This window comes from Dromaius novaehollandiae, chromosome 3, assembly GCF_036370855.1.
Source record: "Dromaius novaehollandiae isolate bDroNov1 chromosome 3, bDroNov1.hap1, whole genome shotgun sequence".
In the NCBI taxonomy this organism is placed as follows: Eukaryota; Metazoa; Chordata; class Aves; order Casuariiformes; family Dromaiidae; genus Dromaius; species Dromaius novaehollandiae.
In genome coordinates, this window is record NC_088100.1 from 112,039,432 (window position 1) to 112,161,327 (window position 121,896).

Below are 121,896 nucleotides of genomic sequence, written 5' to 3' on the forward strand. Positions count from 1 at the left end.
CTATTCTATCACACTGAGGAGCAGGGTGGCCTTTTAAAGCAGATTGGAGGAGTGTGGGAGAAGCGTTAAAGAGCTCTGTTTTATCCCAAGCAGACAGCACTCCCCTGTTTGAGCCTGACACTTTTTCCCTTGTGGCATAAAGAGTGGGTGAGTACCTGGGATGGCATGTAGAAAGACATGGAATAAAGTCTGTAAAGCCACAGCAGCTGTGATGCTCTCTACTCAGATACCATAGCTCCCAAGGACCAGGCAGGTTTGACAAAGACGAAATAATGTCAATATTTTTATCATTTTCTTTTGCAAAATGGTCCCTTTATGCTGTAAAGTTCCAATTTTCACTGTTATAGGTCATCAGAGGAAACATTAGTCATGAAGCAGGATGCTCTTGTGCTAGACACCACATAAATGCAACCCAAAACAAGACTCACATGACTTGCTATGATCCCCCTTGGACAAATGCTGCTGGCATTCTCAGGAAGACTTTCACCGAAAATGCGTGGATACATTCATCCAGCAAGAAGTGGGGCCGGATTCTGCCCTTTCTCATCCTAACCATCTTGCACTTATCAGAACAGATGCCTTCCTAGAGGACACCTCCCCAGCTGACAGATTTCCATTGCAAGGAAGCTTCTTTGCTGGCTGTCCCTTTTCCATTCCCCAGTATAAGGATTTGGAGCAGTCTATAATACTGGGCTGGACTTGAGTATACAGGTTAGACTGTGCCTGCTAGCTATGGCTATAGGCCTGCTCACTGGTGGCAGCTGTTGTCCTGGCAACCTGGCTTTTTCCCAAGAATCACAAGAGTCTTTTGGAGCTGAGACTGAGCAAGAACTCCTGAGGGCTCAACTGTCATCACTGGAAGGAGCTTGTCTGTCATCAGCCAGAAGCAAAGTCCAATCCCAGTTTATTTTGCACATTTAGAAACTCTGTTCATTACAGAGCCTGAAATGTCCAGGCAAAACTCATGCTAATCGATGTGACCCATTCAAGGAACCTCTTCTGTTGCCCGAAGTCCTGCTCATTCAAGCATAGGTGAGGTGACCTATTGATTTTAGCACATTTGAATGCAATAAAGACCACACACTCCTGGAAAAGTGCAAGCATTCTTCTGTCAGTCTCTCACATACCATGCATCATAGTGAAGTGAAGCCTGCAAGGAAGACTAACACCTTTAAATGTCCCTGCATGGGGCTCATCTTGGGAAGTCCTGGTTGCTGCAATAGAGAAAGCAGTATCCAAAAACAGTCATATCCTCATCCAGAGCAGGAGACATAAAACTTTCCTTTATTTTACTAGATAAGAAGCTTCACACAAACCATGACAAAGCAACCAGCTACCAATGCAGGTGAGTAGGAAACAGTGACTCCCTCAGGGGAAGAGCACCCCTGGCCTGAAGTACTCAACAGATCCCTTGGCAGAGAGCTGGACCCAGAGTTATACAGAGCTGTTTCTTTCTCTCTGACTCTTTCTGGGAGATGTATAGAAAGGAGCCATTAGTTCCTTACCTAAAACTTGTCTTTTGGAAATTAAAAAAAAAAAGTCTACAGATTGCGTGTTTATGGGACCTGACACATTAACAAGACAGAAAAACCTTTTCTGCTCTAAAAATCTGGAGCTCACATTTGTTCCCACCCACATAACTTCACCAATGTACTAGAAGCAAACCAACTCCTGAGAATCATCCCCTCTGTGCAGCGTTTAGCAGCCCCAGCTGCCTCTGCAGTACAGAAATCCCCTAGCTTTCTGGTCCCTAGACCACCTGAAGTTCCACTTTCCTCAGACTTCTTAGATGACTTACTTCAAAATTTTTCTGAAGAGCACTACACTACTCCTTGAAATGAGTTTTTTTGGAAAGTTAAATGTCAGCCTTTCCCAATGCCCACTTCAGCACAGACTTTAGAAGAGCTATCGCTTCTCCATACTAATGTAAAAAGCTAATAATCCTCCCATACTCATTATATTAACCTCTGAAATATTGCCAGAGAGCCCTTCTGAGTGACTGTCCCAGTGAGAAAACCCTGGCAAATTCCCCAGGTCTTGTAGAGATCTATGTCCAAGACACAGTTCTGTCTTACCAGCTGGACAGAAGCCACTGCGCTGACTCCCATACAGGTGTAAGTCAGGCATGCAGCACAGACAGCAGCCCCAGTACGGTCGCATGTCCACTTGCTCTGGATGACCAAGGCACAATTATCCAAAGGCCTAACCCTGTACACTTCCAGATCTACCTAAATGCCCTTCTTACCTGATTCTCTATTTTGCAACCTATTTGAAGAAAGCTTGTTTAGCCCTTGCAGAGAGGATAAGAGGAGGAATTTGGGGGTCTTTCTGCTCCAGGTTTGCCTGGGGAGCCCAGAGACAGACTCCTATGAACTTGGCCTCTGTGGAATCAAGGCTAGACATGCAAACCATCTGGGCTGCTGCAGTGACCCATTGAGTTCAACAGTGCCCAGCCCATTGGAAAGCATGACCTGTTTGGTTCACAACAGCCAGAAAAGAGCAAGTCCTTCAAGACAAAAGAACTTGCACTTCTAACCTCTGATATCATGACAGATCCAATTTAACAGGTGCTATATAGAAATGTCTACCAAGACTCCCAACATGCACCACTGCACAATCAGAAATCATCCCTCTCTGTACCATAATGCCACTCCCATGTCTAGCAAAGAAAGTGGGGTGCAGCATGCTACAGAGCATTTGGGCAACAGAAGCAAAGCACAGGAATAAATCACAGCCACCTGCCTGGGATCCCCAAATGCCCCAGGCACATTTCTGCATGCCCCCAGGCACACTCCTCTCCACACAACACAAACAGCAAGCAAGACTTTGCTGGCACAGTGCTGCCTGCTGTTTTCAGACAGCATTCCAGCAAGTCCAGGCCAGGAAGCAGTGATGCTTGGGATGTCTCCTCATTTCACTTTCTCCTAAAAGCAAGGCACTGCCTCAAGCACAAAACCAACCCAGAAAGGTCTCTCTTATTGTCTTGCTCCAAAACGTACTCACTCACTGGGAAGAGCATTCCCCGCTCACCTCACTTAATGGGATTATATGGAAAGACTGACCTATTACAAGAGACAGACTTTCGGCACATGCTCAGACTTACAGGAAAGACTGACCTGTTTGCCTTGTCACAATCAGAAGCTGTACTACTGCATCTCTCAGCCCCATGGTTGAAATGCTACTGCACACCATGCAAAATCCAATTATCCGTGGCAGAAAGTCAACTGAAACAGACACTGAAAGGGCTTTATCTTTGAAGGGGGGGGTCAAGCAAAAAAGACTTCTGTTAAGGATAAGCAGACCTGAGAACAACACATCTGCCAGCAGAAAGGTGCCTAATTAGTGGGCAATACTGAAGCAGCGAAGGGAGCTTGGACTGCATTTTCCAGACACATTTACAATAACTGAATGATAATTCTGACAGCCAATCTAGCTGCTGGCCAAAACCCACTCCATGATAGAGCTGGTGGGTCAATACATTCTGTTCTCCACTCTAAATGACTATGGGGCATTTGACATTACTTGAAGGGCAGAAAACATCCCATTATTTTCCCATGCATTTTCCTCCCCAGACTACCGAGGGAGCAAGAAAGCAACAACTAGAAGACCCAGCTGCCACTGAGAGGTAGGAAGAAAAGCATATTTTCACAGCTCCTCCCAGCTCCTGGGCCCTGTGACGTCCACTCTGGACTCACTCTAGACCATACCTAAATTACTAGAAATTTGTCTCCTCCCCTGTAGGGAAACACTGCTCCTCCATACCTCCAGTCCATTTGGTGCCAGCCAGCTCCTGAATTACTGCAGGGAATTTCTGCACAGAAAGGGCACAGGCTTGGGGCTGTGTCCAGCCCTTGTCACGCCAGCAGAAATGAGCATCTTCTAAATCACTCCCCTATTCTGGTATTCGGAGCTCCCTGGGTCCAAAAGGAAAAGCAAGGACACTGGAAGAAAGGACATCAGGAAGATCAGGGAAGTTTTCCTTCCAATATGATCCCTGTATCTAAACCAAAGAGGCAGTGAGAAAGGTCCCCAGAAGCCCTGGACTGAATTTTCCAGCCTCCACATCCTGGAGAAACTCTTCATGACCACAAGGCAGGCTCAAAGGACAACCGCACACCACTGAAGTGGCTTCAGAATTGATTGCCATCACCTGGAGTGCATAGCCATGCTGAAGGTAAGGCCAACAACTTCAAGAAAGCCAAAACCGCTGCTGTACCCCAAGTATTGATGCTCTTTCTTTCTCTCAAGCTCTCTTCCCCCTTCACTCCAAGCAATCAGGGCTTGCAGACTGCATTTTATTACGGCAAAAAATCTGTGAGGTTCATCTATTCTGAGTTTATTCATTCAGAGGGTTTTTGGATGGAAATATAAAAATCACTTTATAATCACAATATAAAAAAATCACTTTATAGTCACAATATAAAAATCACTTAACCCACCCCTCCCAGTCCACTTTCACCAGTGTGGTGGAAACTAGCAGCATAGACATCTGCAATGTGAAATCCACTGGGTAGTGTGCTTGCTCCTTTTGCTGAGAAGATGGACTCAGATGCTCATGGTCTTGCTAGCAGAGAAATCTCCAACAGAAACAAATGCAGCTAGCCCCCTTCAGCTTGCCCCAGGAGTGCTACAGAGGGAATTCCCTAAGGAAGGCCCCAGTCCCTACAGCACATAACCAAAAAATAAAAATAAAAACAAAAAAATGACAACAAAAAAACCCTCAGTGTCTGACTTTCCACCAGAATTTAAGGGAAGGGAGATACCCAGGCCCCAAAATAGAGATGGCCAAAGCAAGCAGTCCTGAGCAAGAAAAGAGAGCAATGCAGGAGAATTGCTGGAGGAACAAGTGGCAGGATCAGCACTGCGTTGAATGCACAGGTCTGTAAGCAAGAGGCTTGAAAGCCACAGGAGTTTAACAACTCTACAAGCCACATTAGGCAACAAAAGACTAGTGGAAAGTCATTTTAAGAGTTTATGTCCACGGCTTTTCTGGAACTAGTCTACCTTACGTTCCCAAATCTTTGGTGGAAAGGCTGCAGTTCTGCCCTTACACATATGCGTATACCCCACATCTAGCTAAAGTATAGGCAGACTCTAGCAGTTGGGCTGTTCGGCTTTGCTTTTGATAGCTCAGATCTCACAACCTCTGATCTTTCAAGCATCTCTTCCTACACCAAATCTTCCCCTTCTACTCCAATGCCAGATACAGTGTTTAAAATGACAAATTCAGCACTGGCAGACAGTTCTCAAGTACCCCTACACTGCCCTGCACCACTCTGCAAAAAGCATCTTTTACAGTAAGTCTGAAGTATTAATCCATCATCAACAACAGCAACAAAAAGGTGCTTTTCAAACATACTGCAAACAGAATATTTTCATCCAAGCTTTCTTGGTGAAGTGCCTTTAAAACATGCCAGTCCATGACAGATTAAGTCACAGTTCTTGCATTCTTCACAGGAAAAAGATGCGATGATGGTGTTTATTTAAATGGAAGCAATTCACTTGAAACAGACTTATCAGCTTGGAAGTCTCTGAAGTAGCACTTTTGGTGGCTATACCAGATGCTTTTTTCTGAATGACATGCTAAAGTTTAAACTGAAATTAGTTCAGCACTGTTTTTCAGCCTGTTACACTGAAGTCCAACTAGCAGATTTCACCTGTTCCTTCTCCCTCTTTACTTTTCTTTATCAAAAATCCTGTTTCAGCATTCTCTAAAATTATCCAAAAATAAAAAAAATTCTTTTCTTCCCGAATTCTTTTGACATCCTGGAAGGACAGACTCCACTTGTGCAGCTCACAAGTGCATAGCTCATGCTACTGTGCCTGGATCTGACAGTAGAACTGAGTTAAGTTTCAAGCCTTTTCACCAAAGCAGCTATCCCAGCATAGTTGTATCATGAACATTAGTCTAAAAGCTGGTCTGAGAAAGAATTGTCTTCAAAACCCATGTGTCATAAAAGTATCTGTAATTTTTCTCCCTCCCCACTGTGTTGCACTTTAGGCACCTTCCAAATTTGCTATGCGTTGCATAGTCGTCTTTGCAGACCTGTGGTAACTAGAAGAGAGGGCAGTGTAAGAGACTTTCTGAATAATTTCTGAATAAAAAGCCTTGATAATACACCATATTTAACCAACTACTGAAGTTCAGAAGAAAATAGCAAAATAACAATTAAGAAGTTCATAAGGATCTCTCTCACACTCTCCCAGGGACTTTATCATTAGGACTCAGTAATGAACTTAGGCAAAACTCAGTAGTTCAGTAATCCATGTACATAACAAGAGTACCTTACAAAAATAAGTGAAATGAGTTGGTGAGAAAACTATAAATGTGTATACACACCCTAGATTCCCAATGAAAATTTCTCTTCACAGTTCTGAAATCTCCCAGGTTAGTCTGAGGCACAGAGCATGTAAATCAAGTTTTCTCTACTTCTAAGGCTTCCACTCTTGAACCAGTTGGATTCAATAGCTAATCCTTAGAGCACCCTTATGAATTTATCCTAGGACACATCATCATAAGCATTGAAAAAAGGACATTGAAGTGAAACAGAGGCCAACTAAAATAAGCAAAAACTGTCTTCAGTAAACTGACAAGTGGCCTTGCCATTACACTGATCTAGAGGCCGTTAACTTTCAGCAGCACCACCACTGTAGCCTCATCTTCATTTGTTTATTTTGTTCCACCTCTTGACTTTCAAGGACTGCCACATATCAAAGTAGTTCACAAAAATGGTGATGAAGGAAGAAACACTGAGCTACGAATAGATGGTAGACAGGCATGTATTTCTGGGATGCTTTCCCGGGAGGTAAGGTTGTTCAAGTCAGTGGGCTGGACCCCAACAAGCCTGTCATCTGCAGTCTGTGTACTAGGCAGCTGAGTTTCAGCCTTGCTCGTTCACTCCCACACTTTTAAAACTTCCACTTGTGCTATGCTGGCTACCACTCTCTCCTTAGACCTTTTAACCCCACCCCACACACAGATGTTTGTTACCCACCATTGAAATGAGACCCTTCTTACCCCAGTGCACCAAGGCAGCCATTCCTCCAGGATCCTTGGAGGGCCACAGCTTCAAACACATGCCTATCCCCAGTCCCCAGCTTCGAGACCTCTGTAAGATCCTTTTATACTTGACTCCTAATGAACATGGGGTGTGAATAGCCCCTGCAGGATTCACCAAGGAGCAGATGCAGATGAGGAAGGAGGAGCCCAGGACTGGCATCTGCTTGTCTTTTCGCTCTCACTTCCCGATGTCACAAGGTAGAAAATACAACTGAGGAATTTATGGAGCTGGTCTCCAATCCCGGAGAAGATCACAGGAGAGGAAGAGTATGATGCTACGCTCATAGAAGAACTGGTGTGAAGGAGGAGGTCTCTGGTCCCACATCCCTCTCAAAGCAGGACTACTGCCGAAACTAGACTGTGCCAGTTGTAGCTTTGTCTAGATTAGTCTTGAAAACTTCCAAGGATGGACATCCCACCCCACCCCCAACCCCATGGTGACCTGCCCAGGGCTGCACTTTCCTCACAGGGAAGCAGTTTTGCTCCTGATGTCCAGTTTGAACTTCCCAACTGTCAGCTTATGGTGATTGCTTCTTGTTACGTTGACCAGCACAGCTCCATCCTCCTTGTAACTACTCTTCAAGTAGTTGGTGGTGGGAATAAGCCAGCAACCAGAAACTGAGCTGTATTAATAATCCTTATTGTCATGAATATTACATTCATTACCTATCACAAGTGAAGATAGGACACAGGCACAGGAAAAAAGTAGTATTTAGTAAACAACCATTTAAAGAAGTAAAACATTGTCACAAATAATCTGCATACACACAAAGTATTTTGTATGTATTCAAGCATCAGTTGTTGGAAATCTGGAAACTTACATTTTCTATACAAAGGAAGAAAAGATAAGCTTGTTCAGTCTGTGTTAAGCATCTCCATTATAGCATGAAAACAGCACCACTAGAGAGATTGTTTATTTTAAATGTCTTAGCTATCAACTGTAACATAACACTCAAATCTTATTAGTTGATAATGGAAATGGTGCTGGGGATGAATATCCATTTTAAACATGCTTATGTCACACTTCACAGAAAGATCAAAGTTAACGTTATATCAAAAGCATTTTTGAAAGAACAATTATCTGGACTCTTGGAGCAAAGAAGATTCCTATATAGGTTTACAGCCTAGGGTTTAAATCTCACAATTTCTTTTCTTTTCTTCTTTTTTTTTTCTTCCTTTCTTTTTAATCTTGGTATCTCACAGATGATACTGGGAGTTGCATTAAAGAATCATTATACCTAGTAGCTATAGTAGCTATAGTAGTATAGTAGCTATAAGGCCCACTAGCTACTTCTCTTTTACCCCTCTAATCTACCAATCCTAATTGGTGATATCTCCAAAACCCACATGAAAGTTATCTTTTATTCGATTCATCTTACTACCATATTTTTCTCAGTTTAACTCAAAGATTCATATGTCTATCCTCTTGCAGACATTTCCCCAAAGGCAGTGGGAAGGGAGTAGCTTTAAAAAAAAAAAAAAAACAGACTAACCAATCTCATGAACACAAAAATCACACAGAAAAGTCATCGTTTTCCTACAGCCTGGAGCTTGCTATTTCCCTCTTCATTTTCACAAGCTTCTCAAGCCTATTTGTTGACATCTTTCCAGCGATCCAATGGTCTCTGTGAGCAGATGGCATCAAGCTCTGAAATCTTACACATGCCATGTTACATTAAGCCCTGGCTGACTGGATGCTACTCCCAGCATTAGACTACTGACTTAGAGTAAGCAGTTAACCCATCTTCACTGTTTTTCAGGCTGTTGCTATAAGCAAGAGCAAGCAAATGCATATGCCAGATTTTTATTGGATGTTGATCTATTTACAAAGAGTGTTTCTCAAAGTCTTATCTCTTAGAAGTGTGGTTCAGAGACAAAGCATTTTCCTTGTTGCTAATTCCAAGTCTGCTTTTCCATCCAGTCCTCTGCCCCAAGAGTACTCTTGGCTTTCTCCCCTGGTTATTGCCAGAAGGACTCTCCCTTCCCTCACCTCCATCGCCATCTCCAGCCAAGCACTTGCTGCCTTTGCTGGTTATTTTTCTCTCTCTCTCCTCACCCCAACAGATGCACACAGATCATTACAACCTCCTCATGACATGCACACACACACACACACACACACACACACACACACACACGCACACTTCTTTTACACAGTTGTGGATGAGACTGCTTCTTTCTCCATCAAGCTTCAGCTCAGATTTAGAAGGAAGAAAAGATAAACTTGTTCAGTGTGTTAAGCATCTCCATTATAGCATGAAAACAGCACCACTAAAGAGATTGTTTATTTTAAATGCCTTAGCTATCAACTGTAACATAAGACTCCATTTTTTCATGAGTCTGCAAATGTAATGCTCTTAGGAGACAAGCACGCTAGAAGGTAGCTGTTCCAGTCCCCTGGCCCTGTGAGGTCAGTGCCTCTGCTAGAACGACGTAAAGCTGGACCAGCTGAGCCATGTCCAAGGTCTTGCATGCTGGACAAGCATTTAGTCATAGGCCTTTATCAGCCACATTGAAATGGCAGTGATGAAAAGGTGGTGAACCTCAATATAGAGATCTATGCAGCTTGGAGGAAACTGAAGCAGAACTAACCTGTGCTTTGCAGGTATATCCTTGGAGTCTTCCTCCTGCTGCATGATTTTCTCACTCCTGAAATTGGGAATAAGAAAGGCTTTTTATCTCCACTATGTGGCATTTGCACCATGTCACATAGCACCAAAATAGGTCTGTGCTGTGCAGAAGGGAACACAGAAGAGAGCTAGAAATCCTGCTGAGAATAGTGTACACATGCTCAGCAACAGTGATGATGCACCACAGGGCACAGTCTCCAGCACCAACTGCAAGAACTACCCCTGGCACATCAGCAGTATCAACTCCGACCAGGCTCCCAAAAGAGGATGCATCCCTGCAGGTCTTGGGCTCTCCAAGAAACACTGGAGCCTGCCAGGTGAGATCTGGTAGGGTGCCCAGGGAATGTTCTCCTTGATCTTACTGGGGAGAGGGAAAAGGGAAGAGGAAATGATTGAAGAAGAGCGGATGGACCTGCACATCAACAACTGGTTGTGCAGTTGGTGTTGACAACAGGGATTTGGCTTTTATGATCACACGATCCTCTTTCAGGGTTGAGGATTGCTAGAGAGAGATGGGATCCACCTGATTAAGTGGGACGAATGCATCTGTGCCAGCAGGCTGGCCAACCTGGTGAGGAGAGCTTTAACTAGGAATGACTCGGGGAGCGAGATCACAACCTCTAGCTGAACAAGGAAGTGGTGGACCAGGTTGGCAAGCAAAGTGTGCAGTGTGAGGTGGACAAGAGAGGCCTCATAATCAACAATGCAGGGTTGAAGGGGACTTGGCCTAAGCATATGCACAAGAATAAGGAAGCGTCTACAGGACAGCATTATGGAGAAAGATCTCAAACCTTTTTTTGGGAAATCCGCATGACTGGATGCCTCTCTGAAGTGCCTGTGCATTACTATGTGCAGCATCGAAACAAACAAGAGAATTTAGAGGTCTGCATGCAGTTAAAGGGCTATGATGTGGGGATCTCAGAGATGTTGTGAAACAGCTCACAGGGCCAGAATACAGTAATGGATAGATACAGGATCTTTAGGCAGGACTGGCTGGGACAGCAAGGAGGCAGAGCTGCCATTTATGTGGAAGAACACTGGGAATGCTTGGAGCTCTGTCTTGAGATGGATGCTGAGCCAGCTGAGAACTTATGGGTCAGGATTAGTGGGCAGACAGACATGGGTGATGTTGTGGGTGTCTGCTATAGACTGCCTGATCAGGAAGAAGTAGTAGATGAGGCATCCCTCAGACAATGGCAAGAAGCCTCATGTTCGCAGGTGCTGCTCCTGATATCTGCTGGAGGGGCAACAGAGCAGGGCACAAGCAATACCGGAGGTTTCTCAAGTGCATCAATGATAACATCCTAACACAGGTGATCAAAGAACCAACAAGAAGAGGCACTCTGCTGGACCTCATACTTACAAACAAGGAAGAACTGGGCAGCAATGTGAAGGTCAGGGGCAGCCTTGGCTGTAGCGACCATGAGATGGCAGAGTTCAGAATCCTGAGAGGAGGGCAAGGCAAATAGCAGGATCACAACCCTAGAATTCAGGAGTGCAGACTTTAGTCTCATCAGGATCTTTCTTGGAAGTATTCCTTGGGATATGGTCCTGGAGAGAAGAGGGGTCCAGGAGAGCTAGTTGATTTTCAAGGATCACCTTCTCCAAGCTCAAGAATGGTCTATCCTGATATGGAGAAGGTCAAGCTAAGACAGCATGAGGCTTGCATGGTTGAAGAAGGAGCTTCTGACAACACTCAGACACAAAAAGGAAGTCTACAAGAGGTGGAAGCAGGGACAGGTAACCTGGGAGGAATACAGAGACATTGTCCAAGCATGCAGTAATAGGATCAGGAAAACCAGAGCCTACCTAGAATTGAATCTGGTGAGGGACATAAAAGGCAGCAAGAAGAGCCTTTCTTGCTGTTCTACAGGTACAACAGCAGCAAAAGGAAGGCTAGGGAAAATGTGGGCCTGTCGCTGAATGAGGTAGGAGACCTGGAGACAAAAGACATGGAAAAGGCTAAGGTCCTCAATGCTTTCTTCACCTCAGTCTTTACTGTTAAGACAGGCCTTCAGGAATCCCAGGTTCCTAACACCAGCGGGAAATGCCAGAGCAAGGAATATTTACTCTCAGTGGAGGAGTTAGGAAATGTTAGGAAACATTTAAATAAATTGGACATACACAAGTCCATGGGCCCTGATGGGATGCACCCATAAGTGCTTAGAGAGCTGGCCAATATCATTGTGAGGCCACTCTTGATAATCTTTGAAAGGTTCATGGTGATCAGGAGAGGTTCCTGAGGACTGGAAAAGAGCAAATGTCACTCCCATCTTCAGGAAGGGAAAGAAAGAGGATCTGGGAAACTATAGGGCAGTCAGTCTCACCTCAGTCCCTGGGAAGGGTATGGAGCAAATCCTCCTGGCAACCTATTCCAAACATATTAGGGACAAGACAGTGACTGGGAGCAATCACGCTTGACCAAGCTGATAGCCTTCTACAGTGAGATGACTGGTTTGGTGGATGAGGGGAAAGCAGTGGGTGTTGCCAGGCTCAAAGGGTTGTGATCAGTAGCAGGAAGTCCTGTCAGAGGCCAGTCATTAGTGGTGTCCCTCAGGGGTCAAAACTGAGGCCAGTACTGCTTAACATCTTCATTAATGACCTGGATGATGGGACTGAGTGAAACTGCAGCAGGTTTGCAGATGATGCAAAACTAGGAGGGGTTACTGATACACCAGATGGTTGTGCTGATACAGACATATCAAGAGGCCGGAGAAACGGGCAGAGAGAAACTTCATGAAATTCAGCTAAGGGAAATGCAACCTGCCCCTAGTGGGGAATAATCCCATGCAACAGTACATGCTGGGGGCTGACCTGCTGGAAATCAGCTTGGAAGAAAAGAGCCAAGGGATCTGAGTGGATGACAAGCTGAACATAAGCCAGCATTGTGCCTTGCAGCAAAGGTCAGCAACATCCTCAGCTGCATTAGAAAGATCATTGGCAGCAGGTCAAGAGAGGTGATCCTACTCCTCAACTCAGCACTGTCTCCAGTTCTGGGCTCCCCAGTACAAGACAGACATGGACCTACAGGAATGAGTCTGGTGAAGGGCCACAATGATGATTAAGGGACTGGAGCTTCTGTCATACTAGGAGCGGCTGAGACATCTGGGACTGTTCAGCCTGGAGAAGAAGAAGCTCAAGGGGGATCTTATCAATGTTTATAAATACCTGATGGGAGGGTATAAAGAAGACAGAGCCAGACTCTTCTCAGCAGTATCCATAGAATGGACAAAAGGCAATGGACACAAACTGAAATGCAAGAAATTCCATTTAAACATAAGAAAAAGGTTTTTTACTGTGAAGGGGATTGAACGCTGCAACAGGTTGCCCAGGGAGGTTGTGGAGTCTCCATCGTTGGAGATATTCAAACCCCATTGGACCCAGCCCTGGGCAGCCTGCTCTAGGTGACCTACTCTGAGCAGCGGGTTGAACTAGATGATCTCCTGAGGTTCCTGCTAACCTCAGCTATTCTGTTATTTTTGTGCTTCATCAGTGCAAGTACCTGAGTATTTGTCTAGGAGAAAAGTCATAGACAGAAAACCAGTCTCAGCTTCTTCCTAGATACAGGATGTGTGAACCTTAACCTCCTTTTCTCCCCCTGTTCATAGGTTTTTTTCTTCTCTTTAGTCTTCTCTGATCAGGAAGGGAGAAAATTAAAGAACATGCTCTACATGCTGAAAGCGAGGACTCAGGGAACTCATTAGCCATCCAAAGCTACACATATCGTATGGAGTTCTGCAAGTGATGAAGGACAGTGCACTTTCTTCAACAATGTTCCTATGCAATACCAAGCTGAGAGCCAAGCACTTCATTCTTAATGACTATGCCATGTGCAAACAATACTGACCATTAGTTAGACAGATTACAAGCCTACATTTTTACATAGAGTTTTCAGAAGTCATTTTTTGGGGTCTTCTGAGAGATGTCTTGCAAGGTATCCTTTACCCACAAGGTGTCATTATCTGGCTATTGGACCATAACAGTTATTTAAAGGTTGTTCTTTGTTGCTTTGGCCATGGCTTTTACGTTGTCTGTAACACGTACAAAGCTTTGCACATTTCCCACCGTGCATGAAGCAATTTGCAGTAAAGCTGACTCTCATGTCAATAACAAAACAGAGGATGCAGCTGGCAAAGCCTATTTTCCAGAGGCATTCAGGTAAACAGTGTCTTCCCCCTAATTGCTTATGGGCAAAATAGACCAAAAAGAACAAAATCATCACTCCCCAGTTCAGATCCAAGATCTTAGCACAGGTGGATATTTTAAGGAAAGCTTTGTAAGATCTGGGCTTCAGTGAAAAAAAGATGATGCAACATTTGCTTTTCAGAATGAGTGTCTGAACTACTAGCCCAACACACACTTAAACTGGTAGCAATTTCACCTGATCTAAATAGGCAGGCAATCTACACCTGATAAAGCAAATCTGCACCTGACAAAGCCTTTGAGTGGATGACCTTTGAATTCATGGGAGATGCAGAGAAGGGGAGTTAGAGTTATTCAGCACACAAGAGTCTATGGCACTCACTGTGTTGAGAGAAGCTAGGCTTATCATTGAGCACCCCATACAGTTGTAGCTTCAGGCTCAGCAAGTCCCATCCTAACTGCCTGAAGCTGGGAAGTACCTTTCGAAGAGAAATAACTGTTTGTGCATCCCATTTCTGACATTCTTTACACTAGTATCTCTCATTGGCCACTGTCAGGAACATGAAGCCTGGTCCTTGGATCTGACCCAGTAAAGCCGTTCTCAAATAACTCATTCATATGTCTGAGCTCTTAGAATATACATTTTTTTTAACTACAAGAGCTCCCTTTCCTCAATGCCTATTTTTAATGACAACTTGATTCCTTCCAGTCCAAGGCTGCCCTCACCAACCAAGTAAGCTTCCTGCCTAAGTGAGGGCAATATTTGGACCTCCCTCCAGCATGCTGACAGCTGAGACTGATTGCTTTACCATCACCACAGCAGCCTCCTGCTGCTAACGGCGCAGTGACTTCTATGGCTTTCAGCAAGAAGCAGTTCCATCAGAGAAATACTAAACTGGCCAGGTTGAAGGGCAACACAAGAACTGCTCAGCAACCCATCAACAGAAGTTATTCCCAATTTTACACTCCAAGATTTCCACTTTTGGGGATATCTGCAATTTCAGGCTTTTGCTGAGCATGTTCCAGAGAGGAAGGCCCATTCCAAGAGATATGTTCTCTGTGGATTCATTTTTGCAAATGGGAGATTGAGAACCTTAGACTGTCTTCCCAAGTGGAGCCTTCTGAGATTTGCCCAATCTGTTCAGGTGCTGCTTTATCTTCCAGAAGCATCAGAGGTATCAAGGTGGCAAATTTATGCCAGTGGACGTGTACAAAATCATTTGACCTGGTATCTCTCAGGACTCGTTTGCCTCCGTAGCTTCCACCCACTACCAGGGAACTCTGGACTATCAGGTAGCTCTTACAGAACACTCACTTCAAATGCAGATGATGTGGTTTATTGCTCCACTAATGAAGGCACTAGCCACTGGGCTATCAGCTGAAATGGAAGGGAGGTTCTTCTCAGTTTCGACCAGAAGAAACTTCCAAGAAAGGGCTCATGGCAAAGACACCAGCTTGTCAGCAGATAGGCCTAACATTTTGTCCTGTCTCAGCATTTCCTATTGGCTTGTGTGGGTGGATTTCTGCTCAGCTTGTTGGCACAAAGGGAAAGGGCACCTTTGTAGCTTAGACCAAACACCAGGGCTGAAGAGAATCACTCACAGGTCATCACTTCTGATATGAGCTTGGGCAAGTCATCAGAGGCTAGAAACCAAAGCATATTTTAACTCTTAGGTCTGCAGAGAGATAAGATTTGTGAGATCAGGAAGCCTAAGTGTTGTCTTGAAGCCCAAGAGATATCTATGCATTCAGCTGTTAAACCCCTTAGACCTTCTTCTAAATTGGTTGTAGTAGAGTTTCTTTATGCCTCTTTAGACAAATGCTCATAAGTCATGACCCTATCTTACTCTGTACATACAGCACAGAGGTACGGTGCGGTTGCTGTCAATAATCAATAACCATAACTCCTATCTGCCTAGTTTGGTTCGACCTGATTCTGTTGAGCTGTTGGTACCCTGAGGCTACTTCACATTACTTTATGTACCAGAAGCCCTCCTTCCTTCAACCCTCCAAGACATGGCCTAGAAAACATCATTTTTGCTCTCTTAAGATAGTAGCAGTCCTCACCTGTGCCAGACCCATGTGGAATTTCTACCTGGCTGTAGAGGGCAACTACTGTCTGAATCAACTATTTCATAAGAAGCAGCTGTACAGGAACACTTCTGTAGCAAAGGTACCTTAATCTGTGATGCAAACTGTCTCCATAAAGCTCTTCGACAAAGTCTTTCTGAGCAGCTGACACACATAGTAAGACGTGGCAGACAGCTGGCACTCTGTCGATGGAACTAAAATCCAGGCTCAGACAAACAGAAGGTGTTGATAAGTTCAAATTTCCAGTGTTTAAGGCTTTAAGAGACAGGCCAGATGATATTTGGAAGTAAAAGAGAAAGGCTGCTCAGCATTAGAGCCAGAGACACAACTTTTGAAACCACCATTCCCTTTTGAGGTAAGTCCCATAATCACTTTAGGGATGACATTTTAGGAAGCTGACTGGTGAGCATCCCAGTATCAGAAAATACTACTGGGTAGGACACTGCTGAAAAACAAAGGTTTGAACCACTTCAGCCAACAGGGGAGGGAACTGAAGCCAGGTTTCCTACTGCTAGGACACATGCTCAAGCCATTACCATTATCCTAAAAGGTCAAGGCCCTAAGCACCTCCTCCAAGCAAGTTTTAAATAGGACTGATGGTCACTAACATTTTCTCAAGAGCAGGGGCCTCTCATGTCTGAAAACACTTACCAGGCTTGACTCCTGCAGCTCTCACTGGAGTTACCCCCACCCAAAGACTGAGCCATTCTCAGTGGTTTTTGACACACAGCTTTTAACAGTAGACAGTCTGAAAATCATAACCGCAGTGTCAGTGACATATCAATCAACTAACATGTCTTGTGAACTGGAAGATGGGTGGAATTTAAGCATCTTTATTGGATACAGGCCTCCAACAATAGCATTTATTGCTGTATCCATGTTCAGCTTGCTGGCAGATACTGGACCTACACTCCCTTGCAGGATGAAGTTGGAATTAACCTATTTTGTTCTCTCCTTCCCTCTCCCCTTGTAAAGCCCTACCAACTTTCAGGATTCATTAATGCGCATAAGCAGGTTTTCCTAGGCTGACAACTTAACTGCTCAGCTGATGAGCTGCTCCATGAAGAGAGCCTGTATGTTTTCTCCTACCCCACATCAATTGCAGACTAGACACATTTCTCCCTCCAAAAAGAGGCTTGAGCTTCTGTTGGAACATCATCAAATTCATCCCTTCTGCTGTTTCTAAGAGAATCATAGACCTGCATCAGGAACAGAGTCTTGGACAAGATGAAGACTTCATTGCACTTCTCACGGAGTAGCAAGAGTGGAGCTGCTCCATGATGGACAGGGATCCAGGACCCGGGGGTGACAGTAAAGCAGAGCAGCATCCTCACCAACAAGGACATGGTCCTGCAGTACCTGAACAAGGACAGCAGAGCACATCCATTTAGGGCAATCAAATTCAGCCACAGTCTAGTGATCACTAGACAAGCCTGTAGTGATGAAACAGGTTCAAGGTCAAGCTAGGAAGTCAAGTGATCAAGGTAAGGCCAGGATCGGCCAGGCATCAGATCAGGCATAGGCATACCTACAGCATAGCTCAAGGAGTGACCAAGATGAAGGGCCTGAGCTTAAATGCAACTCCTAGACCAAGCAGTGGCTGTTTCTCAGATGTTTTCCTAGGAGCATGGTCCCAGGTTACAGCCTCACCATGTCAGAGCTGGTCTTGAGCACAGCCAATTCAGCCCTTAGGACAGACACTAGTTTGCAGAGCCTGTTGGTGTGCTTGGGGCCTGACAGTACTATGAGCAAGGGAAAGTGATGATATAGGCTCCATTATGCGCTCACCAGTAAGAGTCATTTTTCACAGGTAGCAGAGGTAAAAGTGAACCCAGATCTCCTGAATCCTGATTTCTATGCTTGCCTAGGGCCTTTGCCACGGGACCATCTCAGCTAAATTGCATAGGTCAGGTAGGAAAAAAATAATGGTTCTTAAGAGGAAGAAGTCCAGGAAAATTTCACATGACTTGGCTGGTCCCACCTCTACCCAGAGGGGTGAAGTTATACTGCTTTGAATAGGGAGAATGAAACTTTCAGAGTGCTTTGAAGTTCCTTTTATTTTTAATGTATCAAAAAAGAAGCAAGAGAATTTCAAAGAGAGAAGACTCCAGGGCTGAAGGGACTAATTGGAGACAGGCAGTCACACATGCTTCTTAAAATCATAAAGATCAGTTAAGAACATCAGTCATTTATCTGGAAATACCACGAAACACTGAAAGAGAGAGATCACATCTTTCAGGGTCACTCCCTTAAATCCAACTGCCGCCACCAGTGGTAAAACATAATGCAGCCCAGTAAATATGAATTTTGTCACTACTAGAAAATGACCAGATGCTTTATGTTGACCTGCCAATATAGAGTCTCAGCAAGAAATTTCTGAAAGATTCCATTGCTATTGTTATTCCCTACTTCATTGAATTGTTGCAATATTTGCCTGGAGTCTTACATACACACCCAAAATTTCTTTCACTTTTCTTTCACAATTAGCTTTTTGTCCTGACCTGTTTAGAATGACTTTAAAAGGAACAAAAGCTGTCACCTCTTGACTCCTCTGAGCCAAGTCACAGGGTGAGGGGAGAAGAGGAGGGAGACAGTCACCCAAAAAAACAGCCAACCATGAAGCAAATCCCATTTGCCTGTCTCAGTATAAGGCAGCAAGGCTGTCTCCAGTGTGCCTCACAATAGCCTTCGCACTGAATTTGGGTCTCCTCCAATTCAAAATTAACATAAGGGCAGTGCTTCAGGCCTCACATATTTCATTTACTGTCACATGAGCTCTGTCCCTCACAGGGATCCCAGAAACCTATCCCACTTAAATAAAGGCAGGCACAGCCTAAGGACATTGTGTGGCATTCTGGATCTCAGAAACCAATTAGACACAACTCTTCACACTGGCTTTTCACCTAGTTAGAAGTTGTCCAAGCAATTCTTCACATTTGTTCTCCTTCATATAACCTTGCCTATTCTGGGACCTAGTTAGTAGAAATACCTCAGAAGTGCTTGGCCTGAGACCAGAGGGCTCATGTGAGATGCACATATGCAGACTTCAGCCACGACGGCTAGTATGCTGAGCCTTTCAATCTTTGATGCTCTGTGCTTTTCCAAATAGCCCAACCCCACAGCAGATCAGTTTTCTGCTTACTGTCTACTGTCTTTATCACCTCTCCAGCAAAGCTGCATCCTGCTCTCCCCTCACGCCCACAGCCTGATTAGAAAGGTCTGTCTGAGCTTTACACACCTGCTCAATGAAGGACAAGGGGACATCTGGCCAGTGTTGAGTCACCATCCACCAGCTAAGGGAAGCCACTTCCCAGATGCTTTAGGCCCCAGCCTTGTGGGCAATGCAATGTATGTGGAGGCTGTGCTAGCCCCCACCAGTGATCTCATAACCCCTCTGTTCCAGCTACCCACCTGTCCCTCACCACAAGCACCAGGCTACAGCTGCATGAAGGCAATTGTGTGGTGTAGGCTAGACGATGTAGGTTCACTCCTCCAGAGAAGGTTTTGGATCTGCCCTCTCCACTCCCAACTCTTCTGTTGATCCACACAGACTAAGGCCATATTGGACTGCTACTCCACTGCTTCCTGCAAGGAAGCCCAGAACTGACGAACCTCCTGTGCTTCCAGTCACTGAGCTAATGGAGGAGAAGGCTGTAAGGAAGAAGGTTAAGCGGACCAGGAGACAGCCAAAACTCAAGGAGAAAGTTCAATAATAACATCATGCCTTCCCCTCTCCTGCTTCTCCACTCTGCCTTCCTGGCCCTGAAACTCCACTTGCCCCTCTGAATTGTTCTATTTTCTTTTTCCCTCGCAAACAGAGCAGACAAACACGCGAGGCAGGGAACTAAGGCCTCTGCTCAGGAGGTAACGAAGCAAGGACATGAATCTAGACCATGGAGCAGAACCTGGGAGGGGTGGGACCTTGCAACTCAAACTCAAGACCCTCAGCAAGAAAAGCAAATAGGAGCAGCGGGTGCACAGCTCAGTCCATCACCCCGCACAGGCTATGACAGTGTCCTGGTGGGGGGCGGGGGGGGGGGGGGGGAGTGAGGTTGTCTATGTCCCCAGCATGACTTCCTAGCTCAGGGAGAGCAGGCTTTCCACCAGCACTGCCATGCAGGCAGCTGCCTGACACCCATGTTAGCAGTAACCGCTGAGAGCATAGACCTCTGCTAGTGCTAATGAGCCTGGTCTTTCATGCTGCTAATGGGCCAATCAGTCTTGGGCTAATGCCACTTTTTAAACCAGCAGACACCATGCTGACAAAACAGTTCAGCTTGCATCCTGAAATACTGACAGCAAGCTTCTTAGCTTCCACATTCCACAACAGACAAGCCTTATTCCCAGTATCCTTGCCCATTCCCAAACCTCTTTCTTTCCACCTTATATTTCCTTGACACATTCCATGCACACATTATACTCCCTCCCCCCCTCTAGTGTTTACTTTTGCTGTGGCTGAGAAGTTTGTGCTCCACACCAGATATTCAGAAGCAGCACTTTTTACATCTATTAAGTTTATGTGGCTAGGCATTCGACTCCATCATGGTGAAAATCTGGCTTTCTGTGGTGCATAAGACATGCTGGAAAATCCCATGCTTTAAATTATTCCATTATCCAATACCATACTGTATTGGGAGAAGTGATGGCGAACCACTGGAATTGGGAGATTAAAAGCCCAAATATGTGCAAAATCACTTTCAAGAAAATATTAACACAGCATGGACTGGGGCTGAAGTCATAGTAAAGGATATTTGGACATGTAGACAGATCTGCTCTGGCTTGGTAGGCAGATCTGTGCCTGTCTGTTTGGTGCTAATACCTCTGCCATCCAACATTTCCCCCCTGCTCCTTCCTCTTCATTGTCTTCCTTTTCTCTTCAGACTCCCTGCCATCAAAGCCTCCAATAACATGAATTTCTTCCCAAACACCTTTTTCATCCTTCTTTTTGAAGCTCCTGTTAAGAATGTGACATGGTTCTCTCTTTTTTTCTTTTTTTAATTGGGGGGGAGGGTAATCATTAGATTCCGGATGTTTGCTGTTAAAATCCATCAGATAACAAGTGAATCTACATAATGAGACAAGAGTGTCTCTTTGTAGGAAATCAATGTCATGGTGTTTTAGAAGCAAAATCGTTTTACAATCACATTACAAGAAAGAGCATATCTGGGCTACTTTTTGCAGTATTGATAATGCAAAACCACCATCAAACATCAAACACCAGGTATACAGCATGTGCTGAAGGTGAGTGTGAGCACACAGTTTAGGTTTGGAAGATATGATGCTGGGCAGCACTTCCCAAGCTTTGGATTAAGTCTTACTATTTTTTGTAGATTACCTGTCATGCTCAAGGTTTTAAGAGGAAATGGTCCAAGTTTAATCTGGTTCAACAGGTCAGCTGTACTTATTACCCTGCTCCATAACTTCAGCAAGTTGCTATCTCCCAGCCTGGAAACTTCCTTTTTGCAGAGGTCTGTCTCCATTACCAGTTCAGCCCTGCAACAGTCCATAAAAGCCATTACAGTACCAGATGGACATACATTCCCCTAATGAGGAACAGCATTTTCTAAAGGTTATTCTAAAAAGTATCAGGTTAAGAGAAGCTGAATCCAACAGGCTTGAAGATCCGAGAGATTTCTCCTTCCCAGTCTGTCTGCTGCTTTTCCCATTTGTGGGTCTCACCAGTATACAATGCATAACCCCTGTCCTTGCCATTCTCCCATGATTGTTCCTCCCAGATCCGCTTTGCTCCCTCCCCTTCCCTGCCTTTGGCCCTTCCCTTAAAAACATCTCATAATGCTTTGTGCATTCCTGCAGTCCTTTTCAGCATCCCATAATAAGTTCTACACAATGCTGCAAGCCTCCTGAAATGTCCTGTTGTAAATCTGCTCTTTCCATGAGACTCACAATAATTTTCTTCCCCCTGCTTATTATCAGTCACCAAGCTCTGGCCTTTCAAAGGCTACACTAGAGTGGTCCCTTCAGTGGCCACTGACAAGGGACCTGAGAGCTCTGGTCTTCATTATTGTCTCTGTTATCTCCTGTTCATTAGGTTTGCGTATCTGGGGGCTTATTACTTTTCTTGTTCCTTGTTTTTGCTTTATATGCTGAATAGCTGTTTACCAGACATCCTCACAAACCGGATTTCCTTACATTTCAGGTAGCCACATATCCTTACACATCATATCTCCAGGTAATTCAGGTTACATCTGTACCAAAAGATTGAGCAGGCCAGAGTCATTCTCTGATACCCAACAGCTGCAGGCACACTATTAAATCTCTACACCCCCCCCCCCCAAGCTTACCTGGATAGCTTATTGAGAATGATCTTTGATCCATGCTAACTGGAAAGCCATGACTAAACACTAGGTTGGCCTTGTTCAGAAACCATATTGGGAATGTTAAAAATTCAATAGTATGGGCAGTCATGGGAGAGTGCCTGGAGTAATGGGAGAGTGCCTGGGAACATTCCCTTGCACAGTTTCATTTATTACCCTATATACGTGGTCTTTGTGCCTAGAGTAGCCTGAGAGTGTCACCACTAAGTCAAGACAAGAGGTACCCAGTGTGGGCGGGCTTCCCAGCACCACTGAGGTCAACAGGCAAGCTCCTTTGTCAGCGTAAATAAGTGTAGCTCCACTGAAATTGCTGGATGAGTTCTGGAGCAAATGAGTGTATCTGCAATAACTTCAGTGGCAGCAGGAAACAGAGCCCTCAGCTGTACTGTGACCTGGTTTGCCTTCCTGCCAAATCTACAGGGCAGAGGTCCCCCCAGGGCAGTGACAGACAGCTGCAGTCACCGACCTCAGCAGCAGCTCACCACAGCCACAAGGAATGGAGTTCAAAATCCCAGAGTCAGTCAAAAGGTAGTATACAGCTAGTTATTCCTAGGACACACAGCTTTATCCCTGTAGTATAATCTATGTGTCTAGCAGCAAGATTTTGGCTAGAATCCCCCATCCCAGGGTCTGATGCAAGATGTATAGTCTGGGATCCAACATGTGGTTGCAGACATGATGAGCAAAGGCAAAAACAGTAACTCCTGACCTGTTGGGCACCAGCTGCCTCTGTAACCGAAACAGACACAATTTGCTGAGCAGAAAAAGTATTTCTGTCCTTTGCAAAAGTCACAGTCATCTCAGAGCATCTAAGAGTGAACTCCAAGACCACATGGTCACCATGGGTCAGCATGCATGCTCGTCCAGCAGACCTGCCTTAACTTCAATCCTTGCACAGGCAAAGGGACCAGCCCAGAGGTCTTGTACAGTGCCTAGCATGGCAGTCTGTACCTAAACACTCCTCAACACTCCCAAAGTACAAATAATTGAGTCCACTTCTACCCAGCTTTTTATGCTCCTTGAAAAGCACCCACCTTAAGGCTCAGAGATTATTTCTAGTCTTCTAATGCCAGTGTTTAACTAGTTACACTATCTGCACAGCCTTTGCTTGCTGGGCCCATAGCAACACCAGAAAAATGCAGAAAATTGTCATAGCCCTGCTTCTGGACACCGCTCTCACCCCTCAGCTCACTGGGCAGTGCTGCTGCATCAGTACAGTGAGGTCTGGGAGCAGGAGTCTCCTGCCATGACCACCTGCCCAGAGCAAGCCAGGCTGGACCGCCACCCTGAACGTCTCCTGCCACCTCTCTTTCTCTCTGAGCAATCACAGTCAGAAAGCTATGAAGGATCTATAACTCTCAGCAGGCCTATCCTACTTAGTCAGGCATTTGGGTTGCTCTAGTCTCCTCCCAGCAATGACCTACTGTAGCAGTGCATGGCCTAGTTCAATGTCGTATGAGTTCCCCACTGTTTGCTTAGCTCCCTGCCACCCATTTGCCAAGGCTACTTTGGTAGCACAGAGGTCATTTCTGCTTTGTTATAGGAGCAATCACGAAGGCCTTTTGGAAGTCCAGAACTGGGGGTCAGGCTCTTTTCTTATTTATTTTTTTATGTATTTTTCTTCTTTCCAAGCCTGTGTGTCCCTTGTGGTGGCAAATGATCTTTGCAGGTCACCCCCAAGGTTTGGTTTTCAGAATCAGTCATCTATTCTCAAACGGCCTGCAAACCTATAAGTATACTCACTAGCTGGCCTGCAAAACAGGCTGCACAAAAGGCAAAGGCATCATTGTCTATTAGCCATGCTATTATGGGAGTCTAACAGCTTGGGTCAGGAACCGATTGCCACTTCAGAGAATAATCACAATCTAATCATGATAGGCAGTAATTGTAGCAGTGCCAAACATATGCATACATGCATTACTGTCAGCGGAGAGCATGCCTAAAGAGCTGCAATTGCAGGTGCTGACACAGAAAAAATCCCAGCAAATAGCAAGGTGCAGGGAACCAACTCCTCTTTTCCCCAGCCTTATGTAGCATACGCTGCTGGGCTGCAGCCTGTAGGAAAGGATTGCCCCTTCACAGAAGGGAAATAAAGGAAAAAGGAGACAGTTGGTCAGTCTCTTCCCCTGGAGGTATCTACACCACTGTGTAGATAAACTTCTGGGTTTCAGCTATGCTTCACTTAGCACAAAGTGGGGTGGCTCTCCCCTCACAAGAAGAGCAGTGGCATGGGAAATCAGCAGCATAGGAGGGTTGATGGGGCTGGATGGTGTCCTTGGCCATGTTCCACCCTGGGTGGGGCACAGCAGGGGAGGCGAATTGCAGTCTGACCCTACAAGATACACTGAGGGAGGAACATGGCAGAAAGTATGACTCTTACACACAGGGAGGTCCATTTGGTTTATTACTATTATTTCTTGAATTCATAGCAACCATCATCATCAGAAGGGATTTGAGCATCCCTCCCTTCTGCTTTTGTAGTCTTGTAAAAGCAGCACAGTGGAAAACCCCATCATGGGTTCATTGCCAGGAGGGACCGCACAAAGTGTGTTTCACCGATGCAAGCTAGTCCGTGGCACACAGCAGCTGGGAACACTGCAATTTTTACTTCTCTGATGCTTTTACATTCTGCCAGACATGTGCAGCCCCAAAGCTCTGACAAAGAAATTGCCTTTCATGACTGCCCCCAACAGAGCAGCACCCACATGCACAGAAACTCAAGAGTTTCTCAGCAGTTTAATTAGTACAGTGCAATGACCCAGAACTGTTTCCTGAGCTGAAGGTCTATAGGGTCAGAGAGCCATCCTTGTCTCTTTTCTCGCTCTGTTAATCTGCACAGTCTAGTTTGCAGCAGTGCCTCCACGCTCACTTCCAGCCTGAATATCCCATGTCCATCTGCTTTTACACCTCTTCAGGGTGCTGTCTGTATGCATCCCAGCACTTTGTTTCTCCTGGGAATGGCTGAATGAATAGCCCTGCTTCATGCCCACCTCACCAGCCCCGATTCAGAACCCGTATTTTAGTTGCACCAGTCTCACCAGTGACTTCACTCAGCATGATGCCACACAGTCTTTGGCCCATGGAGGCACCAAATCCTACTTCTTTTATAGCATCCCCACAATGGGATAGCTGGGAAATGCAAAGCTCTCAAAGTACTGAGCAATAAGTCATAATACGAAAAAAATGTTTATGTTCAGAAGAGTCTTTCAGAGATGACAGATTGTAAGGCCAAGAAGGAACACAAGTTGCACAGTTGCCTCCAGCTTTTCCTGCACTGACTCATGTCTGCTGAGGCAGGACAGGGAGATACCCCCAGATGGGGACTGCACCACTGCCCATCAGCAGTTTTTCCTCAGTGCTCCAACTCCCTGAATTGGAGCTGGAGCATCACCTCCATGCTCCAGTGGTTTCTTCTCCCAGTGCCTTCCCCTACAAAAACTGGAGCTCTGCACCATCCTCCATGAGGGTAGTCTGTCATCCCACCAGCTCACAGTCTTCCTCTCCATAACCCAGTGAAGTCGAGCTCCCCAGGTCTTGCAACTGGAGCCACATTTTTTTGCTCTCCTATGGCTGATGAGTACTTCTCTGTTCGATCCCTTGTTTCATTTTCCAAATGCGGATGTGAAAGACGGAGACACTCAATATGTAAGTGAGGTGGCTGGTGTCCTTCTACGTGCCCTCGCCAGGGAGCAAAAGGCATCTTCCAAGAACAACTCTGAGGAAAGGCCTGGAGGCACCGCCCTCCATCCACTGATGACAGCAGGGTGCTTGGGGCAAGGCTTCATAAATAAGGCACTGAAGCACTGTCCCTGGCCCAGCTTTGGCACAAGGTGGGTGGCACACTCCCAGAATACGCAGCACATGGGGCTGGCAGTAACCTGGGTTTCCCTGTGCAGAAACCACTGCCAGGACCCAGAGGGACAGGGGGGAAATGCAAGTAGCAAATAAACACCTCTCTGACTTTCGGCAACCTCAGTATGTACCTCACCACTGACATTTTAAGAGGCACTGTGTAACTAGTGAGTAAAAATCACTTCTCTCAGGTCTATCACCAGAAAAAATGTGAAGGCACTTTATTGACTGGTAATTAAAATCTTACTCCTTTTGTTAGCATATGGCAACTAAGGAACAGGCATTTTGTTAAAGGTACAGAAGCCAAATGGCACAAGCAATAGCTGTGTTTTATCTCCCTGGGAATACACAATAAAAGATTCACGTCTTACAGCTGAACCTTGTAAAAGGTACCAGTAATCTAAAGTCAACATGGAATCTTATCAAATTTACAGCTGCTAATATTTTAGGACTTGATTTTTTGTCTGTCATTTTTATTCTGAGATGTTTTACTTGTCTCATTTTAATGATCTGATGGTGAAATGGAGATGAAAATTACCCAGAACTTGTCTTGAAGTTTGCTCAATGTGACTATCAAAAAAATACACTGTACAGTATGTGCATGTGGGTGGGAGGGAGTTTTTTGCGCTTATTGGCTTCAATGTGGATAGATCAAAAGATGAAAAAGAAAACTGTCAAAGGGATGAAAAATGACAATAATAATCAGTGTTCCCAATGCCACAATCAGCTTGAACCAGGAAACTGTGAATCAGTAAGAGCCCATTGCAAAAGCTGTCAGCAGGCATGCAAACACTCCCTTCCATGGTGGAGCAGAAGGGGAAGGTCACAAATCGGTTTGGAGCCACTGCTTGGTGACAAGGCTGAAACAGCCACCACACTTGACCTTTTGAGATCTGAGTCTCACTCCAGCTGTGCTTTTCAGGGAGGCATTCAGCTGATCAGATGCCCTAAAACCTCACAGAGAGAAGGGATGCAGAAATATGGCAGTCACCTCCTGCTCTTTTTTACATTCATCCTCGGGCAGCTCCCTGCTCTCCATCCCCTAAATTCCCTCATGGGCTTGCTGAGGAACAGATTTAGCCATGTTCAGCCAAAACCAAAGCAGAAGGAGTTCTCTGCAGCTGTCTCATTTAAAACTTCCCAAATGTATTTTTACTTTTATTAAGCAAGCCTTCCCTAGGTCACTACCAGAATAGTTCAGATCTTGCATTTGTAAAGCTAAAGCATTGCTACCAATAAAAAATAAATAGATGGCAATTACTAAGGAATTACCATTCAGAGCAAAAAAATGACTGAATTTATTACATTTTGAACGTGCATGGCATAAAATGCAGTAATACAGAAGTCTAGGGAGCAGAGGTGGGCAAAAAAACTCTCTCTTTTTAATGAGGGAGCCAGGAATACATCAATCTCCAATAATAACTAAAAGAACCTCAAAGTACAGAGCTCGTGTACAGATAACAGAGCAATGCAGCAGGCAATACAGCACAAATACATCAGAGACGACTGTGCATTAAATGAGGATGCCAGGCCAGGCCAGGTCCTTTTGGAGAACTGCCTTCAGTTAAGCTTTTAGGCTATACAGCTTGAAATAAGGCTTTATCTAAAATCCACTAATGTGCTTTCCACTGATGTATCTAGGCTTTGGCTAGGGGGCCTTGTCCACAGGCCAAAGCTCTCTGCTTTGCCTGTTGAGTGTAATTCATGTGGGACAGCCCCTGGAGTGTGAACAAAGTTACCAAGCCCTAAAGCACTTCCATTTCAGGAGCCAGAATTAGCTGTCCTGGTATAAAGCACTCTTACACCTTTATCACTTCATTTCTACCCATGGACTCTATACCATAACCAGTATAGTGAACCAAGCAGTGATATACTCCCATACAGCACAGCACAGACTTACCTAGACTGTTTCTGGATTAATAACTCTAGCCTCTATCTCAGCATGGATTTTTCTAATACACCATTGCTAAAATACTGTAGATATTAAAAAAAATGTCTGTCAAACAGCTGGGAAATTTTGAATGACAGTTCCCACAGGCTATCTCTGAATTTGTACTCTCTGTAAGCCTCATTTGACTAGTGGGGAGATGTGGGAGAAATATTGCTCTAAAATGAGAATGGTTTCCTGGTCAGCAGTGGCTGGGCACTAGCATACAAAACATGTTCTGAAAGAGCTTCAGGTATGAAAGCGCCCTTGAAAACCAAGAACTGTCCAAGAACAAAGGCTGCCCCTCTTCCCGTCTGGCTTCCTTATGACATTGCATGACATCACATCCACCCACCCTGTTCACTGGGTATATTAATGCATTCACTGGAGAGTTAAAGAAGACTTTCAATGAATCTAGCAAACTGTGGCTCAGGTCCCCAGCTGAGAGAGCTGAGCAGGAGACAGCTTTATCCTCGCTGTTCTGTGGATTCAAGAAAACTTTTCATACAGTCCAGAACAAAAACGATTTTACTGAATTTGGAGTTCAGGTGAGGGACTGGACAATCCATTATTCGCACTGCCCTACTAACTCTACTGACAACCTTTTCTGCCTTTTCTCTCATCCAGCTCATCCACGGAAGGAGAGGAGCCTGGAGCACAGGTCTCTGGTTGCTTTGTTAAGTGCTCGTTGCTCAGCTTCTTCACTTTATTGGTCCTGTTGGTCCTTCCTCTTCTGGACTGCCCTCATAAAAAGCTGAATATTGAGCTATTCTCTAACCTGCAGATGGGCTCCTTCTGGTCTATTTTGCTGGTTGTCTTTTCTCCTACCAGACATTTTCCTGATCTCTATGCCCTGTACGCCTGCTCTCATGGGCAGCTATGGACATTTTTCCTTTAGGCTGTTTTGTCCCACACCATGCTTACACCCCTAGTTAGATGGCCCCACTCCTGCCTCCTCAGCCCACGTACTCGTCCTGCCATTGACATGCTCCTTTCTCTACACAGTCCAGCTGCTCTGGCCCTCACCACAAGTTCCCCCATGAACTGTCATCATTTGCATCTTGGACAGACACAGGCAAACAGTGAGTAGGTAGTATCTTGTGATGCCAAGTTGCATACCTAGGATTGCTGGGCCCAAGGCTGAATGTTGCTACAGCACTGTCCGCCACATCACGAGGATCAACACAAAAAGGATGAATATATCCAAGCCAAGATAGACTCTGTCTTAGGAGCACTACTGAAGTGATGCAGCGCTCTCCACACATACCCAAAGACTGACTGTTCTGTCTTTTGTACCTAATGCCCTTGTATCAAGCCCCACAATCCTCCTGCCAGGGTGTCTGCAGGTTTGTTAAAGACATTTCCCCTAGATTTAATGATTTCTAGTGATGGGTTGATTGGACCACATAAAGTACAAATGGACCACAAAAATATGCTTTGTAATAAGCCAGTTATTTCCCTGAGAGTAACTATTTTAATACGACTGTTGTTAGCTGCACAGGAACCATCCATAAGGGAACATCCCCCGCTATTGCAATGGAAACAACCTGAACAGGGTTCCTTTCCTCTGGGGCATCTGAAGATCCCAGCATTTAGGCCCCAATGTCCTAAAGAACTCTTTTCCTGGATTTTAGGCCAAGCATATGTCCTGTGCACCCTTCATCTGAACCAGCCACACAACCCCCTGCCAGAGACACACACTACAGCCCTACAATCTCAGCAGTTCAGCTGATCAGGGAACAAAACCTCCTATTATGTGACCCACAGGCAGAGGACAGGATGCCAGAGTCCTATCTTTACTGCTCTGATCAACAAGATCCAACTCACACGAGAAGCTGGCTGCACACAACAGCAGACCACCATTGCACAGTCACAGCAACAAGTACTTCAGAGCAGGCCAGCTCCTCCCCTGCCTGCAATCAAAGCTCCATCAAGAGCTGGTGCAGGTTATGCCGAATGCTGCCATTGACTGGTCATTCCTGGCAGCAACACCAGCGGCTGACGGCTGCCATGGACCCCACCTGACAGGCTGGCATCTGCTCCAAGGCAACCACAGCAACTTCGCTTCACACAATAACTGGTGAAGAGGAAGAACAAGCCAACAGGGAGCACACTGAAGTCCAAGCATGACCAGAACAGGAGTGGGTGCAGCAGAAGGTGATGCAATGGTGTTTGGGTCCTCCAGTACCTTCCCTCAGTTCTCTAGGGAAAGTGCCTCAAGCCACCACCTTCCCTCCAAACCTAGATATCTCTAGCTCCTTCAGGACTGGAGCCCTCTCCCACTGGAAAAGGGCAGCTTGAGACCCCATTCGCAGTACTCCCCACCATGTAGGGTTGAAGTGAGGCTTGAGGCCATGGGCTGCTGCAGTGTGATCGACATCTATGTTATTGCCAGGCAAATAGCTGTTCTTACAGACAAGGACCAACACACACAGCAAGTGAAAATGTTTGATGAGAACACAACTGCCCACTGATCCAACCTGCAGTAGTACCACAGGCTCCAGATTTTCTTCCCTATGGGCTTATCTGCACCAGTTCTATCCACATTTGACCTCTCTGTCTTTCCAAAGATGATCAGAAAGACCTGTCAACCACTTCCTGTGGGAAGAAGAGGAGGGAAAACATTATCACTGGAAAGTCACCTTCTGCTTGCATGGGCTTTCATGGTGTCCCCACATCCTGAGTCAGGGAGCAGCAAGAGTAAGGCTGTTCCATGGCAGGGGGGAGAGCTGGGACAGCAGTGTCACAGCAAGACAGGGCAGTGTCCTCCCCAACCAGGGCACAATCTAAAAAATACCTGATCAAGGGGAGCAGAGCAGGGCTGATGACAGAAAGCAGGGTCTGCCACAGTCCAGTGATGACCAGACACATCTGTACCAACAAAGCAGATCCAAGGTCAAGCTGGGAAGACAAGTCAGCAAAGCAAGGTCAGGGTCAGCAAGGTACGGGACAAGGCACAGGCACACCTACAGCACAGCTCAGGGAAGGAGCAGGGCAAGGGGATGACCTTCATGCAGGTCACCAGCCACGGGGTGGAGACCCCCAACAAGGCTCCTCGCTGCTCTTTCTCACATATCTCTTTCTCACAACTTGTTTTCCCAGTCTGTTCCCAGGTCACAGCTGCACCAGATCAGCTCTGGGCTTGAGCACAGCAGACAAACCCCTAGGAGAAGTAGGGGAAGAGGCTGCAGAGCCCATTGGTACATTCAGGCCTTATACCCAGAACCACAGTGAGGCCAAATCCTGATGAGACAGGTGCCAGCCAGCTTCACACATTCCCCTTCTACAGACATGTTTGTGCACCGAACCTTTTTCCAGGCCTTTATCACACAAGCACCAAACATACACACTTATGAGGTACAGTATTTCTGAAGCCCTTCCCTCACCGCTCTCCAACTACCTGGGAAGGCATTTTTATGAGAGCTGGCCTCCTCTCAGAATACCAACCTCAGAAAACCCCTGAACATGCTTATATTCTTCCTCTAACCCTGACCTCCTCTCTGCTCAGTGAATCTAACCTGATTTCTGCTCTAACTCAGGATTCAGCATGCTCCTCCATTCATACTCATGGCTTCACCTAAATCTTCATGAGGTTGGTTGATTTTATTTTGTAGCTGGGCTCCGTGCAGTCTGCTCCTGCATATCCAAAACTTCACAGCCACAGCCCCTGCTTCCCTTGCTCTGCTGAAGTCAAACAGCTTTGTTCCCTGCCTTACGGAGTAAAGCACTTGGAAACAGGAGGAGCTGGGGGAAGCCTCCTGCTCTGACTTTCTTAGGGGAGAAAGAGCAGGTGGCAGAAATGGAGTAAGGAAAACATTCATCCTGTTTTCTTGGAGCTCTGGTGAAGATATTGCTTTCTGACACAGTTGGTCCTGGCTTGATTTCCCGGCTGAGTGTGGAGAACCACCTTTCCTCTTGCTCTCCTCAGCAGTACAGCTGTGCAGGTAACACCTTCTGCTTGTCAGGGCATTTCTTGCTTGACTCCAGAGTCAGGATGGCCCCAGTGCCCATCTGCTTCCCCCTTTCCAGCGAAAACTCTCGCCCTGCTATGTTTATCAATCCTTCCTAGCTAGAGCCAGTGTTTGCCCAGTCTCTGTATTTCCCTGTAGTTCTTTTTTTCTTGGTTGGCCCCTTGCTGGTCACAGTAACCTGCAGATCTGTTCCCTGACTCAGGAGGGCAGGTTCATTTTCACAGTCATTCTAGCCCAAGGGATGGGTATGCTGAGTGCAAGTTAGTCAGGGATAAGGTTTACCAACATCCCCCGTCATACATTTACCCTGGCCCAAGAGATATCCCTGAAATGCTATCAAATAGGCATTTATATATCACCTGCATATTGCCTGGGAGAAGGTTTTCAAGCCTAATTCAGTATGAGTGCAAGATAACACTTGTCAATGTATTCACGCTGTCTGCAACCAGGTTACCAGTTGCAGAGTGCAGCCCTCTGGACAGACATATAAAACGTTCCAGCAGTTTGTTCAGTTCCCAAAAGTTCCTCATTAATACCTGAGCTTTCTGCAAAATGAAACAAAAAAAAGTCCAAAACAAAAATATTTCAAGTTCTCACACATGCAAGAACCCTTCATGAACTGGCTTTCAGCACTCAGTTGCTTCTCCCATTTAAACTGACAGAGCTACAGATGATAGACAATAAAACAGATTTAAATAGGTGTTGACTTACAGGTCACAGGCCATTAATCTTGAGAAGCCCTCTTAGTTACTGATTCTGGCTTTCTTACAGGTCTACAGAGTTTACCAATGTGGTTCCAGAGCTGAGGTCAGTCAGACACACCAAGCTATGGGACGTGATTCACCATTTGATGCTGATTAGATCTACAGGAAACGCTAGGATAGAAACCTCGTTTATGTCAACAGAAGGTTAACGTTCAGCTCAGCATTAAGTGGTTTCATGAACAACGTGGTCCCTTTCCACCCCTGGAAGGCCAGAACAAACTGCAGCAAGAGGAAGATAAACTCCTTCACCTCCCGTTGAATCCAGAAAGGGTCTTGCATTCTGCTGCTGAGTTCAACTCTGCCACAAGGTCATGACCTGTGATCTTTTACTAACCCCAAGAGGGACCCTCCCTGTCCACAGTGCAGTGGGGTCTGCAGCATGGGACACATGGGGTGCTGGACCCTCAGCCCCATTCTGAGCACAAGTCTGGCTTACAGACCCACAACATCTTCCAGCATGGGCGAAGCCTTCAGTTTTAGCTCTGCTATGCATGCAATCCAATTTGTCACCAAATCAGTGAAAGTTATGTGAATTATTCTCCCTGTGGGAGTAAAGCAGCCCATGAAGTAGGTAACACTCCACAGACCCTGTTACAACCATGAACAAGATGGTTCAATTCAGTGGCTGAGCAGAAGAAAATCAGAGGGGAGAATTCAGGTCAGACCAAACCAAAATCAGGCTTTCCAATGAATGTTTTGATGAAATAAAAAACCCAAACATTTCCATACAATAGAATGAGAAAGCATTTCGCTTCAGTGCTAGGCTTATTTGACCCTTTCTCAAAAATTCTTTCTTGATCTCAGCTAGTTTGAGTTGAAAAAAACTTTATTTTAAAACAAAATCCTCTTGCATTTTTTCTTTTAAACATGTCAAAGCAAAACCAGATCTGAATTTCAGTGTGAAAATGTTGCCCCAAAAATGTTTCCACATCAGCAAAGCTTTCCCTCTGGACTTTGTGTGTGTTAGGGGGTGGGGTGGGAAGGTCTTTGATTAAAACAAACTGTTGAATTTAACCAAAGTGGTTTCATAGATAATTTCCTGCCAAAACTCCAGTTTGGCACTATGCTACTTTTTTGCCTTTAGCCTGCCACTAACCAAGAAAAAAGTATTCACAGGAAGGAGAAAAGATAAATGTTCCCAGTTCTTCAGAGACACAAGAAAACATCCAGTTTCCTGAGTTTTCATGGAAATGTCCTGGTTTCTTAGTTTTCTGAGTAATGTCTTCCTACAAGTGAGCAACCTTTGATAAAAGAGCATGGCTTCAAGTTAATTGAAAAGGCCTCTCATTAGGTAAAGCCCTACATTTCCTGCAGGATGAGAATACCTGCACAAAAAACATTTATATGTCCACAGGCCAAAACTATTCTTGCTTAGTAATGCTTACAAGCTTCATGCTTGTAAGCCTACCCTGTAATTCTTTTCCAAGTCTTTTTCTTTCTTAAGCAAGTTGTAGCTGGACAAATTGATGGCTGAACCTCGCTGCCCTGCCAGTGGAAGATCTCCTGCCATCTCCGCTGTTTCTCACCTTTACAGTGTGTTAATGAGGGACAACTCCTTTCCTTTCTCCGGATCTCAGTTTCCCTCTTGTCTCGCTCAAGACCAAAAGCCCTACAGGTCAGAGGCCTTTCTCATAAGTGTGTGCAGCTCGTGTCACAGGAAGACACTCTTTCAGTGTCTGAAATGTGGGTGATGCTTTGGTCAGTATTGCCACACCAGCCAAGTACATATACATGCTGCATGAAGAAAATCTATGTATATACTCTGCGTCTTTCTCTGGGGAGAAAAAAAAACAGTTCCCATGAAATTTCCCACTGCATCAACTTTCCAGTTCCCCTCACCACTTCTCTTTGGTGCCAGCACTCACAGGCTCACAGTCATCACATTAGCCTGGTCCTGACTTCCCCCTGAGCAGTGTACATCCCACTTCCTACCCATCCTTCCCCTCAGTCAGCCAAATGCTGCTGGCACGAATGTGATGAGGAAGAGATGTGAATCAAGCGCCCATCATAACACTGAAAGACACTTTTGATTGGTGAAAGTGTCTTGCAGCTGCTGCTTGCTTCCCATGGTTCACTGTCACGAACAGTGCTGATGCCTTGGGCTGTCTGTGTCTCCTTTGGTTCCTCAGCACTTTAGGGGGATGTTGGCCTGCCAGCAAATGGTAGGAAAAGAGTAACTTTCCCGAGCTTTCAGGGGATTCTTTTCAAACCTCAGTGTTCACTTGAAATTCTCCAACTCCTTCTGTCTAACACAGAAACTGTGCAGGATCTCACTCTCATTTTGCCTCATTGCATTATTCAATCCTGGTGGTGGGTCTTCTCAGACAGGTTTTCACAAAGTGATTATGTTCTGCCAGGAAAAGTTATTTTAGACAGAGAAAAATACTTATTGATCTGTGCTGAAACTCTCCAAGCCTGACATACCACTGTCTCAGAAAAGTCAGCTCAACCTTCAGCAGTGTGGAGTAAGGGAGAAGAAGATACGGGAAGACCTGATCACCATAGCTGGTTAGGAGATGTGAGAGGGTTACTTTCAGGAAGGCCTGTTCCCTTTCTGCAGCTTTGCTCCCATTGCCAGGGATAGTTCCTGATTTTCAGCACCTTCCAGCCTCCAGAATAGCCCAGCAAAGCCTGTTTGAAAGACCACAGGGCAACATTCACACCACCGATACACGGGATCCCACCACATTGGTCTTGTGCAGCAAGGATGTCCTTGAGCCAGGGTAGGGGCTGTGCCTGGTCAGGGGTCCAGGAAGAAGCTGAGGAGGCTGGCTGCACCTAGGGCATATACTGGAAAAGGAGGTACCACTTAAATGTGCTGAGAATTAGAGTAACTGAGAATTCAGACAGCCCCAGGGGGACATCAAAGTTAATAGATAGCCTTACACCTTCCTACAAGGGCTGCTCTTTCTCCTCTAGTCAGCACAAAGTGTATCTAACCATAGCTCCCCTGAAGTACTGTAGCAGCCCAGTTTAATGGCAACAAAATCAAAAGCATTCTGTTTTGCTTCGATTTTATTTTTCTGGTGGAAAACAGAAAAAAAGTCAAAAGTACCTGAAAAAGCTCATTTCACCAGAATGTGCTCTGCCATTGAAGAAACCATTTCCCACAGAAAATTCCCAACCCAGCTCTCCAGCATGACTAAATTCAAGGTCTCTCTCATCCCCCAGCCCTTCTCCGACAGCAGACAGCACCTGGTCCTTCCAGGAAACACACATGAATCCCATAGGACCCAGAAATGGGGTGACCCAGCACCAGCAGGTGTTGTTGCCTGACCAGTATCACTCAGTTTGCGGTGTTCCCTGAAGCACATAGGTTAGTGTCATTTCTGGATTCTTTTGTAAAACGTAAGCACAGCTATTCAGTACTTTTCTGAGAATTTTATTTTGCTTGTTAAATACCTAATTTGCTTCACAGAAAAAAGCAGGTGTCATTCATTATCATTCATAACTGTCATCCCAGATTGAGCTGTTTTTGAGAATTGCCTTTTGTCTCCAGACAAGGCCCCTGAAGCTTTAGCTTAGTACAAATGATCAAAAAAAAACCCCTCAATTCTCCATCTCCCACTTCTACAGACAATGAATTGCAGAAGCCGTTTCAGCAGTCCCACAACACACTTCTTTACTAGGGAATGATGTTAATGTAAGTCTGCACACACACGTCAGACTTCCCAAGCACCATGAGAGCAGAAACAGCAGTTTTGCTATATAAGTGAGCCACATTTTTCTTTTTTTTTTTAAATCTCCAGGCAAATTTCTCCCTATTATGGCTCTGCAGTGTTCTGAGGACGATCTATTTCTTATTAAGCTGATAAGCTGTCGCTAAAGGAAAAGGACCTAATGCAGTAAAATGCACGCACTACCTTTAACAGGGAGTAGAAGGGCAGCAATGTGAATTGCTCTGAAACAGTTCCTGAAAAAGATAATTAAGTCCAGATTGATTCTTCAATTTTGTTGCTATAGTACTGGTTTAACCTCATCTTTTGGTGATGAATTTTAGCAGATAACACTTGCTTTACAGGTCTTGAGCTGTGGCATGGCTTTTCAGCTACTGCCTGAACTGCACGGAGATGCAGAGCAGCTGGAAAGGGACAGGCTCTTCATTTTCTGCCCTGGGTCTGGACACCCACATGCACCTCTTACAGGAGGGCAGCAAGAATGGAAACCCTCTGCCTAGGGTATTGAAGTAATAGACACTACACTACCTGGCTGAAATTAGATCCAGGCCATACCAATCCTCTGCTCTCCCTGGCAGGACATCTCTGACACCATCTTTCTCACCCTGAGGGTGTTTTGCACATGTCAGTGTTGCCAGCTGCATACAATACCATAGCTCAGGCCTCCACCAAATCAGTGGGTGGTTGCTCCTCATTGATCTGAAGCAACAGGTAAGATCTGGCAGTGGTGGTAAAAGGGAAAATAGCACAGGAAAGGCAAGCTGTGATTGTCAGATCCAAATCTCAACAGTGCTGAGGGTGCATGATGGACAGAGAAGCTCCATGGAGTTATGGATGGGATTTTTAAACACTGCTAGAGCGCGTGACTTTATCTTCCTTCATCTTGGGAGACCTGCAGCATGCACTGCATTGCAGACACAGGCTTATATTGCAGAGCAAGTATGCCTCAATCTGTCTTGCACTTGCTTTTTCATGGCTTGTGCCAAGACTGATCCTGAATATAGAAAACACAACGTCAGTCTGAAAACCAATCTTGAAGGCTTTCAGCCTGAGATAAACTTTTACTGTAGCCCTGTTCTTCAGCTACCTATATGGCTTTTTTACTAGCTCTCCCACCCTCCAGCTTCCCATGTCCTTTCCCACAAAACACCGTGGCAAATACTATCATTGCACCCAGAGCCCCGAGATCAATTTCTCCCACAGAAAAAATTATCTAAAAAGGTGCAGAGTTAATGCAGCATGTCCTGTCATTTGTAGACCTCTTTGCCCTCCTTGCCTAAGAGTAGTCATTCCTGCCAAGCATGTTTTTAAGCCTAACACATGGCAGAGCACAGGGACCCTGAGTTTTCACAGCACTTGCCACCACCCCATTCTTAAGCCTGAGTGCAACATTTGTTATTCTCTTGTCAACAGCACCTGCTTTCTCTGGAGAAACTGATTAAATATGACAAATATGATTAAATATGACAAGGAGCACTAAGGATACGAGCAGGTGGCAAATGAGTGTGAGCGGAGCAGAGTCCCCAGGACAGCCTGTCCTGAGTCCCTGAAACATGCTGCATTGCAACCACAGGTCCAGTGCAGGCCAGGTGAAGACCTGGTGGATGCATTTGCAAAATCTCAGGGAAGAGGAACACCAAAGCAAACAAAGCCACCCTTGTATTGTGCTCACAGAGGTAATGAAGGGGCTTTCAGAGCATCTCTCAGCCATTTGCCTAATGCAGGTTCAGATCACAGAGCAGCCTGCTCTCACCTGCTGATTAAAGGTTCATTGCTCTCCAGTGACTATTTACCAGCTTTTGGTAAGTGTCCCTAAGCAAGCTGTGTGTGCGTTCCCTGTCTGGGAAAAGGAAGCAGTGCTTGTACATTGTGTTTCCTTTAGTGTCAGGACAGGATCACTCTGCCTTTGTACTCATGTGTGTTCCCATGCAGAAGCACCTAGGTGCAGAATCCAAGCACACCACATCTCCCCCTTTTTCCAGCATGACCTATGCCTGCGGAGCTCACCTATCGTCACAGCACCTCCTTCGTCACCCTCCCCAGGGACAACTCCTTCCATCTTCTCCAAGAAACAGCAGCCTACTTCCTCCAGGGTGGTGGCAAAGGGAGAAAAAGCAGCTGTAACAAGCAGCTGCGAGTGTTCACACTAGCAAAACAGAGACTTGTTAACTACTTCTAATTGCCAGCTGCAGTAGATGGTGTCTGATTCACAGGAAGAGTTTGCAAGGCCATTGAATGTTTTCCATGAACCTTTTACACAACAAACTCCAGCCCATGGCAGGGACCAGTGCTACTGAAACACAAGCAATTAGCAGCACTGAGTATCTGACTGAGCCTACCGCACTGCCCAGGCACTTTCTAATGTGATAACAAAAAGATCTTTTGTATCTAGATGGGGCCCCTTCAGACAGACCCCATCACAGGCTGTCTGGTCACCAGCCTGATCAGTAGCCCACCAACTCCCAGCAAAACTCAGCTCCCCAAATAGGATTGAGAACAAGGTGCTTAACTGCGTTTGAAATATTTTCATGGTAGCTTAGAGGTAAGCAGTAATTCTCCCCTCCGGGCTGCTCTCAGAGAGGTTTACGGCTACAGGGATCTTTGCTCTGGGCATCTGTCTATCACATTCCTGTTAGAAATGGAGTGCTTGTTCTTACTGAGGCAATCAGATGCTAGCTGATTTAAAATTCAAGTAGCAAACCAGGATGTTGCAGTGGAAACAGCAATAGAGCATCTAGAACTGGTGAAACACATTTTTCCTTTCTTACTGTACTGTTTGCATGGAGCGGCAGGCTTGCATTCAAGGTCTAGTACTTGAAATCTTTAGATGGTGAGGGAGGGAGGGAGAGGCATACTCATCTCAAAATGAGTAAACATGCAGCCCCAAGGTAAAATACAGAGAGGCCTTTACATGCACTGATTCCATATAAACACCTCACAGTGCAATTTGTAGGGAGTCTCTGTATACTGGCTAACATTGCCATTGGCAGATAGACTGGATAATTGCAGAGCTGTGCTCCCCTTCCCTTCAGCTCAGGCATTCATTTGGGTCTCTTCCTTCAGCAGATCACTGCTTCTCTAGAAATACATGGCAACCAAATTTTCCTCAAGACTTCCAGCCTGCTTTTGTGTTTGGTTGAAAGTCAGTTCAAAAGTTACCACTTGGAGAAAAACAGATGCAATCACATGAGTCTTGCTCCCTTTGCAAAAATCAGAGCTACTTCTGCAATGGAGACACAGGCAGTGTGTTGGTGAGGTGCAGAGCATCTGCCAGAAGACACAAAGAAGCTGCTCTGATGGGCTGTCTATCCTCTAGCTTGCTCATGTGGCTCTGTATTTAAAAGCTCGTGCTACATGAGCTGCACGATTTTCCACTTAGGAAAGGTGGGTTGGCAGGATGTTCCTGCTACAGGAAGAAAGAGGAGCAGTTGGGTCCTGACCTGAATTCTTCATTCTGGTCCTTCTTCTTTGGGCTGTCCTTTCTCTGTAGCACGCCATATTTCAGCATCTGCACCAAAGTGTAGGTCTCTGGTGTGGAAGAAGACATCATGCTCATCTCATTCTTCTCTAAGGCCTGAAGTCTGTTGTTGGCACTCTGCCAAAGTAAAACATTTTCTCATGAACTAGTCTCCCAAAAAGTGAAATGTGGTGATTTCTCTGTTCCTGCTGAGAGCCAAAAAAGCATCCTCCTGCTCAGATCCTTCATTAAAGCAAACTAAACTAAACTAGCTGCCTTGGAGATCAGATAAAGGCCCGGAAAATGTAAGGAAGATTAAAGGAAAAAGAAAACAACTATTGACACTAGTAAATGTGTCTTAATTAAAACTTCTGAAAGCATAATTCAAGCACATTCTATCTCCAGTCATTCTCCAAAGCCCTGCAAAAGTTAATGAGATATTTTTTCTTACAGTCCCCCACTGATCCATGAAGTGCAAAGAGAAAATCAGAACTGCAAATGAAAAAAATGTTGGTGCAGGGCCAGATGTTGATTGCATTTACAGAAGTGTAACTCAGGAGTGACCACATGCAGCCCCTGCTGGTGTTATTCCAATAAGCTGTGGAGGTTACCGTCAGGCTGTGCTGTGCAGCCAAAGGTCTGGCTTGAGTGGAGGAAACCAGAAGTGATGCTGAAAAATCTACCATGTGCACCAAATGTCATGAAAATGAAACTTCTTGTACTGTGGTTTTGCTTCTTCAACAGAAAAGGAAAAGATAATTGCATCTTTCATTGAGTTTGCATGGATAATAAAAGTGGAAGGTGTTATTTAATTAAAAAATCCCAATGGCTGCACAGTTTCTAAGCCTCAAATAACCCAGACCAACAGTGAGAGAACGAACAGGCTTCCCAAACTTGCAGAAAAGAGAGCAGACTTGGTCTCCCACAACTTGCATTAAATAACTCCTCTTCCCACAAAAACAAACAAGAGTATCCTTCAGGAGTGCAAGTCTTTTAAGATGTGTTTCACCCATCTTAACGCAGAAGGGTCATGAGTTTGATTTAGACCAGGTCAGAACTAGCTGTTGGTTTAAAGCAGATGCTCTGTTTACCCTGGGATAATCAGCTAGCCTTCCTCTGCTCACTTACTCTCATTCTCTCCCTGTTCAGGATTCCTGCTCACACAGAAACAACCACGTTATGGGTAATTTAGAGAGCGGAAACCACCACAGAGACTGCACCACATGCCCTCTGCTGACCTGGAGAAGAGATTTGGACCACATTCCAGGGAAAGCAAGCCAAATTCACATCAGTGACGCCAAGGGAGTTGAAACAAAGAGGATCTGCCTCATTTTCCTGGGATGGATGTCAGAGCAGACACCACATTGCTGCACTCCTCCTGGAGAAAGCTCTGGGGCATAGAGCAGTGGCCTTCTGTGTCCCAAGAGATGGCACCTGCCTGGGAAGAGACAATGCAAAGTTGGAGATAGCAAGACACCATTCCCATGTACTTACTTTACCTAAGAATGGAGTGCTCCTAGGCAAAAAGCAAGCTGAGACACCTAATTCCCAACTGAATTTGGACATTTTTCAAGAGCTGGATCCTCCAAGGTCAGCCCAGGGTAGTTTATGGGCCATTCTCCAGTCACATTCTACTTCCCTCTCCATTGCACGAAAATTGCCCTATCAAAGAAAAATAACTAGCATTTATATATTGTGAGCTTAGAGGAGGAGTTTGCTCTCATTTGTTGGTTACTTGAGGAGTTGGGGGGGGTGTCTGGGTTTTTCTCAGGGTTTTTTTTTGCATAATAGTACTTACCAATTTAAAACTATTGCTTATTAATGAGAAGTCTGTTACTTCCTAGGAGAACTGGAGAAACTTGATCAGCTGAGTAATAAAAGGGTCCTTAGGGAAAGGAAAGGTTGATTTGGAAGCAATGTAAATGAGTATTTTTTTTTATGGAAAGAAAGGAAGAGGACAGAAGGCAGGAAAAATCTCTCTGCAGACACATGTCGCTTCCTTTAAGAGATCTGACTGGCTTCATAAATCCTGCTAACAGTGAAAGAGTGCTCTTAAGGAAAGAGCAGGTCCCGAGCTTCCCAAGACAAAGTTAGTTACTGCAGCAGAGATGCCACTGCAGCAGGACAGCAGAAGGGAGCACAAGTGGGGTTTGCATCAGACCATCGGCAGAGGTGCCCCAGTACACTGCCTTCTGCCACAGGGCACTAACCATTAGACACCCAAGAGCTGGTCCGTCAAAGCCATGGGCAACCTTCTAGCAAGAAGAGAGCCCAAGGGCTGAACACCAAGGGGTTGCTAGTTTTGGACGAGGTTGAAACAGAAAGCCACTGCCCCTGGAGTCTGTCTTTGCTGCAGAAGGAACAGCTCTGCTCTGCGTGAGATCTGTGGTCGACTTCAACCTCTGTGCCGAGGAAGAGACTCCGAACAAGAGCGGCCCAATCTCCTCAGCACTGAGGTCAGAGGTAATGCAGCAACAGCTGCCCAGGACACACTGCATGTGTCAGGACCAGATGAGTTTGGGCTCTGGCACAGTAAATTACGTTCCGGTGCCCTCTAGTGCCAACAGCTAAACAAAAGTGGCCTTGCAGGTCTGGCACCCACAGCCCTCCCACCTGGCTCTGCATATCTCTCCACCCTCTCTGCCTTCCTTAGTCATCACCTCCACTCACACCCACACGAAACCTGGTCAATGGGCTCCTGACGGCAACCCAAAGCACTTGTTTTAAGCAAAGAAAGAATTTATGCTCTAGAAAAGCCACCCCATCGCTGAGCAGGACCATCCCTGGGCCCCTCACACTGATTCAAATCAAAAGACCACAACCTCAACACAAAGCAAAGTGAGGTCTTTGCAGGTAGCCTGAACCAGTTCCTACTGTGTCACACATCAGGGTGGCAAAGGGGATCTCACACCAGTGCAGCCACACACAGGAGATGTCTTGCAATCCCATGAGCAAGGCCCCAAGGCCCTCTCTTTTGCACATCACAGAAGGATTCCACCACAGGCTTATAAAGACACTCCCCCAGGGTCTCTCTGTGAGACAGGAACTGTGGAGAACTGTTTTTGAAGATAAAGGGAGGTCTTGAAGATACCCAATTCAGCCATGTAGAGGACAGAGTCTTCATCTGTGCCCCAGTTGAAGGATAGGCCAGTAGGTAAGCTCAGCCTTTGCTAGACACCAGATAACCCACTGGAGAAGGAGTTCTCAGACATCACAGGTGTCAAAAAGGTTCCTGACTCAGCTCCTACTTTCTTAGACAACAGCAGCAAACATAGTGGTCTGGAGCCAGAGGAATGAAGGCTGGATGCGATTTGGGGCCCAGGGAAATCACTTCTTTTCTTGTGATGGCATGACCACTCACTTAGTACCTGAAAAATACTTTCATTAAGAGAATTAATATAACATACCTGGTATCTTATTGCAGTGTGCAGTCTGGGGATGTTTCCCGGACATCTCACCCTGCCTTCCCAAAATCAGATTTAAAAAAGTCTCAGGAGTCATTAGGAAGCAGTGGAGACACAGAGGGAATAGACTTTACTCACATACCTCCATCTTGTTTACTCCCTACAGAGTAATTTTGCTGCCAGAACTGACTTGAACCCAATCAGAAGGCAAAAGGCAAATCCTCATGGTGTCCATCCAGCACTTTGCAGGAACTACTAGACCCAGAAGAAACACCGTGCTTTGGAAAGGCAAACACTATCTTTCCCAAACTGATTGCTTGCCTGCACCTGAAGCAGGATGTGCATTAGTGCCATCCAGTGAGGCTGCTACTGCAGGCAGGCCCAGTTACTGTATGCTCTCCAGCCCGGACTGGAGTCAGTCTTGCTATAAAACTTCAGCTTTCAGCCTAAGTGTATCCTTTACTCTGATCCTTTGCCTGTCCCCCAGACTCATCTTTCAGGACTTCTGGTGTAGGTAGACTGACATGGCAACTCTATTGCACACAGTGCAAGAATTAGTTGAGAATTAACATGCCAGATCATAATGTACAACCACAGGTCGTGGGACAAAAAGAAATTCAAAATAAAGGAAAACCCCTCTGTCCCGATCCAGTATCGGGAGGGTTTCGTTATGATCCCAAGGATGAGATTAAGATGCTAAAACCGGTCAAATATCGTACAACCTTTATTTTCCACAAAGTGGGGAGAAAAGGTGGGGAAAGGCGAAGGGGGGGGGAGAGAGAGAAAGAGAGAGAGAGAAAGAGAGAGAGAGAGAGAAAGAGATATCACCACCCGTGGATCCAGTGGCGTCTCGTTGGTCCTCTTCACCCTGGGTATAAATTTTAGCGATGCACGTGCAGTAATTACAACTCAAGCAGGGTCCGACCCTAGGTTCCCGCTGAAAAGTTCAGAGCCAAATCAAGGCAAATTAAATAAATAAATTGTAATCACACGCGTGCAGTAGTTACAGCTCGACTTGGGTGCCTCTGAAGAGGGACCCCGAACAAAAAAATCCCTGGGCAATTATAGCTTTTTCAAATTAAGTTTCCCACCCCTCACGCGGTAGTTCAGACCAATAGTAATTTTTAGGTCTGGGGTCTCCTGCTCCTTATTAGGTCTCATCGTTGTTCCTAGGCAGGCTGTTTTTCTCCCTTATCTTTACTGTTGTGGTTTCTGCTGACAGATGTGTTTTGATTCCTTGGGTCCCACCCTTGTCTCTCCAGGCACAAACACAAAGAGGTGTTCCAGCAATTAGCACTGCCCCAGCAGTGACAGTAGGTGTTATCTTCCAAGGTCCTGAGGAAGAGGATATAATCCAGACCCCCCCCCCAGTTAACACTGTTTCAGCAGTGAGAGGAGGCTTTGTTTCCCAGGGTCCTGGCGCCCAAGCAGGCCTTATTTCAAAGCCTTCACATCCTCCCTCCTGGAGTGTGAAGCATAGGAATGCAGACTGCTGGTAACTCCCTTATCTTTCCAGCCTGCACCAGCTCTGGGGCCCTTTCTCACTGAACCAGGGCCAGGTCCCAAAGTCTCTGCCTGATCGTGCTCTGGTTCGGCGCAGGCTCGGTGTGTCCTGGGTGGTCGCAGGGAGACAGTTTCAGGGGTCACAGCAGCTCAGTCCTGCTTCCGCCAGGAACAGGTGGCTTGTTTGGGGTTATGGTTTGCTTGCACTTTATGTACCAAGAAATGTTTAAGGCAAAAGCTCACTCATCTGTCCGCCACACCCTCTCATTCTGTCTCACCATTTTCCATGGACGTTGGCGCCCGATTCAGAAGCTCTGTACAAGTAGGTCTGATGATAAGCATGACTCACCATGCTTGCCCATTCATTTTTAGTCAGACACTTCAACAGGGGATTGACCTAATCTCTTCCTATAGGAAACACTAAGATGATCTTCTCTAGCTGCTTCTGCATCACCCACACTGGCCTGGATTAGGACTTTCCTTCAGGCAATAAGATGGTTTTTCTCAGATGGGAGCACAGCTCATTTGCTGGGACAAGTGAAAGGCCACCTTCCAACTCACCTGAAACAAATACACACACACATACAGACTGAGGTTCCCCACGCCCTTCAGTGAGGTCTCAGTTCAGTCCTCACTCTCCTAAATCTGACAGCTAATGATTTCAGCTGCATAATGAAAACTGTGAGGCCTGGCAACCAAACCCTTTTCCCAGACTTGCAAGCTCCCCAGCATGGGTCAATGCTGTTTGGAGACCATCTCTCTGGAAATCAAACATTGATTTTTGAGAGATCAACTCTAGAGTTGTAGAGCTCTACATATCACAGAGTGTCAAACTACCCCTTTCCCTTGCTCTCTGTCTCTTCCACATCTGGAGAAAATGTTACCTCCTTTGAGCATAACATAGCCTATTCTGCTTTCAAAATATCTTTTGTAAATAGTCTTTTTCCCAGCCACTGAAGCCAAAATGCTTTTTCTCCTTACTTGATGGAGCCCCTCACAGGAGTACATCTGGCACTTTCTTGTCTCCCTCTGCTCCCAGTCGATGTTCCCCCTCACTCCTACCCCACAACCTCATCTTTGCTGTTGGGCTTGCCCACACACCCTGCATAGACACCTACCCACAAGTCAGGAGCTACATCTCCCCTGGGTTCACAGCCCATTTCTTCAGGAAATTTCCCTGTGAACTTTGAAGCACATAACTGTAACTCTCCTCGCCCTCACCGCACTTCCCAGAACAAGAGAAGAGTGTCACGTCAAACACATCCACCCGTATTTCTGCACAACCCCCGAGGATCATGAAGAAAAGGTCCCTCTCAGCTGCAGAACAGGAACCATGATTTCCAAGCAACAGTTTTGTGGCAAGGTTTAGAGGTTCGTAGTCATCAGCAGGAGACAAAGTCTGTCAGAACTGTGACCACAGTGGGGGAGGCTGGTTTCCCCCCACCCTCCCTTTCTTCTCTCCGCAGCCAATAAGAACATTTCAAAGAGGCACATCTTCATCTGCAGGAAGCAGGGCAGGCACTTCTCTGTCTCAAAGGCTCCTCTCTTCTGGAGTGGTGGAGATGGCAGCAAACTTTGCCTGCAGCTTTGCCACACTTTGCTGTTTTGCACTCTGGGGCTTCACCAACACTTCAGATGGTAAGAAGGGAAAATAACTTCTGTTTTCCTTGCACTTCAGGTCCTGAGAGTGAAGCTCTTCCACGCATCGGTAAATAACTCTCTTCTGACCCACGCCTATGCTGGTTCAGCACTGCAGAGTTCAAATTGCAGCTGAAACTTCAACTGCTTAAAAGATTTTCTCCCTCTGTAGCAAATCCTGTTATCTAGAGACATCTAAGGATTTTAAAGTACACTTAAATTTAATTTATTTGTCAGTGTTTAAACTCTGCATGACCTTGATTATTAAATCCAAAGACTGTGTGTAACAATTTGACTGCTAAGTACAGATGGGCACTTCAGTGCCGATTAGCTGACTTTAATGAAACATTACTCCATATCATCTTTTACTTTGCTGAGCAAGGAAACTCTCTTGATTGCAGCTGGTCTTAAATCGTTAGAATGGTGCCTTCAGACAGTTTTCTTTCTGAAGGTTTTAGTTTTACTTTAGCTCCCATGCACAGAAAGTTCTAATGCACTCCAGGATGTTCTTTGATTAGCCAATAGCTTTTTGTTTTGGCTGTGGTTTCCTTTGGGGGCTGCAGAGGCATGCCAGAACTGTGCTGCTTCTTAACTGTAAAGATAAAACCTAGCCTTGCTCCTAGTAGTAACAGAGAGGAGGTTTTGAGAGCACCCCACAAAAGAAGAAAGAAGCCTGTTGAGCAGATATCCTTATTTGCTTCCCTACAGGTTGGGACAGCAGGGAGCCAACATCTAGTCAGAGCATCCACAGGATGGCTCTCTCATGCTGCAGGAACAGGGAGGAAAATCATAACTATAGGTGCTTCACACCAGAGCACTTCTGGGCTTTGGAAGTACAGCAGGGCAAAGTAATCCAAACAGTTAACATGACATTGTTTCAGACCAGTGTGTGCACCATGTGGTGACCACCCTGAACCAGAATCAAAGCGCATCAAGGAGGAAAAAAAGAAAAAAAAAAAAACTAGCCTTGAGGAATTTGCATCACCAGTGGAAAACAGGGGGTACAGTTCTCCCTCAAGGGCTAAGTAGATTTTATGACCACTTTGCTCAGGTATAAGCAATATTCAAAACCAAGATGCAATGGGTGAAGCAGGTGCAATGCCTGGTACCCCTTAGTGAAAGCTGGAGTACTCAACTAAAGCACATACCAGCCTACAACCTGTCACCACCACATGGCCTGAATATACAATCCTGCTACCTGTCCAGCTTGCTGAACTGTATACCTACCATCCCCAAACATTGCTTTGAAAACATGTTAAGTGATGGACTTCTGTCTTCCAGAGGCTCTCTCTGTCTTGCCACATGTGTGACACTGCTGGATCTACCAGGCACTGGAGTCATAGTAACAAGGGCACTTTGGACACTGACTCCTGCTTTAAACACTCATTCATGTAATTTCAACTATTCATCCAGTACATTTCATTGGCTTCTTGCCATACATCCAGTGTAACTTCAGCTAGCCTCACCCTGCCATCCTATGCTTCATAGGGACATCACCATGACTCAAGAGGTGTTGAGGGCTATTAAGCCACAGAGGGGTCTTGTGCTAAGACTGGTGCTATCTCTGCCTACTACAATATCTGCTTTCAACAGCCCGAACACTATCACATTTGACTTTCCAGCAGGCACAGGAGCAAAGATTCAAGCAGGGCTCTGACCAATAGCCAAGAGAGTTCAAGCCAGTGAGCTACTCTCAGCCCAGCAGACTCTTGCAACTGCTGGGCTGAGCAGAGAGGGTTCAGGAAAGAGTAGGTTCCCATGAGCTATTGGATTGGTATTGCTAGTGTAGGGAAGAGCACAGTGTTCCTGTCAGCTCCAACTGAACTAACGAGGTTTTTTTCAAGGAATACTCCTACAAGACAGTGTATTTAAAAAAAAAAAAGTAAAAGCTTCATTTAATTACAGCTGTAATATGATCGATTATACTAGTATACTTATAAGGTACCACTTGAAACTATTCTTTGATATATGCTACCGGTCTCTGTGTACTCATCATCACAATGCTGGGCATCCCTAACCACCAGGAAGGAATATGTGGTTTAAGGCACACTCAGATCTGTCGCATGCTTTTGAATACTTTGAGGCAACTTTTGATCTTCCAATATCGAAATGATGGGCTGAGCCACATATGTACCTCCCCATTGGATCCATTAATTAGCCAGAGGTCACAGAGCTAACACTTTTCCACTCACAGAACAAATTATTTTGACAAAACACTTCCAAATTTGCCAATGTGCACAAAGGATTAGTTTATTCTGCAGACACGTGGCAGGGCAGGAGGCCTCCAGCTCTCTACTGATACTGAAATAAACCAGTTTTGTGACCTTGCACATAACTACTGTTTTTCAACAGTTCAATTTGAAAGTTGTACTCTTGAATTTTCTGTAAGTCAAATATTGAATCAAAAAGTTGAACTGGAAAAAAAATTTTAAGAGTACAACAAGAACACAACTCCCTTCTTCACACATGCTCAGAGTGTGAGTGGTCATTGAACAGTCACAGTCCCCAAGGAAGACGAGAGCTGGTCTTGTGAACAAGGCCCAAACTAAGGCCCTGCTCTGTCCCAAACTTCCTCTGTGACCTCAGGCAAGCTCCATACAGTCTGCTCTGTAATTTCTTGTGGGTCCCACAACTTTAACCTCTAGGTGGAGTCCTAACTTAGTACAAAAGGACAAACATACTTTGGAAAGTCTTATCCCATGAGGTAGGTGCTGGATTAGAAGTGCTGTCTGAGGAAGACCTTCAGTACTAGGCTCTACAAGTCTCTGTGACTCTTTAATCTCACTTTTGCTGCAGTGGGGGAGGAATATCCTCTAGAGAATAGTCTCAGGACCTACCAGGGGTCCCATTCACGAACAGAGGTGCAAGACAGGAAAGTTTGTCACCCCATGCCACTTGCAGAACATCTACTCTGGGACATATGGCCTGTGTCTCTCAGATACCAACTGCATGAAAACATGGGCTTCATTAAGTTGAGGAGTTTGGCCACTCAGGGTAGCTGGAGTATTGGCCAGGAAGAAGGGATGTGCCTTTAGACATCCTTCAGTTTAAGAGAAAAGGGGAGCTCAGTCTCTCTTTTGCATGTCAAGCGCTGTAATCATCAAGCAGTATTACAATGGAATGTAGCCAATACAATCTGCACAGGAGGACACAATGATGTAAACTAGGATGTACATAACCAACCTGAAAGCTGAATTTTTTTAACCCATGTTCATGGTGGCAGGTATGCTCTGGGGGGTTTTGTTTGTTTGTTTTTTGGGGGTTTTTTTTTGTTGTTTCTTTTGGTTTTTTTAAATAGACTCTGGGTCACTGAGAAGAGTCTTCTACTATGGAGCAAGATGAGCTAACTATTTTTCTCAGTGGAAACTGGCTTAAAGACACAGGTTATGTTCTGCTGTTGGCTATCAGTGAGAGATTTGGGTGTAAAAAAGAGCTGGAGGTGATAAAGAGCTTGACTTTCACAGTAAATTAGTACAAACTCTGTATGCAAGTGTATGTGCAGATGCACACATGCATTTACAGCATACACAGTGAACTCCAAGGGCCATCTCCTGAGCTGGTAAGTCCTGGCATAAGCAGTGGTTATGTGACAACTTGCACAGGTTGAGGATTTCTTCCTCTTGTTTCTATTACAAAAGTGTGTGGGGTGAGGGGGAGGTTATAGGGGAGTGTAAAGGGGAAGAAATATCTGCATCAACTATTAGCTTCAGGCATCTTTCAAATTATTGAAAAGACAAGCAGGGAGGGAAGACAATTAGCTACACAGCTAAGAACACTAAGTGCTGTGTGGAGAGAAATGCTCATGAACTTTAAAGGTCATGAATTGTTTTTCTTCTATCTGTATTTCCTTTGCATCTCTGCTTCATGGCTGTGGTAAGAAGATGGTCCTTGGCACTTGTTCAGTGCAACAGCTGCCCAAAGCTGTCCACTGCCAGGACAGTAGAGAGCTAGAACCAGCTCTGCTCCAGGGTCTTCCCTGCCCAGCTGCAGGACAAGGGCACCCTCTCCATCATTGGCATGTTGAGGGAGGGTGTCTTCCCCCCCCCCCCCACCTCTATCACTACAGTCCCTCTGAGATAAGAGCCTCAAGATGCTACCAAAGCATTGTGGGGAGGGGAGAAGCACATGCCTGGCAAGTTAATCTTGACATGTCAAATAAGAGCAGCAGGGCTCTGCCAGCCAGTGTGTAACAAGTTATCAAAATTATACTGTACCCTGAGCAACAGGATCTAGTTTTATAACTAGCTTCAAAGCTGGTCCTGCTTTGAATGGGGAGCTGGACTAGAAATGTCCTAAATATTTATTATGTCCTGGTTTCTCTAAACCAACCTGAGCTCTGCTATCACTTCTAGCAGAGTCAACGGTCTTTTTCCTGTCACTTCATCCCACAGGTTTGTTTCCCCATTTCAAACATTGAAAAAAATTAAAATTACTTTGTAGCGGAGGTAAGCAGAGCTTTCCTGAAGCACAAGTGCACAGGACAAGTATGAAGGCTTAGCTTTGGTTCAGAGGCCTGAACAAACCCCAACCTTCCACCATTTTAGGCACCAGGAGATACATTCTGTGCTCATGTTTTGTGTTGTTCTAGCTGTGTATGTACCACCGCCTCATTCAACCATGAAACCCGGCTTCCCTGTACCCATGAACACCAACAATTCCGGCGTTCGCAAGGCAGCTCGCTTTGGCGTTTACCGATACAACAACAGTTCCAATGACCTCTTTCTGTTTAAAGAATTGCAAATAGACAAAGCCATGGTGCAGGTAAGAAGAGCCCAGAATCCTATTGCTCCTCTAAACCATTTAGCAATTGACCCTGCCACAGAACACCCCAGACATGGGAGCCCTCATCCTGCTCAGAACTGCTAGGCATGCCCGCCAAAAAACAAACAGCACGTGTCCCTCTATCTCATTCAATTGCTCTCCAGGATGGTTTTATTTCCCACAGCAATTCAATGCAAGACACCTCTACCCACAACACCACACACAATTCACAGATGTAGTACTTGATCCCTAGCCAAAATTCTATTTTAGCATCCCTTTCCCCACCTCTTCACACTGCATTAAAGTAAGAAACTACTTTCTCTAGATCGTCAGAGGGCTGAAATACATGCTACAGGTAGAAATTGGACGCACAGTGTGTCAGAAGAGGGAGCACTCCAGGCTGGACAGCTGCAAATTCCAGAGGAAGAAAAAGCTGCAACGAGTATGTATCCACTTCCTTTGGGGGTACCCAGTGACTGCACATGACTCTTGGTAATCTCTAGCTGCACAGTCACCTTATAGACTAGCTCTGCCATGTCCTCATAGATACACAAGCCTCCTCTGTGCAGAGCCAGGTGGGACTAGCCAGGTTTACTAGTATAAGCAGCATAGCACCTCTCCTGCATCCAGGGCCAGCTCCTGTCCGGAAGGAGCTGAGCCAGGCACAGCCATTTGGCCCACACTCCCTGTTCCTGGATAGCAGGGTGAAATTGCATAGAAACAGAGCAGGTGAGAAATCTTGAGATTTCCTGGGCAGCAGGGTGGAATGAATCCTTATGGGGCCTTCCACAGTAAGATATGGTTACCTGGCAAATAGTACTTCTCCTGGGAGAAAAGGGGTGGAAAAAAGGATACAGTTCCCTTCTGCCCCAACATGGCCCCCAAGGCTGAGGACTGGCACAGTTAGTTGAACCTAGACACCAATTCCCCTTTTATTTGCAGGTGCTGTGGTGCTATTTTGAGGTCTGGATGATGCCTTGGTTACATAAAGCACAAGTTTCCATTGCTCTCTGTCACTGACCCACCTTTTACCCACAAGAACATGACTCACAGGGAGAATTTTCACCAAGAGCTTTTCCTTGCCTGGGTTGCTGAGGTCAAAACTGAGCTAGAGAACAGCCATACAGAGTTGCCACAGAGCTTTTGTTTCAAAGCACGTGATCTTTTTTTCGTGAGGAAGACACTCAAGATCTGGGTGGCCAAAGAGACTTGCCTTGACTGAATTCACTGCTATCCAGTTATATATTTTTGTTGTCTAAAACTAAACTGCACATGGGAACTTGTTGTCACTCATTTACTAGAGAACCATCTGCCCTCTTTGGCTGAATCATGTCCAAGCATCATAAACAGACCCAGGAAGGTCTGTTAGACTTGCTTTGTTCTGTGACAGATCTTCATGAAGCCATGAAGTAAACAAGCCTAAACCACAGCACGCATGACTTCAACACTGAGGAGAGCTTTATAACAGTGCGATAATTTGCCTGGGGATTTACACACAAAAAAACCCTAAAGTCTTAAGAGTCTCCAGTGCTAGAGAAAAGATTAGATACATCTGCCAGGTATGAGTAAGGTAGATTTGATCTTGCCTCAAGACAAGAGGATGGATGAGGCTGTTTTGAGACCCATTCACAGCCCAGAAATGACTAGCTAGTACTTCTACTTTAAGCAAAGCTAATCTGTTCTATGAAAGGGCATCACGACAAACACAGACAAATAAACCCAATCATATTCCCAAAGCACATTTTTGCTTATGTTAAGCAGTATGGTTTCATTCAGATTAACAGAAGATACTTAATTTCTGGTTGCCTACAGCTTATATTCAAGTTTAGAACGACGGCCTGGTTTCGGTCAGTATCTACTGTTGCTTCAGCCTTCACTCTTCATGCATGGACAGATTATTGTTTACACATCACCAAAACCCATATTTGGAAGAATTCAGGTAACTGCTCCCTTAAAGCAGCAACAAAGCCTGGACCTGTGATCAGTAATATATAGACCAGCACTTATAAGTGGATGGGGCCCTAACTTAAACTATAAAGAATACCTCGTTTCCCCAAACACCCCCTTTCACCTGACAATTGTTGCCTTGCTGCAGCTCTCTTGCACCTCTTGCTAGCAGCAGCACCCCCACTATCCACCTTTTGAACTACCTTTCAGTCCAAAGTGGCCAGTGAGGGCTCCAAACCAAGGTCCAGAACCCTTAAGACAGGCAGATCTATTAACAGCACAGTTAAGGTCTCTACTTTAAGCAATTCCACAGCATGCCTTTGCAGGCTGGGCAAGTCTCAAGCTCTGCTTTAGAAACCTCACTTGTGAGGCATGGGTGGCACAGGTGATGCACAGCAGTGGCTCAAATTCAGCCTCCAGTTCTGGAGAGGCAGCTGTGCTACATTACATCTTTGTGGGAGGGAGAGTCTTAGCTGGACAAAAGGAGTGCTCAGAAGAAACCTCCAAAAGGGCCACAGATGGACATAGTGTGGTGCTATATTTATCCATCACATCAGCTTTAGGCAGTTAATGGTGGCTTAAGACAAGGAAGCAGAGCCAACTTTGGTAAGGTGGTCACAGAGCAGGAAAGCCAAGCCACAGCTGAGTTAAAGAGGGCAAGAAGCAAGCCCATCTGAGGAGCTGCTGCAATGGCCTCATCCCTCTTCCATTTCAGCTGAGTGCTTCACACAGCAGCAACACCAAAGGCTTCCTACCAAGCTGTCAGCTCCAGCCCAGGACAGACCAGACAGATTCCTGTTTCTTCCTTTAGCCAACACAATAGCCTGGCACAGAGTAACAGATGAAATCAGCCTTTCCACATGCTGCAGTGGGGGAAGAGGAATGCACACAATCAGCTCAGGTCAGTGCAGAGATTCAGCAGGTAGATAAGCACAACCCAGAACAGTTTCCTATGTATGAACTTTCAAGCCCCTTGCGTAAGAGGCTTAATCTCTTAGTCTCCTCACTGAGTCAATGCACGATGCATTAAAGAAGCAAAAATTTAAAGCCAGACACACCTGGCACCATGCAAGGTGGCAAACCCAACATGCTCTTGCTGCTCTTTTGAGGAAAATGCAGTACTGTTTGGATCTGTCTATCCAAACAGGCTGCTTTGGAAGCAAAGAACAGGTACATGTTTTACATAAAACTATTGCCAGCATGTACTGCAACACAGATGAGCTCACTGTAATCAACCCTGTGCAGGAGCAGGCAAGCACCTTCTGAAGCAGGAAGACAGGTCAGCCTCATGTTTACAACTGCAGCAAAGTATTTAGTGTAACACTATAATAAACAAAGAACATTGAAGTAGCAGGATCCATCACATCCAGGTAGATAACAGAGTTACCATAAGCACAAAAGAAAGGACTGACTGAGCTCTCAGTACCACTCCAGAGCACTTTGCTAGAGAAGGATCTGGGCAATTAAACAGTCTCACATCAGAAGGATGGTGCTAGCACTTACCTAAAGAACTGCAGCTAAAAACCATTTAATCACAATGACATGCAGCATTCAAGCCCATGTCTCTGCCCAAGAGACATCTTTGTTAGAGTTTACACCAAGGTTAACTGTTCACCAATTGACTCCAGGGAGTCCATACCCTTACAGAGCTTGCTGAGGCTCTGACATCTATTCCAGGGTACCAAGGCACATACTTTTCTCCAGGATTAATCAACTGAATAAAAATAAATACATCTAGTGAAGATTTATGGCCTCAGGAGAGAAGGGAAAGCTGTTTCTGCCAGTTTCAGCAGTTGCATAAAAAGGAAGAGTCCCAACAATGGCATTAAGAGCTTCTGGGACAACCAAAGGTGGTGCTTCACAGGGATCAGCTGGTGCAGGAGGGTTAGAAACAAACTAAAGGAACAGCTTGCTTTGGCTTCATATCTCTCTCCAGCATACCAGAAGCACCACATGCTCAGTGGTCACAGTACTTTTTGGATCATTTACTCAAGAGGATTCTTAGCTTCACATAGACAAGTATTCTTCAACATCTCTGCTGCAGGGAGGGACTGACTGCACACTGAGGAGTCCTATGGACACAAAAAAAGCAAGCTAGCCTGCACTTCAACAGAGTTTCAGAGTTCCCAGTGATCTGCAGACCCTTAGACTGGGATCTGTGTTTGCTCACAAGCTTTGCTGAGCAGCAGTTTCCCCAGGGACAGGCTGGACAGCAGAGCTGCTGCTCACACCCCTACTTTTCAGTTGCATAGGAACCTGCCTGCCACCGAAATAAAGCATCTCTGACTGACAGACTCACCACTTGGCAGTCAATTCATATCAGCAACCCCACATTAGGGACTTGGAAGGCCTTTGTACACCAGTTCTACCCAACTTCACAATCTGACTGTCTTCCAGCACCCTTGGGCAGCCTGGGGAGTCAGGCATACAGCTGCACAGAGGCAAAGCAAGGTTTAACTTTGTGGCAACAGCTAGATGAGGAGACATGACTTCTGCTGAGCAGGGGGAAATGACTGTTGCATTTAGGTCACTATAGTCACTTACTGCTAAATTTTTCAGTCTCTACCCTAAAAGGACTAACAAATGAATTGCACTCAGCATAGTTTCTTTTACAGCACTTGCTTTATTTAAACAAATTTGATGAGAAGGTCAAAGGATGAGGCCCATAAGATCTCTACTGTGATCAACGAGCAAACAGATGCAGAAGTTTACACAGAATCACAGAATGGTTGAGGATGGAAGGGATCTCTGGAGATCAACTGGTTCAACTCTTCTGCTCAACCTAGAGCACATTGCCCAGGACCCTGTCTAGACAGCTTTTGAATATCTCCAAGGATGGAGACTCTACAACCTCTCTGGGCAATTGGTACCAGTGCTCTGTCACCCTCAAAGGCTGGAGGTCACCACCCCATCTGCAAGGGTAATTGACCCAAAGCAGACTCAGATTTAAAGGAGTTGATCACAAAGCCTTATCACAAATCCACTTTCATCAGCCATTTACACTGAGATATCAACTTTTACATAAGGGTGTTGTGTGTGCTTGAGTCATCTTCCAGTGGCTCTGCTATAGGTAGGGGCCAGGCAGTCAGCTGGGGAATAGCATTTTAAGTAGCTCCAGCAAAATTTTCTAGATACTTCTCCCCTGCAAAACTATCTGTTTCACAAAAAAAATATCACCCTTCCCCTTCTCTCCCAGCACAATTACAGAACACACCTTTAAAATGCACAGCTATTGTGTATCCCAGCTCAGTCTCTTTTCCATAGGCTGTTCTACTGCAGGGTTGTGTGCTGAAGCACAGATTTCCTCAAACCCTTCAGGAGACTGGGCACCGCCCTCCAATCCCACACCCCATTTGTTCTTCAAAGGCTGTCCCAAGAGAAGCTTGGGGAAAGCATAGGAAGCACCCTCAGTCTCCTCTGGGAGTTGTGCAGAGAGGCTTTCCTGCTTTCTTAGGGAGCTACATCTCCCTTCTCCTGCCACCCAAAACAATCTTACCCTGGCAAGCTCTTTAGACATTACTGTAACTGCTCCTGCTTCTTCCAGAAAGGTCAATGTGTCCAAACTAGAGAACTAGCTGCCAAGCTGGAAAGGTGACATGCTCCTGCACTGCTATTATCAAGCAAGAGAGGACAGAGCTGGTTTTCTCCCAGCCTTCTCTGTTGCTCAAGGTAGATGTGCCAACAGCCATCTGAAATTGTAGTGTGTCATTGCCTCATGCTTCTGTGAAAGTAGAATGAGCCCATAAAAGCAGTTCTCACGCCAGCACCAAGAGGAGCTTATGCCCGCGTTTGTTCTACAGGCATTTTAACGCTGCTGGTATTACTCTGCAAGGATTGCATTTGAGGAACTATCAGGGATTAAAAATATCTGAGCTTCCATGAAAATACTGCTCTTATGACCCCTCATGCTGAGCAATCAACAAGCTGTATGTCCTTCAGCCTTTATCTTGTCTGGGTTCTACAGCTACAGAAAGCAGACCATTCTACTTCTGCATACAAAAAATGGGCTGGCAGGATCCAACACTGCACCAAGAATGGGAGCCAGCACCTCCTGAACACAGGAAGGGCACTCCTTTTAACCTCTGCAGACTCTGAGGCTCCTTGAGCTGGAGGTATACAAATTCTGTGCTCAGACACATGTCAAAAGATCCTTAAACTGCACACTGACACCTCTACTTGGTACTGCAATTCCATCCTAGTCCACCACCAATCCTGCACCCATCATGACAGTAAACAGCCTCCTTTCCATTTTAGGGGCCATGGAGGCACTGGCAGTCTTGGGCTGGACACATCTACCACCAAGGAGCATCAACTACACTAACTTTCTCACTCAGTCTCTGTCCACAAACTATTAAGATAAGGCTTAGCTGCATCCAAGGTCAGACCCTGCAGCAACCCTTCTGCTAGGCTTCCTCCTCCTCTCAGATAGCTTCCTTCTAAGTCCAGAAACTGCCAGATGAAGCAAGTGGGCTTGAGAGCAAGTGACCATTCCCTAGCCTGTTACACGGCAAGTCAGCCTGATACAGCAAGCATCATCTACACTCCACAGGGCTGCTGCAGTGCTGGTAGTAATGTAGACTTTATAGCACAAGGTGACAAGAGAATCACTTTCACTTGCATATCCCTCCCATTAATAAAGACAAGCACAGAAGGCCAGTGAAAGCACTGGTGCTTTTCATTATGTAGCAAGTAAATCTTAATTATTTCCTTTTTACAGGAGAGGAAGTTGAGGAATAGAGCAAATCTATCTTTGACTATCACCCAGTGGCAGAAAAGCGGAGAGCAGCCAAGTCTTCAGTTCTAGAGCAGAAATCAATGCGCTAAGTCACTCAGCTTTTGAACAACTGCACATCATAACCCCTTCCATCCTCATTACCTTTAGCTCTTACATAAGATGAAAATACATTTATTCAAGATGTGAACAAAAAGAAGTTTTTCCTTTGTAACGGTGGAGAGAAAAGCATGCTCTGAAATTATTTCACTTACAGAACATACCTGTAACTTTATTAGTCAATATAGGAAGTAAATGATTTCCTCTGAAGATGTCAGGAAGCATCCACCAGCTATTACTACACACTAAGATTTCTACCACAGCCTTCCTCATCCACCATCAGACTAGAATTTGCAGGAGCCCTTTCACTTCGCATCCATCATGAGACACTACCCTTCTCAAAAAGCTCTACCATTTCTCCATAAAGAGCATACTGAAGAGGATTCCTGGGGCTGACCCTCTTCCCTCCCATAACTCTCTGGGCAGGCCACCCACATAACCAACAGGAGACAAAGGACCTGGGAACCATGGAAGAAAGTTACACAGGTGAACCATTTTAAACCCACTGGTCTTCAATACCACATAAAATGCAACTTTCACTCATTATCTGAGCATAATGCTATAAAGAAACAGAACTCCACACACAATGATCAAATTAGATTCTGCATGTTGATTAACAGTCAAGTGTAGTTTCAGATGTTGATTACACAGGCTGGAATTGAAGAAACTTGGGTGGTACAACTAGATTTCTAGTCATGCTCTGGATGTTGCTACCTCTACCACAGCACCGTAGTATGACACTAGAACATGCACTGTCATCACTCCTACAGAGTGGGTTCTAAAACAGAAAGCAACAAATGCAAAACATCTCTTCAATCCAAATGATACATCATTAATCCAATGACCTTTCCAGTGTAATAAGACATACAGTTGCATTAAAGGTGACTTATGTTTGTTTAAGATAGCTCCAAACAGGGATGGGGGAGGAAAAGCAATGGCTTTTATTCAAGGAGCATTTAACCATCCAAAGATCCCTAACATATTTCTCAGGCATTAATATTATGCATGCTAATTCCAAAGCAGGAGCAGCCAAACCAAACCAAGGAAGACTACAAATAACAGCAAGCTGTTCATATTCTTCCATGGCAACAGAACAGTGCTACTGCATATATTGACTGACTGTCTTCACTTTTCCCTCCTTGGTCACACATTGCCTCAAGCACATGCTTCCTTTGTACCTCTGGAGTATTGAAGGACAGTGGCACTTCATCATAGGTGGACAATTAAACATGCTGAAGATTAAGTCTACAAATAAAGGGAGACCGGAAGGAGCCCAGATAGAGATATCCATTGTGTTCATGTGCCTCGCTAACGTAAGGTACCGTCACTCCATTGGGATCATGAAAGCTTCTTCTGTAGGATCCTGTCTCGCTAAGTTCAATAACAAGGCTATACTTGGGCACAAACTTGGTCAGAGTTTCCTGACTCAGCAGCTAAAAGGAAAAGAAAAAAAAAAAGGAAAGTAAATTAACAGATATGATTAGACCTCAGACACTTACACAAAGATCATTCCACATTCCCTGGAGGAAACAGCTAAGATGACAAGTAAGCATTTTGAGTAAAACACTATTACACAGGCTTAACAAATAAACATCTGAAGCCAACTTCAAAAAAATCATCAATAGAAATGTACTCCAGGACTGGGCTGAAAGGATGTTCACTCTGATGCAGGAGACATCAGCTTTTTCTGGCACAGCTGGTGCCAAACAGCAGACATCATGCTCAGCTCTCCATAGCATTACTGTTAAGGCTCCCTTGCTGCACCAGAAGAGAGACCAGGTTTTAAAGAAACATCATATAACAGCTGAGAGTTCATGTAGCTGAAGTAGGTCTTCGATTATAAATGCTGTTTTTGACTTTTTTTTTTTTTTGAGAACATAAACCTTTCAGATTCAAGTCTTCGCATTGTTCAAGAAGCACCATTCAAATTCTTGAGGATCAGATAACCCTTACAAAGTATATTATTCTTGCTCCTCCTCATCTTAAATGGGCTATGATATAAGAACAGGTACACTGGATCAGAACAAAAGTTTCACCTAGCACTATACATAACACACACATTGTTTCCAAAATTGGCTAATAAAGGATGCCTAGGGTGGCCAAACAAACAGGTCAGACTTCCCAAACACTCTCCAAACGCCTGGCAATAAGTAGCTTAGGCATTTCACATACAAAGGTGGAGCCTTCATATCTTCAAACGCAGACCCTCTGTTGCTGCACGACTAGGGCAAAGATAACCCCTCTTTCTTTTCTGATATGACAATGGAAAGCAGCTTAAGAGATGGCTACCTGCTAATCAGAGAAACTAGTGTTATTTGAACTATCTTCGAACATACAGAGAATGTTCTAACTAGAGACAATAACACTTAATCATAGCATACAAAAAAAAACCCAGAAAGCTTCCTGTGAAGAGGAGGAAACAGGACAAATATTTATGGTTTCCATTCCTATACTAAATGTGAAGGTTTTTTTCTTCTTTTTCTTCCTCTGGGGGGGTGGGGGGGAGAGGAGGGAGAAGAGGCACAGGGAGAAGAGGGTTACCTTAAATATCATCCTTTTAATCCACGGCTTTTCAGACAAGAAATCCAACATAGAAAATCCAGGATTAGGTCGGACAGCTGACATAGCTACCCAATATCCTCCAGAGCTGCTTAATCTGATATTGTCTGGAAAACCAGGCATATTCTCAACAAACATATCTGCTCCACCTTTCATCAGCCCAGACACATAATACCTGAAAGTTATAAATAGCAGTATTAAAACATCTTCACTCAAGCAGTAAGTGACAAACACAAGTCCCAAAAGGAATTCATTGGGGAAAAAATAAAGAATAGGAAAAAAAAAATTTAAGTAGAAAAATGAGGGGTGGCAGGGGTAGTAACAGTTTCAAAGTCACACTCACCTCCTGATTCTAGCCATGGTTGTTTCCTGCACCAGGACAAAATCTTCTGCTGGAGAGAGCTGGACTCCATTAGGAAACTGCAGCCCCACCATTAAGACTTTCACCTCTTTTGTTACTGTGTCGTATTCGAGCAAGCTAACAAGAGAACATTATACATGTTTGTGAGTGAAAACAAATATTTACTCATCTTGGTTTCATTCTCTGGGTATTTTCCCTCCTCTGACACCAGCTTGACCTAAGTTAAAAAGGCAGAATAGCCATGAAACATTTATTTATGAACACAGGAGAAATATATTAGGCCAATTAAGATAGGCAGCATTTATGAGGGATTCATAACTATAAGGCTAACACTTTTACTTTTAAAAGGATATTCCATGAAAGTCTTCTTAAAGGAAAGAGAGGAATCTACTTTATTTCGCCGGCAGTACAATGTTTGCACAGGTGGTTTTCAAAAAGAAGAACATGGAGACCAGCAAGTGGCCAAGTCCACTCATACTGCTGAGCTTACAACAAATTAAATGTCTTTTGGAACAGATACTTGCCGCCCATCATCTGTGCCTTCCATAATCAAGAATAAGTAGTCCCGCCTTTGCCATTTGCTGCTGGAGTCAGTAAAGTAGATTTTCCTCCCATCCTGGGTCACTGTAAGATCATTCACAAAAGACAACTTCTGACCTTCAATTAGCATTTTTGTCGAGACAAGCATTTTTGTTTCACCTGGTTACAAAGAGACAACAAAAAATGACAGAAAAAACCCACCGGACAAGCTTTCGTGTGCCCTGCTTTGGAAGTTAAATACTTTGAAGTTAAATATTAACACAAAATTAGCAAGCACTTCACAATTTTTCCATTTTTGCATCTGTTAAGTAATAAGGATTTGGGTTGTGGGGCAAGTACTCAACACTGGTAGAAAACAACCAGGAGAAAATACTCTTCCTAAGAGCTGAAACAGTAAAAGAAGTTTCCTATTAAGAAGTGCCAGATTAAGTTTCTAAAGCTCATTTTAAACCAAGTACACACTTGAGCCCCAACATTGTAGAAGGAATCAGGCAAGCCAATCGCTACTCCATCTTTCCCCGTCAGTTTGCAGGAACAAAGAGGAATACTTTCTAAACATTAAACCATCAGCAAGAATTCAGCATCAGCAGGTTCACTGAACTGCACTGTCACACTCTGCATATCACCAGATATTAAATTATCAGAACCAAGCCTTTAAAGATAACTTAAAAACTATTAAAATCATCCTTGTGCATAGCATTTGTTTGCTCCTGACATGACAGAGCTAATCTGACAGCAGTTTACTGTTAAAAGGGGAGACCTTGATCACATCCTTCCAAAGCTGCAGAGTCTAAGCCTTTCCATTAAATGAGAACTGGAATTCTGGCCAGCCTCCCTCTCCCCACATGGAGCCAACTTGGAGATCAAAACTGTCCTAAAGTTAACCCTACAAGGAAGAAGAAAAAAGAGAAAAACAGTAGTTTTCTAACACCACAGCTCCTAAAGCTGGTATCTGGCTCAGAGACAATGAAGAGCAGGAAACAACAGGGCCTTTCTCATCAGGAGCAAACCATTTGATCACTTGAGCCACAAACTACACCCTTAATTCCCCTGTAACCCCAATCCATAGAAGGTGAATAAAAGCTCTTCACTACCACACAGCAAGATCAAGGCAGAAACAGAAGTACAGCAAACACTGCAAAAAGTTTATGTAATAGCAATATTATTTTTTCTCCTTTAAGAGAACTAAAACAGCTACACAGAGCTTTATTTATGGATCCTGAGGTACAAACTTCGAAAATTTAAAGCATATGCCACCAGAAGATAAGCAATTGGTAATTCTGGTCAAAACAGATACACAGAGGAAGTGATTGCTATAAGAAAATAAATACAAAGTTCCTGCATGGCATATTTCATCTTGACAGCTCCAAACCACTTTCTGGAGAAGGCAAGCTTTCCTATGCCTACAGTATCTGGCAGAACTCCAAATGGAGCCCAGACTGGTCAGTGGAAGAGAACTGCTGAGTGGTAAAGTCATACCTGTGTCAGGATTAATTTCATAGAGTCCATAATAAGCATCTGCCACAAAAAGGGTGTTATTTGGCCCCACTCTGATGCCAAGTGGTCTTCCACAAGTTGGCTCATCTTCCCGGGTTCCTTAGAAAACAATTGAAAAATGGTTTTCCAAATACGAATAAATACAGGCATCAGGCCATCCACAAAGGTTAAACTTCAGCTTAACAAGAGCACAGCCAGCAATGCACATGTGTGTACACACACATAAAGAAACCATTTTTATTTTCCTAGGCATAAGCAAAACAGATGTCTCTAGACTGGTCAAAAGATGGGGTTTATCCTATCATTTGCCAAGCTGGTAACCAGCCAACAACTGCCCTAAACAGGGCTGAATGAAAGAAAATTCGATTTTGATGCTTCTTCACAGAAAGAATCAGTTTTGCTTTAAAAGTCTGGATTTTTACACACACACACACACACACACACACACTCTTTCACTTCCTAGAAGTGTCTAATGCTCTGACGAAGCAAGTCTTCAAGACAGGCACTGAAGACTACTTCATGAGATTACAAAAAGGAAGTGGATTACTGCAAACCTAGGTTATTCAGGTCCATTTGAGGCTTGAAGAATCAAGAACTTCAGAACATCTGTAGACTGCAACACTAGCAAGCCCAGTGGCAATAAGCAGTGGAGAGGTGATGCACTGTATTCACCCCACCTGCATGTGTGCCTAACCAGTCCCTGAAAGTCCACCTTTGTATCAGGTGGCAGCAGACTTCATTTGCAGTCACAGCCAAGGCTCTCCTATCTGTTAGGCAACAAAGAGAGTGCTTCCAAATCAATTTTTAGCCTAATCATGCGAACAGCTACATAAAAATACATAGCTAAAATGCCAAGCATGTTAATGCAAGCTAAATAAAGACAGCAAGAGCCCCAGGTTACAGTCTAATATGCCACCAGTACAGGCCTACAGTTCTTCTGTCGCTAAAACACAGACTTCTACATCACCCAAAAAAACCCATAAACACAAAGCCACAACAAACACCAACCAGACATCTCAGAGTGAGGTTGCCAATCTTAAGCTTCCCCATAGAAATTGCTCCATTAATAAACATGCCACTACCAGTTGTTCTCATTCACTTCCAGAAAGTTCATTACACAAAGCAAATAAGTTTTTTCATGAAGAGGTGTGGACTTCAGCAACAAGTAATTGTAATTTAGCAGTGAAAAATACAGAAAAACCATGACCAGTGGAAGGTCTCTGCTAAAGCAAGTGCAGCCACCACAAACCCTCCTAGTACTTACAGGTAGAGGTGAAGTGAAATTAGCATAACAAAATTCAACTGCAATAGAAGAAATCACCCTCCCCTTCTATAAAAAAAGAATATTTACAAAATCTCTAAATAAGCTTGAGTAGGTAAAATCAACTATCTCATAGGTTTCATTGACTCTCACTCTCAGAAGCACCAAATACATCCAAATGGTCTGGCCAGGATTACTTGTGTGCACCAGCAGACCTGAGTTCACCAGTTGTCATAGCTTTGTTGCATTTCTGGCATTCTTCCTGAAAGGCAATGACAAACTACTTTTGGACAGATCTTTTATATCTCACAGGAGTCCCCAGTTGTTATGGGGTGCCCCTTCTCTTCAGAATCTTGCTGACTTCAGCTTCCATAAGTATTAGGCCAGGTCTGCTGCCCATTTTTCGTTATTTAGGATATGTGTTTTTTTTCTGGAGGGGCTAACAGGAAAAGGAATGTTATTTGTGATATAATGCCACCTTGTCGTCTTCCTGATGTTAAGATTGCATCCTGTTTCCTATCAGGACGTAGACCTTGTAGTCATGACAAACACATTCCTCAATTTTATTGCTGGGAATAATGTCCTTCGTTATCAATACCAGCCATTCTTTTAACCCTTTGTTCCGCTATTCCTGCTGGTGCTTATACACATATTTCCATTCATACTTGATTCATAGAAATCTTTATATTTGTTACAAATCTCTACAGAGTAATATATGCATTTGCATAAGCAACCCAGACAGAATAATAACTTCAGCAACACAAGTCCTGATCCAGACATTTTCAGGTATGCCATGTTCACTATCACTTACCACAGGGACCACGGCCAATTCTGGCTATTGTCTGTATTTCCCCATCTTCAATTTTTAGAATCTTTCCATCAGCTGTCCCTGTAAATAGCACACCTGCAAAGGCAATTGGTGGGATCAGCTTGATCATAAAATTGCAGTGGAAAACATCCTTTTACATGATACAAATGTTAGCATGAAGTAGAATTCATGTTTAAGATAAGTAAAGTAACAAAGTCTTCCTCTTCAGTTGTGTCAAAAAAATAAAAAGCAAAGGGGAAGAGAATCAAGGCAAATAAAGCATTCAGTTAGATTTTCACCAGCTCAAAAAGAGGAAGGATTCGAGCCTTAAGAGTTAGCGGAGGGACAAGAAGCTTTTTACCCATGTATAAGTAGCCCCAATCTTCAGTTAAAGATGATGATAACCATTTAATGGCTCGTAATTGGATTGATCCTTGCAGGCAGATTTCTGCATCATAGCAGAGTATGATCAGGCCCTGTGTCCATCTTACCACTTGTGGAGAAAACACTTGCAGATCTGGAGAAGAGTCAGGTGACTGGCAGAGCGGCAGAGTATGAGATAGCAGGCCTGGAGTGCGCTCTCTACACTCTGACAAAAACCAGTCAGGGCCAGATACACATATTCAGTTTTGTCAGCAATGTCTCGCTGCTTCTCAGCCGTAAACTACTCAAGCTTAGCATAGTCAAGATAAGGAAATAGCTACAGTAAATAAAAGGGACCCTTAGGATACATAAACTGAGTCCTGCCTAAGCATCCAACCTGTCCATCCAGCAATCTCCCATCAGCAACGCCTTCACACGGTTCCCAGGGCTCCCTGTGCAGTTTGGAGTACAAGTCCTTCATTAAATCTACTTTGTTTAACCCCTCACATGCCTTGAGTGTCTCTCTATGCCCATATCTGACCCTCCCTTTCCCATCTGGTGGCTACACCGTTCTTCAAAAAGTGACTCACTAAATAAAACTTCATTCTTGTGCAGGTTCCCAAAGGTTGCTGAACATTACTGAAGAGGTTTAAATTGCTGTTGTCCGTACTGTAACTGTCCTGCAGAAGAGTTACAAGAACCAAAGCAATCTAGCAGTCACCCAAACCAAAAGCATTGCTCAATTAATGTATTTATGCCAATTCATATGATAGCATGGGACAGATTCACTGAATACAAACAGCATCTGCAAACTTCCACACATCCAAATCGAATGGCCAGTGAAGGACTATTGGATTAGCAGAGCCTGTTGCTTAGATTTTTCCATCTCCAGTGTAACTGTTTGAAATTTTAAGCCTGCTAATTACACTTTAAAAAGGGATAAGACGACTTCAACATTCAAAAAGATTTCTACCTCCTTTAAAGCTATTTCCAATTGCATTGATTATTTCACCCATAGGAGAGCTGGGCCTCATGGGAAGGTTTCCTTAAGGAGTTTCTGACAAGACTGACAACATTAGAGGTTCCAAGTAATCACTTTAGCATAATGCAAAGAGAGGCAACCAAAAAAAAAAAAAAAAGAAAAAAAAGTAATCTGAGGAAGGAAGGAATTTACAGAGCATTTTCTTGCTGAGGTAAAATAAAATCATTTTAAATATTTTACTGGTTCATTAAAAGATACAGTAGAAGCAAAATAAAGGGTATGGCTACTGTGCAGCTCTTGCATTGAAGGATGTTGCAATGAGGGCCTCACTTGCCACTCCCACACTCTTTCCTTTCTCCATTAAAACAATAAAGGACTTGCATCAAGGGTAGTTCCCAATCTTATCCCTTCAGGAGCACAAGGAACCACACCGGCACAAAGCTGGTTTCCTACTAAGTGGGTGTCATGCCATTACAAGTCTAGTCACCTCATTAGGAAATGGCTCCGAGGAGGCATGGTTTGTGATTTGGTGAGGAAACATACATGCCCTAAGAGAGATGGATACAATAGCACCTGTAACGCATGAAACAGCACTAAAATTTAAACTTGCTATCTATCAACTTGAGAATTTTTGCTGTCACATAAATAAAAGTCAACACCAGAAAACTTGGCTCCTTCAGTGGCAGGAGGCATTAGAAGGGCAAGTAAACATTAATTCCCAGTTGACAGCTAGACAAATGAAAAATGGAATAAATTCCTCCACATGCAAAAATGTGACTCCATTACTAGTGCCTTTTTTTTTCCTTACCCTGAAAGACATGGATTTTTAATCTTGAAGAAAAATTTACACTTGGGAAAGGGGAGAAAAAACAGTATGTAGCAGCCAGCATGCACAACCCAGTTATTTTTATATTCACATATTGAAAAAAGCTTCCAGAGATTGTTATCCAAGGAATATATTGCTGATCAAACCCTTATCAACATAGCAACATTTAAAGACACTTTCTAAAAGCTTATTTGGTCAGTGCTTACCATCAATATTGACAATGGATTCTGGTCCAACAAGCTGACCTTCCCATAACCGCTCAGCTTTTCGTAACTTGATATTGGGCTCTAGCACACCCGTCAGAATGGGAGGTTCTTTCAAACTGCAGAGCAGAACACAGATCTCATGACTTTTCACACAAATTTGCAAACGCTCTTGAGAAACAAGTCGGACAACTGCTTTTCCCTAGTTTGCCAACTCCTGCAAGCCTGATCTATGCTTTCCACGCAGCGTATTTCAAAAGAGAAACCACAGGCCACAAACTGAAAACTGGACTTTGTTCATCAAGAATCATAAATTTCTGATTCTGCTGCTCAGAAAACAGAAGTTGCAATCACATATTCCTGGGACACATCTGGAAGTCTACACAGCTTTAAGTCCAACAACACATTCTCAGTTCATTGCCCTTACACAAGGGCAAAGGATTTCAGCATTGTCAGTACACAAAAATAACTACTTTTAACTCAGTTGAATGAGCTGTTTGTATCAGAATGTTTTTCCTAGATATATCAGATATATTTGCAAGTTTCTAAACAAACAGTTTTGAAATTTAAAAGCCTATAATTTTACAATACAGCAAAAACTGACACCATATAATACTTTGATCAAAGAAAAAAAATCATTTAAGTACTAAATAATGTACAATTAGTGAAAACAGTGTTACAATAGTGTTTGAGCACTGGGACACACGCTTTCATACCATATCAAAATACGTATTCTGATGACCTGAATTCATTCCCATGGAGAAAGACCACCTCAAAGGAATAAGTTGTACATAACCATAGAGATTTGAAATGAAATCTAAAAAACAACAAAATAAGGCTCAATCCTGCACGCCCTTATTCACATAAGTAGCCAGGTTGAAGTCAACTGGATTTCTAACCAACTACAGACCTAAAAAGTGGGGAAGGTAATGTCTACACAGCTTCCACATCTGGAAGCACTGTGAGTACTGGAGTACTGTGTCCAGTTCTGGGCTCCCCAGCACAAGCGGTACATGAACAGACTGGAGCGAGTCCAGCAGAGGGCTACTAAGATGATGTAGGGACTGGAGCATCTCTCACATAAGGAAAGACTGAGAGACCTGGGACTGTTCAGCCTGGAGAAGAGAAGACTGACAAGGGATCTTATCAATGTGTATAAGTATCTGAAGGGAGGGTGTAAAGAGGATGGGGCAAGGCTATTTTCAGTGGTGCTCAGCGATAGGACTAGAGGCAACGGGCACAAATGGAAATGCAAGAAGCTCTGTCTGAGGAGAAGGAAAAGTTTCTTTACTGTGAGGGTGCCTGAGCACTGAAACAGGTTGTCCAGAGAGTTTGTGGAGTCTCCTTCCTCGGAGATCTTCAAAAGCCATCTGGACAGGGTCCTGGGCAACGTGGTCCAGGTAACCCTGCTTGAGCAGAGGGGGTTGAACCAGATGATCTCCAGAGGTCCCTTCCAACCTCAACCATTCTGTGAAGATAGGCTTCTACAGAATAAACTTGGAATAAACCAGAGTTTCAGGAATTTCATGTGGAGTTTCATAGTCTTATTCTTTGTTTTCTTTATTTTAGTAGAACATCATTTCCAGTGGCATGGAGGATTAACATCACTATTGGTGAACAAAGTTTCTGTATGTTCTTTCACTGAAGGGATTGCTTTAAACAGCATCTATCTCCTTGAATTGTTTCAAAACACTTTCTAAGCATCACATAGAATCATCTCATCTATCATACAGATTGGAAGCATTTCTGGCAGTGAAGCTAACAAACTGGTTAAGAACATACAGCAAAATAAGCCAGTGATTAGGAAAGGAAGAATAATTCTCCTGACCTTGTAAATGGGTCTTAAACTAAGAAATGCAGGCATGCGGAATACAGTTACTCTGGACCATATATTAGGAAAAGCTTTTTAGAAATATCCTGTTTGCTTTCAGAATTTCTATTTAGCTGCAATATATTTCAGGGATTTTCTTTTTTTTAAAAAAAAAAAACTAAATCACAGTAGAAAGCATTTCATTAAGATTTGCAACCAGGCAGCTTACGTCTAAGAGCCTACTGGCAAGACTTAATGTGGTAGAGTAACACTCTACCACACTAACAGTTTCTTTCAGATATTTACAGTGTTCTTCCTTTTTATTAAACAGTTACTGAGCTGATCAAAAATATTAGCAGACTGGGCATTTTCACTTTCTCCAAAATGCCTGAAAACCTAGGAAGCCTGACTACACCCTAAGCTAGCAGAGAATGTTTCACACACAGCTTCTTCCAACACAGCTCACATCTTGTCAGGTAGCTTATTCACTGTTATATTCCACATATGATACAGATTCAGATGTTTAAGAATTAAGACAGGGCAGAAATTACCTAGTAGCACTTGCTTGAAGAGATCTGCATTTAAATGTAACACCTCCATAAAGTTCAGCTAGTTCAAAATGCCAAATTGACCTAGTCAGGTTATTTGTTTCAATTTCAGGCTTTGAATGAAGTCTCTCTTGGACAGAAATATAACAGCAAGAGTACAGCTGGGTCCCTAGTGCGAAGGCAGTTCTCGTCTCACAGAAGGCAAGAGCACATGCAAGTAAACCACAAACTCCACTGACAGCTTGGACAGCAGAAAATCACTTTCTTTGATCATTAATTTAGAAAATAATTCAGCTCCTTCATTGATCAGCACTGAAACAACTGCACAAGATGGCTCAGAAACTGCATATGCAAAGCAAGCCATGGTGACAGATAATATTACAATCACTTCCCGATTTCCTCAATCCAATTAGAATCACTTTACACAGGCTTAAGTCTTGTTTGCTGGAAAAAGCAGAATACATTCAAGAAGTGTAACTTCAATAACATTGACTTCAAAACAAAGTAACACTTTACCTTATAGGCTGGGGGTCTATAGGACAATCTAGTAGAACAATTGCTCCAAGCAGGGGAATAATTAGGGACACAGCCAAAGTCAAGAAGGTCACGCGAAACACCTTGCCACTGTAAGTACTGCCAAACACAAACAAGAAATAAGATTATTTCTTAAAAACAGCTTAGCATGTTAATATTTTTTAAAATCCTTTTATATCCTGTTTTCTTTACAAAAGAAACCAGAAATACTTTTGCCCAGTCACCATCTCAAATGATTTTTAAGGTCCACTCTAACATACAGTTAGCATAAGAGTAAGGGATATTTTTCCAGTCTCAGCATAATAGTATCATATGAGGCAGCGCACTGTGCACATGCTGGTTTCATGCAGATTACAAGTTACAGCTGACTGAAAAACAAGAATTTGAGGTTTTTTACTTGAATTTAAGTTTTGACAGTGGTTTCCATTTTAGCACAAAATTAAACCAAGATCTTTCAGAATTTTTCAAAAAGCAGAAATAACTAGGCATGGATTTTGGATCAAGACGAAATTAAAGCAACTAAAACAAACGCTATAGTAAATTCAACCAATGCTTCCTTAATTTAATGAACATTGGCTTGCAACTCAAGGCCCAGCAAGAAGAAGAAATTAAGAATTTTTTTTTTTTACCCATCAAAACATAGAACAAAAAAAGCAAAAATTGTTCTTTCACAGGAGATAAACAGATTTTGTTCTCAATAAGTTTGGAGGTATCAGCCAGGCTTCTACAGAGAAGAGCACAGCACCAAGCTCAACAACTCCTAGTCTTGAACTGGAAAAGCAGCTCCCACAACTTTAGCTACTCTGAAACATCCACAGCCAGTGGCACAGCCAGGCAGTCTCCCTGTCATATCAATTAAATCAAATTACACACAAACAATGCCTGATGGTTCTGCGTTAATCCTTGCACCATTTCCACCATGTTGTCCTTGATCAGCAACTCATCCAGATAGTGGAAAATATGTACTACTGCCCAGAGCACAAATACCACAACAACTGGGGAGCTGATGACATGTACATGTAGTGCTGATTATCAACCTCAAAGTAACTTTTGGGATTAGCAACTGGAACAGGAAGGATGGACCTGGGCTCTATTTCCATGTAAAAGATAGAGGAGTTGGAATATTCATAATCCATCACAGCTCTTTCCCAATGGCATAACTGCTGTCAGCCCCTATTTTCTGGCAACAGATGGGGGCCTCTTAGGGGTGGAGTGCATTAGGGCAGAGGCCTGCTCCACTCTCCCCACATCAGCTCTGCATGGTATCCTGTGGGCCATCACAAGCTGCAACGCAGAACTCCAGGTAGTGGCAAGGTGACTGCTAGGAAGCTGACTGTAAACTGCAAGACCTACTTAGGACATTGCTGAAATCAAGGTAGGGGTGGGGAACACTGCTCAGAAACCTTACAAAAAGCAAACAAGACATGTCCAAAATAGAAGAATACAGACAATTATAGGTTACTGACTCTCATCAACAGAAGGAATCACTGGAGTTACAGTTTATCAACACTGATAAGCAAAACGGAAACCCTTAGCTAATTGTGTCTCTGACTATTAGTTCCAAATGGACTCCAGCCGTAAATCTCAGGGTATAATTTACCAGCTATTAGAGCAGTAACTTAGTTGTCACTATGAACTAAAAAGAGAGGTTGTTGCACCAGTTCTTGAAGGCAGAGAGTATGCTGGGAAGAACATCCTATGGATCACCATAGCAAGTAGTCAACACCCCTTCCTTCCCTCCCCCCCTCCCCAATATTTGGAAATGAGTATTTGGGGCAAGTGAGAGAGAGGGGCTGGTTCCTCCTTCAGCACCTAGCCAGAAAAGGGGCAGCCTCCAGAAGTACTGCCTCTGGTCTCATGCAGAACAGTCTTAAAGGAACAGGATGTGTGGATTCTCTGGATCATTGCTGGAGCCCAAGCCATACAACTAGATCTTGTTGCCACACCCCTGGTCAGGCAGCATCAAGGAAGGACAGGGGAAATTATCAAAACAGAAAAAAAAAAAAATTGGTAGGGTCATGTTGAGCAAAGTTACCAAGGGAAGGGGAAACACTTCACATGAAAACAGGAAGAAGAAACGGAGACATGCTCGTGCCCTCCTTCAAAAGCAGAGCTATGTATGCAAAAGTGGATTACCCTACAGGGCACCATACACAGTCAAAAGCAACCGTCTCATTCTGATGACCCTGAAGGGCAGGGAGGAGAATCTGCAAGGTACTCAGATAGGAAGAAACGCACTGCTTTGGTTCACCATCTATTGCAAGTCATCAACCACTCTATTCAGTGGTAAGCAAAGGAAACAGCAACACAACATCATAGTCATTGCCTGAAGTTCTAGTGAAGCCAATTTTGCATGAAACTCTTAAACAGAGAACTGGAAATAGGATCTTCTTTAACCTAGCTACATATTAAGGTTATTTTGTTTTAGATAGATGCCAACTACTCTTCAAACCACAGCTAAATACAAACAGACTACCCAGAGTTATACAGGACTTAATCACATCCACAGTAAGTCTGTACAGGCCACAATACTGATATATCTTGACCAGCAGGAGATAAACTGTATTTAGACAGACCAACTACAAAACCCCCAGGCACAGGTTAAAGCATTGTTCAGTTATAAGCTCTTCCTGCAGAAAGACAGAACCACGTGTGCAGGCCACGCAGCAGGTTTAAAGCAAAATGGCACCTCTGTTAGCCACTTTGCCCCAAGGCAAGAACACTGTGGAGAAAAACACCCAGTGAGGAGCCAAGCAGCCACAAAACACAAGAAAGAAATGAATGGCCTCACTCTCCACAGGCCCAGCAAAAGCCAGCTCAGCCTTGGGTCAGTCAACTAGTCACTTCCACCTTCACTAACCCAGAACATCCCCTCATAGCACACTGGTGGCAGACCAAAGCCTCCCTCATATCAGGACAGAACAGGTCAGGTCAGGCCAGGCCGGATGAGCCACTCCCATTCCAACCCGGGGTTCACAGCCAGATTTCCCTCAGGCCAGGTCGAGTTGTCACCTCACAGCCCAGGCCGGCCTCCCCCCAACACATCCCATCCCACCCCCCAGCCCAGCCCTGCACTAACCCACCTCTCAGTTCAGCCCTTTCCTCCCCCCTCCTCCTTCCCCGCCCGAGCAGCCTGGCTAGGGCCCACCTGCCCTCTTTAGCCTCCTGCGCCGGACTGTCCTCAGTGATCACCTGCGGGCGGAGCGGGCGCCGCTGCCGCAGGCCCTCGGCCTCATTCATGCTGCCCGAACCCGCCGCCGCCGCCGCCCGCCGCCGCCGCCCGCCCCTCGCGCCCGGCCCCGCCCCAACCGCCGCCGCCCGCCCCTCGCGCCCGGCACCGCCCCGCCCAACCCCCGCCACGCGCACGCACACGCGCCCCGCCCTACCCCCGCCACTGGCCCCGCCCTAACCGCCGCGCGCACGCAGCGCCGCCCCACGGGCAGCCGCCATTCCATCCTGTAGGGGCGTAGCGGCAGCCGGTTTTGCTGCCCGCCTGCCGCCGCGGCCTGGCTCTGCCGCTGTCATTCACACCTGCAACAGGGCCTGTGTAGTGGCTGCATTCACCCAGACCCCTGCTCGCCGCTGTCCTGCTGTGCGTTGGGGTGAAGGGCAGACCTCAGCCCTCCAATGAGGTGTGCTACATGGCCGCTGCACCAGCCATGTCAGCTCCTCCGGAAATGGTTCTGGTACAGCATTTGCCGGAGTCAGTTGCACCCTGGTGGCCCTACATGCCCTAGAAACGTGTTCATGCTCAGGGACTGGAGCACTTAAAAGACACTTGTGTTGGTGCTTAGCACCATGGCAGCAGTTGCAAAGCCTCTGGTGACCCTGGACGTCTCCTGCCTGTTATACCCAAGGAATGTCCTAGATAACAGATCAAACCACCACCGTCTCAGCTGCCAATCTTCCTTAGCTTGTGCTGCTCATATCATACCATCACACAACTTGGATTCACCCTGTATTCAGACTGCTTGACACATTCTACCTTGCTAAAACCCTCTGGGAAATCAGTCCTCAATGGTCTGGAGCCATAGGACACATCTGGTTCGTTCATCAGCAATGAGCAGCAGTAACCCCACAGGGAGGCTCTTGCAGTGCCCCATCAGACAAACAATAAATATTAATAGTTATTATCCCAACACAGAGATCTCAGCAAACTTTACTGATGCATCCTTGAGGTCTTCAGTACCTACTCCTGATCCTAGGTCAGCTCTGCTGCACTTGATAACCATGAGGGCAATGTTTGTGCTCCCACGGACAGCTCCATTGCTGCACTCGTATCTTTTTGGTGTATTGATCTGCCATCTTTAGTAAATAGCTTTAGCATAATGATCCTATTCTTGGGACCCAGCAGTCAGCATATCACTGCCAATTTTTCAGTAACAATCCCCAGAGCTCTTGGAAGGGCTGTTTTATCCACAAGATGGCACTAGGAAACTTCATAGACAGGATTAAATGATTTTTCTCAGATATGACTGGGTAATTGGCTGTGATGGAAGAGGAAGGCAGAGTGAAGTATAAAGAGCTCTGGGATCTTAATAGCAAAACCCTTGCAGGCTCCAAGGAGGCCAGAGTTAAAGGAATGCAAGTTGACAAAGCTGAATGCTTCTCTCTCACATTTTAACTGTAACGTCACTTCCAGCTCCAAAACCATGAGCAGGTCTGAAAGCTTCTGTAAGGGCTGCAGGAAGAGATGACTGGCTGCCAAAAGCAGAGGGCATAGGCTGGCTTCTTCTTTGGAAACCAAAGTTATGCCAGGCCCCTTTTTGTGTCTGCCTATCCCCCTCAGCAACTACCAAACTCATTCAATTATTTAATCCAGACATGAGAGGGGGATCCAGCTCTCCAAAGACACCCAAGCCTCCCATCACTAAGGGCCCGTCTTTGTTAGTCTAGGAGCTCCCAGAACAGCACCTTTGTCCCTCTCTTTCTCTTTTAAAAATGTATGGGTAATATGAAGTGCTAATATTTTCCAACTTCTTTGCCTTACTCAGGAGCAGTGTCATCACTGCAGGAAGGACCCTGTGTGCCAGAGCCAGTATCAGGGCCACAGCTTTAACACCACAAAAACAGTGTTTAACAAGTGGAGATCAACAGGCAAGGGCTGGAAAAGGGGACTGCCCTTAGCTGCATTTTCCCAAGGAATAGAAAAGGCCATTTGGCATCATGCTTAGTACTAAAACATGCAGGTATTGCACATAAAGGGGATGTGGCCAGAAAAAGTTGGGGGGGGGGGGGAAGTCTTCCCTCTGTTTAGGTTGAATTCAGGCTACAGGCCCAGTAGCTGCAAGAGAGCTCAGTGGTCCTGTTCCTGAAAGGCATCCACCTGCTTGAACAAATGTCCCACCTCAGGATCCTGCTAACAGTATTCTACAACATGTGAAACTTTTCTCTTCCCAACCACTCTGTGAGGCTATTGCCATTCCCTGGGGTGGGGGGGGACTGAAGCACAGAAGAGTCAAGCAGCAGCCCCAATGTCACTCAGGCAGAAGAAGAAATTGGATTCAGTCTTCCACATTCCAGGTGGGCTCTGAAAGCACTGGGCTTTCCACTCTCTCTTAGTCTCAACAGAGACCAAAAAGCCAAACTAAGCTCGTCACTGCAGAAGAAGGGAGTCCAGACAGAAACACACCTGGTGCCGAGGAATAGAAGCAAGTGTGAAAAAGCTACTGCTGCAGATCATTCATTACCAATGCTCTTAGGCTTGTAATTTTGTATATCTGACCAGTTCTGCCCCAGAAAAGTAACCGTTCCAGTAAGCTACATATACTTACATCCCCAAATCCAGGACAGACCAGGGCTAGCTTCACTGCCATGAGAAACATGCTGCACCTCCAGACTCAGCCAAAAGACAATTTCCTGTACAGAATTATCAGTTTTCAAGCTGAAAAATAATGATCTGTTCAGGCTTAGTTTAAAAACAGAAACTTGTTACTGAAATCAGTTATTGTGGCTGTAACTAGTTACAGATAGGCCCTGAATGCACTTGTGTTAGGCTAGAAAACAGAGTCTCTGTTTTACCAAGAAATTGTCAGTAAATAAATCATTAGCACAGCTGCAGCAGCAAAATACAGAGTGAGGAGATGGGGAACCGCCTTTCTAGTCCTTTCATGGCTTTTAGTTCTAGGCAACCCTTGCTAGAACATCACAGGAACTAAGAGTGGCATTGGAAGCTTCCCAGGAACAGCTGCTGGATGTAACTGGAGTAGCAGCTAACAAGGATGTTCAATATCCATCCCTGCAGCCATAGTGTTATCCATGTGGGATACACAGGGGGAGAAACACAATCTGCCTTACTCCTTAATAGACAAGGCCTCTGCAGAGGATGTTACTAGCATTTACAAATAATCCCTGGCACCTGGAAACAAATTCCTTCTCACTCTGATCTGTTGAGCTCTGGGACAGCTACACACACACTTGCTATGTAACACCATGTCTCATCTTCCCCCCAGGCACCCTGTTTTCATCCCTCTTCCATTAGTGCAGGGTGTGCATCCAAATAGGACAAAACAAGGAGCTTAGTCGCTGAACTGTCCAAATTAATTAATGATAATTAACTGTTCCCATTAATTGTTCTCTGTTTTTAACACACAAGTCAATGAGAGGAGAGCCCTGGGACCTCAGGATTCAAACTAGACATGCAGCTGACTGAAATGGGACCACTAATTCTTCCACTTTTTAACATGTTTTGCAGTGGAAGTTTTCTGGAAGCAGCTCATTCCCCCTGAGTTACTGTTTAGGGAAAAGTTGCAAAGTAACACTGAGCAATTTTAGCACAGGCATTTGGACCACAGCTGGCTCATCTTATCCTCACAAACTTCTTTGCTTTTGTTTGGTCTGTATTGACAAATCAAAATAATCAGGAAAGGCATTTAAGCAAGTCTGAGGAACTGAAAAAACACCAAGCCTTTAAGGGATGGAGGGTGAGATGCCTATGATGCAAAACCAACCCATCACACAGAGAAAGAGATTTCTTTTAATGAAAATCTGAATACACAAATCATTGAAGAAACTGATTTTGGTAAAGGACAATAAAAGTGTTTAAAGCATGATTACAAGAAAGCAAAATGAAATTAAATGCTTAGCATTAATGCGTACAACACAACCCTCATCTCTACAAAGAGGGACTTTCCTTTCCTAAAATTAAGAAAATCAAGGTCTGTGTCTCCAGTGGAAGAAAAGGCACCATGATCTGGTCTCCCCAGCACAACCAAGTGGGAGAACAAAACAAGTGCAGATTGCAGAGGCATGGTAAGGTTTTATAACAACTAGATTCTGCCACAATAGACACACCGTCATCCCTGGCAGAAATTGCTTCCCTTACTAAGGATTTCTGTTTGCCCTTTATAACAAATTGCAGCATGTAAAACCAACTATGGATCTCTTTTGATGAAGCTACAAATGCAATCTGGCAAATTATCCACACATTAATCTTGGACACAAAAAGGTTTAGAATAGTCCAACAGATCTGCTTTTCAGATTGAAGCAACTATCCCCAAATTTGTTCCACAATGCCACTGTAAACTCTTCCATATATCTTTTATCTTCCTCACTGATTAGTGAAGATCAGCTCAAAAGGCAGCAGGCCCAGGGTCTTTTACAAACTACCTCCTCCCGAGCATTTTAAGAACTAAGACCATCAGTCCCAATCCTGCAGGCTGAACCACTCTCTGAGTGACCCTTTCCCAATCCTCTAAGCCTGGGGGAACATGAGACAGTTACACGCAAAGCAGAAAGCACTGTCACATGCAGCAGTGCTGATGATTATGACGCCCTGGAGAAAATTCACCTCAGGCTCACACTGAAGATGCAACCACTGCAGTTAGCAGAGGTCACAGGGAAAAAGAAGAAAGGGAGAGTTCTGAGGCAGATTTTCTCTGGAAAATTTGATGTCTGGCAAAGTCTTCTATGAGCATCCTATGCAGTAAAGCGCAATACTTTTCTTTTAGCGAGAAGTGCCAGTTCCAAGCCTCTGTCTAGCTCTGTTTTCACCAGCAGCAGGGTGCTATTAGAGGAACTGACCGATGCAGCCACACTCACAAAAGTGCCATTTTACAAGGCAAGCTGGGGGCTGAGTCTGCCCAGCAGGAGCCATGCACTGCAGAATGCCACACAGGCACCACAGCAGTGCTCCAGCAGAGACAATGTGCTCTCCCTGAACACCCTGGGAGGGCTCCAAGCTGGTGGGCACCCCCAGGACCACACCTCAGCTCAGGAAACTCACAAGGAAGAAACAGAGCGTGGCCATCATGTTGTCTGGATGCCACGTGGCACCCTTGCACATGCTGGTGACAGGCAATTTTAGCAGAGGTGCTTGAGAGGCTTCACAAGTTCACACTTTGAGGCTTGTTTGCAACTGCAGTCTGTCCACACTGTAGCCTGCACGGCCGTGAATTTGACTGGGCTGCTGCTGTAAAATGGCCAGTCTGTAACCTCCTTGGCAGCTATGGTCCCTAAGTCCATGCATGCTGAGGCAACACAGATGCAGGCATGGGAGCACACAAATCTCCCTTTTTCCCTGAGCAGATGAATTATATGATGAATGTCTTGGTACGGCAAACACCAAAGCTGCACATTATTCCTCCCATGGTAGTCTCCAAGTAGTTCAAGGGAATTCAACTATTGGTCCATGACAGCATTTATAGGGTCACGACTTAGCATGGGAAACTTGAGGTTGACAAGATAGGGAAATTCTATAACCATAATATAGCGAATGCTCTCTTGACTAAAAGTAAACTGTGCAGTCTTGTTCAAAGGTCATCTTTCCTCCTCCACACTGTTTTTCAGATTGTACAGAGACAACTTGTTTAAACAAAGGAGTCTATTTTTTCTGTTTAAAGCATAAGCTCCTGGCTGCTTCCCTCTTGAAAAATCACTTAAGGGGGAAGGCTTTTTCTTTTGTAATGGCAATAGAGGATATATGTTGTGACTGTCTCCTGAAATATTAACTCCCTGTCAACTCTATCAAATCCTGATCTGGGACTTCCCACGAAGGTCCATAGGGTCTCTATTTACTCTGAGCAGAATGGACTACAATCAGAAGGATGGGAATTTTAAGGAAACGTGATCTTCTCAACTGTATTATCCAGAAAATTTAAATTAATTAATTAAAAACCCCAACAAATGCAGCTAGCATATACACAGGAACTCTGGGATCTGAGACAACACACCTGTCTTTGAGAGTACATTGTACTGCGAGCAGCTTGCTTCCCCATTCTGCACCAGAATCTCTGCTGGCCAAAAACCTCACCACTCCCCTCCCCATCCTTCAGTGTCAGTTAGCCAATTCCTTCCCCCATCTCCAGTTAGGGATACAGACTGTCCCTCCCGTACACAGTCCCACTGGAAAAGCAGTGCTGTTCCACCTGAATTCAGCAGTAAGCCACCCCTGTAAAAGTACAGCAAAAGTTGGCTATTCTGCCAATTACTCAGAGGTCTCGTGGGCCAAATCACACAGCTCCACGGAACTAAAATGATCATCAGCTGAGATAATAATAAGACAGAGGCAGAACTTCAAAGCTGGACTCAGTGACTCCAGCCACAGTGCTGGAGCAGTGGTTAGCAGTCACCTGTCTTGGGCAGGTTAAGATGAAGTTCTGTCTTAGCCCTCAGGGCACACACTCCCAGGATCAGTACCACACCTGTGCTGGTGTATACCTTGAGCTTTTACATCCGGGAAGAGGAGAGGAATCCTCTACTTGTTAGGTTATGTGATAAAAAGGAGCGCAGAGGAACAATGACAGGTGGGGGGATTCGAGTAATACCCTGAGCCCCATGGGCTGGGGTGGCACCCGTCATGGTGAGTCACCAGGAGCATCTCTCCCCATCGCCTCACAGAGTGAGGGAAGTCACTGCTTGGAGGGGGACACATTATGGAGTGGAGGGAAAGAGCATTTCAGGATTGCACAGAACTTACTATGGGATGTTTAGGAGAGGAACCAAAGGCAGGGGAAAGGGAGTGATCAATGTGGTTTGGGGAGGAACGAGCACAGGAAAATTGAGGGATAAGGGGATAAAAGAGACCCACCAGCTGTAAAACAGGTTGTTGGTCAGTATGTTGGTCTGACCCATGCTATGCACTTGATCAGTGCAGTTTGGCCTATCTTCTCTTTAAACTCCATTTCTAACTATTTTCCTGGGTGAGGATCTCTCTCTTCTGTGTGCATGTGTGTGTGGAGGTCTAAGTGCCAGCAACTGGAGTAGGATCACAGTCAGAAGGCACCTGTGTCTGTGATGCCGGTAACTGGAGTCTGTGAGGGTATGTAAGTTGGTGTGTGATTGCTAGCAAATACCCAGCCACACTAGCTGGCCAGTAGGCCTGGGAGCCACATCTATGTGTACGTCTCGAAGGGGCACAAGAGGAGTTGGTTCCTGGAGGGACCAGGGGAGTCAAGTGAGATCCGTTTGAGTGCGTGTGTGTGTGTGTGTCTGTGTGTGTGTCTAGGGGTGAGGCATCTGGGAAGAATGAGGATCAAGGACCAGCTACTGGGTAGACTGAGTGTCAAAGCCCAACAACTGGGGGATCCCAACATGTGTGTGTATCTCTCTGCATGCACTTGTGAGTGAGGGGAGGCAGCAGCTGGAGTGGGGCTGTAAGTCTCAGGGGCTCATATGTCCAGGTGCCAGCCACTGGGGAGACAGGGGATCCAGGGGACAGCTACTATATAGCCTGAATGTCTAAGCCCAGCTACTCAAGAGATCCACATCATATATATGTATATATTTCTCACTAACGGACCTTCATCCTGATCAGCCAGAGAGGTGCTGTGTGTGCCTGTCTGTGTTGATCTGTGTGGCCAGCCGTGTTTATATGTATACATGTGTTGTATACATGTGTTTTTGTGTATATGCCTAGTAGGAATACATACTCAGCCTTGCTACTGGCTGGACCTGGGGGCATGGTGCTGCTGCAGCCTTGCACGTATCAGACTGCGGGATTCAGCCTCCTCCTAACGCTACCCTGCCTTCCTGGCATGCTCTTTGTGGCCTCTCCAACCAATCTGAACCCCTCAACCAACTTTAATCCAATTTGACAGAGTTGCAGAAGTCTCAAAGGCACTTAGTAACTACAGGTCTTTTCATGACCATCGGTGACCTAATAGAGGAGACCTACTACTGAATTCTTTAAACAGCCCAACAATAAGTAGCACTTCAGTCAAAACTTGTCCATGATAAAACACAAAAGACTCCAGAAATGAAACACTGAATATATCTGTTGCAATTTTGAAAGCATCTGAAAGACGAGGACTATTTTGTTACAACAGTCCCCTGTTATCCTGAGGTTGCTGGTCAAGAATACTACCATCAATTTCTAGAAGACACCTAAAAGGATTTGCTTTCTCCTTGTTTTCTGTGGATTATGGGATTTGCAGGTACTCCCGTGGCAGTTAGCTCTTTGGAACATCAGCTTGGTGGCATATGAAAGGGACAGACATGGTAGAGTACAACTTGAAACAATAGCATTAAGACAGAACTTCTGAGAGAAGAACCAACCTGTCTCCACCCTAGAGTGCCTGTCTCTGTTGGGGCAAACAAGACTACAAGCCATTTGGAAGTGGGCTAAAATAACCATTGCTTTAACTATTGTTTGGTCACAAATCACACAGTTCAGACCGTCACCATGAACTCTCCAGCACTACAGCAAGAGGGAGACAGAATCTCCCTGCTCCAAATCTCCCTCCACTTCAAACCCCTCTTGAGCACTTTACGAATTTGTTTCTCAAACCTCCTCTGAGAGACAGCAAAGCAAACATTGTCCCCTTTTCACAGGGGCTCCAAGAAATGAAGGCACCTACATAAACTATCAACCAATAACAGAGACCTACTAGTTGTAGGTTGCCTCACCTGATCTGCGAAAGTGAACGACAGTGGGACAGCATTGACCCAGCTGGCATCACCAGTGGGGAAGAGCATGGTCACTTTAAAAACTCAGCTGATGATCTTAGTTTCTCAAGTCAGAATAAAAACACTTGTGACTGGATCCCTCCTACGCAACTGGCAATGCGCTGAGGACGTGGAGGGACTCTAGGGAAAGGCTCAGTCTTGTAGCTCCAACTGCCAGTACCGGGTTGCCCAGGTGGGACAGGAAAGGACACAGGTTCACCATCTTGGGCAAACAAGTCCTTGCAAGGGAAGCCCAAGGAGGTATCGGAAGAACTGGGTAACAAAAAGAGAGAATTACCAAATCAGATTAGCCATGCCCTTCTCATTTCCCGTTAGCACATGTGAAATACCTACTGGAATATCCACCATTGCTGAAAAGGCACCAGAGTTGCAGTTAAGTACAACTACTTGAACTTGGATATCCAAACTGAAGGAAACATTGAAGAATTGTATTCCAGGGCTGCTTTTAAAACAGCAAAAGTATTGTATAAAACCTTTCCCTATACAGGAACATTAAAATGAGAAACATTAATATCTTCACTTTCCTTCAGCTACTCTTAATTTCATCGTAGCCAACAGAAACCCCAACAGCTGTTCTACATCAGGCCTAAAAGCAACAAAAGGGAGCTCAGTTACAGCAAATTGATTATGCAAGACTGCAGATTGCTCCTAGCTCAGGACATCTCAAGTGATGTTGTGCAAAAGAAGATCTTGTTCTTCTAGAAGGGAACAGAGTTTTGCAAAAAACAGCAAGAAAAAAAACATGCTGTTTGCCTGGTTATTTGAGACCCTCCATATTTCCAGAGGACAGAGATTCCAGAGCTGCCCACTAGGAAGAACTCTTCTCCTTTTTGTATTTCTGGTAAGCATCCAGTATCTCCGTGATGACGCTTGGATCATCGAGTGTGGTGGTATCTCCCATGTCACTTGACTGTTCAGCAACCACTTTCCTGAGCAGCCTTCTCATGATCTTCCCTGATCGAGTTTTGGGAAGGCGTTTCACCACCTGCAGAAAGAGGAAAGAAACACCGGTATTAGAACCAGGATCCTGCCGGATGTCAGGGCTCAGGGCACATCTCCCTTTTAGGCTTTACTGCTGGCCCCCTGCCTGTCTTACACGACAGCTGTGCAGCAGCTAGATCTGCGCCCAGCCTTCTGCCTCCACAAGTCTAACCCAGACCCGCCAGCACAACTTCCTGGCCTTACCTTGGACCTACCCCATTACTTGTCAAGTGATCGCTAGCCTGTGTCTGACCCTGACCACTGTCTCTGGCCCTGATCCTGACTCAACTTGCCACTCTGCATGCTGGCTCCTTGCTGGTGAGGCCACTGCTCGCACCTGCCTTATTATCATGCTTTGCTCACAGCTCACCTTCCCTTGTGGAGCATCCAGCCCTCACTGCTCCCCGACAGGTAGTTCAGGCCATCTTCAGCCCTGAGCTGAGCGCCACAGGGGCCAAAAATGGGGCCGCTGGAAGACATAGTACCTGGTTATCCAGGCCTAGTGGTGGCCCACAGTAAGAACAGATGTGACTGGTACATCCGGGCCTGTGAAACCTGCGCTTACACCGAAAGACCTCGACAGAGATCACAGGGTCTCTTGCAGCCCCTCCCCACCCCTCACCAGGCATAGCAGTTCATGTCCCTCAGTTTCATAGCAGAACTGCCCTCTTGCTTGAAAACACAGCCATGCCAGTGTTTGTGGACCTGTTCACTAAAATGGCTCACTTTGTCCCCCTTAGGAAGTTGCCCACAGCCCCACAGACTGCCCAGTTCTTTCTACAGCATGTTTTCTGATGCCATGGCCTCCCAGACAGCATCAATACCAGTTGGGGTCCAAGTTCACAGCCAGAGTTTGGAAGGAGCTCATGGGTCTACTCTGTGTACAAACCTGCCTCTTCTCCTCTCACCAACTCCAGACCAACAGAAAGACCAAGAAAGTGACTCACGCTCTGGAACAGTATCTCCAGTGTTACAACAACTTCCTCCACGAGAACTTGCCCTTCTCCCACTGGCAGAGTTTGCTTAAAGCAGCAACACTCATGTATTCACACTGCAGATGCCATTCTTCACTAACTTTAGTGTCCCCTCCTGTAATCATCCAGCCACACTGGCTGCCTCGCATGTGCCTGCAGCTGGTGATCTCCTTGCACAGCTCCAACAAGTCCACGCCCAACTTATAACACAGTTGGACACAGCCAAAATTGCCTATAAGAGGCAAGTGGACAAATGGCATCACCTAGTTGCAGTTCTTTCTATTGGTGACCAGGTTTGGCTATCAGCTGAGCAAATCTGGACCATCTGCCAATCTGGACCACTGTTATCTGGGGCTTTTCACAACTGTTGAGCAAGTCAATGCAGTTACCTGTCACCTAGAGCTTCCAGGATCCATGAAGATCCAGTCCATCCAGTCTTTCACATATTCCTCTTAAAGCCTCCTCTTCAGGACCCTTTCCACTGCCAGCCAATCTCTGCCCACAGTCATGGTGAGAGGGCAGCCAGAGTATCATGTAAAGCAGATTTTGGACTTTGAACTCATTTAGGGCCTCACTATCTCACTGATTGGCAGGGACACAAACCTGAGGAACTCTCCTGGAAACTGGCAGACAGTGTACATGTGCCATCTCACAGAATGTACCCCTCCAAACCCAGACCTTTGTAAGATGAGGGGGACACACTTTGCTGAGAGGCGGGGCTGCTGTCAGGGCCTGAAGCACTTTCTCCTTCTAAGAGTTTAGTTGTCTAAGTTAAAGAGTCTAGCTGGCTGAGTCCAAAGTCAGCTTCTTTGCTGATAAGAGCTGTTATGAAGAAAGCTAGAAGCAAGGGCCTGCCTCCCCCTTTCCCTTAAGTACTGCTTTTAAGCTGAGGCTGTACTGCTGGCCCCTTTGCCTGTGCTACATGGCAACTGTGCAGCAGTTAGATCTATGCCCAGCCAACACAGTGAAGCAGGGTTACTACTGCAGCGAACAGCTGCAAGTTCTGGGAGCTGCCCCATTACATGAAATATGTCCTAGGTTGTTCCAATTTGAATAAGCCACCCTCACCCACTACTGTTGTATTTCATAACCTGTATCTCAGGGTCCACCTTTCCAGCACATTTGTAAAGCAGAGCCCCTCTAGTAAGTGGTCATGTGGCTACTTCCAGGCAGGTAGTGGAGAGGGGGATGGATGCAGATGGGCCTCAGTGGGGTTGCTGAGGGGCAGCTTTCTGCACTCACTCCAAACTGCTTGCAAAGGGAGGTGCTGGGAGGTGATCAGGCTTAATCAGAGCCCCGATTTCATCAGTGCCCTCAGAATCAGGCTGAACAGCTCTCAGAGCTATGCAACAGAAACAGCCTGTGCTCATGGACTTTGTATTGATGCTAAATATTGATGCAAAATAGGTGAGGGGTGGAAAGCATCATTCTGCCCTTCAGTGGCATTGGAGGTTGTGATCTTTCTCTACAATTTGCAGGGTTTTATCTGATCCCTTCCACAGGGTCATAGAGATCAGTGCTATGTTGCTTCAGCATGGGGTTAGCTGAGGACAAGAACTGTATGGAGCAGTAATGCTGCAACATGGTCAACAGGAACAACAAGCATACCTTAAGGCACAGGGTGGGCCTGGGGCTCCCTTCTGCGAGAGCTCTTCCCAAGAAGGGTGCTCTCAAGCCCTCTCTGTGCAACCTATTTAAATGGTTGTTCAATATTTGGCCCAGACAGGCAGCCTCAGGGTTGCTCTAAAACACACTCTGCAGCAGCCCCATGGAGAAACTACTCTGCAAGCTGGAGCAGCTGCAATATTCTAGCCACCCCTCTGAGTCCCTGCTGATCCCCAGTCACGCAGAAGGAGCATATTAAAACAACTACACCTACATGCCCTCCACTACCCAGGGATCCCTCTAGTTAGTTTAGTTTTACTGTTCCTTTCCCCTCCGAGAGAGGAAAAAAAAAGCTCTGCAGATAGGAGGGCGAGACTTGTTAAATGTGGCTATTCCTGCTCCTGGTCCTGGTTACAGTCTCCTACTTACCAGAATGTGGTCAGGCACAGCATACTTTGCTATCTTGGAAGCCACTATGGTTTTGAGCTCTTCTTTGATACGATCTTTATGAGCTGTCTCTTCCTTTACCACTATGAAAGCAAAGGCACCTGGAAGAAAAACAAGCAAAAGTCATATACCTCATATTAGAACCTGGCTGACAAAAGTGCCAAGAGGAGGGACATTCACTTGAATGAGGAGGCAGGTGTCAAGTCATTCTGATGTTCCCAAGAAAATCCTGTCTACAAAGGAAGGGAGTAAGACTCCAGCCCCCAGATGACAGCCTGGCCTTGTCCCAGCATCTGTGGACCAGACTGTAATGTCAGGGACAATGACAATTGAACAGAAAATGCCAAAGTGTAATTGGGATCAAAACCTGGCCAACAAAGATCAGTTCTGCAGCCATGAAAGAGCCAAAGAGAGCCATGAAAGTAACTGTATGTCCCCAAGCTGGGGCAGGTATTGCTCTCTCAATTCTTTTTATATACATACATAATATGTATGTAAACACACAGTATCTACATACATGGCAAAGCCATACCAGTCAACCTAAGGAGATGGATAGCTGGCCTCCTGTTCCCTAGGCCACACCCAACAGACAGCCCAGGTTAGAAATTAAGTAACGCATATGTATGTGTCACATCAGACGCTGCTTTTCACATACCTTCTCCTTTGATCTCATGTGGATACCCAATCACAGCTGTCTCAGGGACTTCCGGGTGATCAGCCTTCACAAAAAGGAAAACAAAAATACACAGAGTGTAACAACTGGTTCAAGCCCTGCAGAGTCTGTGCCAGCCACTGTAGGAACAAAATACCTTGCCACATCGCTGAGGAGCTTGTCAGTCTTGCCTTAGCCAGATCCTGCTCTAAACACAACAGGAATGCTAGATCCTACCTTTGTTCTGCATGGTCAGCTGATGTGACCACAGCCACGTCCTAAGAGTAGCATTTACTCACTGGAGTAGCCCTGTTTTCAAACACAGAAATACACGTTCTTACGTACAGTGCTAAGCCCAGTGCACACCAAGCTGAATTTGCACCAGCTTAAAAACTGCTTTGTTTTTCTTTGTCTGTGCTCTTGTGTGTGCTTGGCTACAGTTTCACCAAGTGGTGGCTGGCCATGGCCAAATCCCAAGTAAAACCAGTCCTGAATTGCCCTGTGCCACAGGGAACTGTCTCCAGCAGAGGAAATGTGAAGCTGCCAGTATTGCAGTCCACAATTCACCGGAGTATCAGTGCCCAAAGCACAGAAGAAGACAGGAAAAATCAGGCCTCTTTGTCTTCCAGCAAGGGGAGGAAAGGTTGTTCTGCTGAATGCTCCACAACAGCGATTTACTCTGCTGCTCTTCAGAATTTAAATTGACACTCTTCTGCAGTAAGAAGATGGTGTGGCTGTACAGACTGGGAGAAACAGCAGATCTGAATCCCACACCAACACTGGATTATGCTGTTTTAAATTAGATTAAAATATGAAAGAAAATGTTGCAGAGCAACATAAATATGTAAATACATATATGTACATACACACACATACATATAGTGGGAGAGGAACTGGATCCTACAGCCCTGATTGGAACTCCACACAACACAGCCAAGAAATTCATTCACAGAGGAGACCATAGAATCCTATCTGCCATGTAAACACAGCTCAGATTTATCAACTGTTACATCTAAGTGCCATTTGCAAGCAAGACACGTAATATAGAAATAAATATTCAGGTCAAGCTTTGAAGATAAATCCTCTGAAGACTTTTTGTTTTCAATTCCCTGAGCTAATATCATTTTCTCTCTAAGTGATAGGCTAGTTGCACAGCTGACATGAATCAAGGCTGCTTCAAATTTAACACTGCTGAATGCTCAGGCATACTCAGCTACTACAGACGAGCAAGAACCACAGATTTGGGAAGGAAAGGTTAGTTGTTAGCTCAGGGGATGGAACAAACAGGACAGCCTGTTCCATACGGAGACTCCACTAGCATCCACAATTACAACTGCAATAGTACAAAGCCACTGAGAGGAAATGCAGCTCTGATGGCTCAACTGCAGGGACTGCCCATGGCATGACTCCTCGCTCCCTAGCCTGTTTGCGATCTGCTTACTAAGAGGACTGTTTCCTTCTGCATATTCACTATTCATTATGCATCAAGCTGTATGTGTGGAGGGGGAGAGGTTGAAAGGCCATGCTGTTACTCCAAACTAACCAGATTCTGCACTGGCATAAAATCATACAGTTTCTTTCAATGGGCCTACCTTCTCCTGCTGATCTGCCCTGTCATGGGACCGCTCTCTGCCTACAACTTACCATAGCATCTTCTACCTCTGCCGTCCCGAGCCTGTGTCCGCTGATGTTAATGACATCATCCATGCGCCCCATTATCTGGTAATAGCCTTTCTCATTCCTGTAAGCACCATCTCCTGTGAAGTAGTAACCTACAGTAAAGACATAAGTGATCAGCATATCGCTTCAGGCTTGGATGCAAGACAGACCATGCTCCAGGACAGCTAGGAGGGTATGTGAATCCGGCAGCACACTGGGTCTCCTAAGCTTAGGGCAGCATACCCTGTCACATGTCATTACCCACTTCTCTCTGCCACCCCCTACTTTCATGTGCTCTGCCTTGCCAGTGCTGGCTCCTACTAAGTGCCTAGGCAACACCAAGATAGTGGAGCTCAGATCCCTGCCAAGATGTGCAAAATCACTGTATGCCATCAGCAGAAATCACTAGCTGATGTCACTGCGGTAGATCTAAGCCCAACAACACAACTGTTATTACACAGTGACGCTCTGTTGAATTTATACAACCAAGGAGAGCTCTCTCAGCTCCCTACACTGTGCATGCCCACATGCTGGGCACAGAAACTACGTGCCCAGGCTTAGTGCATAGAGCTTGAAGGTAAAACCATTTCAAATGCCATCTGCCATCACGCCATAGGCAGGTATTCAAACTCAGATGTGCCTCTAACTAATCCTCAGTTCTCATGGCACACTGTAGTTGTTCAGCTGAAAGGAAACAGTTCTATTAGATTTTATACATGGCAATATTGCCATTTTTTTTAAATAATTTCTACTGGGACTGATGAAAAGTCATTTTCCCTTCTGGCTATGAAGATACAGATCCCAGACAAAGGTCCCTTTCCAGCATACAGATTAGGTGAATAAAGATAGGGATAGGCATGAAGTTTGGAGAGTTTAAAACTTCTGATGAAAAATCTCAATTTGATGAGAGACTGCTGAATTCTGGACCACGGGGATTTGCTTCTAACACCTTGTAAACACTGGGTACTCCATGGATCACAAATGGTTGTCTTACAGAAAGGCAGAGAGACAGGGAGACAGTGACAGATCTGGGAACAGAAACTGCCTGACCTCCCTCCCCATGCTTTCTCTTCTGGGACACAGTAGCTTCTTATTGCTGCTTATTAAGAGCACATTTACACTTCTATACTAAGCTCTGCAATCTCTGTGGAAGCCTGACCACACAGCAGTATACACAAAGCCAGCTGTACTGTCAACAGCCCAGCTAACACAAGCTCTGGGAGGTGGCTAGGAGAATCTTTTCCAAAAGACACTGCTTCACAAAGAAAAATTCTCTCTGGACCCAGAAATCAGACACTTGCAACCCATCCACAAGAGAGTGAAAAAGACCCAACCCAGTGGTTCCAATACCCTGCAGTGTCACTGAGGGCATGCCTGGTGACACAGATTGTGTGGGCTCTTCACCAGAGCCACATCCACATCTGAACTGTTCCTGTGACACTTGTCAGCCGCAGATAGTAACAGTGCAAGCAACAGGCAGCTGGGGCTGTGAAATCTGAAGGCAGATCTTGCCAGGACCTATTACTGGCTAGTTCATGGACCTTCAGTTATGCCTCCCACCCTTCCAAATTGAGGAACTGTCAGCCTATTTTAAATATCACTAGGATTTCAGATGCAAACATGTAGTGAATAATGAGATATGGGTTCATTTGATGTCTTCCATATCAGTTTCCCATTCTCACTTTCTGCCCCATTTTGCACAACTTGGAGGATTGTCTCTCTGATTCTTTTCTATCTTCAATGTTTCCCAAGCCCTTTCAGCTGCTCCCCTGAGGGAAGACAGTGGTTTTGTCCAATCTCCCACAAAGATTTTCCCCTGCCACTTCTAATTACTTGCCACATACAATTTGACCATGTTTAAAAAGGAAGGATGCAATAGAAGCTGTCACAGCAAGCATGAGATTCAGTAACACAGGAGGTACTTTCCCATTCTATGTTCCTATCTCCCAGTGAAACACTAAATGGCCCCAAAGAAAGAGTATCTGGGCTTGTATTCTAGGCATTACAATTTTCTAAATAATACATTCTCTTTTGACAGCTAAAAGGGTCAACACCATCTAGGACCATATAGTGAATGTTTGCAACATGTGACACAACAAATTTCAGCAACCCCCAAGAGCTGGCTCTGGTACAGGAAGATCACAAAGCACTGCTGAAAATACTTAGTGCACTTATACTGCAGGGCAAACTGCCTTCCCTTGACACACTCCTTACCTGGGTAGGCTTTGAAATAGGCATCAACAAATCGCTGGTGATCTCCATAGATGGTTCTGGCCATGCCAGGCCATGGCTGGGCAATGCAGAGCGCACCAGACACATCATTGCCCTCTATAACCTTTCCCTGCAGGTTCAAGCACAGGCAGGATGATCAGGTGTGCAAAATAAAAAAAGCAAGTGCTTCTGAGTCATTGATCTAGCAAGAATCACCCCACTGCTCAGTGCAGACTGCAAGTGGAGGGCCACGTGTGGAGAAAACAAATTCACTAGCCGAACTACTACAAACCATCTGTGTCATGCCTTCCTCACCCTGAGGCCAGCAGCACAGCAGATAGGACAGTTATCAGACTAAAAGAAAAGTGAGTCCTGCAATTCTCCAGAGGGGAAGGCCAGAAGAGATGACAGCACATATGTGTCCAGCAGCCAGAGGATGCCTGGGATGAGGCTAGCAGGGAAATGCTTCTCCTTTAGCTTTTGTGAACTGCCACATCCCCTTATTAAATAGTTTGCTAAAAGGATTCCACATTTTACTCTTTAACAGGGCACTGGAGTGTAGATGGGGATCGCTTAGCACAGCTTCATGGACCAGCATCAGTTCTCTCACAGACATCCACAGCTGCAGGGACTCACGTCTAGCATTTCACTTGGAAAACTCCATCAGCCTTGTTGGCTGCTCTAGCCTTGCCATGTCACTGGACGTCCATGTATAGCTCCCTGGTTTCCAAGGAGCTGTGTGATTTCTGACTGCTCTCACAAATGGAAGCAGCAGCTCTTAATCAGAAGCAGTGAAAGAAGATAAAAGTGGGGCCTAAAATCCAAACACACCTCCAGAGATTTTCAGACAGCTTGCAACACCCAGTTGACAATCTCTCTAGGCATCTGAGATATGCTGGGATATATAAATTTCTCATCTGTTGTACCATTTTAATGGAGGAACAAACACCCTCCTAGATCCTTTTCCTCTGCCAACAGAAAGGTGATTAAGACAGAAGCATGCAGCAGCTTCTCTTTGTGTGAGCCCCAACTCACATTCTCATCCATCAGCACGGGCACAATTCCAAAGAAGGGTCTCATAGCCATAGCTGGAACAATCTCAGCTTTCTCCTCTGAAGGCCGTGGGGCAATGCAGATGCCACCAGTTTCTGGAAGAATAATGAAAAATAAAATGTTTGGTGCCCATTGGATGCCGGATGAAAACAAGTGTCAGCTCTTCTTGATTAAAGAAGAGGATAGGGAAGCCCCTTGCAAGTAAGAGATACTGTAAAGAAACTGTGCCACACTATTCAGCGCAGCTATCTGAAAGCAGCACAAACTCGAGAAACTAAGAGGTCTCTAATGAACACCAAAAACGCTCATGCATAGAAAAAAGTCTGGCAAGCCAGGCTGACACCACCCAGGCCTACCCTATCTGCAAGACACATTTTAGCAGGTAGGGAGCAGAAAGATCCCCTTTTTGGTGAGTTTGACTGAAAGCTATTCATACTCCCTGTTTGTGTTGTGCCTTATTCAGTGCTGGCTGCACAGATCAGCTGCTCCTGTGTACAGTGGTGACAAACCACAGAGCAGGGCTAAGCAGCTGCCTCAAGGGAAGAGCAGCTCCCCAAGCCACAGAGCATCAAGACCACTAACTTCCAGCTTAACTCTTCAAGGGCTCAGAGAGGAACACTGCACAGGCTATAGAAGTTGGCTTTGCACCAGGAGGTCTGCGGACCCTGCAGCAGCAGACACAATGTGTGTGTTCAACAACCTTCCCATGGTCCCATCCATGGCAAATCAAACAGGCACAATGAAGAGCCCATCGGTTCAGTCCACATGCTCTATTCCCAAAATCTGTCCCTAAGTCAGGCTCACAGATAAATCCATTCTTCCGGCCACCAACTAGCAATGAATACAGGGACCTCTAATGCATACTCACACCCTTGCAGCTTCTTCTCAGGTCAACAGGGCTGTGTGGGGATGGTACTTGGGACTACCCCACATGGGATTTTACAGGAAAAGTATAAGCACATCGGGGATTTATCTCCCTGTGCTGTTTTTACAGCACTCTACAGGATAGTATGAAAAGCATTTTAGGAGCCTGAATTACTGTTATTACATAGAATGAGAATAACCCACCCTTTACAGGCAGGCTGAGATTATCTTCTACTCAAAATTGAAAGTTTTAATCATTCTTCATCACTCTTGCTGGGAAGCACATTAAATCAGTTTCCAACCTTAATCAGATCTTTTCTATTCTAAAACTAATTCAGAGACACAGGAGAGGAGAAAAAAAAACACAGGAGCATTAGGTTTTAAAGAACAGACCTCTATAAATAAAGAAATGTTCTGCCACTGTTAAAGTGCATTGCTTCACTTGCTTTGCTGAGGCGGTCGAAACTGAAACCAGGGGCTGGAAGGGCTGAATTTGCCTCTCAGCTGCCCTGACATGGCTATGAGAAAAGGTCTCTCTAAGCAAACCTGTGCTCCAGACTTGCAGAAACCAGTTTCAGATGCGGCTTTCAGATAGCATGTAAAATACACGTTTCATTGATGGACAAGCATCCATGTCACATGTTTTATTCATTGTGAAAAGGTCATCTTGATTTTTTTCAATTTCAGAAAAATAACCCAAACCCAGACACTCTTTGTTCTCTTTGTTTGCACAGACAAAACCTGTGTCAGAGCAGGGAAACTGATCAAAGTGATGGTTGCTCTTCCTAAGTAAGTACGCATTCTGAACACAGCACTGTAAGCTATGCTTTGACATGGATTTTGTCACATCCTACACAACTTGCAGCTGATTGCACATCAGCAAAGTCACATTCCAGAGGCAGCTGCGTGGTGCCAGGGGTGCTTTAAAAATAATTTGAATAGTTAAGACCTATGCAAACATGTGTGAATGTTCCTAAACTGGTTTAAAAGTACCAATTTTAGCCACTGACAGATGACAGCAAGTCTTAAAGTAGTAGGCTCTGTCCTGCCCTGCCAAAGACTGTCTCCTCAAAGGCATAGCTGGCAGAAGGAAAGCTCTGCTTACACTTTATTTGCTCCCACATTGTCACCTTGGTGCAAATCCACCTGAAGTTTAAGCAAGGACAGCAGAGTCCAGGCAAGGCAGGTGATGCATAGAAACAGGTTCCCTTCTGCTGTAAGTAAATCACTTCCGGCAGCAGGGCAGAACATGAGCCCTCCGTGACCATTTTCTTAAACCACCACACCTGGATTGGCTTGTCTGCCTTTGTCTACTTCAGGAGGGAATCCAGCAATGCCACACTGGCCCCATTTAAAATGCTGTAAGACAGTGTCCATGTAAGAACCCAACAACAAAATTTCCAGGGCCTTTTCAGAAATGTCTCTCAAGAACAGCTCTTGTTCTTGATACATACTGTTACTTGATACACACTACATACACACTGTTCTGCATACAATAGCTGTATTTTTGTTATAAAACCAACAACAAAAGTAAAAATATCTAGTGTCTCTTCTGCATTGTGTTGAACTAGACCTGAAACTCAAACACAGCTTTGATCCTATTACTGTCAATCATAGCACAGATATTGCTATCTAACGTTTTAGCACTAAGAGTCATAGAAATTTTCTGCCTCTCTCATCAGCACATACCACACCACTTAAATTGCTTTTTATAATCTCTGTCTCACTCATCTGCTCATCCGAAAACTTTCAAATGGATTCTTAAATCATCATTTGCTGATCTTTATGACTCCTGGGCTTTATTATTGGGTAACATGTTGCTGCTTTGGAAAGCAATATACTGTAGAGGACACTGCATGCAACAGTACAATTAACAAGCTGTATTGAAATTGTTTGAGAGAGGTGACACTGCAGCACCATAAGCAGCATCCATCAAACTGCTTCTATGATCTCTTTCCACACTCTCTTTATGCCCAAATGGCATATATAATCTTTCCATGATTAATTTGGCTTCCTTTCTATTGGGAGCATCAACTGTGGAGGAAGATTGATTCTACTTTCTAGCCAAATCAATTCCATAAACATCTATCATTATATTATGCTTCTGGGAGCTGGTAATTGTTCACCTGCAAATCTATGCCCAGTTCAAGGTAAGCATCAAGCACTCTGCATTTACAGGCTGTCCAGCAAAAGTTCTTCAATCTCTCACCTGACAGTGTTGCTCAGAAAAAACAGGAAAAATACAGTTTAACTTAAGATCTTAAAGGGAAAGATCTTAGAGGGAAAAAATGTTTAGGAGACCTACCCCACTGTAACCCTATCAGTAACTTAAGCTAAAACCAAAAATGTTGGAGGCAAAAAAGATTATGTCTCATCTCCATCACTGTACAGTAATCAACTGTTTTTCCACTGTGTTTTATCTCAGATCAGTGAGAGGAGGAAAGCATGTAGCTTGCAGCCAGCCAGAGTTTCTTCTTCTCAGCATGTGAGAACCCAGATGGTTTAAGAGATTACTAACTGAAGTAGGTAGTACGTAGAACTGCTGCTCTGAATTCTGAGGCTGTTTTATTTTAAATCTGAAAGTAAAAAGTCTGCACATCTGATCTGGATTAAATGGGACTTGGTTGTGTGCCAGAAACTAGCTCATCACATTGAGAGCTGGGACTGGCCATAGGGATCCTGAAGAGAGAGTCTGGTAGCAGTGACAGACTGTGTGGCTTGGCACTTGACAAGGACATATTTCCAGCAAGATTTTGGGAAACAGCATTCAAGAGGACTTTAGCAACTCTCAATATCAGTGCCCAGAACAGAGGACCTGCTGCTGAAGTAGCTGGGAAAGGCCTGCAGGGCTTCTCCAAGGGTTGGGCCCCACTAGGCAGCATAGCAGCCTCTCTCTCTCAGAGAAGAGCGAGCAGCTTTGTCTGACGTCCAAGTGAGCAAGGAGCCAGAGGTCTGCACTGTGAACAATATGTTGCTGGCCGGGAGATGAGGAGGCAGGAACCAGCTGTGAGCGATTTTCCTGCTGCAACTTGACAGGGATCTGAGACCATGGCCAGCTACCCCAGTCCCTCTGTCGAGCAGGCTGTAAATGGAAACCAGACCTTAACTGACACTGACTTCACTGAACACGCAGAACCAGGCTGAACACATTGCCAAAACAGAGGTGCAATCCTCCTTTCCAAACCGTCAAAGGTGCAGGGCCAAAGCAACTACAACATACTAATTCCCTTTGCTCCTGAGAGAGGGTGCACCCAATCATCCCTGCTGGATAACAGCCCTTGTCTCCATGTCCACCTGATGCACAGCCAACAAGCTTTAGCTGATTCCTTTTCAATCAGCCAGCATAGTTAAACTAGCACCTTTGACTACACAGCTCAGTTTTCCCTGCTACTCTGATCTTTCTCAGGGAAAGCAAACAAAGCACATACAAGTACAGTTTATGGCAATATGGTACTATAAAAGCTTTTTCATGATAAGACCATATCAAGGTCAGGCCAGTTGTAAAAATAATTTCCAGCAGGTTTCCAATCCAAGCTGCCTTCTCCCAACTCTGCCCAGGAATTCCTTTTCTGCCTTCTGTTTCTAGAACTGCTTGAGATTTTCCATCATTCAAAATATCAAAGAAGATTTCCAGAGGGAAAAAAACACAAACATTGCTATTGCTATTATATGCTATTATGCACTGAAACTTACCAGTGATTTTCAAAATCTGATCAAAATACCAGGAGGGTGTTTTTGGCAGGCTCTTCAGGTCAAGGTGAAATGCATTAAACCTTCTCTACCCACCAAGACCTCCCTGTCAACGGTTAGGCCTGCACACTCTCTGAGGATGCCTTTTACCTGTCTGCCACCACGTGTCAACGAGGGTGCAGCGTCCGTCTCCCACCACATGATAGAACCACTGCCAAGCTTCGTTGTTGATGGGCTCTCCCACTAGATCCAAAACAAGAAAGGAAAGAGAGTGAGACGCACGGAGTTGCAGGCAGTTCATTCTCCCTTGCTGTGCACAACATGACAATTGCATGATCTCTAATCAAAATGCTTACAGCATTTTTGCTGAGTTGTGCAAAGACTGCAATGCACTATGCAATGGACTTGGGTGTTCCAAAAAGGTCTAAAGGCAAGCAAGAAATCTCACTGAAAGTAATTAATCAATGCAGGCCATATATGAGAACCTCCAGAATCCAGAATAATACAGGAAAATGATGCTGGGGCCACCTAGACCAGTTCAAAGTTCAAAACGATGCCATTTACCAGTAGGTAAATCTTTTCAGCTAACAACACAATCTGGCAAAAAAGCTAGGAAATGGACAATCACACTAAAGTGCAATGGCACCATCTTCAGCTTCTTTCTCCTTCTGCTGAGACTTTGTCTGAAAAGCCATATGGGGAACCTGTTTTATCATCTATTTTGAACCTTATCCCATTCAGTCAGCTGAGCTCCTCTGGTATCTTTATTCTTATCTGCTAGAATCCTCTGTCTTTTTCAGAGGAAGATTTCATGCCTCTCACCTGATCCCAGGGTCTTTAGGGAAGATCTGTCATATTTCTTCACCCACTCATCTCCATACTTCAGCAGCAAGCGTATAGCCGTAGGTGCTCCGTAAAATTGATTAATTTTCAACCTTTGTACCATTTCCCAGTAACGACCTGCGAGATCCCAAACAGCCCATTTATTTGTCTAGCAGTGGAACACATACTGCCACAAATGCTCAATGCAAAGGTTAACAGCTAGAGCTAAAGCTGTGACTACTGTGAGTACAGAGGAAAACTAATGGCACCTTTTTTTTCCACCCTGGATGCACAGATGTTCCTGAATGTTACAGTCACATGTTCCAAAGAAAAAGAGCTTACATTCCCTGAGTAGGCAGGTGACACTGGACAGGTTTCTAAATCTCCTTTTCCCGTGTTATACTGCCATGTCTAGCAAAACCTTTGCTCACCACTCCCTCACCTGGGTCAGGGTACACTGGGGTGCTTTCAAACAGGACAGAGGTGGCTCCGTTGCAGAGTGGTCCATATACAACATAGCTGTGTCCCGTGATCCAGCCAATGTCAGCCACACAGCCGAAAACATCACCTTGCTGGTAGTCAAACACATACTGCAAAGATAAATGCAAGGCCAGCTGACTTCCTACCAGCAGGTGCAAAGAGCTCAAAGGTGAGGTGCTGGTTTGGATATGTCCATTTGGGAGCAAGAGAGCTTGCGTGGTGAGTGGAGCTAGGCACACAGGACACAGCAGCACAGACAAAGGCCAGCCCAAGATGAGGAAGCAAGTCAGAGGCACCAGGTCTTTCAGTCTCCTGACTGCTTTTGCAAACATCCTGGCAGCAGGGAAGCTGGTTGTACCAGGAGCTGCCAAGACTGAAGCCTACAACCAGAGTCCAAAGCCCTGGATACTTGAGGTTGCCCACACAGGGCAGGCCACATGGGTGAGCTGACCCGGAACTGTAGGGGAGCTGCAGGCCTTGGAGGCTCAGACCTGTCATGAATCCAAGCAGGTTTCCATCAGAAAGCTGGAGAAACTAATATGCTCCTGTAAAACATTTACTGAGAAACATTCTCAGCTGCTGCTCAGCTTCTCTATCGCTCCTTCTCCATATTCATTTCCAGATGCTCCCCTGTCCCTGCTCATCAAATTCAAAGTAAACATCTTTGGGGACTCAATGACTTGTCTCAGTTATGTAAAATGCTCCCCACTGTAAATCTAATCCTTCTACCAGATGGTGAAGAGGTCCTGGCTCATAAGGCAGAATCAGTTTTATGTCTGAAACCAAAGAAAGCAGATCAGAACTCAAAAAAACCCATGAGCATGTGACATACCTTCTCCCCTAAAATCAAAGTTAGAATATCAAAGACTACACAGGCAGGAAGGCCATACAGGTCAGCTGATTCCTCTACCTAAAAGAGGTAATTCTCAGCTTACCTTTGCAAGTATCTTTCCCTGCCAGGCAAGAGTACCTCTAAAGGGAATGCAGCTGCATACAATGCCTTCCTCAATGTCTGCACCACCATGCAAGATTTTCCTTCTGGACTGAGAAACAAATAGATGTCTTGGCAATCACACTGTCCTTTGGAAAAGCTGACATGTAACAATAGTCTTAATGCAGAGAAGTCTGAAACTTGCAGGGATCACATTCAAACCTTCTGAAAATTCAACTGTACCAGCCTAAAGAAATAAAATGTCTGAAGGAATTGTGTGTGATTACAAACAGGGCAATACCAACATGGTCAGATGGAGATCTTCCACAGCAATCCTGTCTGCCTTTCAGTGCTAGCTTTTAATAAGCACAGCACATACCAGAAGTCTCAGGAAGCAGAGCCGTGACCATTTTTTTCAAAAGAAAGGGGGATAAAGCATTTAGCCAAGATCACATAGAAAATCAGTACAAAAGTACGTAATTTGTATGTAATTTTTGATCTTCAGAAAACAAGTGTTATGCAATGTGGTTGTTTTTAAGAGCCCAGATCCTTTCTGCAATAAAAGTAAAAAGGCCAGCACCCCACTGCAAAATTAATACACTAATATCCACATTACCAATGCCAGTGAGGTACCTACCTGGATCTCCTCAGATGCATCACTTTAATGGCTTTGCAAATTTTGGCCTGTAAGACTAACACACTTTAAATGCAAAAGTAGCAGCACAGCACAGTTTCTTTCTATTCATACCTCTAGGCTCTGTTTTCATAGTATTATATTCTCCAGCAACAAATCCTGAAGATTAATTATATGTTCTCAGGCATTTTTCTGCATGATTACAGACAATAAGCCAATCAGGCAGTTAACATAGAATACAAGCAGCCCCCACCAATCAGTCTCTCCCATTAATAGTGACAAAAGGTAAGTGAACCTTTTCCAGGGGCTATATCTGAACTACCTTGTGTGTGAGAGCAGCATACAGCAGGTATCCAGCCTGGGTGTGAACAATTCCTTTGGGTTTTCCAGTGCTGCCTGAAGTATACAGCATGAAGAGCATGTCTTCACTGGCCATGCTCTCTGGAGTGCACACAGAAGCTGCCTTGGCCATCTCCTAAGGAAGAAAAAAGTAGTAATGAGAGGAAGACTTTGGCTGCATGGAGCCAGTCAATACTCCATCTGCAAGCATTGCAGCAGTGTCCAGGGAAAAGAACTACCACTGCTGCTTCCCTCTCACAAATGTGCATGGATAGATCATAGGTTTCATAGAGGTTACATACCTTGTGGAGAAGTTCCTGCGAACACATAACATCTAGTCCCTCCACGAATACCTCTGCCATGCTCAGAAGTCAAGGGGAAGGAGCCAGATAAAGTAACACTTTAGGAAGAAAAGGGTAGGCACTAGCTTACATTTCAAGCCCTTGAAAGCTGCTGTTAGAAAACCAAAGTGCAGCTGCAAACATGAGCCACACTTGACAGCAGCAGCAAGGCTGACTGGATCCTGTTGTGTAGCTTTCTTTTAAAACTGCACTGCTACAGTTAAATTGCATGGCCACCTGCCTTCCCTAGCCCCAGCAGCGGCTAACTGTCCTGTCCGTTTGATCCTGCATTTGATCTAACTGCTTCTTCCTATGAGAAGAAGTGTCCTATCATCCTCTGTGCTTTACTCTCCTGCCTTTGTTGTCCTCCTTATACTCCATCTTTTGACCAGGTGGCTGAGAAGCCAAACTTGAATTCTTCTCCTCACCCCTTGGGTCAGAGCCACTGGAGCAGTGGAGGTAATTTCCTGCTAGTTCATAGCAAATTTTTGGCCCAGCTTTTGCTCAGTCCAGCAGCAGAAGGGGAAAAAACGTGCTTTATAAAAGATGTCTGGGGTCACTGCACCTTGCAGCCATGGTGCTTGCAGAGGGCCAACATCCAAAAAACACTCAGCAGTAAGTGCCACAGCTCCAAAGAACTGTGAAAGGATGTTGCCTCTCATCAGCACTTAGACCCGGCATGAAAGTGCATGAGAACCAGCTTTCGGCCCTGCCTTGTATGCTTGATCCAGAGAGAACAGAAGCTGGAGCTAAGATGTGGCACAGAGCTGCACTGTGAAAAACAACAGACATAGCGATTTCAAGGAAAATTTTCAGACCAAAACAGACAGTGAAACTTTGGACATCAATACCAGAATGCCTACCATGTGCTTGCTCACTGCTGCTTCTAAGCCTTCTACTTATCTTCTACATCTGAAGAACCTGGGACTGGGAAACTGATAATGGCACTTACACTTTCCACAATGATGCAAAGTTCTAGAATTAAGATAGGCTGTGAATTGGAAGTATAACTCCATCACTAAAAAGTTTTCCTGTATGACACACAGACCAGGAGAAAGCCTTTCTTCCAGGGCAAGATGAACAGCACAACGGCACTCTGCTTCCAGTGGAAGAGCACCCTTCCTATAGCTTGTCCGCCCAGACTGTAAATTTTTCAGGAAGATGTTGAATGTTTCTCTTAGCTGTATACAAACTTGCAGTAATCACTGTGTGTTCCAGATGCTCAACATCTGGCTGCAAAAAGGCACAGCTGGCTTGCTTCTCTCAAACCCCATACTGTCCTACATGAATAATGAATCCTGCAAGGATTACTAGGTGGCTCTTTGAAGAGATGTCTAGCTACTGCTTTTTTAAAAAGTATACACTGTAAGCACACTGTATTTACAACTGAACACTGCTAACAACAGGTCCAATTGTTTAGAAGTGTCTGATAAATGAAGGTTAATAGGGTTAGAAGAGCTGGCAGGGCCAGACCTAATTCTTGTCCTCTGAGTTGTAGCACTCCTGCTCATCTCAGGTATTTACTGTGACCCTTCAATGCTGCCAGTTCAGGCTGACTTGCCAATTTTTGATACTAAGATCAAGTTCTCATGTGCTCCAGCACAAGTTTAGCTTAAATTTTAGTATAAGCTTTTGCACAGTAGCTGCAGTTCAGTTAAGAAAAGGGATGTGTGAATGAATGAGAAAAAGAGTCAGCTAGTCAGAATGCCATCACTGTTGTTTTCCACGCTGCCACACATTCTCATTGCTTCTCAGAAATTTTTATGAAGGACACAAAATTGCCTACAGAGGGACAAACTAGAAGCCATTGAGGAGTAGGGAAGTGAAGAGATGGAACAGGTAGGACAGGACAGAAAGCACCTATGAGCTGGGAGACAAGCGCAACAGCTAGATGTTTCTGCTGTAAATATCAGTGACGACACAGTTAATGGCACTAACAGTTGAATTCTTGTTACGTGTCAGAGTTAACCCTACAATTGACAACGGTGTGAGCTCAGTTCTGTCAGAACAATAAATAGCCTCAGGCTGTCTGCAAACTCGGGGAAAAAAACTTAGTATGAGCTTGGTGGAGTAAGAAGGATTAAGACAATTTCTGACTAAAACCTACCTTGTCCTGTTTAACTTATCTGCTAGTTGCCTACCCTTTCGCCTATCTCATGTGACCAGCACAGGGACTCCTGAGTAATTATCTTGTCCGCAGAGGGGTGATTTCCAGGCATTACTGTGATTAGTACTTTCTGCTTATTGCTGCCAGCAAACTGATAAAACTACTTCTGCACTAGGCTGCAGAGTCCCAGGCATGACAACTAAACACATTAAAATGACCACTCTTTTCTTCTCCAGGCAGCACAGGCTACAAATATTCCCAAGCCATCACTGTCCCCCCAAATCATAGGAGAACCATTATACTTTGACTGTATTAAGTCTCTTCTGGAACTTGACTAATTGGCAGTGACAACATGTATGGCAGCTCACAAACCATAACAGCATGTCTGAACACAGTATGACAGTAACAGCAACGATATCAGTGGTCTCAGGAAGCACTTATTCCTTAAGTCTTAGCTCTGTTTACAAGACTACTAAAATGGAGCAACATAGCCCCTGTCCATGATGGAATTAATCAGTTGTAGACTGAGCTGCTTCAACTCACTGTCCCTGCAGACTGTAAATAAAGGCAATGCATCTGAGGAGGAAAAGCAGATACTATAAAGCATCTCCTTTTCATGTGCAGAACTCAAGTCCAAAAGCCACAAATGGAGGGAAAGATGATCTAGCCAACACTTCGACCTACAGGAAGGAGTTAACCAGAGTGCCAGTGGGAATCTGCAGATCTAGGTGACTGCAGAGATGTACACATGCTGTCACTGTAACACAGCCATATCCATCAGCCCACTGGGGTACAGTGGCAGCACAGGAAGAGAAGCCTGGTACTCAGCACACACTGAAAACCTGCTCCAGAAGTGAGACAAAGACCAGTCACTGCCAGAAGCAAAGATGGCAAGTCTGGGATGGCTACACTAGCAAGCCAAGTCTGCAGTGCAGTAACTGTTTCATAGGCTTTTAACCCAGCACATATGTGAAAGGAAAGTACAGAGACCACCTGATCTTCCTTGGCTGCAGATTCTCAGTGCAGTCCACAGCAGACCAAAGAACAATGCCCAATGTCAAAGGTGTGCATGCTCTACACATTCAGCTAGTCTCTCACGCACTTGCTCTAAACAGCCCCGCCTCAGTTCTTCCCAAGCTGTGTTAGCTGATCCCTACATTTATTACAGTACCACAGTTCTCTCCCCAAACTGTAAATGCCACATAATTTGAGAAATATCAGAGGAAATGGACGAGGTTTACCAACATCAACATACTTCTTCAAGGGGAACATCGCAGTCACCCATCTGGACTTTGTTCTCTGTCCTCTGAGCCACAAAGACATGTTTGATGCTTGGACAGTTCCTTACAGCTTTATCCACAGTTGTCTTCAGCTCTATGATTCGGCCGCCCCTGACTCCCTGGTTGTAGGTGATGACTGCTTTGCATCCAGCTAAAAAAAAGAGGGAATTAGTGGACATACCAGCCTGTTTTCTGATACACGCGCCTTGCTTTCATTACACTGGAGAATGATGTGTAGCACATGGGCGTGATAAAAACTCAGAACTTGCATCAATCGAAAGCAGTCAGTGCCACTGGCAAAACCATTTTAAATCCTGAGAATTACAGACGTTAGAGGCAGCAGGGACCTCCAGAGGTTGTCTAGTCCATCCCTTCCACCCCAAGGCAGGGTCAGTACCAGCTAAACCATTACTGACAGCTGTCGGTCTAATCTTCCTAAAACACTCCGGTGTTAGCTATTCCACCACTTCCCCACCAGTCTGGTCCAATGTCTGACTACTATGAATATCGGAAAGTCTTCCACAATGTCTAACATAAGCACTCCTCACTGCAATTTAAGTGCATCAGTTTCTGCCCTGTCAAAGTCAACATGCCCAACAGTTTACTCCTAGTTATGTATGTAATTGTGTATACTGCTTCTCTAGGCTAAGAGCTCATTCACTAAAACCACTGAAAGTCTTCCTACGACTTCAGTAGGCCTTGTTGAACAAGCATCTTCTTCAGTCCCTTCTCATCCTCTATTTGTGAGTACATATAACTGTCCTTTACGAACTTAACTGAACAGCACCAAACTCAGCACCCTTTTAGAGGCACATGGTTGTTTCACATTTTGAGATGCCTGCAGCCTTCTAAACTCCCAAGGACCTTGTGGGGAAACTTCCTGGAAGCCTCAGCATGTAATGGCACTCGAGCTACAGCTGCAGAAAAGTGACTCTTTAGCCCATCACTTCCACACCAGCAGCCGGAAGTGAAAGATAAACCAAAACATGCACTTGCTCTCTGTAGACTAATTCTGCTAAAAAAAGAAAAAAGAAAAAAACTGCTGTAAGATTTATTCCCTTGCACTAGCCATACAAAAACAGATGCAACTGGTAAGATGTAGGCCACTTGCTATTTTGTATCTCTGCTGTATTTTTAGCATTACTTTTTATTTAATCACATTACAAGGGCTTTGGGTTAAAAAACAGTTCTGTATGTTGGTACAGTGGTTAGCAGAGTGGGGCCAAGTTGCCAGCACTTCATTGCTGTACATGCAGTATCACAATATAGGCTGCAGAACTAGCTTTGTGCATGAATATCAGAGAAACACTGCAATTCTACTGTAAAAGCATAAACCAGGGCCCATTCCAAAATCTCCTGTTTTCCTTCTAGCTTTACTGTTGTCTGGCAGGAACCCAGAGCAGACTGTTAATGTTAAGCAATCTATAAAGTACTTTAAGGCCAGAGGATACTGTGTCAGCCCTAAGGAAAAGGCTCTTCATAGTACTTTTCATAGACTGCTGAACTATCCAGCCAGCTGAGAACACACCTCTTCCATCAAGAAAATGTGGAATTTGGATAACAGCACATCTTGGAGGGTGCTGAGCACTGTCTGAAGGGGTTTGTTCCCCAGTTGCATCTACTTACAGTCCGTGATTCTCCCGGCTAAGGACTCTGCGCTGAATCCAGCGAAGACCACAGTGTGAACGGCACCAATCCTGGCGCAAGCCAGCATAGCTGCCACAGACAAGGGAGACACAGACATATAGATTGCAACCTTGTCCCCTTTCTGTATCTCGTATTTCTTCAGGGTGTTGGCAAGACGGCAAGTCATGTCCAGAAGTTCCCTGCAGCACAGAAGCAATTTGTCATGTGATTGCACAACCTGTTTTACATGGGGGAGCAAAAAAGGATGAACTTGGACTAAGTGAGGCATTGTGACCACCTCTGGACATTGTTACCTCAGCAGTATAAGGCACACTGACTTTTGTGTCTTAAAGGAGAGTGGGCCTATTCAGAGCCAGAATGCTCCTTCCCTTGGGGAAGGAAGGAGAGGGGGACAGAGAGCCACACTAGCTGCAAAAGGATGAACAGGTGAGAGGAGCAGCCACTGCTCAAGAGAGGAACCTCCCTTTCCCTCACTGACAGGCTCTGGCATTGGTACAGCAGCCAGCAAGCTCATGGCTGCCCTTCTGCCTCCAAAAGTCACTGTCCACTCATTTGACCTACGAGCTCATGAGGCTCAGTCAGAAGTTACTGGGAACATTTGTGAGATAAACATAAAAGGAAGTCCTCATCAAAAGATGCCCAGTGCTGTTTCCTTTATGTCAGGGAACCGCTGGAAACACTTTACAACTAGTAGTTTCTAAATTACAAGGGTAAGGAAAGTATTTGCATACATAGGGAAGAAAAAAAGCGAAATTAAGCCCTGAGACACTTGTGTGAATCATATTTTACAAGATTATCATCAACAACTAGATCATGCACAGTTTGAATTCGTCAGTTTGTCTTTTCCCCCGTCATCTAACAAAGTAGTACAGTCCAGCAGAACTTAAGATATTGCTGCCACAAGAATAAAACCACAACTACTTCCTCACAAAAAGAAACCCAAGAACACTGAGAACAGGAACAAAGGCTCAGTTCACAGTGTTTACCACTGTGACATGCTGACTTAACAGCAGAAACATTCCTCTAAGGAGCAAAAATGCACTTTGTAGACAAGGACTTGCATGTGTATGTTTTCTGATGCCTGCACCAAGGATAACACGATTGCAGCCATGCCTCAGATGAAGATGCTGTCATATCGCATGAACTGAACAACTCAGTATTCACAGTGGAAGGACTCCAAGCAGAAGACAGGTGAGTCCAGGATGCAGTGCCAGGCAAGGAGTGATCTTATACCAAGGAAAGAGCTGACCCTCACAGAAGGCAGCAGAGCCTTCCACTTACTGATGCTAAGAAGAGTCTCGGAGTCTTCTAGGAACAAAAATTGTTATCTGGGTTCAGAAGCTCACTGAGTATTGGGGCCTAGAAGAGAGAAATATCTTCTATTCCCCAGCACAGTCATCTTCAGTCTGTGATCTGCGGATGCTTGGGGGTCTGCAAGCTACTCCAGCACAAAAGCTAAGAAAAACAAATGCATTTTGGGGGTCTGCATATCAAAGCAACTTTTCAATTACTGGCTACACCAAAAATAAAATAAAATATGTCTGATCAGCCAAAAATTGTTCTGTTTCTTTTTCTAAATGCTGGAAAAAGGCAAACCCCAAGTTTTCCACTTCAGAAATATCACAACAAAACCATGGGCTGAGAGTAACTTGGCATCTAACTGGTTTAGGATAAAATCCAATCTGCACTGTGAGGGCAAAGAAGCAACACAGACATAGAGAAAGATACAGTGATGACTGGAGGGATACTATCTCCCTGCCATTTTTTGAAGATAAGGAAAATCAGCCTCAAATCCCAGTCACAGCACTTTGTGTTACCTATTTTAAGAGTAGTTCTGTATCATTAACTAAATAGATCATTCTTTACGCACAAGACTTAATAACTTACAGAGGTGGCCAGATGTGCTCAGTGCCAAGGTTCGTATGGCCCAGTCTCTGCCAGTAGCCAGTAACAGCTGCCACAAGACAGGTTACAACCTTGCAAGAGGTAGATATCAAGTGTCTTTCCCCTGCACTAAATTTCATCCTTAGCTCTTATAATTAGAGGTTGGCTTAGTCTCTAAAGCACAACGTTTAATACCTCTTTACAAGTGTTTTATAAACACAGTAGTGCATATTCTTACTATCTAAATAAATATGCAGTCTGTTAGCTGTATTTTTTGCTTACTTTTATGAAGTTCATGAAGTGAACAACTCCCTACAATAATGAATTCCCACTTTTGTTTTTGCTTCTTGTCCTAAAAGGTCATATTCTCTTGTCCAGAATTCATTTGATGCTGCATTAGGGAAAAATCTCAACCTAGATAAATATAAAAGAGAGAGAACAAAATCGAACTTTGCTGCTGCTCAACTGTAGAGAGTAGAAAGTGAAGTAAGTCCCAGGTAGGCAGTTGTGAGAAAGCAAAATAAAAGCCACTTATCTGCAATGGAAAAATATGTGAGTGCTTTTAGACCTGCAACCACATCTCTTGAACAGAAATGCCAAGAGACCTCTGGCTAGCACGTCCTTTCTGAACAACTCGGTGGTTCACTTGCTTAGTCAGGACTCAGTAATACTGATAGCAGAAGCCTCCACCAGTTTTTATCATTAACCCCAATTTAACACTTGCTTAATGAGAATGTGTGAGCATGCCGATAAACAATAAGGAGTCGTTACATGTGCCCAAGTATTTATCCCCAGATCTATTTGCTTTGCCTTCTCCCTTGTGCTCTGAAAGACCCAAACGGGAAGGTCATGCTCTGCTCTGCTCCCTTGGAGGTGGAGCACATGAGGGAATGGACAAAAAGGTGAAGGGGCCAATAGGGAAAGTGAAGCCAAGATCTTCGTCAAAGAAATCCACAGATCCCTGAGCACCAGGCATGTCTTCTGGCTTCCATAGCAGCAACACACATTTCCTCTCCAGATCAAGAAAGGGAGTTAGTAGAAATGCTGTGTCAAGAGTCCTATCCTTGACTCACTTACTCCTTTCCATACTGTTTGCTATCTAACAGACAGGTGATGAGTACACACTAGCAGTTTAGCATTTCCAGGACTTAACCTAGGTGCCTGTCTCAGGATGGCATAAGCATCCTGCAGGGATGCTGCCTCAGCCCGCAGGTTTGACCGAACACCTCACTGTCACACAGAACTGGGTGAGACAGACTCATCGCACTCTTTGCTTGCTCTGTAGAACTGCATCCTCCCCGCCTGCAACAGATGCTAAACTTGGCATTGCCATCACTCCATCATGCAAGGTTAAAAGAGCAAGGAGCAATTTGAATGGCCTGAAACCCTGTGCTGCCCAGCCCTTTGCAGAAAAACTGTGGCAATGCCACCTAATGCAGGCAGCCTTTGCACAAGAAGGGATCTCTCTCCCGCCCACACCCAAAAGCATGTTGTGTCAGAAGCAAGGCTCATCTACCACAAACATACACCAGACACCGAACAGAGCTGGACACCGTCACCCTGGAGCCTGTAGGACAGTGATAACCAAAGCATCTTCATTTGGGTTGTGCCTGCACTGAAGCATGGGGCACAAAGGAAGGGTAGAAGAAGCACATTTAGAGTAAAAAACCCTGAAAGGCCTTAGCCTTTCCCGTAAAGGATAGAGCTTGGCTGGCTAGAGGCTTGGAGCAGACACATACTGCTTCTCCAAACCACAAGAAGAGAGAGAAAGGCAAAATCCAAAGCAATGCTGGAAGTCGTGCCACCTGCCTGCACTTGCCAACAATTTCGATTCACTCACCGAAGCAGACTGTGCCGACCAGGGCATTATGTTCTGCAGAAATGGAGAAGAGAGCCACCTGGGACTGACAGAGGGACTGGGCATACTGAGCGCCCCAGGGATGGGGCGCCCTGGCTTCCTGAATGCAAGCTTGATGGGAAACAGAAGGATCTCAGTGGGGCAGCTGCTGGAGAAGGAAATGTGCTGGAAATAAAGGAAGTGTCCAGCCTTTCTGACCACAGAAAGCAGAGAAACTGCAAAGCCAGTTAATGTACAACAGATCACAGCCCCTCTGCAAAACAAATTTTAAAGGGTGAGGGTAAATGGAATGAGCTGAGCAGTGGGACTCCATACAGGGACCACTTTAGTGGATAAAGTATCAGGGTAGAACTGAGAAATGGAGAACCAGCAACCAGCTGGACCCAAAAGGCTTGCATTACTACAAAGGGATCTTTTAAAACAAAGCATAGACATGGGACATAGTAGCAAAGCCAGGGACATGGCTGATGTGTTAATGAACACAGGCAGGGAATGTAAAAATAATGACAAGTGGAGGAGACTCTGAACTTGCTTTCAGAAAAAAGTACCTTTCAACTAAAAATATGGACAAGAAGTCTGATCCATTCTTTGTACTGTAGGTATGAAGGGAAATAGCTGCCAAATATGGATTTCCCATGAATGCAATCAGGCAAAAAGCAAACAGCCAAAACAAACTAGGAAATGGCAGTATGTCAAAAAGATCCATGTCAACTCTGGTCTCACTCTACCTCTGCAGAGATGGGTCTAATTTACCCACTCCAACTGAGCATCTCCAAACTCAGAGGGAAACACGGTCTTAACCCAGTGACACACCTGCCAAAGGTGTAGGAGACACAATGATAGGCCGTAAATGCCATGCACAAGAGCGTTACAAATAGAGCCAGCCCTCCATAAGCACCACCAGGAACATCAGCAGAAAGAAGCTGAATTGCACATAAGTCTACCCCATTGCAGAGCTAGTCCTGGGTTTGCTGTCTTGGGCCACTCCTGATCCATTGCCCACTCATTTCCACAAGCTTTGGAACAAGCCCTTCACGTAGCCATTTCATGTTACAAGCTGCTGAGTAACGATCTTCTTCCATGAAAAGTACAGTCTGCTCCTGTTGTTACCCTATAGTCCTGTAATACAGCATTGCCTTTGCTAGGAACAGGTCACAGGCTTTGCACCAAGTTTTCAAGGCCTCGGGAATGAAGTTTGTTAGGCTTGCTCTCCCTGAACCTTTCTTGACCTATCTACAGCTTTGTTTTACTTGGTTTAGCTGTAACAGCAATTTTTCTAATTGACCAAGTGGCTATAACTAATCTGTTTTACTATTGTTTATCTTTCTATGGTACCATCATGGTTTTATGACTCTAATATAATGATGTATATAGAAAAATAGAAGCCTGGTATGATAACGGGGGCCCTGAGAATTGGAGATAAAAGCATGGGATGACAAGAGATGGGGCACTGGAGACCTCATGCTATAATCAACTCACCTGAAGTCAGTTAAAGAAATGCAGACCTGGAGCTAGACAAAATTGGTGTTAGGGATAACAAAGAGAACAAAGAAATAGGACCTAACATATATAAAAGCTACCATATATAGTAAATTTGGATGTAACGTGGATCTGCAGACCAATGAAGAAAGAGCAAGGTGTAAAAGCATGGTAGCAAACATATAAAAATTACCCCAAGTGGGTCCGAGAGTGATGGAGGAGAAACCATCAGCATGAACATCATATTCCTACCAGCAAAGGACTCCAAAAGCTGATGACGCAGCATAAAGCCCCACTAACATTAGAAGGAAACAACCAGCCCTAGAACCCAAAGGAGCAGTGGAAGGGTGAGCACAACACCAGGAAAAGGTGTAGTAACTAAAAAGTGTGTGTAAAACAATTTTAACTATTTATTATTCTTTCTAAGTAGATCTGGACTAATAATGATTAATGTGGACTAATAATGATTAGACTGTTAAGATTTCAATTGTACTAAGAATAAATTCTTGCCTTTATATAGGTAGATTGTGCTCTTTTTGCCCATGAACAAGATTCTAAGTGCTAACACTGTTCCATTCTACAGACTGATCACATTTTATACAGGTTTTTCCTCAGCTATCACAGTATCACTTATAAGCACAAGGGCTGCATGGCTGGCCCTTCAGCAAAACCAGCAAATCACTGTTCAGGCCAATATTTCTGTTTAAGCCATAATCTAATAGCTACAGTGCTTCTCTCCCTATCTTTATGACATCTCCATTCAGAAACTACCAGGTCATATTTCTCCCAGCTCCCTTCCCAGATATAGTGGTGCCTGTGTTTCCGAAGCCCATCATTCAATGTCTGAAACAGAGACTCCTGTAAAACCAACAAATGGCCGTTCTCTGAGGCATTTTAGAGATGCTTGACGGAAACATTTTTTCTAAGAACTCTGATATTACCTTTCACCACAGTGAGACAGCCTGCAGCTTTCTGAACAAAGGAAGACAGTTCTTTTTACATGAAAAAAAATGGATCAAAACCTTCTTTGGGAAACAGCCTTCTGCACAGTGTTTCTAGATATTTTGCTAATTCATCTAATGCTTTATATGGCCTTTAACAGTATGCTTTTAATTAAATACCTTCAGCACAAACCATGTTTTCTGCTGTCTCAGCACTAAGACTGGGTTGAGTACTTCTTGCAGTGAACAGTTTATTTCCTGGAAACAAAGTCTAGATCAGGCTGAAACTATTTGAAAATTCAGATCAATTGCACCAACTAGTTATTAAAAAAAAAAAAAATACCACCCCAGATCTGGGCATCTCTGAGCCTAGCACCTTCATCTGATTTCCTAGCTGTTGCTCTACATGAGACACTAAGAAACAGCCAAGATCATAGCCTGTCTCCATACCTCATATCAACAGAGCCAAGGGCACTATTGCTCAAGACGCTGGTTCACATCCTCTGGAACACAGTAGGTATTCAGACCCCATCTCTCCTTCCGGCATCAGTGCTCCAGCCACAAGGATAATGCACAAACCTAGTCACCAGCTTCCATGAACAGTCCCTCAGTTTAGCCCTCCATTTTCCTCACTTCTTGCTAAATAGAGAAAACATACATTTTTTTCACCTCAACATTTTTCCATTTTAGTGAGAATAATTGAAAAATATAGGGTTCAATGTGATATTTTTAACAATAGGTTCAATTGCTAAGCCAAGAAATCCACTCCCACAATCCTCCAGCCTTTCTTCAGATATCCTGAAGCCAAGGCGAGGACAAGCCCTTGCAAACATTTTCAGGTGAGGAAGTGAAAAGTCCCCAGAGCTGCCTTGGATAGGGTAGGCCTATAAGCCTTGGCTAGATTTATTTGCAAGTTCACCTTAGGAAGCCAACACTGGAAAGATGGGTAACAGCTTGCTGTCACTGAGAAACCTTTCACATTACACAACCTACAAGTACCCACATGGCTTCAGAACTGCCATCTCTGCTGCAGTCTCTGATACAATCTCAACTGTTTCAGCTCTGGCTGGGAAACCACCAGAGGAAAGAGGAAACCACAGAGGAAGCTGTATCGTGGCAAAGGTGCTCACCCATTACCCTTCTGCACGTCTCATCCTCACATGTTGAAAAGCTACTCTGGATCCCAGTTCCTGGCCCCTTAGCTTCTGCTTTCCTCTCCTTAACTTGTACTTCGCATTTTGAACGTTCCCTCTCCCACAAGCTTTTCTGCACCACAGTGAGCTTCTTTGTAAATTAAAACCCTTCTGCTGATACCCAGCCTGAAACTCTTCCTGAAAACAGCTTAGCTCATGCCTACTGCTGCCTAAGTCTTCTTTGCATGGCTCCCATTGGCAATATCCCTTTCCATAAAGCCACATCTTGTTCAGACGACTAGTTCAGTCTGTATCTGCCTCCCAGCTCTCCCTCTGAGAGGGACTCTTGCGCTGTTTCTGTGCTAGTGCAATTCCTTTGCACCCCGATGTGTCACCTGCTCTTGAACAGTCTGACAAAGTTGTGACCCATCCTGACAGCTGACAGAGAGATTCAGCCAATTAGCAGGATATTTACCATGCATGCATCATTAGTTCACTCCTCTGGGCTTCTGTACACAGGATTTTGCAGTGCTAGGTAACACTTGTTCGCAGGTGGCTAAGCCATGCAGGCTGTGGTAAACAAGGGACTGATGAAGAGAATAAATAACCCCACTGCAGTCAGGGGGAGGTCTGCTGCAATTTCACCTGCTGCCTTTAACCTTCCCTACTGCTGGGTTTATAGAGGCTGTAATCCAACAGCTCCAGCCATGAACTGTCTGCTTATATACCCAATTGATAATGAAGCACACTAAAATCTAGGCTCAGCAACATCTCAGGGAATTCCCCTGCAGGGTTTCAAGGCTTTCAGACCCTGACAACATCCACAGAACAGGACAAAACACTCAGCGCTGGGTTGGACACTTCCACCAACAAATTCAGCTGGCCGCTGACAGCAGCGCACTCCTTCAGGTTATCTACTGTTTTATCTACCAGTGCCCTGCCAATGATGATGATGCCAGTGTTTTGGCCTCCAGGGAGCCAAAGGTTGGCATGATCCCTCCCCACTTTGCAGGCTGCAGCGACCAAAGCTCAGGACAGTGGCATGATCTGTTGCTGCAGAGCAGGAAAAAAACAGTTCTCCTGCCTTCTCATTCAAAACTGGAGACAATTTGAAATTTAGCTGAATTTCTACTTGACAGAAAATGAAATTCCTAGGGAAAAAAAAAGAACAAGAGGGGCCAGAGAACTTTTTTTCCCAAAAGGCTGAGTTGCACTGGCTGGAGAGACAGGACAAACCTCAGTACTGAAAGAGATCATTTGAGAAAAGGTGTGAACCAGTGACTTGAGCAGACTGATGCTCTCGTGCCACCTAACCATGGCTCCAATGTCTGGGCTACATCAAACATACGTGATGAAAGCTGCTAACCCATCCTCCCTGCTTCAGGAGAGAGGTGCTGAGGCTGCCCTAGGAGCCAGGAGCCCTCCAGCAGGTTAGTGCCTCTCTCTTGGGCAACTCTGGGCTGCCAGGCAAATGGGAAGGAGTGGGGAGGATTTTCCAAAGAGGCAATTCAGTTTTATAGCAGAGGCTTTTATAAGAAGATATGTACGTATTACAGGTGAGCTGGTAAGAGTAGCAATAACCATTCAAGCAAAGCTGAAAGATTTTGCCCACTGCTTTTTGTATCTTTGCCAATAAGGTGATGTTAGAACTCTCTTTCTGGGAAGCAGCACTTAAACCCAGTCATATAAACACAACCTGCCTGGCTGACAGCCATGCATGACTGCAGCAGGACTCACAGCACAGCCTCATCAGCTCTTTGTCCACTGCAAGACAGGCAGTTAGTGGGGTAGCAGAGGCAAACAGAGGCTCTTACTTCTCCCGAGACTGAGTAAGCTGGGGCAGCACTTTCAAACCCTGCTGCATTTCTAGCTAGTGCATGGAGGAGGCCTTTCTGCCAAATGATCAAGCACATATCCTTGAGGAAGAAGCAATTCCAGCCCTCTTCCTGAATAGCAGCTTGCTTCCTTAGCCGGCTCTGGTGGGAACAGGGCCAACACTCTGCTGTTTGCTTGCCACTGACAGCTCCCCAGAGGAGTGGGGAGAGTATCCACACCAGCAGCTTTATCTTTCCTCATGCCTCACAAGGTTGATCAACATGAGGAAAATGCTCACACCAGCCAGCTTTGCAGAGCAGATAATGGAGCGAATGGGTGCATTGTACTACCTAGCACTTAAGCCCTAGATATGTCCAAGCTGAGCTTCCAGGATCTTCCTCAAGGCTTGTCAGTGATGACATGACCGAATTAAAGTGTTTACCTTCCTAGCACATGAGCTAAAGGCTCTTGTCCCATTGACGATGCATCCAAATCCTAAAGATAGGATAACGCTTTGTCTGCCACAGAAGCAGAGATCAGATACCAGAGTTTAGGTCTTCCTGATACCCAATATCCCTTTCATGACTCCAGCCTTCACCCAGGGCCTGTCCTGCACCGAAGCTAACATGCAGAGATGATCCTACTGCAGAAGGTTCACTGAGGATTACTGAACTGGCATCACAATTTCTGTGCCACCTGTATTTCTGATATACTTCCCCCAACAAAACTTCTAGACAAAACAAGATGTTACTGCAGAAGGTTTTCAACTAAGCTCAGCTTCAAAGGGAGGTCAGTACCAATATGCCTTGGAAAACCCTACTGCTCAGTTTAAAACCTTTAAAAATGCAGTCCAAAGTCCATAGACGAGGCTGTTATTTCAAGACAAAACACTTGATTCTTTCTTTGCACAGAGCCATATTATACCATTGCTTTCAGCACAGCTATTCCTGACTTAACTGAGATGTGCAGAATCAGGCAATCTGTTTTTCCACTTTGTGGAAATTCTCTTGATAAAATGTATCACCAGAATGCAGCCACATCTCACCACAGGTACCACCAGTATCAGGCAGAAACAGGAACATGGCTCTCAGAATTTGAAAACAGACGTTGCCAACTTGTCCTTCACCTAGATATTCTCCTTTTTGTTTGCTATGTATCATGTCTTTGCACAGCTGCACAAAGATGGGCTCAACTTTTAGGGTGGGCAGGTTGTCTTCAAGTCACTGCAACTCCCAGGTCCACAGGCTGAAATATGGCAATGCAGAAGGCATTTTTGCAGGCAGGCCTGTCTTATCACTGAAGGTATACATACACCATGGAGGAGAGAAATATGTTTGAAGGCTGCCATCTTCTAGCAAACCCTAGCACCTGTAGCAGCAGTCACTAGTAGGCATCACTCAGAGCAGCCTTAAGGTTGCTCTGAAGTGCACAGGGGATGGGAAAGATAAATACAGGGAACTTCAAATCCCCTCCAGCAAGGATTCAGCACCATGCTACTGACCAACAACACAAGCTGCTGTTTGCACCAACACACTTGCTGCTGTTCTGAAACTGAAAGCTGCTCACAAACTTTTACCATGGACACCCCTACAAGCAAAACTAACTGGCAGATGTGAACATAAGGCAGGGGAAAGCACAAAGTCTTTCTGTCCTGAAAGCTCCCAGTAAAACAGAAAGCAACCACAGGCAGGCCTGATTAAAGCCATGACCAGAAGAAGATGCCAGATCAGACTCTGCAATTTTCAGGTACTGTCACTTATTTACATCCATTGTACCTCTTATCCTGCAATATATTTATTACATAGGTGTCTAAGATCAGGAAGACCTCCCCATGAAGAATCCAAGGTAAGGGTAGCATTTCTGGGTGGGAACATGAGTCCATTTTTCAGCAGCTATCTCATTATGATACAACAACCCAGCAGCAATGCTGTGGCTGCATGTCCGAAGTGCTGAAATACCTTGGAAGAAAGCAGAGTTTCACGGACATCGGATTTCAGAGAAGCAGTTCTTTTCCCAGTCCCACAATGTTGCCAGGCATTATAAAGCTTTGTGAGTGGCTGGCATACCTGTATGTAACATGCACTGCAGATCCAGGCTCATCTCTCTCCCAAATCAAAGCCACTCTGTCCGGAGACTTTTGGACATGTTCATCCAAGCAATTCACTGTAAGAAAACAGAGGTTTAAACAAAGCCTAATCATATGCAAGGCAAATAAGCATAAGATGAAACATCAGCTGTTAGCTAGCTAGCCACACACTCATTTATGACACTGGGAAAAAGTGTCCTTTACCATATTCATAGTAACATACTATACTAAATCAGTACAGCTGCCTTAGAGATGGCAACCTCATAACAGGCCTTGGCCAGCTCAAGTCAGTTCAGCTCCACTGACACCCTAAGGAGCTGTGCGTAAACCAGCAGAAAATCTCTTCCCTACTCCCAACAGCACAAAGACAAGAAGAATTGTCCATGATGATGTCCTCCCCAGAAGAACATTTCACTACATAAATCTGACAGACTGTCTTTCTTAATTTGCATTTTTAGCACTGCGTCATTTGAATTTTCTAGTTAGAGCTCATGAAAAACATTTTTCCCCCCACAGGCATAATGGGAGAGCTGAATCTCTCACCTAAATGAAAATATCTAAAACTTTGTGATCTAGCATAAACTCACAGATTACAGTGGAGGCCTAAGAAGTCAGGAAGTGTATACAGATAGCAACACAGGGTATGAGTCCGGCTCATCTAGACATCTGAGAAAGGTCTCAAACTGTGTGCTTGACCTCCTAAAATGTGAAGGCTGAATTACCTCCTGGAGGTACATCCCTCCCTCCAACTACAGCCTGCTACAGTCTGCTTCTGCTATTCTGTGATCAAATCTGAATTACAATACTACACATAAGGTGGGAATGAGTCCCTAAACGTGGACAGAAGGTAGAATTCCCTCAGAATTCAGCTTATTTCATTAGAGAACAACCATCAATCTCAAAAATATAATCTCACAAGAGAAAAAAAAAAGAGCTCTTTTGTTGTTTAAAGTCTTTTATTTTTTAATGAAAATTCCTGCAGAAATACTATAAAGGAGGTAAAACAATTCCTCATGTCATCTTAGTATGATACAGGAGGTCAAATGCTCTCATCAGGAATGCTTTAAACATTTATTATACAGTTTCCTACAAGCACTCTTTCATCTATTCATAGGCAATTAGATGCATTTTGGTGTGGGACCCTTAGCAACTCCTACCTCCAAGCTCATTGTAGCAATACCCTTACGTATTGCACCACACTACCAGTAAATCACATTAACATGGATTCGTTTCCCCAGCAACTTCTTCCTCACGAGCAGCAGTACTAGCTTTGAGTGAGAATCTGTATTGCGGTAAGCCCCAGCTGAGCCAAGTGTGAGCTTTAGCTCTTTGCTCAGTAAGAACTCACAGGTGAATCAAGGCCAAATACGATTAACTCCTTCCTGCTCTTACAAGTGCCTTTCACTCACTTTACAGAAGAGAACATAGTGACCTTCCCCTTATGGCTACACTGTAATGGGTTTTCCATATGCCTTCCTGCCTTCTTGACAGTGCTTGGAGAAGCACATAGAAACTATTTAGATGAGACATGCTCTTGAGAACCTGGTGCCTGGGAAGTGCAGTAAGTTGTTGGGGTCTTTTCCTGGTAAGAAGCTATATTGCAATAAACCCACAAGGCCCAAATCTCACACTTCCTGCAAATGCTACTGTGAGGTCTCTCCAAGCAAAGAGCAGTAGTTTTTCTCAGTTGCCTACAATCCAGCTATGTCTGGAGAGGGGAATATAGGATGTTCTGGAACAGGGACCTGAAGAGTTTCCATGTTTCCACAGTCAGTGTTCAAATCAAGGGATCAAGGGACAAAACCAGAGCCTTTTAGGAGAAAACCAGTCATTCAGCTGTGGCCAAGTATCAAGCTACTCATCTTTTTGGTGCTTTAAAAGAAAAAAAACAGCAACAGGAAAACCTCTTAATTCAGTGCATCTGTCTTTCAGTAGTGGCATTTAGTGCCTGCAGAAGAAGAACCAGACACAAGAAATGAACTAACACTGGGATCCAGCAATATCTGGATTTTAGACACTTGGCCTATGTGGGATCCAGAACAAGGTACTGGCCCCACTGCCCAGAGAAAGGAAACAGATCCAAAAGTCTCTGTGCTCAGCCAGGATCTTCCTCTCAGCAGGAATAACTGAAGTCTTGTTACAGAAGCCTAGCTAAAATCTCACTTCTCTCTGGATCCTGGGTGCTGGAATCAGGGCCAGGCACACACCTTCCTTCATTTGGGTTCCACAGCTGGGAATCCTCCCTTGAGGGCAGATGCTCGGCTATGTTCTTTGGAAGACCTGAGGAGGGTTTGCTCTTTTGTTTTGAAACACAGTGGTCAGAGATGTTACAGTTTCTGCATTCCTGAACAACAGCCTAGTGTTTCAAGTACTCTCCCCAGAAATGAGAAATGAAGTTAAAAACCATACCTCCTTGTTAAAGACTTTACCGCCAAGTTATACCCTAGACAGGGGCTGGGGCTTCATTCCAGTGGATGAAGCTGGGCCACAGCACAGAAAAGACGTCAGGCCAGATGGGGACAGAAAGAAACTGAGATATTTAGGACTGTCAGAGGGAACTGCCTGGGCTCCAATTCCCTTCATGTTTAGCCTGTTTGAAATAGTTCTTGGGTCCTGCAGAAATTGAACTCTTTCCGCCTGGCAACTTCAGTTCTTTGTGTCACCTCATCTGCCTGTCCCTTGTCTGCAGGAACTGCAACATAGGCTATGGCAACAGCATTACTGTGAATATAGCAAAATTCAGCCCAAACACCTAAAGAAACGCTGCCTTTCCTAGATCCTCCCTGATGCAGGTCGAATAGCACATTACATGATCGCCTTGGCTCACGTGCGCTGACCAAGGCAAATAAGCAAGAGCAAGACCTCTGAACGGGATGCCGGCACTTCACGCTGTATGTGCTCACAGCAGGTCTCAGCACACTCACAGGACATTTCTCCCTTACTTGGATATTCTTGCCTTTCACAGCCTTGTAAACAAAACAACAAAACAATATATCTTCTGTTTCTTCATGTAAGTGATGAAGTTGGAAGAAACAACCCAGATCAGTTTCTCATTTAAGACAGAAAAAAGACTGCAGCTTCCTCTGTAAAAGATGAACAGCGGGATTTGTACCATTCTCCCTTGGTTCACCTTTGCACTGGCATTGCAGAGTCCTTGGCATCACAGGGCTGCCAGCTGCATCTAAGGTGGGCAGTGACCAAGCAGCATCCTGCACCCCACTGGGTGGCCTGAGAGGCCCCTGGGGTGAAGCGTGGCACAGGCGAGTCAAGAGAGTGCATACAGCATTCCAGCTGACAAAGTCACCCCAGGTCTCAGAAGGGCTTCGCTAGCCTTTACGCAGTTTCTAAACACAGAAAAAGTATTTGCTGTAATAACGTTTTCCGCAGAAGTGATTTCAGGGACAGTGTCGGAGCAGAGAATGCCACACAAGCATGCCTACACCGGAGAAGGCAGAGTGAGGGTTATTTGGGCCTATTTAGGGTTATCTGCAGCTTCGGATTTTTTCCTCAGTTTGAAGTATTTCATAACACCGCTGAGTTTTTCCCCAGCTGGCACTGAAAACCATCCTCCAGTGAAGTGCATTACTGAACCGAGTTCCTCATTCTTCCCCCAAAGAGAGGCTTGAGCACAAGATATTGCGAGGCAAACCTTCCGGAAAGTCCAAGCACAACCCCCGGGGCCGCCGCGGCGGTCTCCGGCTGACAGGACACCCGGGGGCGGGTTGTGGGGAAGCTTGCTGCAGCCCCGGGCGGCGCCAACGGCCCCAACGGCCGCCCCCGCCACGACCGCCACAGCCACCCGGGCGGCCCCAACGGCCCCGGGCCCGCGGCGGCCCTTCCCGGCGAGGCGGAGAAGCGGCCGCCGGGGCTGAGGGGATGCCCGCGGCGCCGGCCTTACCGGAGACGTTGAGGCGGCCGCCGAGGAACCAGCGGGCGCCGTCGCCAGCAGGGCCGGCCTCGCACGCTGTGTGGAAGGGGCTGTCCCAGCGCAGCGCCCCCCGCGCCACCTCGGACCAGAAGCCGCCGGGGTCGCGGGTCGCCCGCTCCTGCCAGGCCCTGTAGCCGCCGGGCGGGCTCAGACCAGCGCAGCGGCGGGCGGCGAACACGACCCGGCCCCGCGGCAGCAGGCGGCTGAGGGCGCGCAGCCCCCGCCCGCGGGCCGCCGCCAGCGCCATGGGGCACAGCCCTGCTCCGCCGTCGGGGCCGCGCCGCTGCCGGCCGCGCCAGCCGCGGCGCCGCCCCGCCAGCCGCGGCAACACCCCTCGGCCGCGGGGAGAGAGAAGCCTCCCGCGCGGGGAAGGAGTGCCCCGGCCCGGCCCCGGGAACACCCCCGCCTCCCGCACGGCCCTGGGAGCACCCCCAACACCTACCCGGGCGCATCCCTGCACCCGCACTGAGACCCCCCCCCCGGTCACCCACACGGCCCTGGGAGCGTCCCTGGCATCCAGAGGGACACCCCTGTGCTCACACGGCCCTGGGAACACTGCAGCACCTGCACAAAGACAGCCCCAGCATCCGCACGGCCCTAGGAGCGCTCCTGGCACCCAGAGGGACACCCCTGCACCCACATGGCCTTGGGAACACCCTGGCACCCACTTGGCCCTGGAAACAGCTGTTGCACCCACACAGAGACACTCCTGCACCCACATGGCCTTGGGAACACCAGGCACCCAGCGGGTCACCCCTGCACCGCACGGCTCCGGGAACACTGCAGCACCCACATGTTCCCACGTAGCCCTGGATTTCCCACGTAACCCACAGCACTCACACAGGTACTCCCCAGCACCCACACGGCCCTGGTGACAACCCCCTGCACCCAGAGAGACAGCCACCCAGAGACAGCCCTTGTATCCGCATGGCCCCAGGAACAACACCCCTGCACAGACATGCACCCAGACATACACCCCCCTGCACACACCATCGCCATTACGGACACCGGCGCACAGGTACAGTCCCGCACGTCAGCACATACAGCAGCTCCTGCCTGCACAGGCACACAAAGAGCAACGCTCAGCACACACACCCTGTCACATTAGCAACGCCCATATGTCACCATGCGCACTGACACAGCCGCATACCATAACATCCCGCTAGAGAAGCACCCCCCTGCACTGCCCTATCACGGCACTCTTTTGCACCCCGCCTTGCCAGGAGCACCGGGCAGCTGCCCAGCTTACCAATGATGCCCTAATCTCAGCACCAGGCTGGCTGAGCAACCAAATTCATCCCTGACTTTATAATGCAGCCTCTCAACAAGCAGCAGCATTTGTAACAAATGACACAGCTCTTCTCCCCTGTGCAGAGCAGGGACTTCTTTGCTGGACCAAAGAAATTAATTCTTTTAGGCAGCCCAGTCCAGCCTCTCAGCACCCAGCTTGAAAGCTCATATTCGAGTAGCAAGTTTGGGGTATCTTTAAGAAATGCCAGACTACCTGAGCACTTCCTAAATGCTAATTTAACTAATTCCCAGAACTCTTGCAGTCAAAGCACATTTCACATACAAGAGTAACAACTTTAACCTACCTTTTCAACCAAGTTCAAATCTTTCCTGGCAGTGACAGTGTTTTCTGTAAATTTTCCTATCCTAGAAATATCACCAGACATTTTATCTAAGTAAATAACACAGATTTTGTCAGGATTTGGATTTCTGGCACTTCTGATGTTTTCAGCTGTGTTTCATAGGTAGCATATGAGAATAAACATACTCTAACTTCCTTGTAAAGTCAAAGATGTTGCTACACTGCTAATATAATTCTTTATCCCTTCCCTGGCTTTTGAATGTGTATATTTCTTTTT

The 121,896-nt window shown here is 45.2% G+C and overlaps 3 protein-coding genes across 4 annotated transcripts; 1 reads left to right on the forward strand and 2 right to left on the reverse strand.

The window, feature by feature from the left end:
• Positions 1–46,332: 46,332 nt before the first annotated feature.
• On the forward strand, positions 46,333–52,278 carry CST7 (cystatin F). The gene is made up of 4 exons (XM_026104191.2): positions 46,333–46,452; positions 51,041–51,213; positions 51,539–51,655; positions 52,156–52,278. The coding sequence occupies exons 1-4, from the start codon at positions 46,377–46,379 to the stop codon at positions 52,231–52,233; spliced, it is 444 nt and encodes a 147-aa protein (XP_025959976.1). The 5' UTR covers positions 46,333–46,376; the 3' UTR covers positions 52,234–52,278.
• A 6,303-nt stretch (positions 52,279–58,581) lies between these two features.
• On the reverse strand, positions 58,582–73,606 carry APMAP (adipocyte plasma membrane associated protein). 2 transcript variants are annotated; one of them, XM_026104189.2, is made up of 9 exons: positions 73,476–73,606; positions 70,266–70,382; positions 67,395–67,510; positions 65,021–65,113; positions 62,931–63,047; positions 61,436–61,610; positions 60,894–61,028; positions 60,533–60,725; positions 58,582–59,424 (listed from the first exon to the last, which is right to left on the reverse strand). In XM_026104189.2, the coding sequence occupies exons 1-9, from the start codon at positions 73,517–73,519 to the stop codon at positions 59,215–59,217; spliced, it is 1,200 nt and encodes a 399-aa protein (XP_025959974.1). In that variant the 5' UTR covers positions 73,520–73,606; the 3' UTR covers positions 58,582–59,214. The 2 variants fall into 2 exon arrangements, with proteins under 2 accessions (XP_025959974.1, XP_025959973.1); XM_026104188.2 differs by having other exon boundaries at positions 73,432–73,598.
• Positions 73,607–77,239: 3,633 nt separating this feature from the next.
• Positions 77,240–120,382, reverse strand: ACSS1 (acyl-CoA synthetase short chain family member 1). The gene is made up of 14 exons (XM_026104227.2): positions 119,999–120,382; positions 116,081–116,177; positions 104,884–105,083; positions 103,233–103,408; positions 99,513–99,665; positions 97,588–97,735; positions 97,146–97,283; positions 96,474–96,566; positions 91,752–91,864; positions 90,720–90,846; positions 88,491–88,618; positions 86,850–86,913; positions 86,177–86,295; positions 77,240–83,172 (listed from the first exon to the last, which is right to left on the reverse strand). Exons 1-14 carry the CDS (start codon positions 120,273–120,275, stop codon positions 82,996–82,998), a joined length of 2,010 nt encoding a protein of 669 aa, XP_025960012.2. The 5' UTR covers positions 120,276–120,382; the 3' UTR covers positions 77,240–82,995.
• Positions 120,383–121,896: the final 1,514 nt, after the last annotated feature.

Coding starts and splice junctions, on each gene's coding strand:
- CST7 (XM_026104191.2), top strand. CDS start 46,377: ATGGCAGCAAACTTTGCCTGCAGCTTTGCCACACTTTGCTGTTTTGCA. Junction 46,453..51,040: donor CTTCACCAACACTTCAGATG/GTAAGAAGGGAA, acceptor GTGTTGTTCTAG/CTGTGTATGTACCACCGCCT. Junction 51,656..52,155: donor GGAAGAAAAAGCTGCAACGA/GTATGTATCCAC, acceptor TTTTATTTGCAG/GTGCTGTGGTGCTATTTTGA.
- APMAP (XM_026104188.2), bottom strand. CDS start 73,523: ATGAATGAGGCCGAGGGCCTGCGGCAGCGGCGCCCGCTCCGCCCGCAG. Junction 70,383..73,431: donor CAGGAGGCTAAAGAGGGCAG/GTGGGCCCTAGC, acceptor TGTGTTTGGCAG/TACTTACAGTGGCAAGGTGT. Junction 63,048..65,020: donor AATTGGCCGTGGTCCCTGTG/GTAAGTGATAGT, acceptor TTGTTTTCTAAG/GAACCCGGGAAGATGAGCCA.
- ACSS1 (XM_026104227.2), bottom strand. CDS start 120,275: ATGGCGCTGGCGGCGGCCCGCGGGCGGGGGCTGCGCGCCCTCAGCCGC. Junction 88,619..90,719: donor CTATTTCAAAGCCTACCCAG/GTAAGGAGTGTG, acceptor TCTTTACTGTAG/GTTACTACTTCACAGGAGAT. Junction 83,173..86,176: donor CTGTGCCTGACCACATTCTG/GTAAGTAGGAGA, acceptor CTCTTTCTGCAG/GTGGTGAAACGCCTTCCCAA.